Here is a 144,179-nt window from a genome sequence, read left to right as displayed (position 1 = left end):
CAGGAAGTATCGGCCGCCATTTTCTGTCTCTCGCACTGAAAAACAAAGGTTGATAACAGGAAAAGGGGGCAACGAAGAGAGTTGCAGACCCCCTAGCGTTCGTCAGGGGGTTCACGAAGGACCAAAAAGTATGAAAAATAAATTTAATAATTTAAAAAAAAAATCGCGGAGTGCGCGTACGGTAAGCTTATCGTACGCGTACGGTAAAAAAAAAGTAAAAAAAAAAAAAGAATTAACAATCACATTTAATATATAAATCTAAGGAACTCCAAGGGAGAAAAAAACAATTGATATTTTGTAAAAAATGGCGAGGCGTGCACGGTAGGAAATGCGCAACGTGGGTGCGCGGTGCGCGAAGCGCACCGAGTGCCCACAGTGCACGCACGGTGCGCGAAGCGCACCGTGCGCGCAAAAATTAACAATAAATACATAACTTAGCATTTAAAAAACCGTACAAATTCACTGAAAAAACCATAGGTTTCACACACGTTATAGTTAGGAATTAGCATTTAAAAAACCTTGCAAATTCACTTAAAAAACCATAGGTTTCACACAAGTTATAGTTAGCTGTACATTTCACTCGTAAAAAAACCAATGAAATTCCACGTTATAGTTAGATCAGGTAACTATAACTTGCGCGAAGGCAATGCACAATGTGTCATTTCAGATGTCATCATTGATGTCATGAGTGATGTCACTGACTATGTCATAAGTGATGTAATATGTGACGTCATCAGCAGTGCATTGCGGGCGCGCGAGTTATAGTTACCTGATCTAACTATAACGTGGAATTTCATTGGTTTTTTACAAGTGAAATGTACAGCTAACCATAACTTGTGTGAAACCTATGGTTTTTTAAGTGAATTTGCAAGGTTTTTTAAATGCTAATTCCTAACTATAACGTGTGTGAAACCTATGGTTTTTTCAGTGAATATATATATATATATAGATTACCTACTGGCAGTCACCAGTGGGTACTTATAGTCAGGCCCATGTTTCCACAGGAGAAGCGTTCTTGTAGTGCCTATATCTTTGGTGCCTTTTGACGAATCTTCAAATTTTCCTAAAAAAGTGCCCCGGTGATTCTAGGCATGCAATGAAAGGTTTCGCAGTGATCCATCAAGCAGGAGCAGAGAAAAGGGGGGGGGCAAAATGTACGTTTCCCATGTTAATTCCCATAGGAAATTCAGAGACAACTACAACCTGTACTAGTGAATGGAAGTACACCAAACTTGGCCGAAACAAAGTGACCTTTCTGTAAATTGGTGTAAATTTGTTCAGTAGTTGTGAAGTTCCTAAAAGGAATTCTAATTTGTATATATAGGGACGAGGATCCTCCGAGAATCCGACAGTACCAATTTAAAATTTGTTTGGCTGCCAACACTTCACCCAGGAAGTGTTGGCAGCCATCTTGAGATACACAAAAAACATTTTTTAAAAAGAGAAGGGGCAGGCTAGGAATGCAAAACCTTATGCACAGCAAATAGACACCAATAGTGCAAACAGAACAGAGAAAATAAAATACAGTGTAAGCGAGTGCTTACCGGCCCGACAAGGCAACACTAGAAAAGACAAATACAAGGACATATGATATGAACTCAGCAGCGATGTTAGAAAAAGGCCATATTGGAAATGTGCTCCACCATTTCGGCAAGGACCAAACACATGATATCAATGTTAAGGTGAAAAAGAATTCAATTTACACATGAGAATTTGGACCAAAAAACAGGGTGTTGCCGACTGATAGAGATCAAAAGAATCAATAAATATTGATGACCCTAAACGCAACCAAAGAAATCTTAATGGAAAATTCTTTTGCCTCTAGCAGCTGGACTTTGGACGTTTAGTTTGGCACCTGCCCTTATAATGTAAAGGAAGCTTAGATCCTTTAAGAGCCAATCATATTGGGCACGGATGCAAAGATGGCGGCGGCGTAGAATACCTCAACAGAGCTCCTCTCCTAAGCCCCCGAGACATGCCTAGGCTACCGCAGCTATCTGTGCCAGGATCACGGCTCAAGGCTCACCTGTAGACCGCGGCCGGCGGTTTATGAGATCCCGATCAGGGATTGGGGATTGCTGATGCCCTGGTTGAGTTTGGTCAAGAAGTTTGTTCCTCCGACGCAGAAGGAAGCGTCGGACGGTTTCTCCGTGCTGTGGGGCTCGGGGGCTGTGTGAGGATCGGCTGGGACAGAGCGTAGGAGGGACGGCCTCAACCCGAATGACGTACTGGCAGGTATGGCACATTCACCACGCTCCACCCTGAGGCTCTGGGTAAGCGTTTCAGCGACTCTTGGACACAGACTGGCTCTGAGGGCACTGACAACAGCAACCAGCTCTAGCTTGGCAGCAGAAGGAATGCCCCCCAAAGAGATGAGGCAAATTAAGGAAGCGGCAGGATGAAACTCATCGTAAACATAAGGAACTAGATCGGAGTCTCCTCCAGTTTCCGGGGGTCTGGCAGGTAAGCCCATTGAGCCTCGCAAAGCGAAGAAGCAGGTGGACAGTGGAGGGGCCAGGAAACAGAGTAATTTGCCTAAGCGTGCATAAACTGTGGGGCGGAAAGCGATAAATTTGAAAACAGCGGAAGAAGGGGTTGTAGTCCCAGAGGGAGATAACCCAAATGCGTCTTTTGCACCACCCCAACCAGCTATTACTGATTTTTTTTTTTAAACTAGTGTTGGTTCTTTGGACCACGCTGGTGTCCCTGGGTAACTCTGGCCTGGAGATGGCTGACCAGAATGTAAGCGTACTTCTGGGGATGTCAGGGGGGAGACCCCTTGAGTACATATTGAAGTTCGAGAGGAGAAGAAGCTGAATAATAAAGATACCGATACCCAGATGGAAATGGAATTCGGTGTCAGTGGGAATGATATCAGAGATTTGCCTGACCCCCAATTCTGTGTGGTAACATCTTTATCAGAAGGCGCTGCTGGGGGGGTGGTTTGCACCACAGGCTTTGAAGAGCTATCATCAGCAGCTGGTGATATTATTTCTGAAGGCACAGACAAGTTCTTTTCACATACTGAGGAATCACTTTCAGGTGTATATTACTCAGATCACAGTGAAAATGATGATAGTATATCGTCGACAGGCTCCAGCACTCTTGAAGCACCCGAGACTGCTCTGAAGTGACTAAAACATCAGACAAAGTCTAAAGGGTCCAAAGGTCATATCGAGACACAGAAAACAGGGGAAGGCGCTCTGCTGGCCCTGGACTGAAGTGGGATTATTCACACACAAGGATAACAGGACCTGAGGAATTGGCGAGTGAGCAGCCGGAAAGCTCCCTGGGGGGAATTCAGGTTAAGGGAATAGCTAATATGAACTCAGCTCTGAGTATGATATTGGAATCTATAAAGAAACATCGCGCAGAGACTAGGGCAAGTGGAAAGAAGGCAAGACAGGCTTCAAAGAAACTGGAGGGTGCTGTGCGGAAAGTTTGCAAGGCCTGTGCAGAGATTGGTTGAATTTCTTGGAAGAGAGAACCACTGTTGTTGAAAAAGAGTTGTCTGATGTGAGAAATGAAACAAAGTCTCATGACGCTCAGCTCACTGACGCTATGTGGAAGCTTGAAGATATGGAAAATCGTCTGAGGAGGAATAACCTCCTCTTTCTTGGGAACAAGGAAGGCTTGGAAAGGGAAGACATTCGCTCTATTATTCTAGATCTTCTTAAGGAAGCCTTTCCTGAGCTTACGGGGTGGGACTGGGAACGGGAAATCCAGAGGATTCACTGGTTCCCTTTTACCCAGCACAAAATCTCTGGTAGAGATCTAAATCAACCGAGGACCATACTGTTTTTTTTTGGCAAATATATGCTTAGACAGGCTATATTTGAGAAAGCTCAGCCGGAGGCTAGAAGGCAGTATAAAGAATGTTCTTTTTTCGTGTGTCCTGATTTTTGCGACGTCACTGTGGAACACAGATGGCGACTACGACAATTAATTAAGCTTTTTCCTATGCGGGATTCGAGGCATTTTTGCTGGCCCTGGCTAGGCTGAAGACAGTTGTAAGAGGGTTTGTCAAATTTTTCACCTCGGGAATTCAAGCTAGAGAGTATCTTGATCAAGCCCGGTTGGATAAAAGAAACATATAAGACTTTAATGTATTTAAATGCTTAAATTAAATCAGCCCATGCTAATGAGCTAAAAGCCACACGAGCAGGGTGGTTCCCTGTTTTCTTTTGGCTTTCTGTCTCCTCATTCGTTATAATGGTTTGATAGGGTGCTAAAGGGGTCTGGTGGGGAGGGACTGAGGTGTTTCTTGTTATCACTATGACACAGACCAGGGATGGTGGGGTGGAGCAGGGGTGTTGGGAAGGGCTTGGGGAGGTGGGATAGAGGGGGCACACAGTGGAAAGTAGAAGTATAAATGGTAGCTTAAGTATTTCTTGTATGATGTCTGTGAGCTTTGCAATTTTTTGTTGGTATTAAAGGCTAGAGATCAGTCTGCAAGTAAGATTGGATTTGAATGTTTGGTGGGCCAGTATATTATTTGTATTAAGTACGATAAGGTATTACAGCTGGATAAAATGCTCTAGTGGAATAATGGCTAAAGTATCCATGGCTACTATTAATATTTGTGGGCTAAATTACAGTGTTAAAAGGAGGAGGATTCTAGAAGATTCTAAAGTATTAAGGGCAGATGTCTATTGTCTCCAGGAGCCCCATATTGTGCGGAATGACTGAAATTTACTTAAGTCCCTGGTGCTGAAGGTCGCAGCCTATACAACACAAGATGTGAAGACTAAGGGTTTTGCTGTCTTCATAGAAGGCTGCGCCATTAATCCAGGAAGGAAGGCTGTGGATAGGAATGGCAGATGGGTAATACTGGAGTGTTGACATAGAACTGACTCATTTACACTATGCTCAGTCTACGCTCCAGTGTTAGACGATCTGGACTTACTGCATTTTTTTATCTAATGAATTACCTTCCTGGCTCGCACCGTACGGTGTTGTGTGGGGATCTAAACCTCAATGGATCTAGAGGGGCCTCAGAGTCTCTCGGGATTTCTAGTAAGGGACATAAACCACATTCTATGAGGGCATTTAAAAACCTTGTAAGGGATATTGTCTTGGTTGCTTGGTCTAAATTAAGATCCCTGGAGCCTGGCTATACTTCTTGTTCGGCTCCACATGGCAAGTTTGCCAGGCTTGATTATTTTTTAATCTCACTATCCATACTTCAGGAGGCACGGATTGAGCTTTTTCCTAGAGTAATGTCAGATCACAACCCTGTTATCTTGGAATTTCCATATTCCGTAGCAAGAAGGGAGCATTCAAGATGGATGTTTGAGAGGGCCCTTCTATCAGATCGAGAATTTATCAATCATATGAAGGGTTGGATCACAGAGTTTTTTGATAATAATAGGGGTAGCGCCCCCCTCGGGAATGGTTTGGGATGCATTTAAAGCATCAGTGAGAGGGGAGACACTACAATATAGCCTAAGCAAACAAAAGAAAGAGGCAGAACAGATTAAACGGCTCTATCAAAAGCTTGCCCGATTGGAAACAGAATTAACTAGTACTGTGACTAACGGAGGTGATGTTTCTACAATCATGAATTCTATTAATATAACCAAAGCATGTATGATTGACTTTAACGCTGAGAGGATGGCTGGGAAGTATTTAGCTAAAAGACTGGGCTGCTATGAATACAGTGAGACTGTGGGCAGATTTCCAACAATTAGGGCCAGACAACAGGTGGCAGCTGGGCACATAAAGAAGGTTAGGAATATGCAGGGGAAAGTTGTCACTGATTCTGGGGAGATCAGGGAGGCTTTAGGGAGCTCTATGAAGATCTATATTCAGCTTCATCCTATGATGGTCATCCAACAAATGATGAATTGTTAGAATTTGACCCTATTGGAAGAGTCCCCCAGGAGGAGCGTTCCCAGCTAGGGTTGGAGATAACGCAGGAGGAGTTATATAGTGCTCTCCAGGCCCTGCCATCGTGCAAAGCAACGAGAACTGATTGTATCCTCATAGAATTTTATAAAGTCTTTTTTAGGGAGACACTTCAGGCCATGCTTGGTTTATTTAAGGAAATAAGGGAAGGGGCTGCACCACCTGGCTCTTGGGGCATCGCTAATATTATTATTTTGTTTTAAAAAGGGTAAAGATCCTATTAATTTGGGCTCATATAGACCTATTACATTATTAAATAGTGACACCAAATTATACTCTAAGATCTTTGCCTCGCGCCTGAACTCTGTGATGCATCACCTTGTCTCAGTTTGGCAGCATGGCTTTATACAAGGGAGGGGAACTGTAGAACATGTCAGGAGGGTAATTTCACTTTTTGACGCTACCGAGGTGTTCTCCTCGATTTTCCCGGCCTTCTTGTGAGGAAAAGATGATTAAATGTGACTTCAGTCTCTTACCATTCAAGTCTAAGGGTTAGAGTAGTGAATGGAGCCTATTTACTAGGCACTTCGACATGATTCTGTGCTCTTCCCCATAGATCAGGGCTCGCACACATAGCCTAGGGGATAGATTCGTTAGTATTAGGGATAACCTGTCCTGTAGTGAGGGTATTTCACGGAGCTGTGCTGAATTCAGGCCTGGTAGGCCTCAAACGGGAGAAACTCCATCTTTCTTTCTGCTCCGGCAGCTTGGGATGCTTCTAGGTCAAACGTAATGTTTTAGTTATGAGGTGTTATTCGCTTGGAGAGAACCGGTTCAGGCCGGCCCTTATCGAAGGATTGTATTTTTCTTCATGCCGAAGACACTACATCAGGCCGGCCGGCTGGGAACGTGTCCTTGGTACGGGGAGGTACAAGAATTTGGTGGGCGGCAGGTTACGGGCCGGACTTTTCCATGAGGAAACGCACCTCTATATTAGTGAAAGTCTGAGGCAGTTACATGTTCAGTCCGTAGGCGGCATCTAGCCGTTAGCAGTAAAGCTACTACTTATTCCAGGGAAGACAGACGCCATCTTGAAGGCGGAGAAGAACCGAGAGACAGATGCTTTCCTAGCAGAATAGCCAGAGAGGAGAGAGTAGCCGATAAGGAAGAGGTCCCAGTGACTCGGAGAAGGGTGATTCCAGGCGAGCCGAGGCACAGACGAGAAGGGAACCTAGATGACCACTGAGTGCAGGCTACATACTACTAAGGTGATGTCGACCCTTTCTTATTACAGTGTACAACTTAATCTTTCACTTTTCTTTGCAGGTTATGTGTTATATCGTAATGTTATGTGATTGTGTATGTAATGAGTAATAAAGTATCCAGTTTGTAGTGAACCAACATGTGCTGCGTGTTCTTGTATAAGAGGGTAGCCTATTCTTCTAGTCAGCTGCGGCTACATGAACAGATGTTAACCCTGATCAGGTAAGTGGTAACTGAATAAGGGAAAGAGGAGCCCCTCGAACCTGAGAACAGGCTATGCTCGAACTGGCAATCTTTGTGTGATCTGATGAATAGTGAGACTGATTCCCTTTTTGTATGTTATGGTGATCATAGGATGAACTGTCGTATGAGACTGCCGTCTAGGTAGAGAGGTCTGGATTCGTAGGGGATCGCGAGGCCGCCACTTGTGATACTGTCGTATGGGCAGAGAGGTCTGGGTTCGTATGGGAGCGCGAGGCCGCCACTTGTGATACTGTCGTATGGGCAGAGAGGTCTGGATTCGTAGGGGATCGCGAGGCCGCCGATTGTGCTGAGACTGCCGTCTGGGTAGAGAGGTCTGGGTTCGTATGGGACCGCGAGGCCGCCACTTGTGATACTGTCGTATGGGCAGAGAGGTCTGGGTTCGTATGGGACCGCGAGGCCGCCACTTGTGATACTGTCGTATGGGCAGAGAGGTCTGGATCCGTATGGGATCGCGAGGCCGCCGATTGTGCTGAGACTGCCGTCTGGGTAGAGAGGTCTGGGTTCGTATGGGACCGCGAGGCCGCCACTTGTGATACTGTCGTATGGGCAGAGAGGTCTGGATCCGTATGGGATCGCGAGGCCGCCGATTGTAAGATAAGAGGTCTTGGTATGTATAGTAGGAATTCCCTGTCCTTAGGTGATAGATATATGTGGTTGCAGGATTGTAAATAGGTTCTAGGGAGGGGGTAACGTTCTGGCTGGGTTAGTGAGGCTCTGATGAGCGGGTTCTATCTGATCCGAAAACCCAAGCAGAACACGAGGTCTTTACAAAACCTAAGGGAGTAGCCTTCTTGGATGCCGAGAAGGCTTTTGATAGGGTGTCATGGAGCTATCTATGGAAGACCCTAGAGGCTAATGGCCTAGGGGACTCATTTGTGAAAGCAATACAGGTTTTGTATGTCAACTCTTTAGCACGATTATGAATAATGGGGGAAGAGACTGAGACATTTTCAATTGGCAGGGGCACAAGACAGGGATGTCCGGCCTCCCCCCTATATACAGATCCCTTCCTTAGTCTGCTGGAGGCCTCTTTAGATATAATTCCTGTTAGTTTTCAGGGCTGGGATACAACGTTACTGGCCAATGCCGATGATATGGCTATTATTACATCTGACCCTGATAGGGCAATGGGCTCGGTGAAAAGCATTGCGGAAAACTTTGGGTCCCAAACGGGATTTTTATTGAATATGTCCAAAACTCAGATTCTGATAAATAGATTTGCTACAGGCTCGGATAACAGGATTGTGGAAAAAGCTTTTTACTTAGGTATTAATATTACGGCGAAGGTGGAAGATATAGTGGACCTAAACATTACTCCTATAATGGGGAAAATCAAGAATGACCTCCAGCGATGGAATAACCTGAAGCTGTCAATATTGAAGAGGTGTAATCTCTTGGAGATGGAGGTAGCTAGATTTATTTGGTCCTATCGAAAGACTAGGAGAGCCAACTTATTTCTATTCTTACCTAGGGATAGAGGGGGATGGGGGCTGGTACAGCTTAAGCTACATTATCTAGAGGCTTCACTGCATTATTACTGGCCTCTCTTTGGTGTTAAAGAGAAGGATAGTGATGACCCCCACCGGTGTCCGTCAATATATGAGATATTGATTGGAGACCGGGCTAATGGCTGCCTTCTGAAATTTTATGAAGCAAGCTATTTAAAAAAAAACATGATTTAAGGTATTAATCACGACTTTTCGTAACTGGGCAGGCGTAAAGAAGAAACTTGGGGTTGGGAGGTTTAGCAGGTACTCTCCTATGATAGGGATTGATCAGCTTCCAAAGGCACTACAAGATGCATGTCTGGTAAGGTGGGGAGGAGGTGGCTTTTACAGGATAGGGGACCTTCTGGTTGGGGACCACATTGCCTCTTTTGACGTAGTTAGGGAAAGATTTGGTATTGGCCACCGGGATTTTTCTAAATTTCTGCAGATGAGAGATTTTCTACTTTAAAAAGCTGGTGGATATCAGGTATATAGATGCCTGATGGAAGGAGAGCCTGATGATTTAGACAAGCATAGGTAAAGATGGCAGGATAAGTTAGGGTTTTCGGAATCCTGTTTTCTGAGATCACTAGAATTAGGGGACACCATACTGTGCTCTGCCAATTTGCGTTCCCAACATTTTAAGACTTTATTTGATCTTTTAATAATGCCTGCTAAAATTTCTAGATGAGGAAGAATGGAGGGAACTCACTCTTTTAGTTGTAAGACATACGGTGTGGATATAGTACACATTTTTTCCACTTGTCCTCGCATAGAACCTAGAGGTCTTGAAATATCAGGTTTTTTACAGCATGTGTTAAATGAGGATGTCCCTCTGACACCTCAGCTGATGTTATTAGGTGTGAATTATACTGAGTGGAACAACGGAGTAGAACTAACTTTTATAGCGATTGCAGGCTCGATCCGCAACCTCCAACCTTTCAGCAGTGAAAGGGATGTTTTTGCTTATGTATAATTTGGAAAAAGCACTCTATGAAAGACGAGGCAGAAAGGGCAGGATTAAAGGGTACAGGATTTGGGACCCTTTTACTGCCTGGGATACAACATTTACTCAATTGGAATAACCCCTAAGGCTATTGGTAAAATTTGATGTAGTGTATAAACAGATCTAATTTATTTAAAAAAAAATGTTTGGGTTACTCTTTACTGTTAGCCTTTAGTTTATTTCACTCTCTAGCCTATGACATACTGCTTTATATGATCAATGTATTATTTGGCTGATTCTTACTTCAAATGTAATTGTGTTTTGTTGGATGTATTGTATTAAGATTTTTATTATCTGCTGCATTTGCACTGCTTTATCGGGAAATAAAAAAAAAAAAATGAGCCAATCATTTTTTTAGGCAGGTGCAAAACTATACGTCCAAAAAATCCAGCTGCTAGAAGCAAAATAATTTTCCATTAAGATTTCTTTGGCTGATTTTAGGGTCATCAATATCTATTGATTCATTTGATCTCTGTCAATCGACAACACCCTGTTTTTTTCTCCAAACTTTTCATGTGTAGATTGAATGCTTTTCACTTTTATATAGATAACATGTGTTTGGTCCTTGTAGACATGGTGCAGTACATTTCCAATATGTCCTTTATCTAACATCGCTGCTGAGCTAATATCATATGTCCTTGTATTTGTCTTTTCTTTTTGCCTGGTCAGAGCTGTTAGCACTCTCTTACACTGTGGGATATTCTCAAGGACTTATCGCCGGGTTAGCGGCACTTTATCACAGCCAAAGTGGCGATAAAATTATCGGCCTATTCACAAGCTGGTGCTAACAGCCGATATCACCAGTTTTCCTGCGATAGCAGCCGCAAAAAACATTGCCACAGATGACACTGGCAACTAACGCTAATGATATGCAGAGTAGGCGTTCCCGTGTAAAAAGCCGCTTTGCAACATTCCCAACGACCAGCCAGATCAGCGATAAGATCCCAAAACATGCCATAAGGCGCGTTAGCAGCAGGGATTTAACACCTGCTCTTACCTGGTGTTAAGTCGGACGACAACCTGCACCATAAAAGGGAGCCCAACCCAGAGCCACACCTGAAGAACAACAGATGCCATGGAGCCACTGATCATGCAGCTCGGAGCCCCAAGAGGGCCACAACACCCACCGCCACCACACCCAGGACCCCCCCCCCCGGCCCTACCCCGGGTATCCCCCCCAGACAAATGTATTTAAATCAACTTTACGAAATCATGACAAAACAATTCGCCTGACGTCACACAATTACAACAATTAACATTCATGTGTGGTCAGAAAAAGGAGAATCATTCATTCATCTTTGAATTTCCAAACAAAATATTTTATTCAAATTTAACTCAAAACAACTATTTGGAAGAGTCATGGTGGGTTTTCTCTGGACAATCTGTAAGTCACAGCCTGCAAGACAAAATTCAAGATAAGAAGGTGTGTCATGCGCTCATCGAAGGACAGAGAGAGAGAGAAAGAGAGAGCAAGAAAGGGAGAGAGAGAGAGAGAGAGAGAGAGTGAAAGGAAGAGAGGGAGAGAGAGAAAGAGAAAGAAAGAGAGGGAGCAAGAAAGGGAGATAGAGAGAGTGAATGGAAGAGAGGGAGAGAGAGAAAGAGAGAGAGCAAGAAATTGACAGAGAGAGAGAGTCAAAGGAAGAGAGGGAGAGAGAGAGAAAGAGAGAGAGAGAAAGTGAAAGGGGGAGAGGGAGAGAGAGTGCCGACACTGCGGACCCAGGCCTCACTGCTCACCTGCTTCCACCGGTGTGTCTCCAACCACATGCCGGTATACACTGCAGTCCACCAGGTCCCTTTGCTGAAACAGAGTCCAGATTTATGAATGGCAGAGTTTGTATCATTGCACACGCCACATCGCTTGTCTGCCTCTGAGCACACAGGCTGCTGCCCCCCAGCCCTTCCCGCCGCCCAGCGGTGATTGTCCAACCCTGCGCACCCAGGCGTCACTGCTCACCTTCCACCACCGGTGTGTCTCTAAGAGGGCCCACCACGTGCCGGTGCAAGCTCCAAGCCCGGGGCCCGTGATCTTGGCAGCCTCCACATCATGCAGCTCCGCACCGCGGGAAACAAGGTCACACACGTGATTCTGGGTCTTGATTTTGCAATGGCAGAGATCATATCAGTGCGCACTGCATCATTGCAGGCTGCACACCCGCCCAGCTCTTTAGGTGCCACTAGCTCTGTGAACCGCGAGGCAACGCTGGCTCAGGTTCACACAAATCCTTACCACTCCGGACCGCCAGGATGGTGCATCATCACAGGCTGCACACTCGCTCAGCACTTAAGGTGCCCCTACCTCAGCGCACCAAAAGTCACCGTCCCATGGCGGTAGGCCCGTGCCGGCCGCAATGTATCCGGTGCCACCAAGTCTGTGCAACGCAAGTCATGGACCCTTTATGATTGAGTCTAGTGATGTGCCAGGTGGATGCATCCATGTCACCTCCGGCAGTGGTGAAGAACTGGGACACGTACCGACGTTGTGCCCCCTTTATAAGCAAGCCGAGTGGGCTGGGTCGGCGTTCGCCAGGCCAGCGTAGGGGTGCGAATAATTATCCCTGGGTGCTGGGAGTGGTTCATTTCTGGGCTGGACAGGAAACCAACTGATGCGTGTGTCTCTGTCGAAGTGTCGGCGCCACACAGCCCGCTATCAACAATGTTGCAATGTTGCATGCACCCAGAGGGCGGCCGCGCACGATGGGAATGTACAAGGAGTGCAGGACCGCTTGGGCTCTTGGCTCATACATGCCAACTGTTGTGTGTGTATCGCTATTGGTGCACCATAAGCCAAAGGCCTAGCCTCATTTGCAGCACGAAAGCCACATCACATTTCCAGATTGCAAGCAGTAGTCAGACTAACATTAGGGATGAAAGCACCTTTGTCTCAATACATGAGGCGGAAGGACATCTGCACCTCCGACCTTGGTCTTGCATGCGTCAGGCACCCCCTGAGAGAGATACCATAGCACATGATGACGACTCCCCCACTACGCACAGCACTAATGAAAGAGCAACATATCCACACCCCACACACAGAAGTCCTTGCTCGAGATACTCTTGCATGGAATACCCTTGACACTTATGTAAACAACAACCCATACGTCCAAACATTGCACACACATACGACTCACTGCTCCGAGCTGTGGCATATCATCCACATAACTGCTAACTGCTGCAGGTCAGAAAAGTGCCGGTTCTACAAGAGCCACCAACGCAATGGCAGAACATCCCGGGCACATGCACAACACCTGTCACGTGGAACTGTACCATGACCAAATTCTGCCTGTTAGTGTCTGATGCATTGGTCTGAATGTTGTGGCCTTTGTGTTGCCCGTACTGACACGCACATGCTAATTAAGTCTACGCAACTTCACTAGTGTTCAACTGGGATGAGTGTTGATTAGAATGACAAATCGTGTGCCTCAATGAGCATTGTCCATACACAGTGAGGGACTGACTGACGCATTTCACTTAGGGATGAGTCCCTATTGCCAGCTCCACCTCTGTGAGCCAGACATTGTGGTTGGGATAGTTGCTGATAGACATGTGCTCCAATGTGTCTTCAGCAATGTGAGTATGATGTCCAACCTCTTGCCATGTGGATCAATGTGATCCATCACTAGAAGCTGTGTCCACCCAGTTGAGCATGAGTAGGTATGCGAAGAGATGTTCTGTTGTCAAATGTGATGGGGGACACTACTTTAGGCCTGCCAACGACTTTGACATTTCATACACAGCCCTATTTCTAACATTGTGTTGGGCAAAGTTGTGAAATTGCGTTTTTCAGAGCAATGAGGCCACAGCTAGTGCACATATTCCCAGTAATCTCACTGCCTATGTGTGTCACGGTCACACATGCGCATTGCTTTCATTTTCCAGGGTGTACCTTTTTGTGCAATCTATGTCCTTACATTCATCCATACTTTCATACTTGATAGATCATGGACATGACACATCTGTGTGAATTTTAATGATTTATTCACATTCGGGGGAGTGTCGGAGCTGGAGCAGTACATGGCCATGCAAACCCCACATTACATTGTAGCCCAGTGGAGGGCCAGCCAGAGTAATTTAGGGATTGACAAGTACATCGGAAGAGGAACAGTACAGTCCGCAGTGTGATTGCTGTGTCATTGTTAAGCAAAAAGAATATGGCAATCCATGTCGAGGTCCAAGGTGAGCGTCACAGAGTGTTTCAGGGGACAGTGGGAGGGGTTGCTACAGGGCATGATGCAGGGGGCAGAACCAAGCTGAAACAGGGCATATGGCAGAGAAGTGTGCTACTGGCTCCTTCTTAATACACAGGTGGAATCACCTGCATCTTCGTTCCCTATGTAATCTGTCTGACATGTGGGTGCTGATGTTTGGTGTGCAGCACTGTGTGCCACTGACACATCAGGGGCCGGAGATGTGTGTGTGGAAGTACCAGCAGCATTCATCAGCGACTGCCTTAGTGGCAGCAATGTGATGATGAGGATCTGCAGGGCATGGAAGATACCAACAACTTTTCGCTGGTGTGCATCCATGGCAGCCATTCTTTACGCATGCATCCGCTCCCTGTTCTCCATTATCCTCAGCATCTGTGCCAACTCTCGGCTGACATCGCTGAGACCACTCTGACTAGACAGTTGTTCACCTCTCAGAGGCATGACTCCAGCGGTGTCGGGCATGGATTGTTGGACATCATGGAGCGAACTGTGGGTGTCCGTTAGGGAGTGTAAGTGGTCCCTGATGTGAATTAGACACCCACGTATGTCATCTAGTTTGGCAGCCATGTGGTCGAACCCCGCCTGCACCTGTTCAGCCACCTCCTTCTGGCAGTCTAACACCTGGCCTTGGAATGTGATGTGTTCTTCGGTGAGGTGCTGGGAGCCAGCCATGGTGGTGGGTGCTTCCTGCTGTGTGGTCTGTACAGGGGGTGGGGTCTCCTCGATGCAGCTGGTCTGCCCTGCTTTACCGTAGCTGTCTATGAGCTGTTGTCGGGGGGTGGTGTTGAAGGTGTGGAAGTCCTCTTCATCATCACTGATGAGTTGTCTGGTCTGCTCTGCAGGAGGTGTTGATTGTTCCTCTGCAATTTGAACAGGAGGTGCATTGTAACATTGTGTTTACATGTATGTTGACGCATTGTTCAAGTTTACATACAGACTGCATAAAAATGTACATAGTGACTGTTTGGGCGAGCTGACTATTTGATGCGGGACAGTGGACATTTGAACTACATCACGGATGTGAGTTTGTACACGTACAGTCTCATCTCACAGTTTCCTGCTATGCCAGATGTGATTGGCCAGTTTCTATGCACAGGCACAACCAGTTTTGTCCTCTGTTCTGTAGCGAAAGTGTTGCACTTTGTACCACATTGTTGTCAATGTTGATGTGCTGTTGTTGCTATGTGTGTGTGCTGCATTGTGGGTGAGTCGCCCCTGAAACTGTGATTTTGCTGCCCCTTATCATTTTGAGGCGGTGTGCCTTTGACTTCTGTGCTTCTACAGTGCTGAGATTTTGCAGACTTGCCTACTTTTGGCTCTTGGTGAGAGTTGGGACTCTTAGGCATGGTTTATCCGCAGATGTGTTGTTGCCGTCAGGGTTGTATGTGCACGTGGATGTGTCAGAGTGTGACCTGCTCCTTTTTTCGGATGTGTTCCACACTCAGCCACCTCAGTGTCGTGGCGTGCACCATGTCATGCTAATTGGACTGCAGCCATGCTATTCTTCATGCAGTCACTTGCATTGTCAATGTGGCTCACAGACACGCAGCTTTGCTGGTTTTAACACGTGTGCAAGGGTTGGCTGTGAGATTGGTGCTGTGTGGGAAGGGACCCCTTTGTGCGCATAGTGGATGGGGGCCCACTTGGTGTTTGTATGTGTGCTGCAGTGTGCCAAGGGGATTAGGGACATAATCTAGAGTCATTGTGGGTGTGCAGTGTGCTCTACTTAATTGTGCATGTGTGCCATTGTGCCCATCTCCCCCGTCCCCCCAGTCCCTGTTCGGTACTCACCCTGGTGCTGTTGTGTCAGGTCATGTTGAGCAGTGTCTGGACCCCCAACTCCTGCCACGTCTCCCCACTGATGACTGTGGACACCATTACCTCCATCCTATCAAGGTCCTGGTGTTCTGCTGGACTGCCACCTCCAGTCTGCATTGCTGCCTGATGGTTGTCTGCGAGTTTTTTCTTGGTTTTGCGCTTCGCATAATTCCAGCACCTCTTGACGTCTCCAATTGTCCTCCTCCTCACTTCGACTGCATTCACCTTGTCCGGGATGGCCTGCCATATTGCATTTTTATTTGCCAATGACACGTTGGAGGTGACGAACAGTTGTTGGTGGTGTTCTATCATCTCCGTGATGATGATCCTGTGTTCCTGCGGACTGAACCTCCTCTTATTTGTCTTCTTCTCCTTGCCCTTCCGTGAGCCCGAGGTCCCAGGCTGTTCCTCCGGGGGGCTTGTGGGGTTCTGGTCATCCTCTGTACTTGCTCTGGCTTCCTCCATGGTGCTACGCAGTTTGAATTATTTTGTTTGTGTTTTTCGGTGCTTTTATAGTGCATTTTCCCACATGACGTGTGGGAATCGCAGGCCTGTTGCTGGTTATCGCTTATTTTTCTATCACAATTGGCCACATCGCAACATTTTTCGTGTTAGTGTTTTGCGTTTCTTTGCCGTCACAGTAATTTTATTGCGGTCATTTGACGCGTTAGCGTGAGACTATCGCATGGTACCGCCGTGGAGAGAATACGACGTTAACAGCACGTTATTTTCCCGCAATGGACTGCGATGTGCAAGGTTGAGTAATGCTAATTTTGCGATAATTATCACACATTCTTGAGAATATCCTCCATTGTTATTTATTTTCTTATTGCTGTTTGCACTTTTGGCATATATTTGAGAATTAGATTGTTCATTGCTAATAGGAGGGAAGGCAGTGCCTTATGTGTAGCCATGTGAAATATATATTGTGGCTGCTTGTGTTCCCTTGTTTTGGTATGTGAGCTGTGCCAGTTTGCTTGCTGCTAATCTGTCTTTTTCTTGTATTTTTAACACATGTTGATCAAAGTGAGTCTTGCATTGAAAAAGTTATGCCTCTTTATGAACTTGTTTGTTAATTTCTGAAACCTAGGGTTGGGTAACAAAACTTGATTTTATCAGTGTCATGACATGTCCTATGTGATAAATACCACAGAATGCTTGATCAAAAAAAACATTACCACTGCATCACTAAAGCAGTTATATTTTGGTGAATTACTTGTGGCAAGAATGTTGGTGCATGTTTAAGCATATAGACTGCTGTTGAGGTACAACAGCAAAACAACACATTGCAATATCACAACACTAGACAAATTCAAACAGCAATATCACAAAACTAAACTACAATAATATCACAGCATAATAGTAAACAGCAAAAAAGGGCAGAAGAGCTATACCTCAAGCAAAACACAAAAAAAACAATAACAAGAGCACTCCAATGCCACAGCAGACCTGGACACTACAAAGGCATACAAGCACATCACAGCAGCAGGCCAACACAACAGCACAACAGTACACCACACACAGTAAGATAAAATACAGCAACCATAGCACAACAATGTAACTGTATATATTTTTTAGCTAATTTTCTTCTAGGGTACCATATGTTTTTGACTTGTGTTGCTACTTTGTGGAGTAAGTATTGAGTTGTGGCTGTGCTCCAGTTGTTTTTGAATTTGTGTGGTGTGTTGTTGTTATGGTGTGCTATTGCATTCATTATAGTGTGCTTCTTATTGTCACTTTGCTGTAATGTTTTGATATAGTTGTTATGTTTTGTTCCATTGTCGTTGTTTGGCTAGGTTATATTCTATTGTGTTCAATTGTGTTAAAGTGTGATGCCGTTGTATTGTTTTGTATTCTGTGTGGTGATGTAGTGTTATTGTGTTGTGGGTTGGTGACATTGTGTTGTATCATGTTTTTGCTCTGTTTTTATGTTTTCGTACTGTGTTTTTTAGCTTTTTTCGCGTGATGGTTTGAGTTGTTTCTGTATTTTACTGTGGCTGTATTATTATGTTGTTGCTATGTTATGTTATTTTGTGGAGGTTTTGTTTTGTTATGTTCTGTTTTGTGGTATTGATTTTGCAGTATTTTTCTTTTTGTATGTAGCTGTGCAACAATAATAATAATGATAATAATAATAATCCATACTTGTAAAGCGCAAACTTATCACCCCTTAGGGTTTTGAGGCACTGGGCTGTCAGAGAGATTAAATGAGCTATTGCCCGGAGTCACATGATGCTTAGAACTGAGCTGCCACCAGCCTCTGGGATCAAACAATGAATTCCGTGCTCTAGAGTCAGACCCTCTGGCCGCTGCTCCACTCCCCTCTCTTCTACTGAGTTTTTATTGTAATTTGTTGAGTTTTGTAGTTCCTTCACAGATTACAACTGATGCTGAAATGATTCCATTAATATTCCACTAAAGCTCCAATGAAAAATACCCATTTTCAAAGCACACCATCTCTCTAACTCTTCAATCTTTCAAAATACCCATCAGCTTAAAATCATGGCACAATGCTTTAAATGAGCACTTTTCACACTCATTTAAAAGCAATTCAACTCCTGCTTGGCGGTGCTTAATACCCACCATTTATAAATGTTTTTGTGCATTTTTTATGCTTATTTCTTTGTGGGAACTGGTTTGGAGTTTTTTTCTCTTTCTTTGCGTGATAGCGTTTCTTTTTTTGAAGTGTTTTTAAGGGATGTTTGCATATACATTTCTCTCTGAAAATTCAATTGTATAATTTTCTTTCATTCAGTGTTCTTAAAACATAATGGATTACTAGTGATACGTATAATTCTAAGCACCAAAATCATAAAAAACACTACTGAACATAACAGGTACTGATCAAGTTAAGGCAAGGCAACTTACTCTCTCATTATTTTTTGTAATTGATATCTCTTAGTGCTTAATTTCTGAATTTGTCGTCGGTCAGGCAGGGGAAATGCAATACTTTTCCACATCTAATACAATTCAACACCAAGGACTTCCGAAATTGTAGTTTGGAGGAATATTAATTATTGCTACTTTTGCCTAGAAAATTGGGAATAACATGTAGATTTTGGTGGTTACGGTAACAACATCTGCATGTTCCAGTAATTACCGAATCTTTCTATCCAGTTAAATGCTGCCGTGTTTTAGCTGACGAAATTTAACACGCGCTCTGAACTTTATCGTATCCAGTAATTATCGGGTGTGATAATGTCTGCACGGATGATAAATCCAACCTTTGAGTACACAGGAGTTTACGCGGGGGTCAGAATTCTCCTGCCCACTTGAAAGAAGGTCCATATTGTCTTCTGAATCCATTATATTTCATGATCAAAAGAGATCTAGATCTTAACCATAGTTTACTTAAGAGGGCTGGTCGCAGGACACATCCTCGATTGTCGAGTCTGTTTAAGCAAAAGAAAAATCAAGTATCCCAAAACTATCAAATTGAATGCAAAACTATGGCTTTCCTGCTCATATGACCGATAATTTCCTTTGTTAAACCTAATGAGGAAACAAACATTGACAGAGTTACTGAGTCTATTTTCAATCTGTTGGGGGCATATCATCAACAACTGGAGATAATTATCACTAAGGGCACTTAGCGCTAGGATAATTATCGCCGCTATCGCTTGTTTTTATTGCGGAGATAGCGCGCTATCAGCGACGCTTATCTCCAGAGCGATAAAGATAACCGAGTTAACTGCCAAATGTGCAATTATCGCTGGGATTCCAGCGATAATTGCACAACGTTTGGCGCTACATTGTTGATAGGGCAGGGCAGACTTAACCATGATATCCACCTTCCATTGAATCTCGTGGCTAAGTCAAACCAAAAGCAGGTGTAAGGAAAGTAGCGATAACAACAGTTACCGCTACTTTTCTTATCGCTATGCTTGTTAGCGTGCCCATTGATAATTGGAGAAATGTCGGTAAGCAACATTTCTCCAGTTATTTTGGGAAGGAACGCCCACTTTGCATCTCATTAGAGATGCAAAGGGAGGCATAGGGAAAAAGGGTGCGAGCATGCGATTATGCATGTTAGCACCCTCTTGTTAATAGGGCGAAAACTTTATCTCCGCTTTTCTGGCTTTTAAAGCCAAAAAAGCGGAGATAAGGCCCTTGGTGATATGCCCCTTGGTTCGTTTATTGGTGGAAAAGTTTCTGTGCACTTTTATGGGGGAAGGCGATAGATGTCAACGAAGGAGTTTAAGGATGGGAGAATGAATGGGGAATATGAGCATGGGAGGATGGAAACATGGATGATTGGATACATTAATGAGAGATATTGTGGGTCTGTTTTAATGAATAAAAGTGTGAGAAAAACCTAAATAGTCTGGATAGATAAATGCATGTAAGAGTGAGTATGTGAAGAGCAATGTATGAATAGATGAAACGGTGAGAATGTGGTTATATCCAAAAATGAGAGTCTCAAAATGGATGGATCAAAGTGTAAGGAAGTATGACTGAAAAAACCATAGGTTTCACACACGTTATAGTTAGGAATTAGCATTTAAAAAACCTTGCAAATTCACTTGAAAAACCATAGGTTTCACACATGTTATAGTTAGGTGGATATTTCACTCTTAAAAAAACAATGAAATTCCCCCGTTATAGTTAGTTCAGATAACTATAACTCACGCGACCGCCACTCTATCACAAGGATGATGTCATCAGTGATGTCATGAGTGATGCCACTGACCATGTCATGAGTGATGTAATATGTGACGTCATGAGCAGTGGATTGCAGTCGCGTGAGTTATAGTTATCGTTGCTGGTTGGAGAATAAATTCCACTTTACTCCTGAGGGCCTCATGACTAAAGTGGACTTCTTCCTCCAAACCAATAGTGCGCCAGGAGGTGCATTTGCAGAGTGGTGGAGAAAAGAGGTGTGGCCTCTGATGACCTCTCAGCAATTCAGCTGTGTTGGTTTTACTGGATGTAACAGGAGGGCTAGTTGGCCCCCAAGGATCCTTAACACCCAAGGGGACATCATCCCCTAACTAGTAGTGCACCAGGATTCGTGTTTGCAGAGTGGCGGAGAAAGGAGGCGTGGCCACTGAAAACCTCTCAGCAAACCCACTGTTTGGGACTTACTGGAGGTAACAGAAGAGGTGGTTGAATCCCTAGGACCCTCAATAGACAAGGAGAGTTCATCCCTCCACTAGTAGTGCGCTAGGAGGGGTGCTTGCAGAGTGGTGCAGAAAGGGGGCATGAGCTTTGACAACCTCTCAGCAATCCTGCTTTGTGAAACTTACTGGTGGTAACAGGAGGGGTAGTTGGCCCTCAAGAATGTCCTCGAGGGCCAACAACCCCTCCTGGTACCTCCAGTAAATTCCACCCAGCAGGATTGCTAAGAATTCTTCGGAGTACACACCCCCTTTCTCTACAATTCTGCAAACATGCCTCATGACGCACTACTAGTTGGGAGATGCAGTCCACTTTACTCCTGAAGGAACTTGGAGGCCAAGATGTCCTCCTGGTAACTCCTGTAAGCCCTACACAGTGGGATTCCTGATAGTTGGTCAGGGGCCCAGCCCTCTTTCTACACCACCTATTTATTTTATTTTATTTATTTATTTTAAAAGTTTTATATAGTGCGAACATGACCACATGGGGTATCAGAGCGCTTTACAGATTGGCAGATATGAAGGTACAGCCAGTGTTAACAATAGACCAACCATCAATAAGAAACAATCATAACAGTTCAATAAAGAAAATTATAAACAAGTGAGCCCAAGGGTGCCTGGGTGCTGGGGATCTAGCCCAGAAATTTCTTCAGCAATATCGGTTAACGTCCCTTGTGAAGGAAGCTGTGGAATTATTCAGTCTTATTTCAGGTGGCAGAGCATTCCAAATTCTTGGTACAAAACCTGAGAATACTTGATTGTAGGTATTATTTTTATGGAATTTCTCTGGATTGAGCAGTAAAGTGCAGGGGCCCCTAGAGGATCCAGAACCCCCAGAGAGCTCAAATATTTGTGTCAAGTATATTGGGGTGTTGAAATGTAAAGCTTTGTGGGTCATACATGCAATTTTTGGATGTATCCTTGCTTCATACGGGAACCAATTTAGTGACTTCAACTCAGGCGTGATGTGATGATTACATTTTGAGCTTTAATGAGCCTTGCAGCAGAGTAGAGAGAGGCCCTAAGTGGTGCCATCATCGATCTGGGAAGGAAAAAGAAGGTTGCGCATCCATAGTCCAGTTTAGAGATCACTAGGGTGTTCACCGTAGTCTTGAAGTCATTGTGGGGTAGGAACGGTTTTACTTTCTTTAAGATGCTCAATTAGAAGTTCGCTCCTTTGGTGAGAGCACTAATGTGCTTCTGCACGTTCAGACGCTTATCTAGCATTATTTCCAGAGTGCTTGTGGAATCAATGATGTTTGGAGTACAGTTGAGAGCTGTTAGTTGATGCATCCATTCTTCGATATCTTGAGACTGTTTGGCTGGGACGATAAGGAGGAATTCTGTTTTGAGAGCGTTTAATTTCAGGTGATTTTTCATTTTATGAAGTGCCGTGTTGAGGGACCTGATGTCCTCTGGGGAGGAGACTTTCAGGTACAGTTGATCGGCATACATGTAATAGTGTATGTTGAACAATTTCAAAATTTCTGTTAGAAGCTCCATGAATAGGTTGAAGAGAGTGGGTGACAGCATGGACACCTGTGGCATCCCCATAGTGAGCAGTGAGGGGTTAGACAGAGACTGATTCACCTTGAGTCTTTGGGTTCTGTTGTGTAGGAATGAGGAGAACCAGTTTAGCACAGTCCCTGGTTACCCCATTCCATGTTCCAGTAGATCAATAAGGGTGTCATGTTTGACCATATCAAAAGCTGACGATAGGTTGAGGAGGATCAATAGGCACGATTCATTCTGGTCCAGCATTCATAGCTCAACATCAGCAATATGAGTGAAAGCGGATTCCATGCTATAACCCTGACGGAAGCGGAGGTTAAATTCTCCAAGGAAGATCTGGGTGCCGTGACACTCAGCGTTCATTGAGATGATTTCCATGTTTTGTTCTATGAAAGGGAGATTTTCTTGTGGAGGGTGGTAGAGCACGTGGAATTTACATGCTCACCTGCTGTTACATGACACCTTGATGCACAGATATTCGCATGATGACAAGGAATTTGGTTGTAGTTGTCTAACTGATAGATTATTATGATAAATACATGCGATGCCTCCACCTTGTCCACCAGATCTATCTAGAATAATGCTGTTATAACTAGGGGGCACTAATATGTCAATAATTGGTGCAGATTAATCATTAAGCCAGGTTTCCTTCAGCACTAAGATATCAGAATCATGAAGAAGGATGAGGGCAGCAATGTCTGCAGTGTGTCCTACTGCTGACCTACAGTTGGTCTGGGATCATCTGAGGAAGGCATAGTGGTGGGGACTCGAGTGAGGTTGTTCTTATTTAAGAATCTGGATTTTACCCTTGGTTCTCTGACCAAGTCAGAGTGGATTGTTTCAAATTGGCACAAATTATCTGTGTTAACAGCATATGATGGGTCATAAGAGAGTAAAGGGGATATAATATCCTTGTCTTGGAGTGGGTCCTTTACTCTAAATAGCCGAGAGGGGTCATTAGGGAGAGGTGAGGTTTTTCAATTTTGGTGTGTTGAGGCCACTAGTGGTGAGGTCCCAATGGGTGTGGGACATAGAGAAGGCCTGGAGCAGGATTTGGAGGGATGTGTGTGGTTGAGGCAGTTAGACCAACATAACCTCTAATTCTCAGATAACTCGGAGGTGAGGTTTATTAGGCTTTGGACATCAGCCTTGAAGTGTTATTGTTATTGTAATTGAAATTTGTAGAGCGCGACTGTTACCTGGCGCTATTATAGGATATCCATCGTTGGACCGAGCTGGGTGGGTATAAAGGTCTTTAGAGCGTGAATAACCATGTTTTTAGGGCCTTCCTAAAGTTCATGTGATTAGTGGTATCTCTAAGGTGTCGTTGGAGAGTATTCCATGCCTTGGCTGCTCCCACTAAAAAGCTTCGTCCACCCCAATTAGCTTTTTTGCCATAGGGACTGAAACTAATTTTGCCTCTGAAGACCGCAACATTCTTCTGGGTGTATACCATCGAATGTGCCTTATCAAATGGGTGGGTCCACTTCCATGAAGGGACCTGTGCATAACACACATGGCCTTAAACAGAATTCGTTTTTTTACTGGAAGCCAATGAAGCCTTTTGATCTCAGCCGAGATTGCAGCCTATTTTGGAATCCCAGAGATCAATCTAGCAGCTGCGTTTTGCAATAGTTGGAGTTTTTTTTAATGGCCCCTCCTGGATATTTAGGTAAAGGCTATTACAATAGTACAGTCTCGATAAGGCCAGGGCTGAGACAACTATTCTTTGACTCTCTTTGGGTAGTAGAGGCAGGATCTTTTCACATGACCTCAGTGTATAAGAAGTAGCAGAGACTACAGCGTTAACTTGATCTTTAAAGGGCAGCTTATTATCAATAATGACTCGTAAGTTTTTTACTTTTCTACTAAGAGTTGTGAGGAGTCCCAGTGAGTCTGGCCACCATTCTGGGGTCCAGAAGTTTAAGACATTTCCAAAAAGAACCACCTCTGTTTTGTTGGAATTTAATTTGAGGCAGTTCTGAGCCATCCAGTTGCCAACCGCAGTCATACAATCCTTGAACCCGAATGCTGTACTCTGACGTTCCCTAGGGAGTAGAGAGACTACAATCTGGGTATCATCCGCATAGGAGGTGAGGTAGAACCCAAAGGATTCTACCAAAGGGGCCAGTTGTTTTACATGGATATTAAAACGTGTTGGGCTAATGGATGATCCCTGAGGGACACCGCAGGGAAGAGAGAAGGGTTTGGCAGAAAAAACTCCCAGAGTAACGGTTTGAACTCTATCAGCTAAGAAGGACTTAATAAGATTCCAATCTGTCCCTTTGACTCCAATCTCATGTAACCGGTCCATCAATAGCCCATAATGGACCGTATCAAAGGCCGCGGATAGATCTAACATGATCAATGCCGCTTTTCCTCCTTGGTCCAATATAGATCTAATTTCCTCAGTAGATTTGAGAAGCGCCGATTCGGTGCTATGTCCCCCACGGAAACCATATTGTGTGGGATCCAGCACATGACCTTCTTCCAAAAATCTACTAAGCTGAGTATTCATTATTTTTTCTGTGATTTTTGTAGGTAGCGGGAACCTAGATATGGGCCCAAAGTTATTAGGATCATTAGGATCCAAATGTGTTTTTTTTAGAAGCGGAAGAACCAATGCTGATTTCCATGCTTTAGACAAATAGCCTTTTCCAAACATGGAATTTATAATAGTTGTTAGAATTGCTGAGATTGGTTCCGGAGCTAGTTTCAATACTGATGTGGGACAGGGATCCAATGGTGAGCCTGATCTGGTTTTCTCCAAAAGTTTTCCAACCTCGGAGACTGCAATAGGTGTAAAATTAAGGAGCTGAGCCACTATGCTATTTGAACAATTTTGATCTGTCAACCTAGATAAAGGTGTCAACTTTGGGGAATGTGAAAAAGTGGAGAAGATAGCTTCAACCTTATCAAAAAGGGGTTTAGCTATCTTGTCACAAAGTTCTTGACTTGTTTTTATAGGAGGGGGAACTGGGTGAGCCAGGACTGTAACTGTTTTAAACAGTTCTTTGGTGGAATTTTTTGCGTCATTAATTTTAAAAGCAAAATACTCTTGTTTTGTTTTAAAAAGCAATTGCTTATATTGCTTCATACTGTCTTTATGTAATTTTTTATCATTTTCATCATACTTCCTTCACCAGATTATTTCAAGATGTTTACAAAGGAGTTTCTTTTCTCTAAGTTCTTGAGAGTACCAAGGAGAGGTCGGTCGATCTCTAATATTGCGGAGGATTTTTTTAGGAGCCAATTTATTGCTTGCTGCTTCTAGCCAATTGGAATAATTCAGAGAGGCTTCATCTAGATCAGAAGGAAGAGTAGGGAAGGTGTCAACTAACAGGTTATTTAAGTCGTCGGCCCTCACCTTTTTCCAAGATCGGCTAGCCTTATATTTAATCATGCCTTTTTTAATACCCTGCGAAGGAGATGTTACCGTAAATTTCACTGCCTTATGATCCGACCAGATCACAGGGAGGGTGTCAGTAAAAGTGACCTGTGCGTTATTTGAAAATATTCCATCTAGGGTATGGCCTGCATTGTGTGTGGCACCAAGGACCAGTTGCTTTAGGTCAATCGTGTTCATAAGATCTACTAGCTTCCTGGTATCAGGATCGCCTTCAGCTTCTAGGTGGAAGTTGAAATCCCCTAATATCGTGTAGGAACTTGCACCTAATTCATTTTTCACCCAGCTGCTGGCTTGAGTTATAAACCGGGATTTCGGACCAGGAGGCCGATACACCAGAGTGCCTTTAAACGTATATTGGTGCGAGAGATAGACACAGAAATCTAGTGCTTCGCACTCCGAGTTAGATGAACTATTAAAGGTGACGTTTAGGGAATCATGATAGATTATTGCTAATCCACCTCCTTTCTTATTTTGTCTGTTTAACGTGTGGCAGATAAAACCCGGGGGTGTGGCTTTTACCATATCTGGGCCAGAGGCCTCATCTGTCCATGTCTCCGTAATAAAAGCGATCTTAATCGCTTCATTCTCCATTAGATAAGCGCATTGAACATTATGTTTGACTAGTGACCTTGCATTCAATAAAAGGCATTTAAAAAGATCCTTTTCTCTAACCCCTCTCTTTTCTTTAGACAGAGTCTATGTAGTTTTAGTCGGCTGTGGGAAGTGCAACGGTATTATTGTTCTGCTGTTGGGACAGATCGTCATGCCATTAATAGGGGTGGGCGGAATTTGCGAAATCCACTTTCGCAAATTATCGCAAAAATGTAAAAAATTATCGCAAACACGCGGAAATATCGCGAAGATGCGGAAGTTTTTTTCCCGCATGTTCGCGAGATTTTCTGCATGGTTGCGGCTCGCCAACTTACCCATGTGGTTGCTCGCGGGCGCGGCCATCTTGTTTTCAGTTGTCTCGCAGTGCATGATCGCGAGAAGAAAGACGTGATCATGTGACGCATGACGTCACTGCGGGCGCGAACTGTCGCGAGACAGCGCAAATGGCTAAAAACAATACAACATCTCATGGAGAATGCGACGGATCAAGAAAACTTGTCGGCGAACGCAGGGATTCAGGTAAGGCGATCGCGCGCGCGCGCGAGAATGTATTATTTTACAGCGCGAGCAAGAAACAAATTATCGCCAAGCTGCGGAATGCGGAAATTTTGACATTTTCGCGCTTTCCGCGGAACGCAAAAATGTCAAATTATCGCAATTTCTGCGAACGGAACAACATTTTAGCCCAGGCCTAGTCCTTAACAGGCTTTGTATCCGGAAAAATACATATACATCGTTAATTAGGCACCTTAGTATTTAAGTTGGACAGCATAGTGTTGGAGTATGTCCGGCGTCTGTTTTCTCTTGCAGTTAAACGGGCAAGGGGGCTGGCGCTGTGCGTGGGCCGTGCGCGGACGGGCGCAGACGGGCTTGCCTTAGGCGCGCCTTCCGCATGCCAGCGGCGCACCTGCTGCGCGCTCGCGCTGGCATTCCGTTTAAGTAGGCCGGAGGTACAGCGACTAGAGCACCAGCCTGCCTTCCTCTCAAGATGGCGGTCGCGACAAATATTGAGAGGACCCCAGAGGAAACTAAAGTGAGTATGTGCAAATCAAAGCAGCGATTCAAGTTAAAAAGATGTTAGCACAGCGTTGCTATTAAAAAATTAGTAAAAGAAACTTAAAATACCCCAAAATGAAGCTCCTTGACAGTCCACCCAGCTCAAGCCTCAGGGGACAACCTTGCGCGCTCGCGCTGGCTTCCGGTTTAAGTAGGCCGGAGGTACAGCGACTAGAGCGTCAACCTGCCTTCCTCTCAAGATGGCAGTCGCGTCAAATATCGAGAGGACCCCAGAGGAAACTAAAGTGAGTATGTGCAAATCAAAGCGGCAATTCAAGTTAAAAAAGATGTCAGCACATATATAAACTGTGCCACCTGGCACTAGGTATTACTTTACAAGGGGTTATATACATGACAGGGCCAATAGGGCCACTGTCAGAACCCTTAGAACACACAAGTAGGGACAATAAAAACAACCAGTACCGACTGGTAAAGGTGCTCTTAGCACCACACATTGGGCATCAATCTCATTAGGCATAAACCACATTATGCATAATTCACACTAGGCATAAGCCACATTATGCACATTGCATGATCAGCAGTGTACCTTAGTATCCCCCTAATAGTGAGCATATATGAGTAATCCTGCATCACCAAAACAACATTGTGCACAAGGAGCAGTTCCTGACGGTGACACTCATTAGCCTGATCAGTATAAGGCCTCAGAATCACCAGATGCTTGGGAGCATGTCACCATCATAAAGTTGCAGTGCTTCTGCATGTCCCATAAAGGCTGCATGATAATTGCAGGAACGGGACCTCTGTCGAGAGTCGCCAACCCGTCCTGCTCTCTGATCCCTGATTGGCCCCCAAGGTATGTATGCAGGAAGAAGAGAAGGTGCTTCACACACTGCCCTGCTATTAAGGATAGTCCCTTAATTCCAGCCACCCGCGAGTGCGGTGCAGCCCCAAGACAGAGAATGAGACTGCTCAATCCAGCCCGTGTCTTGCAACGTCCGGACTCTGGTGGAGATTGAGGCTGCCGTCTCTTCACTGAAGCCGCGCATCCGACTCCGCCTCTCCCTCAGCTCAGAGCCAACCTGCGGGGCCCAATACACCCACCAGTGAGAGGCCCGCAACCACTACTGCGGCCCTCAGAACAGCGCAGGTCCCATGGATACCAGGGGACAGCACTGGGCCCAGGCCTGCAAACCCAGAACTCCATAGGTGGCGGGCAGTCCTCACAACACTGTGGAATGCCCATAATCCTCACATGGCAATGCAACCCTCCCCTGCAGTCGCAGCCTGCTCACGGATCAGGTTGCTACGGCAACGCGGGAGTAGCTCCGTGGAGGGATTCATTTCAGCTCCTTCTGGTGGTTGCTTAGCAACCTGGACTCTGGACGGCGGCGTTCTCTCATGCTGGAAGGCCTCGCCCACAGCCAGGCAACTTTCCCTGTCTTCCTGTTTTGCAGGTGGCTTTCAGGACTCCAGCACAGCCGCTCTCGATCCAAAAGTATGGAGCGAAGTCTCCGCAATTGGCCCAGGTAGTGCAACCTGGCACGTGCTGCATAGCCACATGCTGCTCCAGCCCAGGTAGTGCAGCCTGACACATGCTGCACAGCCACATGCTGCCCTTCGGCCCAATACCAGCTAAAGCACTCCACGTGCTGCTCCGGGCATTTCAGTAGGCCTGGGCAAAAATTTCGTTCCGTTCGCGGAAATTGCGATAATTTGACATTTTTGCGTTCCGCGGAGAGCGCGAAAATGTCAAAAATTCCGGTTTCCGCAGCTTGGCGATAATTTGTTTCTTGCTCGCGCTGTAAAATGATACATTCTCGCGCGCGCGCGATCGCCTTACCTGAATCCCTGCGTTCGCCGACAAGTTTTCTTGATCCGGTCGCGTTCTCCATGAGATGTTGTATTGTTTTTAGCCATTTGCGCTGTCTCGCGACAGTTCGCGCCCGCAGTGACGTCATGCGTCGCGCGATCACGTCTTTCTTCTCGCGATCATGCACCGCGAGAACAACTCAAAACAAGATGGCCGCGCCCGCAAGCAGCCACATGGGTAAGTTGGCGACCCGCAACCATGCAGAAAATCGCGCGAACATGCCGGAAAAAAACTTCCGCATCTTCGCGATATTTCTGCTTGTTTGCGATAATTTTAAACATTCTCGCGATAATTTGCGAAGGTTAATTCCGCAAATTCCGCCCACCCCTACATTTCAGGGCACCAGAAGAATCTTAAGTGCTCAGCCTGTCTCCCAGGGGATCCCTGGGGGCTAGTTGGCCCCCAGGGACCCTCAGGAGGCAAGGGGACTTCATCCCTCTACCAAGAGCAAGCCAGGAGGTGCATTTGCAGAGAGGTGGACAAAGGGGGCGTGGCCTGTGTCTACCTTTCTGCAATCCCACTATCTGGGGCATACTGGAGGTATCAGGTAGGCTAGTTGGCCCCTAAGGACCCCCAGCAGCGAAGTGGACTTTAATCCCCATCCAAGAGGACCTCATTGCCCCGCTGGGGAGCGTGTTTGCAGATTGGTGGGGAAAGGGGGCATGGCCTGCTATGAGAACTTAGCAATGCTGCTGTGTGGGACTGTTATCTCCACTAAGTCCCACACAGTGGGATTGCTAAGAGGTCTTCGGAGGTCACCCCTCCCTTTCTCCACCACCCTGCAAACGCACCTCCTGGAACAGTACTGGTTGGGGGATGAAGTCCACTTTACTCCTGAGGGACTTTGGGGGCCAAGAAGCCCTTCTGGTACCTCCTGTAAGTCCTACACATCGGAATTCCTGATCGCTGGTTGGAGGCTTAGTCCCTTTCTCCATGAGTCTGCAAACATGACTACCGGTTAAAGAAGCAGTTGTAATTTAATAGGTCTCGCATTTGCAAGAGTTAGAGCTATTGGCGTTGTAAATGTAAACATTTTTACTAATGTTATTTGGAGTAGAGTGGATGTGTGTTGTGTGTAGTGGAATTATGTGGTATGTTGTGCTGTGAAATTATGTGGATACAAAGTATGTGGTATTTAGTGTATAGGAATTACGTAGAGTGGGATTATGTGTTATGAAGAGTAACTTTGTGGTATGGTAGTCTGTGTTGTGGAATGGTAACCTCAGGTTTAGTCTTCCTCATGTCCATAGGAGCAAAACTATTAACTCAATGAGACAAAAAAAAATGGAATCACTGAGGAGCTCTTCTGGACCTAGTCAGAGGTATGAGCAGGGCCACTGGAATTATGAAACTGTTTGGCTGCACCAACTTTCGCACAATCATACATTTTCTGCATTAGCCACATAATCCATCATCTGCTGCCTAATCTGCAGATTTGAACAAAAAAAGCCTTGTTTCTAGCTCAAACGTTACCAAAAATACAGCGACAATTGTTACAGCATAGTGGAAGGTCCTTTGGAAACCTAGAATGGTCACCTGTTACTTATTGCTAAATGGGGGTGTTAAATTGGTACTAATGGTGTGCAAGCCACTCTTGCTTCTTTCTGCGCCCCTCTTTCCTCTTTCTGCATTTCTGTTGCTTCTTTCTGTACCTTTCTTTCTTTTCTGCACTTATCTTGCTTCTTTCTGTACATCTCTTCTTCTTTCTGCACCTCATTTGCCTCTTATTGCACCTCTGCTGCCTTTTTCTGCACCTCACTTGCTTTTTTGTGCACCCCTCTTGCCTCTTTATGCACCTCTTTTGCCTCTTTCTGGACACATCATCCCTCCTTCGTCACCCCTCCTGCCTCTTTCTGCACCTCTGTTTCTTCTTGCGTTACTTATTTTGTTTCTTTCTGCACCTCTCTTGCTTCTTTCTGCACCTCTCTTGCCTCTTTCTCCACCCCTCTTCCCTCTTTCTGCATCTCTGTTGCTTCTTTCTCCACTTATCTTGCGTCTTTCTGTACCTCTCTTGCTTCTTTCTGGACCCCTTGTACCTCTTTCTGCACCCCTCTTCTCTTTCTGCACTCCTCTTGCCTCTTTCTCTACCTCTGCTCCTTCTTTCTGCACTTCTTTTGCTACTTTCTGCACCACGCTTTCTTATTTCTGAACCCCTCTTGCCTCTTTCTCATCCATCTTCCCTCTTTCTGCACCTATGTTGCATCTTTCTGCACCTCTCTTGCTTCTTTCTGCACCCCTCGTGCCTCTTTCTACACCCCTCTTCCCTCTTTTTGCACCCCTCTTGCCTCTTTCTGCACCTCTGTAGCATCTTTCTGCACTACTATTGCTTCTTTCTGCACCTTGCCTGCTTCTTTCTGCACCACTTGTGCTTCTTTCTGCACCCCTCTTCCCTCTTTCTGCACTCCTCTTGCCTCTTTCTGCACCCCTGTTCCTTTTTTCTGCTCTTCGTTTGCGTCTTTCTACACCCCTCTTCCCTCTTGTTGCACCCCTCTTGCCTATTTCTGCACCTCTGTAGCATCTTTCTGCACTGCTCTTGCTTCTTTCTGCACCTTTCTTGCTTCTTTCTGCACCACTTGTTCTTCTTTCTGCACCCCCCTTCTCTCTTTCTCCATCCCTCTTGCTTCTTTCTGCACCCCTTGTGCCTCTTTCTGCCCCCCTCTTGCTTCTTTCTGCACCTCTGTTCCTTCTTTCTGCACTTCTTTTGTTTCTTTGTACACTTCTCTTGCTTCTTTCTGCACCTTTCTTGCTTCTTTCTGAACCCCTCGTGCCTCTTTCTGCACCCGTCTTCCCTCTTTCTGAACACTTCTTGCCTCTTTCTTCACCTCTGTTGCTTCTTTCTGCACTACTCATCCCTCTTTCTGCACCCCTCTTGCCTCTTTCTGTACCTCTGTTGCTTCTTTCTGCACTTCTATTTCTTCTTTCTGCACTTCTGTTGCCTCTTTCTGCACTCCTCTTGCCTCTTTCTGTACCCTTCTTCCTTCTTTCTGCAACTCTTGTGCCTCTTTCTGTAGTGCTCTTCCCTGCTTCTGCCCCTCTGTTGCTTCTCTCTGCACTTCTCGTCCCTCTTTCTGCACCCCTTACTTCATTCTGCACTTTCTATGCTTCTTTCTGCACCTGTCTTGCTTCTTTCTGCATCCCTGTTGTCTTTTTCTGCACTGGTCTTCCCTCTTTCTGCACCTCTCTTGCCTCCTTCTGCATCTCACTTGCCTATTTCTGCACTTTTCTTGCTTCTTTCTACACATCTGTTGCTTCTTTCAGCAATTCTCCTGCCTCTTTCTGTACTTCTCTTGCCTGTTTCTGTACCTCTCTTGCCTCTTTCTGAACCCCTCTTGCCTCTTTCTGCACCCCTCTTCCCTCTTTGTGCAACTTCCTTGCCTCTTTTTACATCTCTCTTCCCTCTCTCTGCACCACTCTTGCCTCTTTATGTATCTCTGTTGCTTCTTTCTGTACTTGTCTTGCCTCTTTATGCACCCTTCGTGCCTCTTTCAGCACCTCTGTTGCTTATTTCTGCATGTCTCTTCCTTCTTTCAGCACCCCTCTTGCCTTTTTCTGCACACTCCTGCCATTTTCCTGCACTTCTCTTGGTTCTATCAGCAATGCTCTTGCCACTTATGAACCCCTCTTGCCTCTTTCTGAACCTCTTTTGCTTCTTTCTGCACTTCTCTTGCCTCTTTCTGCACCCCTCGTGCCTCTTTCTGCACCTCTGTTGGTTCTTTCTGCACTGCTATGCCTTCATTCTGCACCTCTGTCATTTATTTCTGTACTTTTCTTGCTTCTTTCTATACCTTGCTTCTATGCTTCTTTCTGCAGTTCTCTTGAAATTTTTTGCACCCCTCTTGCCTCTTTTAGCACCCCTTTTCCCTCTTTCGGCACCCCTGTTCCCTATTTCTGCACCTCTTCTGCCTATTTCTGCACCTCTGCTGACTCTTTCTGAACTTATCTTGCCTCTTTCTGCACCTCTCTAGCCTCTTTTTGCACACACAGGGCTACTTTTAAACTGACCTCTGGCTCAGCAGTGCACACAGGCAAGCGCACAAAAGGGCCGCTGGCCTCTAAACTACCATGCCCTAATATATATATACTAGGGACTTAGAGGTAGTTTTAATCCCCCTGCCCTATTATGTACTAGGGCCTTACAGGGGAGTTCATGTCAATCACAGGGGCACCCCAACCCATAGTGTACCCTAGTATATGTAGGTGTTTTTACTGTACTCTAAGTGTCTTTCAGCATAGCACTGGCTCTGGACCTGGTTAGACAGAGCCCAGGGCCAGTCAGAGTCAGTTACCACCAGTACCAGTCAGCAAAAAGTTGGGGTTGCCCAGGGCACAGGATGACTTTGCAACAAGGCCTCTTTCTGCACCTCTGTTGGTTCTATCTGCATATATCTTGCTTTTTCTGCACCTTTCTTCCTCTTTCTGGACTTCTGTTGCCTCTTTCTGTATTTCTCTTGCTTCTTTCTGCGCCGTTCTTCCTCTTCCTGCACATGTCCCACCTCTGTAGGCATAATTGGAAATTGGCATTTAAAAAAACTTAGAAATTCACTGAAAAAAACTTAGGTTTCAGGGACGTTATAGTTAGAAATTAGCATTTAAAATACCCTTGTGATTCACTGAAAAAAACACAAGTTTCAGGGAGTTTATAGTGAGAAATTTTCATTTAAAAACCTTTGAAATTCACTAAAAAAAGATAGGTTTCGGGGATGTTATAGTTAAAAATTAGCATTTAAAAAACCTTTGAAATTCACTGAATAAAACATTGGTTTCAGGGATGTTATAGTTAAAAATTAGCATTTAAAAACCTTAGAAATTCACTGAAAAAAACACAGGTTTCAGGGACATTATAGTTAGTTGGACATTTCACTCGTACAAAACCAGAGAAATTTGGCCATTATTGTTAGTTGAGCTAACTATAACTCACGCCCCTGCAATGCACTGCTGATGACGTCACATATTACATCATTCATGACATTGTCAGTAGCATCACTGATGACATCACTGATGACATCTCAAGTGACATCACTGATGAAATCACTGATGACATCATCCACGTGATAATCTGAAGTACCTCCTCACACCCTAATAAAAACTTTGACACACCCACTCTAAAATACAGACTATCATTTTCAAAACCATAGAAACACCAATACCAGTTACTACATACCCACTCACTGATTCCTAGGTCTACACACACATCCACTCTTTCATCCATACAGTCACTCATACATGCAGTTACTCATCATTACAGCACTATCATAGAACTCATACACCTATACCGATACTCACACACCACCACTCATCCATAGAGTTACTCACACACCTAGTGAGTCAAGTGAAGAATCAATCAAACTCACCTATACAGTTATACACACACCACCTCACTTATTCATACAGATACTAACACATACTTAGGGGGATATTGTCAAGAACATGTGATAACTACCATAAAAGTAGCTTAACGCAACTCTTCACATCGCAGTCTATCATGGGAAATAACACCATGGTAACGTGGTATTCCCAAGCCGGTGGTACCATGCGATAGGCCCATGATAACGCATCAAATGTCCGCGATAAAGTCAACACGACGCCGCAAAACTGCGAAACACGAACGCCCAAAAAGTTGCGACGAGGCCAATCGCGATACAAAAACCAGCGAAAACCAGCCACAGGCCTACAAATCCCACGTGTCTTGCGGGAAAATGCACTATAAAAGCAATGGGAAAAAAGGGAGAAAACAAAAAACTGCGTAGCACCATGGATCTACCCTGACCAAGTGCAGAGGCCAAAGCAAACCCCACAAGCCCCACAGACCACCAGCAAGGAACAACGGGGCCGGGGAAGGCCAAGGAGAAGAGTGAGAGGAAGTCAAGTTGCAGTCCGCAGGAAAACCAGATCAGCGTCACGGAGGTGACAGAAGACTACCATCAACTGACACACAATTTGACCAATGTGAATGCAGTCGGAGTGTTGAGGAGGGCAATGGAGGAGGCCACGTGGCACTGGCATGATGTGAAAAGCCAAACCAAGCACAAACCCGCTGCCAACATGAAGGCAGCAACGGCGACAGGAGGTGGGAGTCCTGCGCCACAGGAGGAGCAGGAGGAAACGAGAGCCACAGTCATCAGTGTGGAGATGCTGCAAGGAGGTGGGAGTCAGGACACAGCTCGAGAGCACCTGACACAACAGCAACAGGGTGAGTAATGTCCAGGGACTTGGGGAGACAGGGGGAGATGGGCACAATGGCACACATGCACAACAATGTGTAGCACACTGCACACCCACAATGATCCTGGATAATGTCCCTGATCCCTGTAGTACACTGCAGCACACACACATAGCAATCACAGCACATCCACATTGACGACAATGTGGTACAATGTGCAGACCCGACACCACAGAACAGAGGACACAACTGACTGCGCTCATGCGCTGTAACAGGCCAACCACATCTAACAGAGCAGGAAACTGTGAGAAGGAAATGTACATGTACAACCTCACATCTGTCATGTAAGTCAAATGTCCACTGTCCCGCATCAAAATCCAGCCCCTCCCAAACAGCCACAATGTACATAGCCATACAGTCTGCATGTAAACAAGGACAATACGCAAACATACATGTCAACACAATGTCAACATGCATCTCCCCTTCACATTGCAGAGGGACAAATAACACCTCCAGCAGAACAGACCAGACTACTCATCAGCAATGCTGGAGAGGATGCCCACACCACCGACGGCCCACAACAGCTCATGCACTTCCCAGGCAAACCACCACCAGGACCAGGGCAGTCAAGCTACATAGAGGAGAACCCAGCCCATACACAGACCACACAGCAGGAAGCACCCACCAGCACGGCTGGCTCCAAACACCTCACTGAGCCACACATGGCACTCCAATGCCAGGTGTCAGGATGCCAAACGGAGGTGGACGAACAAGTGCGGGTGGGGTCCAAACCCATGGATAACAAACATGTTCACATGCGTGGGTCTCTAATTCCCCTCAAGGACCACCTACACCACACAAAGAGATCCACACTGCGACCGAGACACATGCATTTGCACATTTCCAGTACTGAACCACACCCAGAGGCACGCAATTATCATTCATAAACTCACTCTGGACCTGTGTACAATGGCCCAGTCCTCTCCTCTTACGTATTAAGTGGGTGACGATAAAGCTACATGTACAAGGTTTAACATGCTGCCTGAAGTGACATTTTGGCGTCTACTGTACACAACACAATGTAATGTTGTCGGGCCCGGGGCCCTCATGCATACATTATGACCACACAGACACACTCAGATAGTTCGTGGAACTGGCCACAGGCATGTGCGCCCAGCCCCTTTATTGGCAGGGCCACATGTACACTGACGCCTGTGCTGGATGTATGTGGGGTGAGTGTGAGCCAGCTCCGACTGGGTGGTTGGTGCTGGCAACAACTTGAACAGTGAACACCATTAAAACGGAAACTGCAAAGACCGCATAATAGGGACAAATGCGGAGCATCATGGAGGTAGCCGGAGCAAGTACAGAGGTCACCCAATATGCAAACAGAAGTGTCCGTGAGTTGCAGTGTACCGATGTTGGGGCACCTGGAGTGCCGAGCAGGGTATCAGGCAGATGATGGAATCCACCACAGGTGTGAGCAAATCCGTTAGTCTGCCAGTACGACTGTTTTGACTCTTGCAGTTTGCGGTTGAAGGTGGCCCTGGCGGTGGTGGCATGTGCCTCCTGCAGTGATGCGTCATCCAGGCCGGTCAGTACTCGATTTGATGTGTGAGCCCTGGTGCAACGCAGTTGAGGTCAGAGGCAGCGGAAGGCACAGGGCCACATACACATGGCGTTGATGACCCCAAGGCCATAGTTTCAGAGGCCATTCAATATCTCACGATCCAGGGTCCCTGACTTGAGCTGCACAGAGTTAGTGGCCCCGGATGCACTGCGGCAGGCACAGGCACACCTCCATGTGTCGTTGTCTTGTGATGCTCAGAGTTAGTGACACCAGAGGCCTGGGTGCGCAGGGCCTGGCAGGACTGGTACGGGGACCTGCGGCCCAGGGTGCAGCAGGTGCACAGGATCGCAGGCAACACCGCTCATGGTGACGGTGTCGGCCTGATGGCAGGGTGAAGGGCGCAGCCCTGGCGGACACATTGGGCATTCCAGAAGAGAACCACACCCAGGGCTACGTGCTTTTTATTCACAGCCCTACACTGGCCTGGTGTACGCCGGGACAGCCCACTCCGCTCATGCTTACAGAGGGGGACCTAACAAGCTACATTTCCGGGATCTTCCCTACTGGCTGGGGTGATATGGTTGCATTCACTGTCCACTACACTCCAAACACCAGCGGTGTATGTTGACATGGATATGTGAGTGGTATGCATACTGAAGTCTAGCCATCGCATCCACGCCTTACTTGGCATTGTGTACATTCTCATTCATCGGTCACTTGCCTCCTTCGCACATGCCTGGTCCCCACCTCTTCCCACAATCTGCTATCATGTGGCTGAGGTGCCATGCCGTTGATGGCTTATGTGCATGGGTAGCCCAGGTTACCACAGTGAGTTGTGCTGTCGTGTCTAGTATGTGGGCAGGTTGTTTGGTATCTTGTATGTGAGTTTGTGACGTGTGCGTTCCCAATGTTGTGAGTTGCATGATTGTGGAGTTGAGGTGTGTGGTGTGTTAATTTGGTACTTTCATAAACAACGAAAGAGTGACAACGTATAATAACAACAGCGTGGGCAAAAAACCAAAAGGATTTTTTAAAAGAACCCTCACTCACCAACCTAGTTCCATGCTCGCACACTCCCGCAGTCAACCTGTCTCAGTCCTGCTCGGCCCGAAAGGCAGGACTGAGACAGGTTGACTGCGGGAGTGTGCGAGCATGGAAATACTATAGCTCACTACCCCCCCCTCGGACCCATGATGTACGTTGTACATCGTATACGAAAATTATTAGCCCTGGAAGAACAAGGAGGCTTTTCGGTAGAACCGTGAGTTTTACCGTTCTCATTCCACAGGTTAGGGTGCGCCTTAGTGTGCACATACCACCGTGGAATGTCACCTGGTCCTGAAGAATGCTTAGCTTAAATTGGCATTGAAAGCAGAAACATGTCGACCACCCCCTTTTCACTAATTTAAACCGGATGTTCTTTGTTTATCTTAACCTACCAGTTCTAGTCCGTCTCACTTGATTTTAACGGTCCTTGGTTTACCTTGATTAAAAATTATTTTGGTTAAAACCATTTACCTTTTAAATTCACATCCACTTACCCCTCAAGAACCAGCTCCGCTGTAACTCAGGCGTCGCAGCACACCAGGGAGGCACTCGGCCTTCTTGGTGGGAACCCGATGATGAAGCAGGTCACCAACTAGGTTGGTGAGTGAGGGTTCTTTTAAAAAATCCTTTTGGTTTTTGCCCACGCTGTTGTTATTATACGTTGTCACTCTTTCGTTGTTTATGAAAGTTTACCAGGGGGTACAAGAGTGATACTCTCCCTCTCCCTCTCTTTGTTGTTGTGTTAATTTGGTACTTGCCAACAAGCAGTGCATTTCCGTAGGTGCCAGCCTGGAAGTGGTGGTTGATGATGGACTGTCGAAAGATGTAGGACTCATGCAGTCTGCCTGGGTGGTTGGCGTAGATGTTGGTGTAGATTCCCCAGTGGTCCACTATTGCCTGCACAGTGATGGAATATGTGTGCTTTCGGTAGTGGATATTGTGTGTAGTATTGCCAGGGGGCACAAGTAGGACATATGTGAAGTCAATTACCCCTTGACACGTGCGGGAATCCAGCTATGGCATAGATGCCTTGCTTGGTCTCCAGCTACTCCTGCACAGTGTGGGGGAAGGATAGGTAGTATGGTACCAAGCTGATGATGGCATTCAAGACTGTTGTGGGGAACTTGGATTGTGCTGGCTGTGAGACTCCTCCGACTCTGGCAGTTGTTGTTTGGAAGGTACCAGAGGCAAACAGATGCATCTGTTGCTCTTCAGGTGTGGCTGTGGTCTGGGCTCCCTTATCTGTTGCCTGTTGTAGTCCGACTTTGCACCAGGTCAGAGCAGGTGTTAATTTCCTGCTGCTAACGTGCCTTATCACCTGTTTTGTGATCTTATCGCAGATCGGGCTGGTCGTTGAGAATGTTGAGGTGTGATGTTGTCGCGGATTTTTGCTCCAACCAGGAGGTGATCTCTTGTAATCGAAGATACTTTTCGTGGGGGTCCACAACAAACTGAGTGCTCTAGATGTACCTCTTCTCTATTGCTTAAAATTTAATAAAGGTTAGACAGGGGTAAGGGTAAAAGAAAGATTGAATGCTTGTAATGGATGTGTAATGTATCCATTGCATCCTATAGTGAGGTCTAAGTCTACATGTTTCAGCTTCTCTGCTCCCATGGAGGGTCGTCGGCTTTCATCAGGGCAGTTCAATTTTTTTTTTCGGAGGATCCCTTAATGTTAATTAGGTAAGGTGGATCATTGTCCCCTTAGTGGTTAAGAATCGGTGGAGTATTGTCCCCTAAGTTCTATTGCGATATGGTACGGCTATTTGCATCCTGTATGGAGAGAGCAATATTTCCATCTTCATTATTTTCTATTCGGGCCCCATAGGAACAGGAGAAAGACGTGGCTACTGCCCTCATTTTGTGCAGTACCTTCGTGTCATAATTGTACCTCCTGTCCTGGACTTTATCAAATGACATCACTGATGGTTTTTTAATTCTGTTTCCTAAATGTAGCGTCCCTGTATCCATTGTTTTTTTCAGTGAATTTCAAAGGTTTCTCAAGTTCTATTTTCAAAGTTCTATGTAATGTTAGTTTTTTGGTGTTAATTTCTAGGATTTATTTTTAGTACTAAGCATACTACAACTTCTTTTTGCTTTTTAATTTTGTAATATTTCTTTTAAGCTGTAGATTTTATTTAAATGAATATACTTTACGTTTAAAAGGAAAAAATCAGATATGTAGTTAATGTAAAATATATAATGTTATTGTAAAAGTAATTGAACAAGTTGTATATCTTTTAAATTGTTTTTTGGTACCTCAGTACCTCCACGGGTCTGAAATCATAAATGTGACTACAAATGCTCTATGGTTATCAATTCCAATCATCTGATCGCAATGAATCCGTGAATTACGATTTGCGGATTAGCCAACATTTTTTAAATTATTTTAAATATGTACATCCCTCTACTTTCATGAATAACATCAGTTCAGACATATTTATAAGTATATATGGCACCCTATATCTGTTTTTCAAGAAAGTTACTTGCTTTACAAGTTTCGTGACTTTGCAAGTCACTCACTGACACACCTAACCCTTGTCTATTGATTGGGAACATTACGACCCCACCCATGTACATGCAAAAATACACAGAAAAACAGTTATTTCTCCAGTAAACTCTGTAGAAAGAGAATTCAGATGTCGTGGTGCTTTGTTTTTTGTTCACCTTCTTGAAAAATTTGATAGAATGGCTGAAGCTTCATGTTCTGTCCACGATGAACGTCCAGAACCTGTTGAAGATGAAGAGCAAGATACACCACCTCCAAAGTGATGTCTGGAACCATTTTACAATACCTTCAGGGAAAAAGAAGATTAATGCTAAATATGGACAATGCAGTATTTGCAGTAAGCAGTTATCTGGGACACTGCAAAGAAGTATTCACATGGGACGAGTTCCATGTGGAAGCACTTAAAAACAATTAATGAAAGGATGATGTGGTAGAAAGCAGGTGCAGCAGGACACTACACCTCTACAACACCCTTGGGAGAAGCATCATCAGCTGCAGTCATTACTATGCCACCTGCCTGTGAAGAATTAAGTGAGAAAATTACTCACTGTGTTAAATGCCACTTGCTTGTCACTGCAAAAATTTCCTCTGTGTGTGCTTTCTTGAAAACAGTGAAGAAGCATCGCTGTTAGTTTTTTTTTTGCTTCTAGTTGCCACTTAATTTTTTTTTTAATACTGAACACATTTACTTATTTACATTTTCCTTATCTTACCCTTTTATTACCCTGTTTACTTTTTGTTGAAAAAAACAAGTAAAAAAAATAAAAAACCCTTCAACAAAAAAATGGTTCTTGTTAGAACCACCACCTGGTCAAACAAAGAGCTAACTCTCTGTTTTTAATGTGTCAGTGAATGTATAGGTCTGAGACTTGGTGTGTCAATGGCTTCATCAGTGCGTGCCTGTGTGTGTCAGTGGTTGTATCGGTATGTGCATGAATGTATCAGTCTCTGTATTGGAGTGTGGCTGGGTATGTCAGTAGCTCTATCAGTATGTGCCTGGGTGTGTAATTGTCCCTACACTCCAATCTACCCCAATTCAATTTATTGTACCCCATTCCAATTTACCCCATTCCACTCCAAACTTAATTGTAATCTATCTAACTCCTCTCTACTCTAATATGCCCTGCTCCACTCTAATCTACCCCACTCCAGTCTACCACAGTCTACCCCATGCCACTCAATCTACCACACTCCAATCCACCAAATCTACCCAACTCCACTATAATCTACCCCACTCCACTCTACCACACTCTGCATCACCCAAATCTACCACACTCCACTTTATCCAATCTACCCCACTCCAATCTACAAACTCCACTCAAATATACCCCACTCCACTTCAATGTAACCCACTCCACCCCAATCACCCTACTCCTGTCTACCAACCACACTATAATCTATCCTACTCCACTCTACCCCTCCCCAGTCAACCCAACCACAATCTACCCCACTCTAATCCACCCAATCTACGCCACTCCACTCCACCCTTATCTACCCCACTTTACTACAATCTACACCACTTCACTCCACTCTTCCCAATGTATCTCATTCCATTCTGATCTCAACTACACTCCAATTTATCCAACTTCACTCTACCCACTCCACTCACATCTATCCAACTACACTCTACCCCAATCTACCACACTCCATTCCACTCTACCCAATATACCCCAGTCCAATAAACTCCAATCTACCACATGACACCCAAATCTACCCGTGTAATAATCTGGGTACTAAGGGTGAGTGGTAATGTGTTCCATAATTTACAGGCGAGGTAGAAGAAGCTTCTACCTCCCCATTTTACAGTCTGTACCCTGAGGATTTCAGCACAAGGAGGCCGATAGTGATCTAAGATTACGTCATGGGGTTTTCCGTCTGATGTGTTCATTGAAATTAGCAGGACCAACGCCATAAAATGTCTTGTGAACAATGCACAATGATTTTAATTGAATCCTCTCCATAACAGGCAGCCAGTGCAGATCATTAATAGCTTTTGAAACAGGACTAAACTTTGGGATTTTAAGTAGTAGACGTACTGCTGCATTTTGAAGTGACTGAAACTTCCGTACAATCTGTTTTTTTGCTCCCAGGTAGAGAGCGTTACAGTAGTTTATCCTTGATAATATCAAGGCTACGATCACTGTTTTCTGTAGATCTATGGGGATAAACAGGCGGACTTTTGTTCTAATTTTCAGAGTAAGAAAACAAGATGATGAGGTAAGCTTGACCTGGTCCGAGAAAGTTAATTGATCATCTAACATAACTCCTAGGTTTTGTGCCTTTCTCACAGGAGATGGACATTGATCCGCCACTGCTGGCCACCAAGAGACATTCCAAAATATGGTATTTTTACCAAATTGTAGTACCTCAGTTTTGTCTGTATTCAATTTTAAACAGTTATTGTGTATCCATCTAATGATAAAGGCCATGCAGACATTGAACTTCTTCGCTCCTTTATCTGGCTCTGATGTCAATGACACCATAAGTTGTGTATCATCTATGTAACAAAACATGGTGTACCCGTAGGAATGGATACGTTTATGGGGCAACATAAATGTTGAATAAAGTTGGGGATAATGAGGGGCCTGGGGGACCCCACAAGGCAAGCAAAGGGGTGTGATTTATGTCCTCCCATTAGGGTTTGCCCTCTATTCGCTAAAACACAAATCCACCCCTCATCACTCTATCCTACTCCACTCCAATCTCCCTCACTCCATTCCAATCCACCCCAACCTACACCATTTCAAACAACCTAACTCCAATCATATCTCACTCCAATCTACCCCACTCCACTCCCCTCCAATCTACCCTTCTTCATTCTAATCTACCCTACCATAATCCACTCAATCCACCCCATGCCAATCTCTCCCACTACCTTCCCCACTCCTCCCTAATCTACTCCACTCTACTCCAAACTACTTCTATCCATTCCTATCTATCCCACTCTACTCGAATCTAACCCTTTCTAATCTACCCCACTCCACTCCAATCTACCCAAATCCACTGCACTGGAGTATTCCCTGATCTACCCCACTCCATTCCAATATACTCCAAAGTATCCCATGCCACTCTATCATACTCCAATTTACCCCACTCCAATCTACCCCACTCCACTCCAATGTACCCCAAGTCAATCTACCCCACTCCCTCACTCCAATCTACCATACTCCAAACTACCCCAATCCACTTCAATTCAATCTGCTCAACTCCACTCCACTCCAATCTACCCCACTTCACCCCAATCCACCCCACTCCACCCCATTTTACCCCACTCCAATTTACCCATCCCAATCTACTGCACACCACTCCAAACTAACCCACTCCAAACTATATCCTTCCAATCTACCCCACTTCTCTCCAATCTACTCTGCTACACTCCAATCTACCCTACCATAATCCGCTCAATCCACCCCGCCAATCTACCAGACTACACTCTTGCCCTCTCCTCCCTAATCTACCCCACCCTCCTCTAATCTAATCCTATCCACTCATATCTATCATACTCCACTACAATCTACCTCTCTCTAATTTACACCACTCCACTCCAGTCTACCCAAATCCACTGCACTGGACACCTCCCCAATCTACCCCACTCCACTTCAATCTACTTCAATGTATCCCATCCCACTCCAATTTACCCCACTCCAATCTAACCCACTCCACTCCAATCTACCGAAATTAAAACTACCCCAAACCCCACTCCAATCTACCCCACACCAAACTACCCCAATCTAATTCACTCCAATCTGCTCAATTCCACCCAATTTACCCCACTCCACCCCATTTTACCCCACTCCAATTTTCCCCACCCCATTCTAATCTACTGCACACCACTCCAACCTGTCCCAAACACTCCAATCTGCCCCTCTTCGCCCATCTACCCCAATCTACCCCTCTCTGTTAAATTCTACCCTACTATAATTCACCCAATCTACCCCACTCCAATATAGCCCACTCCACTCCAATCTACCAGGCCCCACTCCAGTCTACCCCACTACACTTCAATTTACCCCAATCCACACCACTCCACTCTTTCCCAATCTACTCCACTCCAGACTGCTCCAATATATCCCACTCCACTCTACCCCACTCAACCCCAATCTACACCATTCCACAGTGGCGGCTCCCCCATTGGGGAGTGGGGGCATCGCCTCACTGCTTTCTCGCAGTGCGAGAAGGCAGAAACATAAATGGTAATAACTACCATTTTATGTTTCTGCCTTCTCGCATGGCAAGAAATCAGAAGTGCCTGGTTGGGGGTGGTCGGTCCTGCTCCAGGGCAAGGGGGGAGTGGTTAGCCCACTGTTGTGCATACTGTTTGGTCGGCCCCAGGCAGTATGCACAACAGTGGGAAAGCCACTCCCCCCTGCCCTGGAGCAGGACCGCCCACTCTCCCTTTATCTCTATGTAGGCTGCTGTGCAGCAGCCTACATAGAGAAAATGGCCCGGGTGGGGCGCGCTCCAATGCGCCTCGCCACTTGTGATTGGTGGAGCCTGGAAGGGAGGGAGGCTGCCTTTGCTGATGACGAGAGCTGCAGACAGTGAAAACGCAGGACGGCGGGAGCCGGGAACCATCCAGAAGCGGGACGGTAGGTTTTATGTAATCATTTTTATAAATAAACGAACCCCTCCCGCCCCCATCCCCCCGCGATGACCCCATTTCCACCCCCCCCACCCGCCTGTCATGTCGGCTGCGACTGATCGTCACACTTGTTCTAACTGTTGTGTTTTTTTGATGGGGTTAACTTTTGCAACCAATACCAGGCGAGAAAATGAAAAGGTGTCTTAAAAATTAAAATATGCCTATTTCTTTTACACATTGTGGCTTACGCTCGCAACCATTCTCTGGACCCTCCGGGCCAACCTCGTAATACTCGAGGCAGACCCATTTTATTCTGCTGCATTTCCACCCATCTTGTCCTGGGAAGGTGGCACTGTAATGTGTGCTCCTCTGCATACTAAGCCCCTTGACAGCACATATCTGCCAGTGCCGGCAGAACCCGGGTGTATGCTCTGCTTGGAAGTGTTTTCACCTCAATGGAGGCACTGAGAACCAGTGCTGTTTCCAACGCAGCAGGTCCGTAATATTATAAATAGTCTAACTTAATGATATAGTCTTGGCCGACCTCTGAAGCATGAAGGGCTGAACTGGCCAGGCCTGGATCTCATTTATGAATTTTGCAGCAAATGTTTAACTCCCAGAGTCACAGGCATGGTTACTCAGTCGGCTGATACCGTCACGACTACGGTGCTCAAGTACAATGCTCCAGTTCCTTCATGTCATGCTCGCGCTATATAAATCTGCAAAAAATAAAGTAGATCGTCATAAAAATTGGGGAAATCCTAATTCAGATATTACAAAAGCTTTAGGTTTCTATGACAGCTGACCTCAAAGGCATGTAGCTGCAAATAAGTTCATTCACTCTGCGCATGTTGCAGAGCAAGAGGTGGTAGAAAGCCCATACTGGCTGCTTGCATTCCTGACCGCTCAAACCCGTGGCTCCTGGTATTCTGAGATTTACATGAACCCTGGGCTCTGACTATTGAGATAACCTGTGGGCTGCCAAGGCTTTGGGTATTGATACCACTGCAACCCAACCCCTTCCATTAAATGGATCGGCAATGAAAGGCTCCAGCAACAAAGAAAGGTCGGCAAGTGACTGTGTCGAGCAACTGGAGGAAATGTGCTTGTGGGCCCCATGTAAAGAATCCGTTTATAGTAGAGCTTGATAAAAGGGGCAAACGTCTGATCCAGTCATTAAGAGCACGCACGAATTAAAGAAATACAATGAATCACAGTATCTGATTTGTTGTTACAGGAAAGAAATAACAGGATTGCAAAGAGCATCACTAATTTACAAAAACATAATTCCTTCCAGTTTGTGAATCTTGTTTCTAGAGATGACACAAATAGTTAAACATTTCTTTTCCAGCTCTCTGCACTAAAATTTGAGTTGGGTGTCTGCCTGTGGGCGTTTTCATTGCAATCATCCTGTGGTAACTCGGCTTTGCTTCCTGTTCTCTCATAGCTCCATATGAGACATGCAGTGCAGGCACTTCACCAGCTACGCTTCACTTCACACATAGTACATGCATATCACCTGTTCAAAGTACCCACATTACTCGGGGTGCATGCACATCCTTCACAGCACACACACAGCACTACCCACCTGTGAAATAATACCACCACATCATAAAAGCCCCATTTTCTGCTCATTACAACTGTCTGCGCTTTGTTATTTTGGCACTTTTCTTAGTTTTTTATAAGGTTATTTCGAAATAAAGGCTATCCACTTTTTATTCGGGTCTGATGGCTTCCTGCATTTGCAGCGTTCTTCCCAGAGGATGAGCCTATATGTCATCAATACCAACACCAACCCCGGGCCTGAGGATGATGTTTGAAAGTGGAACACTTACTATCTGCATCCTTAGGCTCACAATGGAAGTGCATTGGGTCAAGGTGTATGGATCTAGTGTGCCATAATTAAACACTGCAGTGGTGTTGGAACAATTGTCATAGTGGCGGTGATGCCATCAATGTTGCATAACTGAAATCATAGGGATTGTGATAAATCCAAATGTAGCACAAGCGTCACAAATGAGCTACATTTGTTCATCAGGAACGTGTAAGGCTGTGGTATGTAACAGGTGGCCGTGCTCTTTGGGGCACACTGTTGCAAATATATCACTAAAGGATGGTGCAGTAGTGATCTCTCATTTTCAGGTAGCACATTTCCACTAAAATGGGCATTACATTTTCACAATCATGCAGTTCTACGCATAATATTATAAAGCAATGATTTGCCCACTCCATTTAAAAAAGGAAAAAACCCCGAACCTCCCTTATGATAGTCATGACGTAACATTCATCCACGCCTTTTACTCCCTACCACTTTCAAATGTCACCAGCCGCCGCTGCCATTCCACCGTAATCTACCCCTGTTCAATCTACCCCACTCCAGTCTACCACGCTGACCTACCGAACTCCTTCACTCCAATCTACCCCACTCCAATCTACCACACTTTACCCACACTACGCCAACCTACCCCAGTCCACTCACCCCTAATCTACCCCATTTCAGTCTTCCCCACGCCAATCCACCCCACCCCACACTACTACATTTTAGCTATGCTGAACAGCAGCCACACTAGTGTACATATTGGCTAAAAGACATCGCAATAGCTCCAGCATAGGCGAGACCTATTGGCGTTGTCAATGCTTATTCATTCCCCTACTGCAAACACCATCTTCCCACTCTGTTCCCTTGTTGCACGCAGCCAAATTGAAGTCAAATTCATGCCCTAAGTATAGTTTCAGCCTGTTTGCAGCCTAGGCTGTAGAAGGCGATGGAGGTGGGTGGTGGCTTCTGAAGCCCATTTAGCCCAGTCGTCGTTGCGCGCCTGCATACAGTAAATTCGAATGTACATGAGTATGTTCGGCTGCTGAAAATGTGTCTCTGTGCACACAAGGTATCTTTTGGGGCTTAGTGACCGTGACCTCTCAGTTCACGTGTATTCGCATTGGCCATCTTGGCGCTGGTCTATCTCGGTTGCTCAGTGGCTCCCGCTTTATCATTCAGAGAATAATGAAAAATAAGTAATGTTCAGTTCTGTTAAAGAGCATATCTTACCAGCAGGTCTCAACAAGTTAAACGCGTGTACTTGAAAGTGTCATATAATATAAAAGCTCTTATTATCATGATTCAAGCATATTTCCTTTCCATTGCTTTTAACAAGTGTTTTCAGTTTCTAGTGTTTCGCCTGCATGCTAACGTTTTGTTGTGATTTCGTTTATCTAAAGTGTGCCAGTAGAAATACAACGTTTGGGGCGCACACCTGTTTAATACATTAAATAGTTCTTAAATATGCACCTTCCCAATCCATACATATGTGATATATTTTGTCGTCTTTAAGAAGAAACCTGTGAGGTCTTACTCAGACTATTTGTGAACCGTGTACTCGGGCTAGTCAAAAGGTGTCCCGGAAGCCCTGCCTGGACTTGCTTCGTGTGCTGTGCAGCCTGATTCGGCTGTTCGTCCGTAGCAGCCAGCTTTGCGCTGAATGCTGTGAATGCCTTTAATTACAAGCTGACACGTGTATCTGGAGAAACAAAACGCTCTGAGCTGAGGCCGGTGATTAACTGTTCCACAGATAATTGCTAAAACCACTACTTATGGTATGCTGTATTGTCTCTTTTGAACAAAAGCGATTATTGGTCCTTTGTGTAGCTATTATACAATGTAGCTGCAATTTCGGTGTTGTAACTGTGGGCAGAGTTTATGTTTAACGTGGCCGAGCTGTAATGAGGTGCATGTCTTTAGGGGTTTGTTTGACGGGTTTGTCTTAAACGGATGAGATGCGATTAGAACTCTTTTCAGCGCTATGTGTGCAGAAAGGGCTTATGCATGTCTCTTAGCATCGGGGAGAGCAGATGGTGATACATATTTGGATTTTTATCATTGCATCAATCTGGGAGTGAAAAGGGAGTGTTTTTTAAACTATCTTCCTCCACCCCAATTCCCACAAGATATAAGATTGGGATGGGAAGAGGGTTCTATTCTGGTGCATTCGGCCAGTACTGTGGATGACGAGGGTGGCCGTCAGGCATGTGCAGGTGGGATTGGTCGCAAGGCCTGCACCCAACCCCCGCGGGCAGCCAATGACGCTTCACTGCTAGTGCCCTCAGAAATGACATGGCTAAGGACGTTCAGTGACTGTATTCATAGCATCCTTAATCACATCTGAAATTACATCATTGATAACAACACTGAGCACAGCGGGGGTGCAAGTTATAGTTACTTTACGGCACGATTTACCGTTTCTTTTTTTAAATTAGTTTCTTTTTGCATTTTCAGTTACATAGCAGCACAACAAACATTGACATCAATATCGACATATCATCACTTTTACATGAAATACATCACGCCACATTGAGTGATTAATTAGTACAATGCCTAATTTCTGTCCAGGTGTCAGTTAGAGACACAGCATGCTTGACATCTCGCTCTGCATTGTTAGCAAGTATGTGGTGAAGGGACTCCTTATATCCTTTGGCCAAGATGCCCGAGGTAGTTCTATAGCATACCATTCAAGTTGATCATGGCAATATGCCATGTCTTTTAGTCAATGTTGGTGTTTAGGAGACAATTTTTTCCTCAGTGCATTAAAACCCTCTGTTTTGCAAGCAATAGCGCTATTGCCGTCTATTTGCGATTAGTAGGTTGCAGAGTTCTAACAAGACTTAATAAGCATATCTGAGGAGTGCAGTCTATTTTCTCCATCACTATGCATTACTTATTCCCAGCATTGGTTGACTTGGGGGCAGCCCCATGCTAGGTGCCGGAAATCAGTGGGCGGCGACCCACAGCGAACACAATTTGCCGTCTCTGGGAGACAAAAATTACATAGTTGAACTGGTTGTATATTTGCTGTAGATATTTAAAATGGATAATTCTGAGGTTGCAGTTTGATGTTAATTTGGCTGTCAATATATAACAGGAGTCCCAGTTCTCTACATTGAGCAAAGCAGTAAGTGTGGTGCTCCACCTGTCAAGTGGTCCTGTTAGGATCAGTCGACTATCCATTTGGGATGCATTGTACAATTGTGTGATTAAATGTCTACGTATATCGCTCAAGAACAATGGCTGAAGTGCCCCTAAAGCTTGTAGTTCTGTGGGAAACTGTGGGTATAAACTTCGGAGAGCTGCCGGAAGTCTACTGTAAGTAAAAATTAGCATTGGGGAGGCACTACTTTTGCGGTGTATGTCAGCCAGGGTTATTAAGGTTCCTCTCGGGTATGCATCGCCTAGTGTTCTCGGTCCCGCTGACCACAGAACAGTTAAAGATCCAGGCTCTTTCATCACCGAATCCCCAGATGGTGCTCAAGTGGTAGGGCCGGTGCGTAAAGTGACTCCGCCCATGCCGTCTGCTCCAGTATCCTCCACGCTTGCGTGGCACGGTGTATTGTAATACGTTCATTTTGTGGGACATCAGTGCATGCGTCTGATATCATAGCTTTGAGCAGAACGGAATAGGCATTGTTGCTTTCTACCACATACGGGGTGTATTTTGGCAGAGAGAGCCAGTAATGGGCAAAGTGTGCCTGTACACTTAGATAATATAATTGCAGGTCCGGTGCTCCAAAGCCTCTCTGACTATATAGCTTTGGCAGTGTATCCCAGCCTATCCTGGGTTGCTTACCAGCCCATGCCAACTTAATTAACAGTGAGTATAACGTTCAAAAGAACATCTGCATCAAGAGTATAGGGATATTCATAAGAAGAACAGACATTTTGGCAACACTGTCATTTTCATAAGTGCTATTCTTTCTGCGAGAGACAACAGTGGTCTGGACCACCATGCTACCTGATCCTTAAGATTTGAGATAGCCTTTCCATAATTATAACTTACATCCAAGTTTGGGTCCCTATACACCCATATCCCTAGATACTTGACAGGGTCATCACACCATTCGAGTGGGTATTCCAACTCAGGTGGCACAATGACCTGCGATAAGATTAATATTGATGACTTCGACTGATTGATACCCAGTCCTGAGTGCCATTCATATCTGAAAGATAGCAGCAGCAGTAGCAGCAGTCACACGTCTTGGCGTTCTCAGCTGCTGGACACTTCTGCAACCCCTGACTGTGGATTTCAATGGCTGCACTCCATTCTACAACAGACTTCCTTTGTTGTGGGATAGAAACGCCATGGGCCGTCCTCACATTGGCTTCTGGGCCTAGCGGTCACGGACAGCCTACCCCCAGGAGAGGGGCTATCAAGGGGAGAGAGAAGGTGAGGAAGGAGGCGAGGGGGTGAAATACAGGACCAGAGAAAACTCTGGGAGGACAGTGATGCTAGAGCCTCTGTACTAGGTACTCGCCCTCTGGCTGAGAAGGCGTCCCACCTAGGCATGGGTGCAGCTTGTGGTCAAGGTGTGCACCCTCCCCCACTGTTTTCTCTGGAGTTTTCTTTGGCCTGGAGCCCTCACAATTTTGCAGCGGCCAGACAAAAATCTCTGCAAGGGCTGCCTGAGTCATGCTAGCACAAGAGCCACAAGAGGCACAGGAAATCTAGCAACTCAGCCTGAGCCCAATAAATTACTCTGACTGCCTAATTGAAAACACCCACAAGAGAGCATTTGGGGCAGCAAGAAGGGCCAGGGGGGTGATTGTCAGCAAGCCAGGGCCATGTGCTTTGCAGCAGGCTGGAAAATCGCTCACAGAGTCTTCTTGCAGAGAAGAGCAGCGAGCATGGCAAAAGGAGGAAACAGAAAGCAACAGAGAGAGAGTGCCCAAAGGAGTACACAGAAGGCGGCAAGGGGTCCAAAGACCCTGGACAATTACTAGTCTACAGGAGAATGGGTTCAACATCTGACACTAGCTCTGCCATTCTTTTGGATAAGGATAATGATAATGATAACAACAATGCACCAACATCAGGTAGCTGCCGAGAGATGCCTCAGACAAATAGGGGGCCAACTGCCAATACTGAAAGGGTTCCAGAGGCATGTAAGGGCAAATGTGAAGTTGAAGTTCCAACACATGATACACTCACCATGGATAATGTTAATACGGGTGATACTTTTGCCATTTTCATACAGGCAAGTGGGGATGTTAACAGTGTGATCGAACTTTCTTTAGGCTCACTAGTAATGCCTTGCCTGGAGCGTGATCTATCCAGCGATCCGCTTTCAAGGAAGTCATTACAACAGAGAGGGGATGGGGAAACCACAGCAGAAATACATACCAAAGTGGCAGATGTGGCAAGCGATACAATTGAACCTATTGAAGTCAGCCAAACCAGACCACTGTCCTCAAGAAGGTGGGATGACCTGATCAGAAATAGACCCACTGCATGGTTGGATGAGGAGGAGTGACAGCAAGGAGCAAGGCTGACTACTAGGATGGATTCAACTGATACACCATCCGCAATCCCCAGGAGGTGGGCAAAGAGACAAGCTGTGACTTGTTTACAAATCAAGACAACCTGCTGTCTTCGATCGCCACACTTGTGGCAGGTACTAATGCTCTCAATTGGCAGTCACACAAACTGGAGGTCCAAATGGACACCATGCAAACCTTAGCATTGTCCATTGCAAACATAGTCGCCAAGCTAGAACATTTTGAAAAAGATTCATTGTAAAGGACTGCCACTGCAGAGCCATTGTGGAGAAGCTTTCAACACTGCTCGAAGTTCTTCAAACAATGATTATAGACCTGAAAAATCTTAATTTAAACAACTAAGCTAAAACAAACCTTGAAATAAACTCCGAAACAGAGACAATGATTGTAAAAAACAAGGTTCCTGAAGTTCAAATAAGATCACAGAGCCCTAGAAAAGATAGACGCTCAGCTGAGGCCCAAACAACAGTTCTCCCCCCACATAGTGCCTGTAAGAGACATATATCCGTGGCAAATAGAACCAGTAGTACCAACAATAATAACAGCAATAACTCCTGAGCTGATGGGTACGACCTAAGATGGTAACAAGACTAGAGGTACAAACATCAGAAGCCCCACAAGCAAGGACAATAAACCTTTGACAAGATGTGAGTAAAAAAGGTTAAAGAAAAGGCAAAAAATGCTGAAGCAAACCCTTGCACAAATAAGCTGGGAGCAGCGCCACATTACCGAAGAAAAAACAGTAAAGAAAGAAGATTCCCTCAGCACAAAACTCTTATAGATTTTTGTAAAACATAAGAGGGGTCCCACGAGGGCTGCAGGAGACCTCGAATTAATGGCCATCGATGTAGAGAGAGAAAGTGTGGACCAAGCTTCAGGCCAAATGCTAGAACAAAAAGTTCTTAGGCCAGCCCAAGTGGTGGATGGAGGGGGCCTGGAACAAGATCTCAGGCCAGCTAAAGTGGCTCCGGGAGGGGGCCCAGGACACATAAAAGCATTAGGCACAGATGCAGCCTGTCAGATTATGCAGGAATATCTAAATGAATCAAAAAGAATGATTACTGGGCCAGTATTGATAAACCGCGATCGACCACATAACGGACTGCAAAGTGTCAGATCGAATAACATCCAGACGGGAAAGTATGGCCAAAGAATTTTCTGCAAACAAAGAGGTTGATCCCCGGGCTTAGGCATTGCCCCAGTTCACATCACGGCACTCTTAATAGAGGAAATATCTTGAAACTGTTTCAACACATCCCCTCGTTGGCACAAATAACAAGCAAAGACCTCCTCAGCATCCACTTTTAGGAGGGCAAGCAGTGGAACACCTTGGAAAATATGATAACAACCGCCCTTGCTCACATGGTCTTACGGGAAAAGAATAGTTTTGAGAAATGAGGCATACTGGTTCAGGAACTGGATGGCTAAACAAATCCACAGGTGCACGACATCCCAAGGGGTGGTCGTCCTAGATATCAAAGAAATGGCAGAATGACACAAATCTTGCTACTGGAGAACCCCCACTTAGAAATTACTCCCAGTTTTCACAATTTAATCATTGAATATAATGAAAAATAGGGCCGAAGTGAGAGAGAAAAACTAAAGGTAATTCAGTAGACGAAGGCTGGAATGTGATCCAGACTCGCAAGGCATCTACAACGTAGGGCAGACATAATAATTACTCTTAGCCCACAGACACCAAAAAGGTGAGACCACACAAAGAAACACAGGTGAAGGCTCTCCAAATAGAGCAAACAATCCCATACTCAAGTTGATATCATGGAATATAGCTGGCATTGCCAGTGTACTAAACAGTGAATCTGCAATGAAAAAGATGCAGGAGGGTGACATTCTCTGAATACAGGAAACATGGACAACCACGTAAATACATTTACAAGGCTTTACCAGCCTATATATACCAGCTAGCAAAATACACTATCATGGCAGGCCCTCGGGCGGCCTCACAATATATGTAAAACATGCAATAGAAGTTTCCATCAAAGAGGTCATGAAACCACTGGATATGCTACAGGGCATTGTAGTAGAAGGGCTATTTGAAGGCAAAAGTAGAAATTAAGTTTTTATCATCAAAGTATATCTCAACAGTAATGGTATCTCGAAGCTGGAGACAATGAAACCGATCATCACCGCTCTAGAGGAAGTGCTATGAGGACATGCAGCAATGGACACGATCATCACAAGGGATTTTAATCTTCATCACTTGAGACCTGAGGCAGCGAATAATGGGAATGGTACGCCTGCTGAAAGAGCATTCAACCGCTTCCTAAGCACATATAAATTCGTTTCAGCAGAGGCTTGGGCCAAGGAATCTTACTCAAAGAAATCTATGTTTCTCACCTGCAATAATCATACAATAGTTGACTACACCTTCAGAAGGAAAAACATGAGGATCTTAGGCTTCTAGATGTATCATCACGAAGCAAGTGATCATGCGATGCGCATAGTAGAATTCAACTTCCAAAATGAACAGAAGAATTGGAGGTCATAAGCTATAGAAGAGGAATGGAGGATTATAAATTACGAAGGAGGATCAAATGGAACCCAACAAATGAAGCAAAATGGGAGACTTGGAAGGTGGAACTAGGATGCATGGGAAGTAGTGTGCCACCCACTCCATCCATCCAGAACTGGGCCACCTGGATAGAAGAGTTACATGCGGTCCTGCTAAGTTGAGCCAGGAACGCAACACATAAGATGGTAGGGAACCTATAACAAAATTGGAAAAACAATAGAAGCCTGAGTGGTAGAACCCACACTCTCAGACATGTCAACAGGGTGTATGAAAGACCATGGAACAGAGAGCACTTAAAAACCAGCCAACCGGGAGCACAAACACCTCATATGGAAACAAAAACAAACAAAGATAGAGAAGGAATGGATTAGAGTATTTTATCTGTGTAAAAGCAACAAACAGAAGCGATTCTGGGAGTACATAGCTAAGATGGAGAACATAAAAACAGACAGGTGAAACTCGGTGACAGCGGAAGCCTGGTTAGCCCATACAATGGAAATATACATGACGAAACACGGGCTCCAAACTAGCGGTAGGATCCCATGGCCAGAAGGAGTGGCATTAGAGGAAGAGGTCCCAACAAATGAATGTGGTACAGCGCAGGAACCCAAAGAGGTCATAAAAGTAATGAAAAAGATAAGAAGGGATGGGGCCCTTGTTTGTCGAAACAGGATCCCAAAGCTTGGGTGGAGATTCTATCTACTCTGTATACCAAATGCAGAATTTCGGGGGACATACCAGACTCCTGGCAAGACTCCCTGTTGCAACCAATCTTTAAGAAGGGTTAAAAACAGATGCAAAAAACTATAGGTCCATTGCCTTGTTGGCTATTGAAGGCAAAACGTATGCCAGCACCTTGTTGCAGGAGCTAACAGATTGGATTGAGGACAATGGAAGTTTACCTTTATACCAGATTCCGAAAAAGGCTGCTCGACTATAGACAACATAGTGGCACTATGGTATCTAGCACAGCAGGCAAATTCCCAACACAACCTGCACGTGTTTGCATGTTTTGTTGACTACCCAGCAGCCTTAGATGGCGTGTCACGTAGTAAGCTTTGGAACAAACTGAAATGTGGAAGAGCCCAGATAACCTCTCTTCGTATAGCAACACCTGGATGAAAATCAAATTAGCAGGGGACACGGCCCCTCATAAGCTGCTCACTGACCTTGGCCTAAAACAGGCCTGCGTATTGGCCCCAATCAGTTTCTATTTGTATACGGCCGACGTAGGGAAAGCCCTACAAGGTGAAACCCTGCTCACTCCAAAAACTGGGCAGCAACGACTACATGTGCTCCAGTATGCTGACAATCTGGTGATCTTCGATCACATCAGAGTCGGACTGCAAAGAGAATTGGATGCCCTGAATGCCTATAATGAGGTGAACAAGCATGTAGCGAACCCTAGTAAAACCAAAGTTGTGGTCTTTAGACAGCACTTGAAGAAAGCTATCCCAGGGTAGAGGATGGGCAGCAAGACCATAGCTATAGAAAGATCATACAACTACCTGGGGGCATGGCTAAATGATACAGGAAAAGCAACCATGCACCAGTCAAAGACAAAGGCTAAAATACAAGCTACCATCTACGCAATGTGTAAACTACAGGCTAAACTACATAGCCCAACTACAGCACCGATAAGAAAAGCAACAAAATCCAAACTGCTTGCAGTAGCTGGGTATGCATCGCAAGCATTCCTAGGGAAGATGGATATCATAATGGAAAAAATACAGTGCCAGTGTTATAAAAGACTTTTTGGACTCCCTAAATTCACACATAATGGCCTGATTTGGCTTGAGTTTAGTCTAGTGCAACAAAAATACGAATGTAGGAGCACCCTGGTGAAATACTGGTGTAAGACATGGAAAGCCCAGAAAGGATCATTAAAGTAGGTACTGAAAACAAAATTTGAAGGGGCACCTAACCCATGAGAGGAAGTAAACTATGCAGCAATAAAGAAGGCCTTAACCTCTTCAATGCCCGTGACGAGCTGGTCTCGTCATGGGCCGCGGTCGCGCTGTGCCCATGACGAGACCAGCTCGTCATAAACCCCGCCCGCTAATACAACGGCCGGCACAGGGCGGGGAAAGGGGCGGGCACTGAAGGGGTTAAACAACCAAATTCTCCAGCTATCAAGAGATTAAGATATGGCCAGTTTCAAGGCCATTGGTGTGTTGTCAGGCCTAATGAAGTCACATGAGGCAAACAACATTCAGCCATATCTGAATAGTGGCTCAGGAAAGAAATGACTGAAATAGATCTAATGGGCTTGTATAGTGTTACTACCCATAAAGGAATGAAACCCTGGGTGGAAATCCTTGCTGAAGTGTTGAATGCAGGATGTTCAACTACTGAGCAGAGTCCATGGAACATCTTATATGCTGTTGTCCCGCTTTACTCCAACACCTCCAGAAGTTGCTAAAATCGATGTTCATTAGGTATTGTGTTAGAACATGTGCAGATAAAGTTTCTTTGCTCTTGTCTTGCACAGTACCCTCGGACCAGGCTAAATTTGGCAAATTCATGAGTGTCACTCAAAGGTATCTGAATGAAACCAAACTAGATGTAAACCACCTCATCAAAATTGATCAATCCAAGACCCTATCATGCGGGACTGAAGACAAAGATTGGAAAAGCCGGGGCAGTTGTTGGACTTCAAGCCGCAGGGCATACCTGGCAACAGTACACCCAAAAGCAACTCCATGGCGCATTACAATCAAATGGATGCATTGAGTAGTCGAAACTAGCATGCATGCACTTTGGAACAGTTTTATGTCCCGTAACACATCAGCTCCAGGGTAAATAGGCTCTGGGTCTACACCACGCAGGGTTCCTAGCAGAGCTGTTAGAGTGGCCTAAAACCAACTGGTAGCTGGATTAGAGGCAATTATCATGATGGATTTTACAAAGAGACATTACATATAACCAAGGGGATGACTTTTGTACTACTACTTTTTCATTCCAGGTTAACTTGCTGGGTTTATAATCTTGGGGATTAACCAATTAAAACTCTGGCGGAACATGTATTAGCGCCTTTTACGCCATGAGATAGAGACATTATTTATAAATGCAGTGATAAATTGTTTACAATCTTGCCAAATAACATTGCACTTGCACGTGTTACGCCAGGTTAACCCTTGAGGGGAAAGCGCGGTCTTTTACGACATCATCGGCCGATGTCGTATGGCATCCCTGAAATGGAGCAACTATAATGCTGCGCCGTCATATAGAGTTATTGTTTACTAAGATGGGGATTCACTGAATTAGCATCACTCAGGCCGAGACATAGAGCCCATATTAATAAATTGAGGACGAATAACTCATTCACAATTTTGCCGATTGACACTGCACAAGCATTGTCCAACAAATGTTAACTCGCAAGGGGAGAGCTTGGTTTTTAATGGTTTTACTTTTAATAATAGATTATATTTTAAGAACTTTTGACTTTTACAGGCCTGAAACGTCACTTGCATAAGCCTGGTCCTAATAGTAGAATTTTCCATCACAACTTTGCCGGAATAGGGGCAACCAGGATAGTACTATGGTATATTTTTGGAACACTCAGCCATACTTCATTGTTCGGGCTGGACTGTTCCCATGAGGCACAGGGTCAAGACTGATTTGCATATAGCTGGGTCTGAACTGAGGTGGCGAAGTGAGCTAAAGAATGATGATGGATTCAACCCAGATCTGTGACTGGGGGTGAGTGTCTGAAAAGATTCAGTGCTCTGTCCATCATTTCCTTGTGTTTGCATACTTCATTGTGAGGCAGCATTATAGGAACTAAACTTAATTTTTGTCAGGGTTGGCAAGTTAAAATATTTGTGGTTAATTCACAGTCACAAGATTAAAAGCAAAAAGTGGGGTTAGACACATTGAAACATTTTCAACCTAACAAATTAGGGCCTGATTACGATATTGGTGGATGGGATACTCCGTCACAAGCATGATGGATATCCCATCTGCCGCATTACAAGTTCCATAGCATATAATGGAATTGAAATTTTGGTGGACTGGATATCTGTCATGTTTGTGACGGAGTAACCCTGTCCGCCAAGATTGTAATCAGGTCATTAGCCTAAAAGGGTCAGAAGCAATCATCATTAACAATATCCTATTGGTCGTCTACTACTTCATACTAATGTCAGGGATGTAGTATAAAACATATGGGATTTAAAACACTCATGCCTAGCTTCAGGTTTTAACCACATCTGCTTTGCTTATTCTGCCTTCTGGTAATTTGGACTGACCTAATGCTAAAGTTTTGTAAGAACCTGCTGTCTAGAAATCCTTTGTAAATGATGCACTCTCACAATACTGAGATGCAATTTCAAAGGCAAATATCCCATGGCGACACTGGGGTCTGACTCACAGAAAAAAACTTTAAATTCACGAATGGTAAGCTTCTGCCTACAGTTTTCAAAAATTGGCAATTTTCTATAGGCGTTCACTAAATCCTGAATGCTAAATACCCAACTTAGACAAAGATATAAATATGCACATCTTGCAGATAACTAGTATTTTTCACTGGCAGAAAATACTGCTTATTATAGTTAGGATTCAGTTGAAAATTATCTTTATCTTTTTCTTCTTTTTTTATCTGGGGTGGGGGATCTCTTCTTCGAAACTTACATTGCTGTGACTCGGTTCTTTCTTACATCCAATTTGAAAACTTGTGTCAATTGTTTGGGCAGGAGAAGCAAGGAGCAGCAAGTGTGAAAATGGAAACCAAATGTGTTTGGCCAGGCGGTGACTGCCAGTGAAACTAGCACTTACTGGGTGATCAGTACTTTCCAATAGCCACCCTCCTCCCTTTCTTGGAAATACCCATGCTCCCATACCTTCCATAGACCTTTGCCATACACAATCTGCACTACTTGAAGATTCTCCCCAGTTGTAAATCCAGCCTGTTGCTCTACATTTTCAGAGATCCTGCTTAAGTGATTCAGAATGTGAATTTTACGCTCACTGGTGGCATTTTGCGTGCACCTTAGTTGAACTCATGTATGGAGGGCAATTTATGACTCAGGCCTTTGATGTCTAAATGAAGTGTGAAAGGTTTTGGGAATTGTTCAAGATCGTGGTCACTGATAAAAGGTTGAACGAGTAGTAGCTAAATTGCTCTTATATGTAAGGATCATCGGTGTCCTTGGTTTCACGTTTCAGCTTCTATGAAACTATTGGGCTAAGAAGGTCACATATTGCAGGTCACGTATATATTTCATAGAGAAATAGTGTAGTGTAGGATTGAGTTTTATCTTTCTTCACAAACAAATCTGCATTTCAGAAGCTTTCTGCTTTCCACAAAATGCTTTTTTGTGCTTTGTATCTCTGAAGGGCCAACGTCAACTTTACCCACCTGTGAATCCCAGAGGATTGCCCTGCCAGTCTAACTCTATGATGCAAATTGGAGTGAAAGGCTCTTAGCCTACTGACAAAAATATTTGAAGATCACACGTACATTTAGGAACTCAATATCACATCTGCATCCCTTCTGCAAAATATTTTGTTCAAATGTAGAAAATGTTTCCTCTGAATAGCAATAATTTTCCATGAGACATATGAAAAGTAAATTTTTCTTGTAAACGTGATGTTCTCAACATGTTTAAAATACGTTTTCCCAATGATTGGATGCAAAATGTTATTTTACTTTGAAAACTTATTTTTGTTCTGGCGTAATATTCTCAAAATATTCTTATGAGTTTAGTGAAGAGCAAGGTTCTTTCTCTTGTAACAAATTCAAGTCAAATCAAATGTTGATTGTTCCAGTGGCGGAGGCAGGTTTTAAAGCTAAGAGGAGGAGAAGGGTTCCTGAGGGGGCTCGATCCAGACCATTTTTCAGCTTTGGGAAATCATGTAATATCATCAAGCACAACATTGAAACGCCCCACGATAAGCCACACCACAGACCTGCACACTGCCACTAAAGACAAACAATGGAGTAGAGTTCCACAAAGTGTTTTGCTGCAGGAAAAGATCTATCTATCTATCTATCTATCTATCTATCTATCTATCTATCTATCTATCTATCTATCTATCTATCTATCTATCTATCTATCTATCTATCTATCTATCTATCTATCTATCTATCTATCTATCTATTTATTTATTTATAGCTAGATATAGATATATGTCACAAAGTTAATTTCTCCTGTTCCGGAGCCCCCGACCCTTCAGGGCAGCCTCAATGACAGCGGGCACGGAGCAGCCCGTCCTTTAACACCAAAACACAACTTAAGGCTCATTGCTGGAAATGACGATTTATTCAGCATCCAGGCAAACACAGCATGCTTCCCTTTCTAACGTTTCGGCACACACGTGACTGCATGTTGAAAAATACAAGTCCCACAGTTAACCCTGGGCGTAGGACTACGCTACGCTTGGGTAGTTTGCGCAACTACGCGCTATGCGAATTGCATGTAGCACAGTGCAAAAATACGTAGCGTAGCGGGCATTTTTTGCTTGTTCGTGGCCCTCAACGTCAAGTTGGTGACCGTGAGCGAGCAAAATAACATCCTGGCAAGACTTTGTCCTCGTTCCCGATCAGCAACATCAAGTTACCGATCGCAAGCGTGGAAAACAAACCTCCCGGCAAGATTCTCAGCGCGTGGAGGTCAGGTTTATCATTGTGAGTGGTCACGTATGCTCGCGACTGCTCGCAATGAGAAACTACCTGTCTGCGTTGAGAAAGCTGCCGCTCGAGTACAAATCTACTCGAGCGGCAGAAAACGACCTTGCACTGTGCAAGATGCCGTTTGCAATGATTGCACAGTGCAGAGAAGCATCCGGCACTGTGCAATCAGTGCGATCAGCATTTTGCACAGTGCACTACGCAGTTCACGTAGCTACACGTATCTTGCGTAGTGCGAAGTGCACTTCACATGGCTACACGTAGCGCTACTACGCGAACTACACCCAGGGTTACCCATAGTGCTTTCAGATCCTCACAATAATATCTGGCAGTCCTCATATAACATCACCATAGTGGAACTTTTTTTCTGGCACAAGCACTAATGTTCTAACGGAATCTTGAAAGCAGTCAGGTGAGTTTAAATGTGTAATGCAGTTATTTCTACTTGTCTGAAAAACTCTGCATACCAGTACGATCTAAATGGGATGTTTTCCCTCTCGAATCCCTTCCACACGCACCTATTTTCACTTGTTGCAATGGAGTGATAACATTAAATCTGTGAATCCAGCAAAAGTCGTTGGTGTCGGTGTCCTTTCTTTTGTGGAAGATTGGAGTTGGTGGTTGATTTGGAGCTGCTTGTGACTGGAAAGCGGCAACGCCGACACACCCTCGATCGGGTGCTTCCGTGGAGTTCCCAGTCTTGTTTGGATATATATATATATATATATATATATATTCACTGAAAAAACCATAGGTTTCACACATGTTATAGTTAGCGGAAATTTTACTGATAAAAAACCAGTGAAATTGCCCCGTTATAGTTAGTGCTGGCAACTATAACTCACGCGACCGCAATCCTCTGCTGATGCTAATACTGTATTTAGACACTTATTTGCCCATGTCTTCTTCCATTAAATTTTAGCTATACATATTTTACAAATTTTTTTTTTTCATAAAGACACATATGTCATCAGCAGAGGATTACGGTCGCGTGAGTTATAGTTGCCTACAGTAACTATAACGGGGGAATTTCATTGGTTTTTTATCAGTAAAATTTCCAGCTAACTATAACATGTGTGAAACCTATGGTTTTTTCATTGAATTAGCAAGGTTTTTTAAATGCTAATTCCTAACTATAACGTGTGTGAAACCTATGGTTTTTTCAGTGAATTTGTACGGTTTTTTAAATGCTAAGTTACTTTACGCCATTCGTGGCGTGCACGCCCACTTAACGCAGTTCGTTCCGTGCGCGCACGGTGCGCTTCGCGCACCGTGCGCGCACAGTGAGCACGCGGTGCGCTTCGCGCACCGCGCGCCCACTTTACGCAGTTAGTGCCATACACGCAAGGTGGGCACGCACAGTGCGCACATGGAGGACATATTATGCGCTTCCTTGTGATAGGTAATCTGTTAAATTTAATTTGTAAGTGATGACAATAATATGCCATGCACAGTGTTTTTTTTTTTTTTTTTAAATTTTTTGCGTAAGCGCACCGTACGCGTACGGTAAGCGTAATCGGCGAAATTTTCCAAAAATAAAAATTTACCGTTTTTGGCCTTGGGGGATCTTTGAGGACTCAACTAACATGGCTATGTGCATGGGCGCTGTCTAAACAGCCCCTTTATATGTTTTTTGCCTTTGTTTACAGCCCCCCCCTCAGAGTGCGAGAGAGAAAATGGCGGCCGCCGCTTCCTGGTTTCGACCGATTCGAATGTTTACTTAGATGTAACAGCCTATCAGAATCGCGCTCGCGCACGCCACCATACGCGTACGGTAAGCGTACCGTAAGCGCACCGTAAGCTGGCTCAGATATATATATTGATTTAAAGGCTATTTTCTCAGAATCTACTGAACAGATTTACACCAAACCTACAAAAGGCACTTCCTTGACCTGAGGACTACCTCTCTGCCAAATTTCTAGTAATTCTGTTCAGCCGTTCGGGCTGTAGCCCTGTCTAAAGGTCCTATGGAAAAATGCATGGGAAAAACGCGTTTTGGGACCCCCCTTTTATCTCAGCCCCCGCTTGACGAATCACCCCGAGACTTTCAGGGTAAGAGCGGAGCGTAGCGCCCCACCTATTTTGAAAAATTCGCGAGGATTCGTCGACCGGCGCCAAAGTTATTCAAAATAGAATGTTGCGGATTTCCTATGGAAACGTGGTCCTAACTATAACTACCTACTGGCAACCGCCAGTAGGTAATATATATATATATATATATATATATAGCCTTCCGTAGCTTGGTAAATCTCCTCTAGGTTTTGCACCACCCTTGTGTTACCTTGAATAGCAGAAGGGCAACGCAAAGGTTTGACAAATATGGCCCTATGTTTGCACACCAAACATCTTAATTCAACCAACAGGACAATCGAGGCGCAAGGATTGACAGATGCTTCAGAAGTTCTGATGCATCTGTTGATGCTAAAGTCACGCATTGTTGGAGTCATGTCGCAAGCACGATGAAATGCAGGGGGATACCTATCCTCGTTGTGCTACATCACTCCTTACGCCTGTTTCAAGCAGGCGTAAGAATTTGACACAGTGGCGTCCTAGAAGTGACGCAGTGAAATCTTGTAGATTTCACTGCGTTACTTCTACGAGGCTTTTTTGCGTTGGAAGGCCCACCCTGCATACATTATACCTGACACAGGTATAATGTGACGCAGAGCTTTACAACGTGATGCATCTCCCTAGATGCGTCACATTGTAAATGGGCCGCATTTTTACACTGCCTCTGTGTCACAAAAAGTGACACAACAGCAGGGCAAAAATGACGCAAGGGGCTTGTAAATCTGCCACTGAAACCTTTGTGTTGCATTTCTGCCATGCAAGGTAACACAGGGGTGGTGCAAAACCTACAGGAGATTTACCAAGCTACGCAAGGCCACTTTGCGTAGCCCTGTGTTTCCTTTTTTTTTTTTTGTCCTCATACATACGGCAGATAATGATTGCTCTAGATGGGAACTATCCAAGCCCTCCACACAGGCCATCTCGTTTCCTGCCCTCGGGGCCTACGTGCAGCCACTGGATTGGATTCCCCCAGACGAGGGCTGTCTCCTTACCCATTTCCGTTTACCACTGGGAATCCCGTGGGTGCTAGGAAAGGATGGACCACAAACCCCTGGCTTAATCATTGGACCCATCAATCTTTCTTTAACCAAGCCAAAAGTGGAGACCAAATCGTCTCCATACTCCTTTGATCACGCGCAATATCTGACTGGCTAATCCACATAATATTTCTCAAACAATCGGCAAATTTCTCTCCTGGCAATGACAATCACATAAAACACAAGTTGTGCAGCAATATTCGTATTATATCCTGGTAAAATACCCCAAAAAATCAATCTGGGACAACAGACAATTGGTACACATAAGAGCTCTTCAAGAAAACAGCAAACGGACCCCCAATAACTGGAGATCTTAGGACAATCCAAAAACATATGGGTATCATCTGCTGCCGGAAATTTACATCTTGGACAAAAAAAACTGTCTGATGATACCCTAGACAGTTTAGCCGGAGTCCAATAAACCCTATAAGCTGTAAACAAATGGTTCCTCCTCAAATTAGCGGGTTTAATGATTCTCTGAGACATAGAAAACGAGTCTCTCCAAATTTTTTGTATCTCCTCCGTATTCCCTATTAAGCCATTGCCCCAAAGTTTCACTACCTCTGAAGTTAAACTGTACCCAAAACCAACCAGTGTTTGATACCAAAAAGAGACTTCCCGTTTCCAGCCTCCCACCCTACAAATCGAATCCATGATTGGGAAATCCTCTGTCGATCCCCAAGATTGTCTAACCCACTACGCAGACAGTTGGTAGAACTTAAACCTAGTTAGGGATCCATTTGTTAGATTTGCTAGAGACTCCCAATCCATAAGCCTGGACTCACAACACAAGTCTCCCCATATTTTGACCCCCGCTAATTTAAGAGGCTGAGATAATTGATCTAGGAGGCATTCAGGAGTGCCTGGGGAATCCCAGATTGGGGCATGTAGATTAAAATAAGGAATCCCGAGGGTTTTCCCGATAAATCCCCAGTTCTTAAGTGCTGCTTGTAAAATCTTAAGGCGGACCTTTTTAAAGAATTTTTGGTCTCCGAATTTAAGAAGGAAACACTCGAGACCCTGTGGTTGATCATGTAATAGAGCCTGAAAAAGGCACCCTTGTGAGGAAGAGTCCAATTTGTTAACTAAAATTCTAAAATTCTTAAAGTGAAAGGCATGGCAGTATATTAGCAAGTCAGGTAGAGCTAGTCCCCCTACATTCAAACCCCTCCTCAATTTCTTCCACGCTATCCTGGACGATTTAGTGGCCCATATAAACGAACCTATCTTTCCTTGAAGAGAGGCGATATCCTTATAGTTAAATAATAATGGGATAGAATTAAAAAGAAACGTGATTTTTGGTAGGATAATCATTTTAACAAGATTTACTCTCCCGTAGATATTAAGCGGGATGCTTCCCCATCTCGACATTAGCTTACAAGCTTCCTTGACAACCTGCAACCAACTAGTTTTAGAAATATCAGCTAATTTCTGAGTTAATAATATTCCTAAGTATCTGATTTTTTGTTTGGCCCCTTCTATCGGGATTAAATTGTTCCAACCCATTATATCCGTTTTTTCCTTATTAATTTTATATCCCGAGACTCTTCCAAATTCCTCCGCTAATTCAAAAAGCCGCGGAATTGCCTCGACATGATTAGAAGTATACAATAAAAGATCATCAGCATACAATGCGGTTTTCAACTCCAGTTCGCCGATTTTAAAAGGAATGATTGTATTATCTCTTCTAAGTGTACAAACGAAAGGCTCTATATAAACATTAAACAATAATGGGGATAAGGGGCAACCCTGCCTTGTACCTCTTGTGATATTAAACCAGTCTGATAGCCCCCCATTCACTAAAACTTTTGCACGAGGTCCAGAGTATAAGGATTTAACCGCCGCTATAAACAATGGAGGGAAGCCAAACTTCCTCATAGAGGCCCAAAGGTACCCCCAATTAACCCGATCGAAGGCCTTGGCTGCATCTATTGCTATAATGGCCAGCGGCAGCCCTTTCACTTCAGCATAATCTATTGCTCCTAAAGCCTGAAACGTGAGTTCGTTGAGCTGCCTCCCTGGTCAGGGTGTACAATTGTTTTGATGGATCTCGCCAATCTAGTAGCCAGTATTCCAGAGAAAATTTTTGGATCCGAATTTAACAACGAAATTGGTCTGTACGACTCCATTTTTTGTGGGTCTTTGTTTGGTTTAACTAGCAGGGTTATAGTAGCCTCTGACCAAGATTGGGGGATAGGCCCTCCTTGTATAAGAATACTATTAAAAAGTGTCTTAAAGACGGGGACAACCGATTCAGGATTATCGGAATAGATTTCTATTGGTAGCCCATCTGGGCCAGCGGCTTTCCCTCTGCTCATTTTCTTTAATTGTTCCTGTATTTCCCCCTCTTTAATTTCGCTGGCTAAATAGGTTTTCTCTGTCTCTGTCAGTTGGGGTAAATTGCCCGAATTGAGCCACTCATCTACCTCGCCCAATCCAACTCTAGTATCCTCTTGATATAAAGTAGACATAAACCCCATGGCCTCATCTCTAATCAATTCATCCTCCGAAGTTAATAGGCCAGATTCCCTTTATACTACAGCCTTTATATTATTCCTAACCCTATCCACCCTTGATTTCCAGGCTAAGAGAACTCCACACTTTTCTCCATACTCAAAATTTTTCAGCCTGATGGCCTCCCACTTTTCTTTATTAATCTTATCGCACCTCGCGCTAAATGCTGCTTGTAATTCCAGCAGTTCTCTCTCAAGTTTGGGAATCTTCTCCCTATCTACCAAAGCAGCCCTTTGTAAATCTAGTTCTTTATCTTTTATAACTTTAATATCATCTAATTCTTCTCTCTTATGAGTTTTCCTCCTGTATGACATTTGCGAGCCTAACAGGCCTCTTAAATAAGCTTTGAAGGACTCCCAAACCATTTGTACTGTGGCGGAACCAAGATTAAAATGAAAAAAATCAGTTATTCCCGCACTTACTAGGATCTTCACTTTGTAATCCGTAAGGAGTGATCTATCGAGTGTCCATCTAGTTACTGTGCTCGTAAGTCTTAAACTAAGAACGAGTTCGACCACTGAATGGTCGGAAAGGCCCACCGAGGTATAAGCGGCCGAGACAGTATTGGAAAGCAAAGATTTATCCGCCCAAAAAAAATCTATTCTTGAAAATTGCTTATATTTCTTACTGTAGAAGGAATACTCTCTTTGAACTAGATTTTTCACTCTCCAAATATACAATAAATTATAATCCTTCATAATATTCTTCAATGATATTAAAGTTTTAGTTGGAACACAATATTTAGCCCTCGAGGTCCGATCTACCTGCCCATTGAAAACCAAATTAAAATCTCCCCCTAAGATAACCGGGGCAGGGTACTGTAAGAGGCATGCATGAAATTTTAGAATGGGACCTGGATCATCCTCATTCGGGCCGTAATATACTGCACACGTAAAGGCCAAACCAGCTATAGAGAGAGCCGCCACTAGCCATCTACCTGAATTGTCTGTTTCCCATTTCTGGACCTTAATCCCTCTGTTCGATCTAATGATTATGGCGACACCTCTGGTGCAACCTGTCTGATGTGAACATAATACATCCTGAACCCACCCCAATGTACGAAAAACTTGTTCACATCATTTTGCCTCTAAATGTGTTTCCTGTACCAAAATGAGGTGGGCTTCCGTACTCCTTAAATACTCGCAGACCCTCCATTGTTTCCTGCTGCATCCTAAACCATTAACGTTCCAGGAGAGAAATTTTATGCTAACTGATCCACTCATACAATACTGATCTTACCAAACATCTAGAGCAATTAACGCGAAAAAGCAGTCTTGCACAATACAAGGACAATTTTACAAATTTCCTAACCCCCCTATGACCCTTCCCACACCCTCCCGTGAGGAACCCACCCTTCATACCTGGCGTTGAAATCGCCTATTCAGGAGCCCAGACCCCAGTGGCAGCGGCATGCAAATATCACGCCAAAAAAAAAAAAAATAGGAGTTACCATCCACAAAACATATTTCATCATATACCATTTGTGCTCACAACAAAAACATTTATTTATATACACCTGTCTCCTACCCCTACTTTCCATATTATTTTATTTTATTTTATTCTATATGTATATATATATATATATTTTTCCTCCTCCCCTTCTCCTTCTCTCCTCTATCTTTTCTCCTTACCCTTTCCTTTCCCTTTCCTCCTTAAAGAGAGAAAAGAAAAGAAAATTAATTCCCCCGCTCACTCACCTTCCTCCACATTCCCGTCTCCTTCAAAAACTTTTTCCTCCCTACTCTCTCATTTCATATTCACCTTCAATTCCCCTTAACCCCTTCCTCTTTTATCTGGGATAAGAAAAAGTCGACATCTTCTGGCTGGCTAAAGTTATGCATTTTATTCCTCCACATCACTTTCAAAAGGGCAGGAAATTTCATCTGAACTTGTACACCTAAAGATCTTAATTCTGGCATTCTAGAACCCAACTCCCACTGTCTCGCCGGAGTAATGCAAGACTGCGCAAGCCCCTGACTTGCGTTGCTCAGCCCCAAGGAGACATTTTATGGGTGGAGCATGGATATTCCCACGCATTCACCCATGTATTTTAGCGCATTCACAGATTTAATATGGAGTGGTAGATCTTGGGAATCCGTCAAAATGCTATGCCTCCCAGAGGAGGCGTAACATGGAGAAATATCTGTTTCTCCTCGTTTCTTCCTCTTTCTACTTTTGCTGCATTCTGCAGTACAAGGGGAAAGGGGAAAAGCCTCAAAGGACTGTTTTTGTGGAGGAATGTACCCCTTTCTGCACAAAATCAATCCTTCTTGCAATGGAGGCACCGTTGCACCATGTTGCAATGGCACCTAAGTTGGTTCTTGGCAGTCAAAAGTGGGCCAACCTAGGAAGAGAGCAGGAAAATGTATTTTCTAGATAGATATGGTGCATACCTGCATACCTGCCCACTCCCTTTCACACAGCATAGCACAGCAAGGTGCCTTGTTGCATTGCGTTGCGTGAAAAAATGATAATTGTGGCCCAGAGTGTTGGAGAGTAAGGTCAAGGGGAAAATGAAATGTGGGTGCGAAGTCTCTCATAGGACTTGCAAAGTCGGACCTTTTGCCGCAAAAGTGGCTTTGACTGCAAGTTTATTACGCACTAAAATAGTCGAATGTAGTTTCAGAAACTGAGCTGCTGACCTTGCATTTGCTATCAAATTTTTTTTTTTCTATAACCAATTTTATTGATTTTGATGAAAGGGGAGCATAAAGAAAACAAGAAGAAAAACATAAGCATGAGACCAGCAGCAAAAAGGGGCTACATTGCACATCAAGGACATGACGACAGTAGGACAAGGGTACATCTTGAATGTTCACACGAGTATGGGGGAACAGGAAACAGGGAACCTGCCACATCTCTGACCGCCCCGGGGAATTTCAGTCGTCTATCGCTCCAGTTGTTGTTTAAGTAGAGTAATTTTACAATTTCCACCTTTTTTGCAATTTCTGCTAAGATTAGATGGGGAGAAAACCATAAGTGGCAGAATACGTATCCCCATTACCTTCCCAAAAAGAACATAGGCAGCTTGGTGAGAATAGGGTTTCAACCTTTCACAGAAAAAAATAGCAGCCATTTGTTAATGTTTTTCGATTCTCGAAATGACAGGAGCTGGTACTTTGAAAATATTTTATGTGAAATTATCTTTATTCCTTTTAATATAAATATTCTGCCTTTATTTGTTTTAAATAATCATTGAAGACTAGCCTTAAAATACTTTTGAAGATATTTCTTCTTGTATTGGCAGTTTTTCCTTTTCTCGTTTAAAAGGGGGAAACTGCCAGATTCTGACACCTTTTTTGGGGGCATATTAACAAGGCGGCAATATGAAATTATCGCCGCTTTTGCATCCGTAAAGCGACGATAATTTAATTGCCTTATCAGCAAAGACATGCTATCGCGTGTCTTGCTGACTTAGCGCCCGTTTGAAGCTCGCCTCCGATCGCATCGCTAATGAGATGCAAAGGAGGCGTGCCTGACAAGACTCCCTTGGGAAAATATCACGAAGGCAGCTTCGCGATATTAACAAGGGAGGGTAGCGATTTTTAAAATCACGTTAAGTATGCCTTAACGCAGGAATTTAACGTCTGTTAAATTCCTGACTAAGGCATACCTAACATGGGGGGTGGATTTTGTGGCTAAGACCACAGGCCCTATCATCTAGGATATCACCGTTTTCCACCATGGAAAACGGCGATATCCCAACTATCTCTGGAATTTTTATCGCGCAAACCGGGCGATAAATTCCAGAGATAGCCGGCGATAAATATGCAAGCGCTAAGCGCACTTTGCGATATTTATCGCCGGCCCTTGTTAATATGCCCCCTAGTGTTTTATTGGCTTTGACATGCCGGTAATTAACTGGTCAGTTGGCAACCCTATATTCAATGAAAGTGTATTTTCATCATGTGTTGCTGAGCCTAAGGTGGCACTAGAGTGTGCCTGGCTCTTTCCAAGTGACCAGGTGCCCCAGCTCCTCAAGCCAAGAGACTTTTCCTGGAAGCATGATCGTTTAAATTTCAGCAGCAGGCCTTGCTTCTACATCAAAGGCAGAGAGATGGGTGCCCCAGTTAGGCAGTTCCTTATGCCTGCCAATAACTTTCACAGCAAACCAAGAGCCTCTGCATGCAGTCAAGTGCAGGGCGTGCCTAGTGGCGGGGTTTGGGATAGCTTTAGTCTATACCTGCTCATGTACTGTGGGCCACATGTGGAGCGGTGGGCATCAAGGTGATGTGCTTTCACCTGTCACGACTGCATTATGAGAAGCGTACAGTAGGTATGATGATCTAGGTTACCTTCACTTTGTACCTAGCAGCAGTAGCCTGAGACCAGTTACCAGCAGACTTATATGCTTAGGGAATAGGTGCCGCCCGGTGCATTGACAAGCTGGAATAGGTCAGGAATGTCAGCTTTTCTGAGGAAAGATGGAGGGAATGGTGACATGAGTGAGTGCACAACATGGTTAGAGTAGTGTTGTTTGATTGATTATTTAGTAATGTGTTACAACGCACCCTTGCTGCCAAGTGATTACATGTCCTCTATGGCACATTCAGCCAGTCGCAGCTTTCTGCCCAACAGCACTAAACATGCTGGAAGCCAATACTTTTAATTGAAAAAGCAAAAATACAAGTCCAGGAATACAATTTGCAGCTTGCTTGAATGCAGGACTAGCTAAAGATGTCACACAGAATACAGAAGGCAGAATGTGTACCGGGACACCTTTCTTGACCTCTGCTGAAAACTGTGAGAAGATATGCTTACTTGTTACAAAAATCACAGTCTTGGGTGCCATATTGATGCGATGATGCATGATATATACAATCCAAACCAAAAGTGTCATTAGTTTATGGAACACTGTTTCTGAAGAAATACAGAGAGAAATCTATTTGTCATGCATATGTCCCTGAAACGTCTCTTTTCAATGGGCATCATAAACAAGTTGCTCTGTATGAACTGGTCTATCTCCACGGTTTGTGGCAGGCCCTATTTTACCATCTGTGCATTGAGATTTTGTTTAACTACACAAATTGTACGCTCTCTGCTCAGGTTTTTGTTCTCAATGAACATCCAACAGCATTGTTTTTGGGCTTTGTATTCCTCAGCTAACAAGAATACAGCTTATGTTGAGCGGGTGCGGGTTGGTTGTAGTCCTTTGTCAATGCTTGTCCTGGCATGGAGCTTAAGAAATCTGGCCACCCTATATCCTGCACTACCATCTCATGTGATGCATATAATATTAGTCTACATGCCCAAATCACATCCTCATTAACATGCTACTAGTTGCAAGACTACTATATACTTTTACCTGTGTCCTGCTGCCCCCTTTCTTGGGCTCTGGCTGCAGCACGTTAAAATGTTTTGCAGTCTCTTCCTTATTTTGCTATGCTGAGGGCTCAAATACCACAGTGTGCCACCCCTGACATGGTAACAATTATAGAACAAGACCACAGAGATACTCAGCATGGTTCGTATTGCACTGTTCTTGCATAGAACACCGCTTGCAGCATCTGGTGGCTGCTTCTGCTGTCTGCAAGTGATAACACAGTGAGCCTCGGCCAATACATGCCCAGTGCATTCAGGGGCATCTTCTAGGCTCAGAGGACCTCTTAAACCTGTCATTCTTAGGGTGGTCTTCCCCCAAATGCTTTGCCTGCTTACTTCCTCTTTTTGCTGTATCTTTTTGTTGGCCTTAGGACTCTGAGCACTTTACCACTGCTGTCCTGTGCTGAAGTGTATATACGTCTCCCCTAAACATAGTGACATTGGTGTATACATGATTGGCATATTTAGTTTACATGTAAGTCCCTTGTAAAGTGGTATACCATATAACCAGGGACTGTAAACTTAATGCTACTCTTGGACATGCAGCACTAATTGTGCCACCCAAACAAGTAGCCTTTCAAACTCATCCCAGGCCTGCCATTACAGGGCCTGTGTGTGCAGCTTACTGCCACTTTGACTTGGTGCTTAAAACCCCTTGCCAACCCTTAAACTCCCCTTTTATTAGAAATACGTCACCCCTAAGGCAGGTCCTAGGTAGCCCTAAGGGCAGGGTGATGTGTAGGTAAAAGGTAGGAGATGTACTATTAAGTTTTACATGTCCTGGTAGTGACAAACAGCTACATTTGTTTTTCACTACTGTGAGGCCTTCTCCTCTCATAGGCTAGCATTTGGAATTCCTTAATACACTTTTAGGCTGTAATTCCTGATTAGAAAGGAATAGCTGCATCATGTTTCATATCTCTGAAATGATAATGATAAATCCTCTTTACTGGTAAAGCTGAATTTAATATTACTATTTTAGAAATGCCACTTTTGGAAAGTGCAAAGCCGCAATAGTGCCAGTACTGACTGATTATTTATACATACTAAATTTTTTCCATGACCACTCTAATCAATAATAGTGATCAACATTTTTTCTTCTCATTATTCATATCACTTTGAAATTCATCATACACAGAAGCTTATTACAAACAAATTTGATAAACACTTGGAATCATGCAGCAAATTATCGTATGACAGGGAAACCGTCTTCACTTCTCTGATAGCTTTATATCAATCACAAGGAACCGATCCTCAAACCACCTCTTTCAAGTGCCTCTATAAAACAGTGACTGCAGATGAAAACCAATTAGTGGTACAAATGTCGACATCAGCGAAAATCAGACGTCACTCCTCCACACCCTAGTGCTTCTGTTAATTATCGGTAGCAACAAGCTTGGTAGTAAAAATAATTGGTTTTCCTCTGGTGTACGTAAATCAACATCACAGTGTGAAGCTTTGTGAAAAGTCATCCCGAAATTCTCTCAAGAAATATAATGGTCACCCTATTTTTGCCAGATTAAAAATATAACCTTGCATGTGAGCAATTATAGACCAAGCATTGGGATTGTCCAAAACAGATATTTTTAAAAACTCTTGCCACATCAATGCACAGTAACCTGATAACAGAAAATATAAACTGTACATACGGTCCTGTAGTGTTTTGGGGCAGCACCAGGAATAGGCGCAAGGTGGGGTGAGTCAACCACTACCCTGCGAGGAGCAGCATTTTGGTAGAGTTCCGCACGATGCCATAGAAGTATTAAAAGACACACCAGCCATGAAGTTGGGGTCACATATTAGCACAAACTGTTGGTGTGTCTTTCTCCATGCCAAGAATCTGAGCTATCTGTGGACAACAGCCTCACAAGGCTTGGGCGGTCCTGTCACAAACAACAGTGCTAAGAGTGGGCTCCTGTAGCTTATGCAGGCTGTGCTCTCATGCCCACAGAGTACATTGAGAAGGAAGTCATAAACCTCTGCTGGACCATTAGTTGAATCTAGTTGATGGTGATAAATAACATAAACTAATTTCTTTACTTTAAGTAACTCACCACAGACTCAAGAACTTTTAAATCGTTATCTAAAATTTTAGATGCATGTGAACAGTCTCAATACAGTGCAGTCACCATCATTCATAGGAGAGAAAATTAAATATATAAACACAACGCATTTATCTCTAACTCATACAATATTTGATTTCGGAAAGTGGGAGGACAGAGAGAAAAGATCAAGAACATAAGCAAATAACAGAAATTTATAATTACCAAGGATTGTGTGGAAGACCAACCCGCTGGCCAAAGGGCTGGTGGGGGTCCCCTGAGATAGATTCAGGAGACAAAGACTTCAGGACAGGAATCAGGACAGGATAGTTACCCTCTCTAAGATACCGACAGTTGCACCACACCCCTCTCTGACACTCTCTTCCTCCACGAGATTCTTCTGCAATCCTCAAATCTAACCCAAATTAATTTAAGATAGAAGGTTCTGCTTCAGGTTCTGCGATCGATTCTTCATCAGCATCTCTCAGCATCTCACAGCATCAGCTTCTCTCCCCAATCTGCAAGGCTTCATCACCCGCATTTACCAAGTCTCCATCTAGCTAACTAAGTAAAGCTATCTTATTTATAACTTTCGTTCTGCATGTTCCACCCATTAATGTTTCAAACAATATCGGAAAATACGAAATTTGATTGGTCCGGCAAAGGGGGGTCTTCATTACATCATGCTTATAGGTCAGAAGATCCAGTTAAACCATTGTCCATAAACCCAACCCCTTACTTTTTATTCATACATTTTATTCCCATATACTACTTGTATCAATATTGAAACATTTTAACATTATGATGAATAGAACTCTTCACAGTTGAAGTCTGCTCCATCCTGTTCCCATGTTGTAGCACTCTGCCTTGGCTTCCGTTCAACTGCTCTGTTATTGACCTTCATGGCTTCACTCAGTGGGCATGCGCAAACTTCACATCACTGAGCTCATTCAGTTATGTGAGAAAGGCCCAAATACACACTAATGACAAAAGTCAAAACACAAATGTTAATTTCTCAAATAAAGTGTTTGGTTAATTTCTCAAATAAAGTGTTTGCATTGTATACCACCCACCTCTACTCTATCCCATTTTATTTATTAAACTTATCCCTGCATTATCATTAGTAAAATAGCTTGCTTTAATTTCAAATAAGCAGGTGCCATGCATGCGAGTTTTCAAGACGCCATATTAATAGCTTATGCTCATGTGCCAAAATTTCCCTCCAAGCATTAACTCATCATCCTACGAAGATGTAGTTGACGCATGCACAAAACAGATTTCCCATTTAAAGCGGTATTAGTCCTTCTTCAATGTTATCTGTGTTATTACATCCATTCGCAAGCTTCACTAACCCAAAACTGTTTGTGTGATTGCATATAAGTTTCCACAAAACTTTATTAATAACTTGTTAGTGAGTTAAATTAGCGGATTGCTTCCGAGCAAGTCTCTTTCCTCCGAGATCTTGTTCCATCACCATCACCTCACCAAATGGATCCTAAAGTTTCAGGGATACCGATTGCAAGCAGAGTACAAGCCAGGAGGACAAAATCCTGCAAAACATCTCTCAAGGAATGCATGACCGGCCATGAAGGAAGCAGAGGCCATAACACAAAAGAGACTAAGGAGTGCATCTGACTAGTAGTAAAATGTTCCCGGATGCTCACTATCTCCCTGGCTGACATCAAATTAGCAACCAAGACCATTTACTACCATTCACTCGCCATAGCCGTTGTGCGTCTGAGGGACCCAGCTAATGCTGGTCCATTCTACAATGTGCGTAATGAACTGGCTTGTACTTCCAAAGGGTGGCAATTCCAAAGAGCCTTGCTCAGCAGGTAGTCGACCTGTCACAAGGGTCCCACGAAGGGATAGTAAAGACCAAAAGAAGGCTCCAGAGCAATGTATGCTTTCCTCAGCTTGAGGCTTTAGCTAAGCAAACGCTTCATCAGTGTGAGTTATGCCAAGTCACACAGAACCTTGAATCACCAGCACTGGTTAGCTCCAAGAGATACCCAATGCCCCATTGCACCAGTCTAGCACAAAATGTTGAAGCCTTCCCGACAGACGATATATGCTAGGCATCATTGATGACTACTCTAAGTATCCCAAAGTAGAGATTGTGCAACAGGGAAAGAGATACAAACTAAAGAAAAGCATAATGACTCATGGGTTCATTCATCAGCTGCAGACAGTGGCCATAGTTCAGACTCAATGCACTTGGTACCAAAAGATCATGCCCCGATGGCAGTAGGCCAAAATGGAAGCATAATGTTGCATGCACACCTTAGCCATGGTCAAATGCGTACCCCAAGCTCCACTGTGGAACATACCACCTTTATCTTCCTGAGATACTATCAACAAACGCCACACATGACGATGGAGGAGGAACCAAACATGCTATGTTTGGGGCACCTGATGACAGATATTATCCCTTACCACCCCAACTGGGCCCAAACCACTCAGTTGGGAAGAAAAGTATTTCAGCGAAGACAGAGCAAGAATGATTAGACCAGCCACCAATGACATAGCAGTAGATGGGTGATCCACGATGGAGGGAGAGTACTGGTGAGAGACAGACATTCAGAAAACAAATTATGACTTCCTTTTGAGATAGGAGCCTACACCATGACTCGATTGAATATCACAATGGTTTCAGCGGGACATGGGGTTAAGACGTTCATGCGTACTGTCTCTTTTTTCAAGAAGTACTGGTCCCTAGGAAGGTCAGGAAATGGATGGCTTAGTGGTAAAGTGAGAGGCTGACATCAGGAGCAGTGAAGGAGAGACTTTAAATGAAGGAGCTCACCAGCAGGAAGCAGAAGGGACAAGAGAACCACACTTGTGAGTGGAGGAGACGAGTCAGAGAGTGGCACTGTAAGTGAAAGCCCAATGACCAGGAGTTGGATTGAGGGGGCCACTCATGTCGAGCAAGTGTTGTGAATCTGAAGCGTGTGTGTAGGGTGTTTTGGGGGATTGTTATGCTTATCTGATTTAAATAGGCACTAATAAGTGGTGCAGGGCAGGTTGAGTCAACTGTGACCCTGGGAGGTGGTAGCGTTCCAGGTGACGCTATAAAAGTAATAAAAGACCCGCTCGCTGTGAAGGTGGGGGTCACTGTTTAGCATGAACTGTTGGTGTGTTTCTCTAATTGCGTACGTACCACCTTTGCTGAATCGGTCCACAGGGCCTGACACAACAGGGCCCAACTTAAGTTTTAAAAAAAAGCATTCATTGTAAAAAGTCTGACTAGACAGATTAGTTTTAGGCAACACCATAAGCCTCAATATTTCCAAGGGATTAAGTTCACTCATCTCAATTTCAGGTCCTGCAATCTTGAACCCTTCTGTTAGACTTGTCAGCCTTAGGGTGTTCTTCCTCAATATTTTGCCTCACTCCTCCATATTTGTCTGATCACGTTTTTGTTGGCCTTAGGACTCTGTGCACCTTACCACTGCCAACAAGTGCTAAAGTGTGTGTGTTCAATCCTTAAAACATGGAATCATTGGCTTGTCTTCAAATGACATAATTACTTTACTTATCAGTCCCTTGTAAAGTGGTACTACATATAACTAGGGCCTGTAAATTAAATGCTACAAGTGGGCCTGTAGCACTTGTTGTGAAGCTCATTTAATTAGCTTTGCAAACCTATCTCAGGCCTGCCAATGCAGCCTGTGTGCAGTTAAACTGCCATTATGACGTAGCCAAATACATTTTCTGCCAGGTTCAAACCTACCTTTCTAATACATATATGTCACATCTAGGGTAGGCCCTAAACAGTCCTGTGGGCAGGGTGCAATGCATTTAAAAAGTATGGCATGTAGTTTTAAGTTTTACATACCATGGAAGTCAAAAACTCTTAAATTCATTTTTTTCACTACTGCAATGCTTGCTTCTCTAATGGGATAACATTGAAGTCAATACACAAGAAAAAGTGAAGGGTCCTAGGGAAAGGTTTTAAAGACCTGCCAAGGTTTACATCCCCAATCTATCAATTAAATACAACAAAAGTCCTCGGGTCTAAGTTTCCTGAACAAAAACAGGACAGACATACACAAAGGCACCACCACAAACCTAACTGGGGGAAAGATCCCTTTAGGACGAAGTCCCTCACCCACCAATGGTGGCATGCTTCATTATTTGGGATTTTCCTCTGAGGGCTACAACCCCATCTCTAAGAGAGAGGAGCTCAGGGATGTTTTTCAACAACTCTAGCTGGATCTGCTAGACCCTCCAAATGTGACTACTAGTATAGGTGAGAACGCAGCACAAAAGAAGAAGGATTAAAGTGAGTGAAGTGATGATAAAACTGGCTAGAAAGAACCAAACATAGAGCTTTATTTGGGAGTTCTCGCTGTTAGGATTAAAAAACAGTGCACCTGCGGTATGGATTTAAACCGCACGTGTAGAGTGATAGATTACGGTCGACATGTTTCAGCCATATGGCCCTATATCGGACCAGGCTTTCTTCAGAATCTCTAAGATGCTGCTGCTAAGCAAACTAGGGCAAACTTTTTCTTATCAAGCACATCCTCAATTTTTACCTAACCAGCCTTTTTTAGGGTATGGCCGAGGAAGATCCAGAGGAAAACGGCGGAACCAACAGGCCCAAGTACATTGGGGCCCTCTGCCCCCAACAATGACAACTCAGAGCATGACGGAAGCTCAGGCGGGGACCAGCAACAAAACTCTATAGTCATGAATCTAAGTAGCCGGGTACTGAGAACGGACGAGCATACGTTGCAGAACAAAGGACTGGGTTTTGTACCCTCAAACAGAGGCGATACATTTTTGGTGAAGCAAGAATTGGCTTGATTCTTTCGCAAGATCCGTTTGAACTTCTTCTTTAGAGATTGAGTTCAGGATCCCATTGAAGGAACTGGTACGAACATGGGGTTGAAAAACAAATCTACCTTCAACCCTCCGACTCATCAGATACCTCCCCAGGTTTTGACTTTTGAGAAAGCAGTTATGACACAGGTTGACACCCGCTGCAGAGGCAATGAGAGACAATACCAGAATCTCACCCAACGAGAAAAATGTGCCATGAAGACACTGGCAAGTTTCACCACGATCACGATTAAACCGGCGGACAAGGGCGGAGCTATCTTTCTTTTGGACACTTTAACTTATCGCGCGGAATGTCTCAGACAGCTTAACAGCACCCGCTTTTACCAACTGTTGAAAACAGATCCCACCATGAGACTCAAAATTGAAATAAAGACTCTTTTTGATGAGGCGAGGCTGAAAAATTGGATCACTGTACAAGAAGCATCCTTCTTGATCAAGATCCATCCAGTGACTCCGTATTTTTACGTCCTGCCCAAAGCTCACAAGGAGCAGAGGCCACCACCTGGTCATTCCAGTGTCTCCGGGATAGGATCCCTGCTGGAACGTTTATCCACCTTTGTGGATCATTTCCTTTGGCCACTTGTGATGGAGATGCCCACTTACCTCAAGGATACAAAGGATATTCTCCGCCTGGTGGGAGATATACCCTTTGATGCTACTAAAGACTATTTGGTGTCCTTTGATGTGGAATCTTTGTATACCTTCATTCCCCATGCTGGTCTTGTACTGTTAATGATTCTCACTGTAAGCACGTTCATTTTCTGTCCAAATATTTTATAATTCTTTAAAGCAAGTTTGTTGCCAAATTAAAGGAGGATGCCTCACATCCCAGCACTCAATTTGCCCCAATGCATCGTGGTCGATGCAGTGCATGATAACACTTACTTAAGTAGTAGCCTTTAATGTTTCAGCCTTTTTGGTGCAGCTCATATTGGGAGTGCTGAAAATGCTGCATGAGATACACAGCACTGGCTGCACCAACAAGGGTGAAAAACTGAAGACTGTTACTGAAGTAAGCGTTATCATGCACTGCATTTACCATGATGTACTGGGGCAAACTGATTGCTGGGATGTGAATCAGTGTGCTCCCACCATCTTTTGTCTGAAACGGCTCCCTTGAGCTAATGTGCTGATGAGCTCTGGCTAATTCACCTGCACCCAGAGAGTAGTGCAGAGACCTGAGAAGCCTTTGGGCAGCAGTTCCTGCACCCCCAGAACAATTTGTTGCTCTCTACTGAAAAAGGACAACTATCCTGAAACATGTCTAGAGATACACTGCACTGGCTGCACCAACAAGGATGCAAAACTAAAGACTATTACTGAAGTCAGTGTTGTCATGCACTGCATTTACCATGATGCACTGGGGCGAACTGAGTGCTGGGATGTGAGGCAGTGTGCTCCCACTTTCTTTTTGTTTGAAAAGGTAACTTAAGCTAATGAGCTGATGAGCTCTGGCTGATGCACCTGCACACAGTGAGTGGTAGAGAGACCTGAGAAGACTTTGGGCAGCATTTCCAGCACCCCAAAAACAATGTATTGTTCTCTATTGAAGAAGGATAACTAGCCTGAAATGTGTCTAGAGATGCACTGCACTGGCTGCACCAACAAGGGTGCAAAACTAAAGGCTGTTCCCGAAGACAGTGTTTTTATGCACTGTATTTACCATGATGCACTGGGGCGAACTGAGTGCTGGGATGTGAGGCAGTGTGCTCCCACTTTCTTTTTGTTTGAAAAGGTAACTTAAGCTAATGAGCTGAAGAGCTCCGGCTGATTCAACCTGGGTGCAAAACTAAAGACTGTTACTGAAGTAAGTTTTATCATGCACCGCATTTGCTGTGATGCATTGGGGTGAACTGAGTGTTGGGATGTGAGGCAGTGTGCTCCCGCCCTCTTTTTATTTTGTGCCAAATTACTCACATTTCTCATGTCAATTTTCCATACAGTATTGTTCATGGATTTCTGGGAAGTCTGGCACTCTGCCTTTAATAGTAAGATAATTGACTTTCTCTTGGCAATTGCATTTCAAATCATAACTACCAATTAGAAGAATTCTCTCAATGTTTTTTTTAAAGCTTGGTGGTAGTTGGTATGTTATAATCATAGATTAGATACTGCGTATATGCTACCTGCCTCGCATAATTGTAAAAGGTTGCTTTGGTTACCTATTACAGATGTTTTCAACACTTCTACTATTTCTATAGTCAAATGGTTAAAACATTATTATGAACCTTCTTAATATTGTGCTCTGCTGTTTCATCTATTTCTGTATTTTCACTGCATTCTCCAATATTATTTTTATTACATACTACTTATTGATTCTCCTTCAATTTTTGCTTCTATCAGTTAATTAGATATTCTGCATCTCTTATGCCCGTTCCTTTTGTCTTTTTTCTTTTATTTTTTCTAGTTCCCTTCTCCCTTTACATGGTTACTCAGTTATGTGTTTCCATTACATTGACTTCTGTTCTCACCTTACTCTGATTGTTTTTACTTTCTTTTATTAGCTACCCTAAATACTGTTTATTATGACATGTTGTTCTCATAGTGCTGGATCAAATATTTTACTATCTTATTCTTAGAATTTTTAAATGTATTATGCATGCGGAATAAATCCTTTTCATCTTTAAAACCAAAAACGTAACCATTAAATTCAGGGTCTGGTGTGGTTTACAGGGTAGGTTGTGTTTAGAGGGCTAGGGATGGGCTAGTGGGTGTGCTAAACGTATTTATCTGTGTATGTTTTTGCTTATTTTTCCTTTATTTGTTTTTATTTCATATTTGATGCTTAATGCATAGTATCATTTCTGGGGTCCTCTTCTCTCATGTCATTTTGGTCTGTATCTGCATTCTATTTACAGGTAAGTTTTCCCATTTTTCATTTGTAGGTGGTTGTTTATTATATTTGATTAGTGTATATTTCAGCAAATTTGTATAGTCATTTGCCGCTTTTCCGTTTTCATGTCTTCCTGTCACGTGCCTATACTTTCCATGTATATTATCAGCCGTCTCTCTGCTGCAAAGGTAACTTGCCTAGCTTTGAAATTATTGTTTGTTTAATTCATGTGCTTATTGTTTTGTTTAAACCTTTTCAGTTGTTGTGATCAGTATTTAACCCACCCACACATCCTTTCGGCATGTTCGATTGCTAACTACAAAAGAGTACAAGGTAATACTTCCACCTCTATTTATGATAAGTAGAATGCTAAGGTTTTTGTAAACAGTTTCTCTCTCATGTGGAGAGTGTGAACTGTTTTTTCCTTGATATCTTGCACAATTGTGGGAGTTCTTTTTTCTTTGTTGCCTAAAGTGGTCCTAGAACTGGCGCAAGGTTACTGGTTCAAAGTAACTCAATTGGTATAAAGTCTTTACCCCACAGGACGTTATCAAAAAGATAGGTGCCACATAGGCTCAATTTTAATACTTTACCCCACGGTACTCTACCATTCAGGTAGATATATATATATTTTTTAATGACATAAACTTTATGTCATTTAAGAAAAAGGGGAATTTAAGGGTTAAGGGATGTGTAAAGGATAAGGATGGGTTAGGGTAATGGAGAGTAGATGTAAAGGATGGTAAGGCGTTTTTAGAATTGAAGGTTGCGTAGAGGTAAAGGGAGGTAGGGATGTTTAGGTTTATGAGAGAGTAGAGGTAAGCGGATGTAAGGTTTTTTTTAGGGTTCAGAGACAGGTAGAGGTAAAGGAATGCTAGGCTCTTTAAAAAGAATACACACACACATATATAAATATATATGTGTGTGTATATATATTATATTATATGTATATGCATTACTTTTTACCGTTCTTCTCTATTTCCCTTCTCCTGGGAAAAAATAGAGTCGAACCCAATTTCTGTGCTTCAATAGTTTATTGCTGCTTAATCATCACAACCGCCCTGATTCTTTTCGGCCTGGCTCGGCCTTGATCACATGACGTGCTCTCGGAGCCACATGACTGAATTTAAAGTGCAAGATGCTGTTAACGTAATACTTCCGGCATGGACTAGATGATATACATGTGTAACCACAATTTCTGTTACTCAGTATTTCTGTGCAAAACCAGCAAATAAATATTGGATTGGTTTTAAAATACCATATGTTGATGATACAATAAAAATATGTTAAAAACAAAATTCATGTTAAGTACATAAATATCTGTTCAAACAGTATTTAAAATCAATCATAAAAACATAATGCTCTTATTTCATGTATCCATATCACATCCTCCATTAAACAATAGCTGTAAAATACAATATCTGCTATGTGATGGTCCAACATTATCCAAAATCATTTAACTGGTTATGTTAAAACACGGATATAGAAATTGTAATATAGATGTAGAAACAGTTTGTATATAAGAAGTCTATAACGGTCTAAAGTGCTCAGTGAAGTATAAACAAACTAAGTGCTACCTCGGAACACCCCATGTTCCTTAAATTCAGACAACTACAAACTAACATATAATGTCAAAAGTAATTTTAAAAAATGATAAAGAAAAACTTCATACATTAATAGCTTAAATGCTATATAACAGCACGCTGAAGACGATAAGAAAACATCAGTATAAAAAATGGAGATTTAAAATATGTGCATGTAATTCAATATAATAATCTGATCTACGAGTTGTATTGCTCTATCGCACTGGTTCTTATAGCCATGTATAGAAATCTTCACTAGCATTATGGCCATTGGGGGTCTTGGTATCTAATTCGATAATATACTGTGTCTCGAGACGTCTTAATTTGGCCTCTCGATTGCCCCCTCTCCTAGATATGGGAATGGAATCAATCAAGAAGTAGGAAAAGTATTTCACATCAATGTTGTGTCTTTCTTTAAAGTGGCGTGCAATGGGCTATGTTGTGTCACAGTTGGTAATTGCCCTCATGTGTTGCAGTATACGTTTGTGGGCCTGTAACTTGGTACTGCCCACATACTGCAACACACAAAAGCAAACCAACACGTACACAACAAAATCAGTTTGACAGGTAAGAAATTTAGAGATCTTTACAGCATTGTCAGAAAAGGGAGTTGTATATGTTGTATATGTTGTTTTGTTTGTTCCATATTTACATACAGTTGTTACATTTGTCAAAACCCTTTCGGGCAGTAAGCCAATTGGATACTTTTGAGGCGTCTGGACTGCTACTCATCAATGTATCCCTCTTAGATCTGGATTTCCTAAATGAGATACTGGGATTTTTTGGTAGCAGTCCTCCAATGATCAGATCACTTTTAACCACCGGCCAATTCTCATTGATGATCTTTCTCAATGAATTGTGTTGTCTGCTGTACGTTAAAATAATTCTTGTTTGTATATCAGTAGGGTGTACAGTACTGAGGTGTTTTGAGGTTAATAATACCTTCCTTTCTAGTTTGTTTGCTTTTGCAATGGCTATCTCTAGTGTTTTTACATCATAACCTCGCTCTAGAAATCTCATTTTGCTAATTTGTTGGGCCTCAGTATAATCTACTTCCATACTACATGCACGACGTATCCTAAGCATCTCTCCAAATGGTATACTACGGATAAGATGTTGTGGGTGATGACTTATGGCATGTAGTATGCTGTTACCAGAAGTAGGTTTATGGTAAAGTTTTGTCTCAATTTTCTGATCTTTAATGTACACCTCCACATCTAAGAAACATACACTGGTGCTACCGATGGTGGCAACAAAATGAAGATTGACCTTATTCTGATTAATGCTGTTAACAAATTCATTAGCTGATTCTTCAGTGCCTGACCAAATTACAAACAGATTGTCGATCTTGCGCAACCATAATTATTATGATTGTCTATGCTTGTTTTATGCTCTCTATTCAAAATCATTTCCTCCCACCAGCCCATATGGAGGCAGGAGTCGCAAGGGGAAAAACATGCCACCATAGCTACCCCTCTTGTTTGTTGATATACTTGATCAGAGAACAAAAAATAGTTGTTATTTAAGCAATATAAAATCATAGAAATCAACATCTTGTTATGATGCACCAAATGTATTGGTCTGCGATTTAAATAATGTGCTATTGCTCGAATTCCATCATCATTATACAAGGATGTTACGTCGAGACACATCAGTACATATTTTGAATCCCATTGAAAAGTGTTTAGTAGTCTTAAAAAATCACTTGAGTCTTGTACAAAAGAAGGTAATTCTTTCACAAAATCTTGTAAAAAAAAAAGGTCGATATACTTAGACGTGTTCTCCAATAGTCCCCCTCTTACTGAAATAATTGGTCTTCCAGGCGGGGTTATCGTGTTCTTATGCAGTTTGGGAATCAGGTATAGTACGAGGAGGGGTAGGAAAAGCAGTCAAAGAGGCACCATCTCCCAGAGTCACCAGGAGCAGGGGCAAGCAAGGCAGATGGTAGCAACAAAAGCAGTTATTAACCTCTCAGACGGAGTACTCAGTGAAGCAGAAACACGAGTACTGCAATTGGGTTTGACTTTCTGCCCCACCGCCGATTTTGACTTTGTGGAAACTAGAGTGGACCTGTTTAAATATACGAGAAAACTAAAGCTACAAGAAATCCACTTGCTACATCCTCAAACAACCTTGAACCATGAGAGCATTCCAACCAATGACATGGATTTACTTATTGGCTATGATTTAGATACACATTTGACTTTGCAGTTATTAGAAACCTCCGAATCAGATACGGACACTTTTTCCCAGCCAGTGGATGATAATGCCTCACAGACAGCGGGGATCACACAGACTGGTGGAAGAAGTGGCTTAAAGAGAAAGTCAAGAAAAACACCGCAGACAATGTTTGATGCAATCTATGTCTTTAGTGACGCTGTTGTTACTGATCTCAAGAAATTGAGAAACGAAAAGTCACTCAAAAATAATCAAGATTATAACATTCCAATTGAACAATGGCAGGCTATTCAATCACTTAGGAATGATGATTCCACTGTAATAAAGCCCTCAGAAAAGGACGTTAACATTGTTGTTTTTTCCAAAGAGCATTATGTTACAGAAGCCTTAAGCCAGTTGCAAGACACAGATTGTTATCAACCAACCAACAGAATTGTCTATGCTAATTGTATAAAAACTTTCCACCAACTACTGATGACATGGAGAGGGGAGGGTTTGATCGACAGATGAATATGACTTCTTATTCTCTGAATATCCTGTAGTTCCTATGTTCTACCACCTCCCTAAAATTCATAAAAATGCCATTAGCCCACCAGGGTGTCCAATTGTTTCATCTATTGGCAGTCTATTGGAGAACTGCTCCACTTACATAGATTTCTTCTTGACGCCGTGGGTCAGAGATCTTAGTTCCTATATAAAAGATATTGGTGATTTTTTTAGAATGATTGAGGGTGTCATCTGGGAGGAGGACATGCTCCTCATTATACTAGACATCACCAGCCTCTACACATGTATCAAACATAAGGATGGTGTGGAGGCTGTTAAGTGGTTCCTTAATAAATTACCCCTCAAATACTTCAAACACAATGAGATGCTTTTGGCCATGCTTACAATTTGCCTGGAAAATAATATTTTCATCTTTTCAGGGCAATTATACAAACAACAACAGGGAATAGCGAGGGGCACGTGCTTCGCCCCCAGCTATGCGAATCTTTCGGTTGGCTGTTGGGAGAAGCACGTGGCCTGGCGGGACTCACCGGCACGTTGGGTGGACCACAGAGTATTATAGGCCCGCTACATTGATGATTTATTCATCGTGTGGAAGGGCACCAGTCAAGCTACAGAAGAATATATTGCCTCCCTGAATAATAATAACTTCAATCTGACATTTAGCTGCCAAATTTGTAACAACAGCGTCTGTTATCTTGATGTGGAAGTCTATATAGATAATACTAAGATTGCCACTCGCCTATATAGAAAACCTACAGCGGGAAATGCCTTGCTCCATGCCAACAGTGCTCACCCGTGGAGTATGATCAATAACATCCCCTATGGAGAACTCCTCCGTTTAAAGAGAAATTGCACGGCCACTGGAAAATATGAAAAGGCCAGAGATGAGGTACTTCAAAGATTTAGATATAGAGGCTACTCCCCAGGTATACTATATCAGGCATCCCAAAAAAACGAGAAAATAAACAGATTGCAATTACTGATACCCCAAACCAACAAATCTGTAAATACATCTATATCCACCCCTGTGAGAATGATCACACGCTATAATGGTAAAACTCCCAAGGTAATGCAAATTTTTAAAAGAAACTGGCATATTCTACGAACAGATCCAATCCTAAAAAAGGTAACTCCAGAATATCCGTTGATCACATACAGACATTGCAAATCAATAGGCGACCATTTAGCACACAGACACATCCAGCCATCAATACTACATACAAACATGGTGAAAGGGTTTTTTCCATGCCTTAATAAGGTTTGTAAACATAGCCACAAAGTATTGGAATATAAAACTCTGGAAAGTGGGGTATCTACTGGAAAAATCTGAAAGATAAATTGGCTGCTGAATTGAAACTCAGAATATACTGTACATGTATTGGAATGCCCCTGTTCCAAAAGATATGTGGGCAGTACCATCCATCCAGCAAAGAAACGGATTGTGGAGCATATGCGAGCCATCACCAAAAAAGATCAGACCTACTCGATGGCTCGCCATTTCGAATTAATGCACAAAAGTGATCCTAAACTGCTCAAATTCCTTTGTATTGATTGGGCAGTTAAGAGTGAAAGAGGAGGGGATAGAACAAGGGCATTGAGGGACTTAGAATCTAAACAGATAATAGATCTGCAAACAAGGGTTCCCCTAGGCCTCAATATTGATGAGGAGCTATGGTCTCACTTAGACTAATTGGAGATGTTATTATCTTTCCTGTATTCTCCTTCACTGTTTACCCCTTTCTTCTTTCTCCTCTTTTCTCTTTCCCCTGTGCCTTTGTGATGCATTGACTCTATAAAAACAAATGAAAAGATTAATTGTTAATTCCTATTCCCTGATATGTCTAAATGAATTGTTTTTAGGTTTTCTTCACGTTCATGGCTTTGTTTCAGTGGTTCGCCCATTCAGGGCGCAATTGTGTTTGCTTCATAGTACTTAAAGTGGTTTTGTCCATTCGGGACGTAATTGAGTCAGTATGCCATTATTTATTGTGGCTACTAAGCGGCAAGATGAATTGTCATTCTGGCCAGATAAAGGTATTCGACCTTGCCATAAGCCGCTATGTCTAATGTCGGACTTAGCTGATGGTAGGATCATGAAACATTAAGGAATTTTCCAATGAGACTGTAATTAATGATTATTCCGTCATGAAAAGTGATCATATAGATATGTATATATATTTTTCTTCTTTAATTGGTTGACCACTTGTATATAGTTGTATATGTTGATATATAACCTTGTGAGTACTGAGGATTTCATATGAATTTCCACCGACTCTGGAACAAGTTCTAAGATTGTCGCCATGTATTCTGTATATTGCAGTGACTTCATGAGGCCTTCTTTGATTTTTATGATTCCTTTTCATTTACGTAATCACATTGATTACTTTAAATATGTGTCAAACACTTGGGGCCACTGACATCGAGGAAGGCAGATTGCCAAAACACGTCTGTCAGTGTGGGGGGGTCTGTGCACCAATAAATAACTTCTAATAAGGACCTGCGAGTGCTCTCCTACTTGCGCGGCTAAAGTGGCTGTGCACGTGAAATTATAAAGATAGATAGATAGATAGATAGATAGATAGATAGATAGATAGATAGATAGATAGATAGATAGATAGATAGATAGATAGATAGATAGATAGATAGATAGATAGATATGCAAAAACCACGGCCACAGTTTCTCAACGCCCAAAATCAGTGCACACACATGAGAAGGATGTTTAAGCAAAATGCTTTATTGTGCAGACCCCCTGCACTGACAGACGCGTTTCGGCTTGCGCCTTCTTCTGTGCTTTTTCCTTGGACTGTGGGGAAGTTGCTGTGGAAATGTGCTCTGATATATATATATATATATATATATATATATATATATATATATATATATATATATATATATATATATATATATGTATATATATATATATATATATTTATTTATTACCTACTGGCGGTCGCCAATAGGTAGTTATAGTTAGGACCTAGTTTCCATAGGAAAAGCGTTTTTTGTTTTCCCAATAACTTTAGCGCCGGTTGACGAATCTCTGCGAAATTTTTAAAACTAGTGGCCCGCTACGGTCAGCTCCTGTCTTGAAAGTTTCGGGGTGATTTGTCAAGCGGGGGCCGAGAAAAAAGGGGGCTCCCAAAATATGTTTATTCACGCCGGCTCCGGGCGTGGAGGGTGCACCGTCCTCGAATTGCTGAGGGGCCACGGGCACATTAATGGAGTAGCGCCAGAAGTGGGGAGACTGATACCGTGGATTGTGGACACATGCGGCGCTTCACGGCCCATCCAGGGCCGAAGGACAGACACTTACCTGATCCCATTTGGGCAACGAGGCAGATTCTGTGGCACTACATTTCCCATCAGGCTTTGGGATTTTTCATCATGGAGCCCATTGGTGGGCAAACTTTTAAATAAAGTGTCAACATGAATGCAAGATATCGGAGTCTAGCCTATGATTAAGGTACAAACCGAAACGCGTCAGGCACGACTCATTGGGTTGGAGTGCTGCGTGCTGCCTGCTGGTGAATAATGGTCCTCCGAGTGCACCATCGTGTGCTGAGCGCTTGTTTTTGAAGATATTCACGCCGGCTCCGGGCGTGGAGGGTGCACCGTCCTCGAATTGCTGAGGGGCCACGGGCGCATTAATGGAGTAGCGCCAGAAGTGGGGAGACTGATACCGTGGATTGTGGACACATGCGGCGCTTCACGGCCCATCCAGGGCCGAAGGACAGACACTTACCTGATCCCATTTGGGCAACGAGGCAGATTCTGTGGCACTACATTTCCCATCAGGCTTTGGGATTTTTCATCATGGAGCCCATTGGTGGGCAAACTTTTAAATAAAGTGTCAACATGAATGCAAGATATCGGAGTCTAGCCTATGATTAAGGTACAAACCGAAACGCGTCAGGCACGACTCATTGGGTTGGAGTGCTGCGTGCTGCCTGCTGGTGAATAATGGTCCTCCGAGTGCACCATCGTGTGCTGAGCGCTTGTTTTTGAAGATATTCACGCCGGCTCCGGGCGTGGAGGGTGCACCGTCCTCGAATTGCTGAGGGGCCACGGGCGCATTAATGGAGTAGCGCCAGAAGTGGGGAGACTGATACCGTGGATTGTGGACACATGCGGCGCTTCACGGCCCATCCAGGGCCGAAGGACAGACACTTACCTGATCCCATTTGGGCAACGAGGCAGATTCTGTGGCACTACATTTCCCATCAGGCTTTGGGATTTTTCATCATGGAGCCCATTGGTGGGCAAACTTTTAAATAAAGTGTCAACATGAATCCAAGATATCGGAGTCTAGCCCATGATTAAGGTACAAACCGAAACGCGTCAGGCACGACTCATTGGGTTGGAGTGCTGCGTGCTGCCTGCTGGTGAATAATGGTCCTCCGAGTGCACCCTCGTGTGCTGAGCGCTTGTTTTTGAAGATATTCACGCCGGCTCCGGGCGTGGAGGGTGCACCGTCCTCGAATTGCTGAGGGGCCACGGGCGCATTAATGGAGTAGCGCCAGAAGTGGGGAGACTGATACCGTGGATTGTGGACACATGCGGCGCTTCACGGCCCATCCAGGGCCGAAGGACAGACACTTACCTAATCCCATTTGGGCAACGAGGCAGATTCTGTGGCACTACATTTCCCATCAGGCTTTGGGATTTTTCATCATGGAGCCCATTGGTGGGCAAACTTTTAAATAAAGTGTCAACATGAATGCAAGATATCGGAGTCTAGCCTATGATTAAGGTACAAACCGAAACGCGTCAGGCACGACTCATTGGGTTGGAGTGCTGCGTGCTGCCTGCTGGTGAATAATGGTCCTCCGAGTGCACCCTCGTGTGCTGAGCGCTTGTTTTTGAAGATATTCACGCCGGCTCCGGGCGTGGAGGGTGCACCGTCCTCGAATTGCTGAGGGGCAACGGGCGCATTAATGGAGTAGCGCCAGAAGTGGGGAGACTGATACCGTGGATTGTGGACACATGCGGCGCTTCACGGCCCATCCAGGGCCGAAGGACAGACACTTACCTGATCCCATTTGGGCAACGAGGCAGATTCTGTGGCACTACATTTCCCATCAGGCTTTGGGATTTTTCATCATGGAGCCCATTGGTGGGCAAACTTTTAAATAAAGTGTCAACATGAATGCAAGATATCGGAGTCTAGCCTATGATTAAGGTACAAACCGAAACGCGTCAGGCACGACTCATTGGGTTGGAGTGCTGCGTGCTGCCTGCTGGTGAATAATGGTCCTCCGAGTGCACCCTCGGGTGTTGAGCGCTTGTTTTTGAAGATATTCACGCCAGCTCCGGGCGTGGAGGGTGCACCGTCCTCAAATTGCTGAGGGGCCACGGGCGCATTAATGGAGTAGCGCCAGAAGTGGGGAGACTGATACCGTGGATTGTGGACACATGCGGCGCTTCACGGCCCATCCAGGGCCGAAGGACAGACACTTACCTGATCCCATTTGGGCAACGAGGCAGATTCTGTGGCACTACATTTCCCATCAGGCTTTGGGATTTTTCATCATGGAGCCCATTGGTGGGCAAACTTTTAAATAAAGTGTCAACATGAATGCAAGATATCGGAGTCTAGCCTATGATTAAGGTACAAACCGAAACGCGTCAGGCACGACTCATTGGGTTGGAGTGCTGCGTGCTGCCTGCTGGTGAATAATGGTCCTCCGAGTGCACCCTCGTGTGCTGAGCGCTTGTTTTTGAAGATATTCACGCCGGCTCCGGGCGTGGAGGGTGCACCGTCCTCGAATTGCTGAGGGGTCACGGGCGCATTAATGGAGTAGCACCAGAAGTGGGGAGACTGATACCATGGATTGTGGACACATGCGGCGCTTCATGGCCCATCCAGGGCCGAAGGACAGACACTTACCTGATCCCATTTGGGCAACGAGGCAGATTCTGTGGCACTACATTTCCCATCAGGCTTTGGGATTTTTCATCATGGAGCCCATTGGTGGGCAAACTTTTAAATAAAGTGTCAACATGAATGCAAGATATCGGAGTCTAGCCTATGATTAAGGTACAAACCGAAACGCGTCAGGCACGACTCATTGGGTTGGAGTGCTGCGTGCTGCCTCCTGGTGAATAATGGTCCTCCAAGTGCACCCTCGTGTGCTGAGCGCTTGTTTTTGAAGATATTCACGCCGGCTCCGGGCGTGGAGGGTGCACCGTCCTCGAATTGCTGACGGGCCACGGGCGCATTAATGGAGTAGCGCCAGAAGTGGGGAGACTGATACCGTGGATTGTGGACACATGCGGCGCTTCACGGCCCATCCAGGGCCGAAGGACAGACACTTACCTGATCCCATTTGGGCAACGAGGCAGATTCTGTGGCACTACATTTCCCATCAGGCTTTGGGATTTTTCATCATGGAGCCCATTGGTGGGCAAACTTTTAAATAAAGTGTCAACATGAATGCAAGATATCGGAGTCTAGCCTATGATTAAGGTACAAACCGAAACGCGTCAGGCACGACTCATTGGGTTGGAGTGCTGCGTGCTGCCTGCTGGTGAATAATGGTCCTCCGAGTGCACCCTCGTGTGCTGAGCGCTTGTTTTTGAATATATATATATATATAAATATATATATATATATATATATATATATATATATATATATATATATATATATATATATATTCTGTGAAGATGCACTCCTGTCGGAAAGCGTAGCCCTCCGAGGGGTGGCACAGCGCCGGTGGAGTAACCCGGTAATTTAAATCCTTGAAAAACGGAGTTCCAACTGTGCTCTCAGGTCAGGGAAAAAGACACCACACCATCCAAGTTGCTTCAAGGGGGTTTATTACTTCATAAACCCAACGTGACGCGTTTCACCCTCAACGGGCTTGCTCACACACCGTTATGCTACCGGACCATCGTATACATACGTAATTTGTATAGACATCGACATCGAAAGAGGACTTTTGCAAAGGTTTTTCAGCGCCATTTTGGAACAGTAAATATTTGCACAAATGACAGTACTTTGTAGGCGCCATTATACAACAGTAAAACAACTCGTATATTGTGTCCAAACATGTTTTTTACTCGTTTGCAAAAGGACACTCGTGGACTGTGTCAAGACATGCTATGAAATTTATACATAGACACACGTATACTGTAGAAAATTGACTCTTTTGTAGATGTAGAAGACTGTACCTCGCTCCTAGTGAGATAAGGTTTAGAACAGACGTCGTCCCCTACAATAATACAGTGCCGTGAGATGAGGCTGAATAATTGTGTGCTGGATTGCTCTGTGTGTATTAAGAGCCTTTCATATTACAATGTCGTAAATCGCTCCCAGTGAGCTTGGTTCTAGGGCATGGTTACACAATGTTAAATGAGCATTGAAAGAGCCTAAGGGGCACCTCAGGGACTAGATTTACGCAATATGGTAGATTTTATGGTAGATTTTCGCAATTGCTCACTGTGTTTACATCTAATCACGCATGATGGTGTCGTACGTTATATTGGGAGCGAGTATGTGTGTGACCGCTGTCTGTATTGCTCATTACTGGTGCACCCTATTCCCCAGTTTGCTTCCGAGAATGTTAGTGATGTACGCGTGGTCGAGACAAATGGCTATATTGATCTACAAACCACATGTATGTTAAGGTGTTGGCTTTGACCCTAGTGTCTAAGGTCTAACTGGTGTTAAATACAACAACCTGTCATGCCTGCCCTTTTGACTACCTTGCATGTCTGACTACCTAGCATTGTCTCTATAAAGTCCAGGAAAATAATGACATAAACATTCAATTGTTATATGACACGTTGGTCCATTGGTGCATCCTTAACCAAACTAACAATAAATTCAAAAGTGTCCCGATAATCAAATTTAAAATTTAAAAATAGAGTTGGTCTTATCTGTTCACTGGAGAGCAGCTTGGGAAGAGAAGGGTAGGGATCCTGTGTCGCGGGCCCGAGACATAGTCCCTTCCTTTCTTCCTGTAAAAGAGAAACACAGGGTCAGTTGTCACTAACTACAATAGACATTACAAAGACAGTTGCAATACATACTGCGTTCGTTAATTAACCCGTTAGTCATAATTGGGCCTCGATATACCCTCCCTCATGGGTCACCCTCCTAGAAGTGTTCATTCTGTTCTTAAATGAGATTAGTGTCCAAAAGATTACTCTCACATGTTAATCCCCATGCAGGTGTATTGCCATCTCCTCGTCCATGTTATGGCCATTCGGATATTTAGTCCCCATCCCAATTATGTGACGTGATTCACGTTGTCTTAGTTTTAGAGTACTGTTGCCTCCTCTCTTATTAGGTAGGATTCTTTCTATTGCATAGTATGACAGTTTGGTATAGTCTGAAAAATGTTTGGCCTCGAAATGTCGGGCAATGGGATACTGTTGGTCCTTATTCGTAATTGCCCTCATATGCTCGAGGACCCGTTTCTTAGCCATGTGTGTGGTGCTTCCTACGTAGCTAAGTTGGCAGGGGCATTCAAGCACATAGACCACGTTGGTGCTGCTGCAAGTGAGGAACTGTTTAATAGGAATCATGCTGTTTGTACTGCTGTTCCAGAACTCCTTGCGTAAGCGGCTATTGCCGCAAGCCTTGCAGTGTCCACAGGGGTAGAAGCCTTGTAGATCAATAGTATTGCTTCTTTCCATGCTAGGTAAGTCACTGTGTACAAGCATGTCTTTTAGGCTACGTCCTTTCCTGTAACTTATTGAGGGATGGGAAGGTATCATCTTGCCTATAACTGGATCTCCTTTGAGGAGCTTCCAGTTCTGGGAGATCATTTTTTTGATTTTATCTGAGTGACCGTTGTATGTGAGAATCAGTCTGGTTTCAATATTCTCATCATTTATGGGTGAATTGGACTCAGGGGAGGATTCAAGGATTGCACCTCTGTCAATCGTTTTGATCCTGTCCATCGCCTTTTTCAGAACCCACATGGGATATCCTCTTTCTCTAAATCTCTGTGTCATGGTTGTTTGTTCTTTTAGGAAACCCTCCTCTGTGCTACAATTTCTCTTTGCTCGGAGCAGTTCCCCATAGGGGATGCTCCATTTGAATATATATATATTTATTACCTACTGGCGGTCGCCAATAGGTAGTTATAGTTAGGACCTAGTTTCCATAGGAAAAGCGTTTTTTGTTTTCCCAATAACTTTAGCGCCGGTTGACGAATCTCTGCGAAATTTTTAAAACTAGTGGCCCGCTACGGTCAGCTCCTGTCTTGAAAGTTTCGGGGTGATTTGTCAAGCGGGGGCCGAGAAAAAAGGGGGCTCCCAAAATATGTTTTCCCCATGTAATTTCCATAGGAAACTTTAGACAAAGCCACAGCCCGAACTGCTGAATGTAATTACACCAAATTTTGCAAAAGGTAGCCCTTGGTTCAGAAAGATCCCTTTTTGTTAAATGGTGTAAATCCATTCAGTAGTTGCAGAGAAATTAGAAAAAGAAAAAGTTGTGATATCTAGGGTAGGGGTAGATTCGCGAACCCTCCCGACCACGAGCTTCACTGTGATTGGCTGCCAATACTCCAAACCAGGAAGGGTTGGCAGCCATCTTATGACTCGGTAGAATCGAGTCACAAGAAAACAATAGAAAAAGTGTTAAAAAACAAGAAAAGGGGGCAGGATAGAAACACCCTGACCCCCTAGGCCTGCTCAGGGGGTCCCACAAGAACCCCCAGGGCCCAGAAAAGCATTTTTCTTTCAAAATAAATCAGCGGAATTCGTGTTGGGGTCGTGAGTCCCGCCAAATTTGTTTTTAAAAATGAATACATCTTTAAACTTTATAGAAACACACATTCACTGCAAAATGTAATGAAGGATATGTCAATAATAATCAAACCTTATGATAAAGGTGGCAACGTAGTTCTTCAAACCAGGGAACGGTACTACAAAGAGGCCCTACGCCAACTTTCGGATGAAAAATATTATGAAAAAACAACCAGTGATGTTTATCAAAACAGCGTCAAATTGTATGATGAATTAATCCGCAAGTGGTATGACAAATCAATGTTGGGGACGGAAGAACACATGTTTCTTCGCAGTAACAATCCGGTGGTACCCACCTTTTATCACATATCACATCCCGAAACTGCACAAGGACAGTGTAGATCCCCCGGGCAGACCGATTTTTTCTTCCTTGAACAGTTTGACAGAGCATCTATCAATGTTTATTGATCATTTCTTATTTTATTTTGTGGTACAACTTCAATCTTATATCAAAGACACTAAGGATTCTTTGAACAAAATTACAAAGATAATATGGGAGCCTACTTATCTACTAATGGTACTGGATATCACAAGTTTATATACTTGTATAGAGCATAAGCATGGTATAAGGGCCGCACAGTTTTATCTGGAGAAACGTCAGTCACGTTATTCGGAACACAATCAAATGCTGATAGAGTTTTTGGAGTTTTGTCTCACGAATAACATCTTCTTGTTTGAGAATCAATATTTCAGACAAACATCTGGTTTGGCGATGGGCACCTGCTTCGCCTCCAGGTATGCAAACTTGTTCGTTTGCTGGTGGGAGGAGCGGGTGCCCAAAACCTATATAGGTCAGAGTAGTGGCAAAGTGGTGGAGTGGTATCGATATATCGATGACCGGTTCATTGTGTGGCAAGGGACAGTGGATTCGGCTCTTGGATATGTCGATGCCCTCAACAAAAATGATCTTAATCTACACTTCTCGGGAACAGTGAGTCCAGTGGCAGTGGACTACCTGGATCTGAGGGTGTCTGTAGAGGATGGGAATATACATACGGCATTATACCACAAATCTACAGCGGGTAATTCCACATTGTTTGCCACCAGTAATCATCCACCTAAACTCATCCAAAGCATTCCGTACGGCGAACTTCTCAGATTAAAGAGAAACAGCACTAGAGAGAAGGACTTTGAGGCGGCTGCCACAGAGTGTATTGCCAGATTTACTGTGAGCGGGTACGAACCGGTAGCCCTAAAAAAAAACTTTGCAGAAGGTGCGAGGGATCCCGAGAGATAGACTCTTGATGGATAAACAGAAACAGATTGAGAAGGATAATAAGGGGAAATTCCGGATGGTCACCCCTTATTCTTCAGAGGCTAACCATCTGAAACATATGCTTAACAAAAATTGGCATATTTTGAAAACAGATAGTGTTTTCTGTGATGATATTCCGGCCTATCCTTCAGTAACTTTCAAGAAAGCAAGGTCTCTACGGGATATGTTGGTAAGAAGCCATTTAGAGAAAGTACCAGAAAGAATGAATACTCTTAAAGAAATGAAGGGATTTTTTCCCTGTAGTAGATGTAAAGCTTGTTCTAACAGCAGAAGGGTTCTGTCATATAAGATACCAGAAACAGGGAAAACAAAAGAAATAACTAAGTTTTTAACCTGCAGTACACCGTATGCGATATACTGCTTGGTATGTTCATGCGGGCTACGCTATATAGGTAGCACTATACATCAATTGAAAATCAGAATATTGGAACATTTAAGAGCCCTAGATAAAGTGGATACTGCATATCCTGTGGCACGTCATTTTGCCGAGTATCATCAGAGTGATAGAAATCAATTACAGTATTTTGGCTTAGACTGGGTTCCAATAAATATCCGTGAGGGAAATAGACTACGTAAATTACGGAGACTAGAATCAAGATATATTATAGATTTGCTCACAAAATGTCCGAGAGGATTGAACAGTGGGGAATAATTAGCTCTTTCATATAGGCTCCTAGTTCATATTAGCTTCAGTGGATACATGAGTTTCTTGAGTTAATAAATATCAGAGTGTAGATTGTTTTCTGAACCTTTTGATGATAATATATGGGATTCAAAATGCATAGCGCGTAAACATGGAGTTTGATAGGAAGGGACTTATGCCGATCCACGGCTAGATCTAGTATGATGTTATGTGGTACAATACAGAATAGCCGATACACGGCTAAATTGGCGACAATCTGATTTACAAATATTAATTTGGATTATAATCATGTAAAAAAGGAAGGATATTGTCAATGAATTTCTATAAGAAATGTATATATGTATACACAACTTCAAAATGGCACTCACGTTAGTAAGAGAGTGCTTGTCCCTTCTTGATTTTAGTGCTCCATTAGAATGCCTTTTAAACATGCCTCCTTCGATGTGTCATGAACACCGAAGAAGGCTTTTCGCCGAAACGCGTTTGTTTGCTGTTGGTTGCTGAATAAAAAAAATTCAAGCGCCCCCCCGTGAGTGCGGTATTTCTTTACGACTGAGGAAATAGAGCAAAATAAGTAGCGGGGTCCACTACCGCAAACCTGCACCCGCCCTCGAGTGCTCCGTCTGAAGTGGAGAGCGAGCAAGGATATATATATAAATAAATATATATATATATATATATATATATATATATATATATATATATATATATATTACCTACTGGCGGTCGCCAGTAGGTAGTTATAGTTAGGACCGTGTTTCCATAGGAAATCTCAAAATTCTATTTTGAATAACTTTGGCGCCGGTTGACGAATCCTCGCGAAATTTTCAAAACTAATGGGGCGCTCCGCTCCGCTCCTACCCTGAAAGTTTTGGGGTGATTCGTCAAGCGGGGCCGAGAAAAAAGGGGGGTCCCATGCATTTTCCAATAGGACCTTTAGTCCGAGCTACAGCCCGAACAGCTGAACAGAATTACTTGTAATTTGGCAGAGAGGTAGTCCGTAGGTCAAGGATGTGCCTTTTGTAGGTCTGGTGTAAATCTGTTCAGTAGTTCCTGAGAAAATAGCATTTAAATCAATATATATATCTGTAAGCGCGCTCCGTGCGCTTACTGTAAGCTTACCGTATGCGTACGGTGCCGTGCGCGAGCTCAAATCTGATTGGTTGTCACATGACTGTAAACATTCGAATCGGACGAAATCAGGAAGTGTCGGCCGCCATTTCGTGTGTTTCACACAGAAAAGAAAAGGTGGATAACATGAAAAGGGGGCAAGGAAGAGAGTTACAGACCCCCTAACATTTGAAAGGGGGTCAAAGAAGGACACAAAAGTACGAAAAATACATTTATTAATTTAAAAAAAATTCGCGGAGTGCGCGTACGGTAAGCTTACCGTACGCGTACGGCAAAAAAAAAATTTAAAAAAAAATAAATTCAGATTTAAGTGTTTAGATATTAGGGGGCTCTAAAAAGAGCCGTTGTGTTTATGAAGTGATTTTTTAGTGGTACCTACAAGTAAGTACCGATGCAGAGTCTAAGGTTCAAGAGGAAGACTCTGTTCCCTTCATCAGTGAAGTGTACACCATCTCCTCTATAAATGTCTTGCATGTTGTAACGCAAGTTGTTGTGGTAAATGGAACCCATACCATAGTCTCGGAGGAAAGCAGAAACAGATTTGTTGACGTGCTTTCTTGCTTTGTCAATCTGTGGACAAAATTGTTTGGACCAGTTCCATTTTTGCCTTTGGCATATGTTAGAATACGCAAAGGCAGTTTTAGGGAAAAGTGAAAACAGTTGTGCAAAGGTCTCCTTCATAAGCATTTCCAGACCTACCCCAGTCAAAGTGCCTAGGTCATTGCCACCACAGTGCACTCTTATGAGGTCAGGGTGTTGGATTTGCATGAAGGATTTCACCAATGGCATCAATTGGTGCCACTTTAACCCTCTCTGACCAATCCATTTAATGTCTACATTTGGCAAAGCAAGGTCTCTCACCATACCTGTTTTCTCTGCATACTTTTCACTCCAGAAGACATAGCTGTGCCCTACAATCCACACTGTGAACATCTTCCAAGGAGATCTGGATGCACTCAGGAGGTGTATGTCAGTAGAATGGGAAAAAAAATGAAAGACAGTTTGGAAATGAAGGGATACATATTTTTTTAAAATAAAAAGAACTCATTGGCTGTTTCACACCATTCTACACTAAAAACTAGGCTGTATGTGTAAATTTATAGAAGCATGTTTTGTATTGGTACAGAAAAATGTGTTACCAAAGAACATTACTGTGGATTTGCTGTTAGGTTTGAAAAGTCAAGCACTCTTGCACTTTGAAAATGAAACATTGTGTGGTGAACTTCTGACCTGACTCCACACAGCAGTGTTCCATGAGCTGTTGCTATGGTAGCAGGCAGAAGTCAAGTTGGGGGAAGGGTACTTTTGGAAAAGGGTTGGTTTTCAACCAATAGAAATGTGTGATTTCATTTGAAAAAAAGGGGGAAGCAATGAGATTTGTAATTAACATGTATATGTGTGGAAAAAGAGAGGGAAACATTGCCATTATCTGGGTCTGGTGAGAGGAGAGAGGTGTACAGAACAGAGATCCTGGCTCTGATAATCTGCTGTTTGAGTGCCACATTTCTTTCACAACTAACTAATTTTAAAGGTGAGTTAAGAGTTTGAGAGGGGATGTATGTGGTAAATTTAGAAATGAATAATAGAATTGGAATTCCTTTTGTTGAAGTTGTGTTTTTCAATTTGTGTTTTGGGAGAAATTTAAATGTATGGAACATGTAAAATATTATGGACTATGTTTTCACCATGTGCAAAGAGGAATTGTTGAAAGAGATTTATAGCGTATTACTCTGGTAATTTTAGATTGGCATTAGTAGAAAAGGGGCAGCTATTTTTCTGCAGAAGCAGACTCTGAGCACACACCCAGCTGCTTATCCTGTAGAATCATGCATAGTATTCACAACCAAGTAGTGTTTGAGGTTGCAGTGAGTAATGCAAATACATTCAACAACACTAAGGCTGGTTGCCTTTGCTGGAGTGTAGTCATTCACCCAGGTTACACTTGTTCCTGGTCTCAAAAAGCTGTTTGGACATGTGCTGTTTTCAGATTCTGAAAAGTGGATTGAAAATGTGTCAGACTGTAAAAGTACTTATCACTTGCCAAAAAAAGAGTAGTAAGTGTGCTTTCAAAATGGCAAAAAAAAATTGTTTTCTGCCTGATATTAAACCATGACTCTGTGTGCAAAGAGGAATTGTTGACAGAGATTTATTGCGTATTACTCTGGTAATTTTAGATTGGCATTAGTAGGAAAGGGGCAGATATTTTTCGGCAGAAGCAGACTCTTAGCACACACCCAGCTGCTTATCCTGTAGAATCATGCATAGTATTCACAACCAAGTGGTGTTTGAGGTAGCAGTGAGTAATGCAAATACATTCAACAACACTAAGGCTGGTTGCCTTTGCTGGAGTGTAGTCATTCACCCAGGTTACACATGTTCCTGGTCTCAAAAAGCTGTTTGGACATGTGCTGTTTTCAGATTCTGAAAAGTGGATTGAAAATGTGTCAGACTGTAAAAGTACTTATCACTTGCCAAAAAAAGAGTAGTAAGTGTGCTTTCAAAATGGCAAAGAAATTTCGTTTTCTGCCTAATATCAAACCATGACTCTGTGTGCAAAGAGGAATTGTTGAGAGAGATTTATTGCGTATTACTCTGGTAATTTTAGATTGGCATTAGTAGGAAAGGGGCAGCTATTTTTCGGCAGAAGCAGACTCTTAGCACACACCCAGCTGCTTATCCTGTAGAATCATGCATAGTATTCACAACCAAGGGGTGTTTGAGGTTGCAGTGAGTAATGCAAATACATTCAACAACACTAAGGCTGGTTGCCTTTGCTGGAATGTAGTCATTCACCCAGGTTACACATGTTCCTGGTCTCAAAAAGCTGTTTGGACATGTGCTGTTTTCAGATTCTGAAAAGTGGATTGAAAATGTGTCAGACTGTAAAAGTACTTATCACTTGCCAAAAAAAGAGTAGTAAGTGTGCTTTCAAAATGGCAAAGAAATTTCGTTTTCTGCCTAATAACAAACCATGACTCTGTGTGCAAAGACGAATTGTTGACAGATTTATTGCGTATTACTCTGGTAATTTTAGATTGGCATTAGTAGGAAAGGGGCAGCTATTTTTCGGCAGAAGCAGACTCTTAGCACACACCCAGCTGCTTATCCTGTAGAATCATGCATAGTATTCACAACCGAGTGGTGTTTGAGGTTGCAGTGAGTAAGGCAAATACATTCAACAACACTAAGGCTGGTTGCCTTTGCTGGAGTGTAGTCATTCACCCAGGTTACACATGTTCCTGGTCTCAAAAAGCTGTTTGGACATGTGCTGTTTTCAGATTCTGAAAAGTGGATTGAAAATGTGTCAGACTGTAAAAGTACTTATCACTTGCCAAAAAAAGAGTAGTAAGTGTGCTTTCAAAATGGCAAAGAAATTTTGTTTTCTGCCTAATATCAAACCATGACTCTGTGTGCAAAGAGGAATTGTTGAGAGAGATTTATTGCGTATTACTCTGGTAATTTTAGATTGGCATTAGTAGGAAAGGGGCAGCTATTTTTCGGCAGAAGCAGACTCTTAGCACACACCCAGCTGCTTATCCTGTAGAATCATGCATAGTATTCACAACCAAGTGGTGTTTGAGGTTGCAGTGAGTAATGCAAATACATTCAACAACACTAAGGCTGGTTGCCTTTGCTGGAGTGTAGTCATTCACCCAGGTTACACATGTTCCTGGTCTCAAAAAGCTGTTTGGACATGTGCTGTTTTCAGATTCTGAAAAGTGGATTGAAAATGTGTCAGACTGTAAAAGTACTTATCACTTGCCAAAAAAAGAGTAGTAAGTGTGCTTTCAAAATGGCAAAGAAAGTTCGTTTTCTGCCTAATATCAAACCATGACTCTGTGTGCAAAGAGGAATTGTTGACAGAGATTTATTGCGTATTACTCTGGTAATTTTAGATTGGCATTAGTAGGAAAGGGGCAGCTATTTTTCGGCAGAAGCAGACTCTTAGCACACACCCAGCTGCTTATCCTGTAGAATCATGCATTATATTCACAACCAAGTGGTGTTTGAGGTTGCAGTGATTAATGCAAATACATTCAACAACACTAAGGCTGGTTGCCTTTGCTGGAGTGTAGTCATTCACCCAGGTTACACATGTTCCTGGTCTCAAAAAGCTGTTTGGACATGTGCTGTTTTCAGATTCTGAAAAGTGGATTGAAAATGTGTCAGACTGTAAAAGTACTTATCACTTGCCAAAAAAGAGTAGTAAGTGTGCTTTCAAAATGGCAAAGAAATTTCGTTTTCTGCCTAATATTAAACCATGACTCTGTGTGCAAAGAGGAATTGTTGAGAGAGATTTATTGCGTATTACTCTGGTAATTTTAGATTGGCATTAGTAGGAAAGGGGCAGCTATTTTTCGGCAGAAGAAGACTCTTAGCACACACCCAGCTGCTTATCCTGTAGAATCATGCATAGTATTCACAACCAAGTGGTGTTTGAGGTTGCAGTGAGTAATGCAAATACATTCAACAACACTAAGGCTGGTTGCCTTTGCTGGAGTGTGGTCATTCACCCAGGTTACACATGTTCTTGGTCTCAAAAAGCTGTTTGGACATGTGCTGTTTTCAGATTCTGAAAAGTGGATTGAAAATGTGTCAGACTGTAAAAGTACTTATCACTTGCCAAAAAAAGAGTAGTAAGTGTGCTTTCAAAATGGCAAAGAAATTTCGTTTTCTGCCTAATATTAAACCATGACTCTGTGTGCAAAGAGGAATTGTTGACAGAGATTTATTGCGTATTACTCTGGTAATTTTAGATTGGCATTAGTAGGAAAGGGGCAGCTATTTTTCGGCAGAAGCAGACTCTTAGCACACACCCAGCTGCTTATCCTGTAGAATCATGCATAGTATTCACAACCAAGTGGTGTTTGAGGTTGCAGTGAGTAATGCAAATACATTCAACAACACTAAGGCTGGTTGCCTTTGCTGGAGTGTAGTCATTCACCCAGGTTACACATGTTCCTGGTCTCAAAAAGCTGTTTGGACATGTGCTGTTTTCAGATTCTGAAAAGTGGATTGAAAATGTGTCAGACTGTAAAAGTACTTATCACTTGCCAAAAAAAAAATAGTAAGTGTGCTTTCAAAATGGCAAAGAAATTTCGTTTTCTGCCTAATATCAAACCATGAGTCTGTGTGCACACAGGAATTGTTTTTAGATATTTAATTTGTGATGGTTTTATTGTGATTTTCCCTTGTAGGAAAGGGGTACATAGTATTTTAAGATTTGAAAAGATCATAAAAAATATAGTAATATATTTAAATAAAATAAATGATTTTTTTTTTTAGTTTTTTTCAGGTATTGCTGAAGAGCAGTGAACAAAATTTAAGATGCCTACAAAATCCAGACTAAGGAAGAACCAGAAAAAAAATGTATATTTGAAGACAACTGGAGGAGCTAAGTTAGTTGGAGATGCACATGTTGGGAAAAAGAGAAAGTCTTCTGGTAAGCAGACAAAAGATTTTTTTAAAAATATCTTCAAAAAAAGGAAAAATGTACAAAATGTCTGTACTGGAAATAATGTTTTAAATAGAAAACAACAGGAGAAAATTGAGCATTTAGTTAATGCAAATATACCTTCAGAAACAATAAAGATTAACTTAAAAAGAAAAACAGCGTTTAAAGAGATTCGTAGAAAAATGTTTCAGAGAAGAGTTATGTCCAATTTGATAAAGGATGTGAAGAAATATAAGAAAAAAGCAAAATTTTATAAGAGAAAAAAAGAAATTGAAGCCATTGTAGCAAAGGCTTTAGAATTAAAAAGGAAACTATTCATTTTAATTTTGAACAGGATGCGTACATTAGATAAAATGGTCAATGTACTGAAATCACACAGCAAAAGGAAAAGACTAGTGAAAAGAACAAACTTTTGTAAAGTGTTTTTAGGAGAATGGATGCATAGTTCAAGTAGTGAACCTTTTTTTAATGAAGAGAGTTATCTTCAAAGTAATAGTTTGCTGCATGCAGTTGACACCAGAGGTCGTGCTTATGAAGTGAAAAATTGTTGTGTAATGGAGAAGGAGAAAATGGTTCCAAGAGATGAGGAACAAGTGATGGCGGATGAGGTTATGGGGAGACGTCCTAAAGCCCCAGTGTATACTTGGAATTGTAGTAGTATTTGCACTGTGCTTCAGGAATCTATTGATAAATTTCGTGAGTTTCTAAGAGAATATAGTAAAAAAAGTGTTAAACAGAAGATGAAGGTGCTTCAAAGTCTAAATCCATGCAGAGTGAGAGAGAATACTAGTTTGCAAGGACACTCTCTGGCTTGTCTATCTAGGAAAGTGTGTCAAAGTGTTTTTCACCATTTTAGGATGCTGGCAGTTCATCATACTGTAATGAGAAAGTTTATGAGACGATTGTATTTTGCTAAAAGTCCAGCAAGAAAGTTAGATGAATTGAATAGGGCTCTGTTCCGTGGATCGGTATCAGATGTAGAGAAGGTTACTGATGAAATTCAGTTTAGTTACTTTGGTCCAGAACAAGAGAGTGCAGGTAATGACACAGTTATCGAGGAAGATGTGGAAGAGAATGCAGAACCCTCTGTAAGTAAGAAATTTGATGATCAAATCACAAAATTTGCAATAATCTCTAATGAAAGACCAAATATTACTTGTATTTGTTGCCGCAGAACTCATTATAAAAATCAAACCAGGAATGTTGATCTGTATCAAAAAAGTGAAAATGAAGATAATTATAAGTGGAAGGATTTTGCAACATATATATTTCTGGAAAATTGTTTTGAATTGGGTGAAGATCAGCGTATTTGTAAATACTGTTATAACAAGTTAGAAGAAAATAGAATGCCGACCAGAGCTGTACACAATAATTTAGAATTGGATGCTATTCCTGCCGAACTTTCTGATTTAAATACATATGAGTCTATACTCATTCAATGTGTTCATCCGTTCCAGACCATAGTACGTATGGAGCCCAAAACTGGTAAATTACCTCCTTCTGATTTACTGAGAGGTTTAAAAGGAAGAGTGGTGTATTTGCCCTTGGATTTGAAAAAAAATATGGAAACTATTGATGCAGATACTTTGGAAACTGAACCATTAGTAATTCTGGTTAATGGTGTACCTACAAAGAATAAGAAGATTTGGCAAGAGCTGGTGGATGTACGAAAAGTACAAAGAGCAAATTTGTATTTGAAAAAAAATAATAAATGGTATGAATCAATTTATATAGAAGAAGAAGAAGAAGAAGATTTACAAGAAGACACAGAAACACCAACTGGTCAAATTGAAAAAGTGGACAAGTCAAAGGAAGAAGAAATTTATGAACATTTTAGCATACATCCTCTTCATTCAAAAGAAGTTATGGGAGACACTATTGATCTGTTTCAGATGAAGAAAGCAAAAGGAACTCCTGTGAGTGTATGGGAGGAGAGCTTGGAAGTTCGATGTTTTCCCCAGCTGTTTCCTACAGGAAAAGGAGGACGATACGATGAACGTCCAGAACAGATTCCAGCTTCTGAGTATCGGACTACAAGACTATATGCAGAAGATCCAAGATTTCGTCAAAGTATTCCTTATTTGTTCCATCTTTTATTTGAAAGCGACTTGTCTGCATTATCTTATGCAGTAAATCACATTTTAAAAACTGGAGTACATTTACAAAATGTGTCTGCTAAGGATTTTATGGAGAAAGTGCAGCACCGAGATGATCATTTGGAAACACAACTGATCAATCTGATGGCTTGTCAGCATGGGACAAATGAATATTGGTACCGACGCCATGGTGAATTAAAATGCATGTTACGGAATTTAGGAACTCCAACATGGTTCCTTACCCTAAGCTGTGCTGAGTACGCTTGGGATGATTTACTGGATTTTCTAAGAGAGGCAAATTCAAACATTAAAAACATTGAATACAAGACAGCTGGAGAACTGTGCTCATTGGATCCAGTTAATGTTTGCAGATATTTCAATCATAGATTTGAGGCTATGATGTGCTTCATCTGCAATAAAAAAAATCCACCTCTTGGAGAAGTTGTGGATTTTTTTGGGAGAAAAGAGTACCAAGCAAGAGGTGCTCCTCATATTCATATGCTGTTGTGGATCAAGGATGCCCCAAAATTTGGAACAGATGCTGATGAAGCAGTGTTATCTTTCATTGAAGAATATGCAACATGCGCTATACCAAAAAGCACAGAAGAGAAAAAGTTAAAGGAGCAAGTTTTACGTTTCCAAAGTCATCGGTGTGGAAAATACTGTCGACGGAAATACAAGAGCAAAGATAAATTCTACACTAAATGTCGATTTGGATGTCCTAAACCTGTTCTTTCAAAAGGAAGAGTAAACAGTTTTATGTCAGCTGTGAGACATACTATTACAAGAAAATCGCCTAAGAATACCTACAACCTAAGAAGAAAAGAAGAGTCAAAATATATAAATGACTACAACCCAGTCATTTTATCCATGTGGAATGCTAACATGGATATACAGTATGTAGCTGACAATTCCATTGCTGTTGCTCGATATGTAACGTCTTACATTACTAAATCAGAAAAGACTGAATTGAAAGAAATGTGGGAAGAGATTTCTCACGAGAAGACTGTCAGTAAGAAGCTATACAGTTTCAGTTTAAAGATGTTATCGCATCGAGAAATTGGATCCTACGAATGTTTAGATAGGTTATCTTCTGCAAGTCTCTACTCGAAATCAAGAAGAATAATTTGGACAAGTTTAGGCCTTGCAGCAATGAGAAATCGGGTACTGAAATCTGTTGGAGAAATTGAATATTTAGCACAGTTCGAACCTGAAAGTACAGACATTTTAAAAACAAACATGTTGGACACATATTACCCAAAAAGAAGTCATCACCTTGAGAACATGTGTCTCTATGAAGTGCTGCAGAACTTCATTTTTAAACGGAATGCCACAGAAGACATCAACAATGGAAAATATAAAGTCAGTGGTGAGGAAGGATGTTTGGTGAAGCAAACAAAAGGAAGTTTGATAAATCACCGGAAGCTGACTTGCGACACTACTGACAAAAAGGAATTTTACTACTTGGCACTTTTATAGCTGTTCAAACCATGGCGTTCAGAGGATGAACTACTTGGAGAATTCCAGAGCTATGAGGACTCATTTAATGCATGTAAAGATACGATTGAATGCAGTACTTTCACAAATTATGTCCAAATGTTAAATGAAGAAATTGAACAGGAAGCTACAATTGCAGCTGAAGTAGCTAGAGACAGTTCTCAAGACAGCCAAAGTTCAGGAACACTCAGTCAAGATCCACTTGGACAGCCAATCTTAGAAAATGAAGCTGCAATAGCCATGACTGAAGTGGAAACGGCTATGAATCAAGCTCAAGAAGAATTAATAGACTTACCAAATTTGGAAGAACAACTGAATGAAGAACAGCAACAAATTTATGAAGAGATCAGAAACAAAATTGATCACGGATTACTACATGAAAAAAAAGAGTGCTCATGCACATCATTTGAACCAATCAGGATGTATGTGAGCGGACAAGCTGGAACTGGAAAAAGTTTCTTAATAAAAGTCATCAGAAGCTACCTACAGCAAAAAACGGATTCAACTTTGTCTTGTGTGGTAACTGCTCCAACTGGGTTAGCAGCATATAACATAAAAGGAATTACCTTACATCGTTTGCTAATGTTACCAGTGGAGCATGAGAACAAAATAGAATACCACAAGCTAACAGGAGAAGCATGCTTTGAAGTGTCAAGAGTGTTGAAGAAGATGCAAGTTCTCATTATTGATGAGGTGAGCATGGTATCAAACTTAATGCTTGCCTTTGTGCATTTAAGAATGCAGCAAATTCTAAGGAGAGACTATGACGTGTTATTTGGTGGAAAACATGTCATAGTTTTTGGGGATCTTCTACAGCTTACTCCAGTTAAAGGACAACCAGTGTTTAATACCGTGACACATGAGGACACGAAGAAGTCATTGGGAAGCATTGGTAATGCAAATATTTGGTCCTTCTTTGAGTACAAGAAACTTACTACTAATATGAGGCAAGCAAACGATGAAGATTATGGAAGTATTCTGAAAGATATCAGAATTGGACTACTCACTGAAGTTGGCAGGAAAGCATTACAGAGTCGGTTGCTACATAATTTATTGCCAAGTGAAGAAATAGTTGCAGAGAAAATATACCAGAACATTGCAGAAAAAAATTCTGTAATCTGCTTAATGCAAACACTACGTGAGTGCTCAGTATTCAATGAGGAACTTTTGAAATTGGAAAAGGAAGAGATTAAGAAATTGGAAGCAGTGGACAAAATTCAGCATGAAAGAATTACAATTACATTAACAGGCGAACTGAGAAAAAAATTGGATTCTCTAGAGAAGAAAATTTCGAAAACAGCTGGATTAGAAAAAAATCTATATGTTTGCATGAACTGTAGAGTATTTTTAAGGAGAAATTTGGATGTTGTAAAAGGCTTAGTGAATGGAGCTATGGGTAAAGTTGTGGGTTTTGTGAACTACCAGAAAAAAGATGGGATTGAATTTTTAAAAATAAAGTTTGATCAGATTGAAGAGGTTAAACACATTTGTCGTTGTTCAGTCCGTTTTTTGCTTGTGAAAGACTTATATGTACGTAGGAAGCAGTTTCCGTTTTCTCTAGCATATGCTGTAACTATTCACAAGTCTCAAGGATTAACTGTAGATTGTGCTTTTGTGAACATTGGTTCAACTATGTTCAAAGAAGGTATGGCTTATGTTGCTTTGTCACGAGTGAAAACATTATCTGGTTTATTCATGATAGACTTTGATGACTCAAAAGTTAGTGCTGATGCAAATTGTGTAAAGGAGTATAATAGATTAAGAAGAACCTATGCTCCTCATTTAGGTCAGTATCCTGTGTTGGAAAAACGTGTTGTTTCTCGGAAAAGGAGAATTGAGAATGTCTGTAATGAGGATGTAGAGAAGAGAAAACAAAAGAAGAGTGATGTAATTGCAAGCAAAAAGAAAAAGGACAATGTTGAAGAGGTTGTTGGTTGTCATTTTGAAAATAGCTCTGGTGTCAACTGCTACGCTAATGTAGTGCTGAATGTTGTATTTTATCTTGAAAGTTTGCAAGAGCAGATAATAGTAAATCAGGGAAAAAGATTCTGTTCTGTGCTGAGTCTCCTTTTTGAAAAGCTGAGTATTGATAAAACTAAAATAGAAAGTGCTACTGAAATTAGAAAACTTTTAGATGTATGTTCAGGATGTACACAGTTTTCTCAAAATGTACAGCAAGATGCACAGGAATTCTTGATGTATTTTCTTCAGGTACTGGAAGAAGAAGGGGTACAAATACAAAATATGTTTGGTCTCTCTTATAAATGGGAACATAGTTGTGAAAACTGTTTCAATACATGTGGCTCCAATGTTGATTCTGAAAGGTTTATTTATTTAACATTGCCAGAGAGTAAATCAGTCACTTTTGCTAAATTAGTTAAAGATGCTAATCATAGCATGGAATGCGGTGAGTGTAAATCTGACATGTTTTCAACGTTAATTTTAAAGGAATATGGACAGTATGTAATTTTAATGATGCAACGATGTAGAGCTGATGGTTCAAAATTGGATACTTTAATAAAGAACTTTACAGGACAGCAATTATCAATTTCAGGAAAAACTTTTGTAACAGTTGCAATAATTTTCCATGATGGACCTACTGTAACTTCTGGTCATTACACAGTTTATCTAAATGTAAAAAAGGCTGGACAATGTGTAATGATTGTCAATTGGTTTTTAAGCAACGTTTGCCTTTTGATTTAGCAAATTCCTATCTAATCTTCCTGAAACCAAAATTTTAGAGAGAATTGGCAACATCTGTACAAATCAATTTTACCATTTTATTGGATTACCATTGGAATTTTCTAATGAAAAGATTTTTAAAATTACCATTTGGCCTAAAGGAAAGGTAACCAATTGTATTGTGGACTAATTTAAATCCTAATTAATCTTTCGGAAACCAAAATTTTAGAGAGAATTGGTAACATCTGTACAAATCAAATTTTGGAATTTTATTGGATTACCATTGGAAATTTAATCAAAAAAGAATGTAAAAATTACCATTTGGCCTAAAGGAAAGGTAACCAGATGTTTTGTGGAGTTATTTGAGATATATTATTTTTGTGATTATGCTTCTGTAACAAAATTGTCAGACGGTATTTTTTAGAAATAGTTATTGTTATTAGATGAAATTTTTTTTGAATATTTTGCATTTCTATAATGTTATGTTTAAGTGAGAAGAGATTCTGGGCTTTTTTAAAACAATCTTTGAGATTGTTATTTTTTTTTTGCCCGCTGTTAAGTGATGAATGCAATTGCTTTCACGATTAATAGTGAAATGCAATATATTCTGAAAACAGCAAAAAATGGCAAAAAATTGTTTTTTGAAAATATGTAAATACGTGTACTGTATTATAAAATGTTTTAATACTTTTTTCTTTTTTTTCAGATTGAGAAAGAAAATTTTCGAAAAATAAAACCATTTTTCTAGCAATTTAAATAAAATTTAAATTGATATTTAATTTTTTGGGTGGGTCAGGTAAGTCAGAAATTTTAAGGTCCTTTTTTTCCACTTCTCCTCAATCAGATTTTCACTTTTTCGTTATTAATCCCTCAAGGACCTTGTAATGTGGTAATTGGTTTTTAGTGTTTTAAAAAAAAAAAAAAAAAAAGAATACGCTTACCGTACGCGTACGGTAAAAAAAAAAAAAAAGTTTTTAAGAATTTTTTTTAAAAAAGTTGAAAGGTAAGGTTGGCTCTTAAAAGAGCCGTTGTGTTCATACAGGGACAGAGGAAAGAAAGAATGGGAATATTAGCTGGTAGGACAAATGTGCTGGTCTATTCTGTTGTTAATTAGGGGAACACTGGTCTCCCCACGAACAATTAGACCATGGCAATTTGAGCACCGCATTGTAACCCTCGCAAATCGATGGTTAGTTTCCAGAGGACCAGAAAAAGGTGATTCTCCCCCCACAGATGAAGGGCTCAGCTGAGCTGCCGAAGATGGACTCGGCTGAGCTGCTGTGGATGTGCTTGGTCGACTTACTGAAGGGTTTGCTCCAGTATGTCGAGCATTTGTCCTAGGGTGTACATCCTCAAGGTGTCTTAACATAGTGTGATTCCCGAAGGAATACTTCTTAGGATTACCTCTAGAAAGTACACGCTGGCAAAGCTTGCAAGTCACTAAAGCAGCATTTACTTTTTTCTGGCCCTCAGGAAACGTAAAATACTCCCATGTAAAAGAGCTCTTTTGTTTCCTCCTTCTCTGCCTGATGGTGGTGCTGCTAGCCTCACTCTCAGAAGAGGAGTGCTGGTCTGCCATCGTATCCCAAAGACAACTCAGCTCCTTCTCCTAAGGGATCACAAGCAGAAATGAGGGGAATGGGTGTGGTGTAGGAGAGTTCTAGAACTGAAAGTAGTTTAAACCAATCAAAAGTGTTGTTTCTTAATCACATGACCCACCGTGCACGTACGTTACGCTTACGGAGCGCTTACGGAACTCTTACGGTAAAAGTACGCATGCGCGTATAAAAGACACGCGCACGCGCGCATGCGCATAACAGGCACGCCCCAACACTTTCGCGTAACGTGCGCGTGTAACGTATGCGCTTACGCGCCGCGTACGCAGTACGCACGTCTACGTAAATTGCGTAACCATACGCAAAAAGCGTAGAAATATTACGTACATAAAGCAAAACGTGTGCTTACAGTAAGTTTACCGTACGCGCACGGGAAAAAATAAATAAATAAATAAATAAAAAGGAAAAAAAGAATCACTATGTTACACTAATAAATCTTACTTGTTTGGTTAAAAAAAAAAGGTGAAAAAAATATATATTGCAGAATTTTTTAAATTTTACCATAGTGTTTAAAGAGAATATAAAGTAAAAATAAAAAGATGTAAAAAACCTTGCAAAAAAAAAAACAAAACAAAAAAAAAACACGTTAAATATAAGAATTAGCATTTAAAAAACCATACAAATACACTGAAAAAACCATGGGTTTCACACACGTTATAGTTAGGAATTAGCATTTAAAAAACCATACAAATTCACTGAAAAAACCATGGGTTTCACACAGGTTATAGTTAGGAATTAGCATTTAAAAAACCTTGCAAATTCAGTGAAAAAACCATAGGTTTCACAGACGTTATAGTTAGGTGGACATTTCACTCGTAAAAAACCATTGAAATTCCCCCGTTATAGTTAGTTCAGCTAACTATAACTCGCGCGCCCGCAATCCACTGCTGATGACGTCACATATAACATCACTCATGACATGGTCACTGACATCACTCATGACATCACTGATGACATCTCAAAGTCTCTTTTCATTTTGGGCAAATTCAAAATCTTGCAATCTGTACTATGGGCACAGGCCTTGCAACGTTTGCATGTCACAAAACCTAAAGGGCATTTAAGATGATTAAAGTCTCTGGTGGTTATAGCATTTTTGCTTAAATCATCTTTCAAAGATCTGCTTCTTCGAAACGTGATCTGCGGATTTTCATTTAAATATCCACTAAGAACACGATCATTCTTAAGAATATGCCAGTTTTTTTCAAACAGTTTTCTTATTTTAAACGCACTTTTCGAAAAAGTTGTTATAAATATGACTGATTCTCCAGTTTCAGATGGTTTTGGTTTCTGGCATAGCAGATCTGATATTTTCAATGTATCTGCTTTTATCATGGCTTGTTTTATGATTTTTTTGACTATACCCCCGTTGTTTAAATCTGTCACACATGATTCTTTTTTCATTTTCATACTCTTCAGATGTACTACAATTCCGCTTAGCTCTGATCAATTCCCCATAGGGGATACTATGGATCAAGCTGGACGGGTGAGCACTGTGGGCATTTAAGAGACTATTGCCAGCGGTTTGTTTCCTATGCAATTTGGTAATTAACCTGTTGTTCAAAATTGAAATTTCCACATCCAAAAACACAATATTGTCAGGACTGATCTGGGAAGTAAACTGAAGATTTTTATCATTGTTATTAAGGAGATTAATGAATGATTTGACTGACTTTTCATCTCCTCTCCAGATTAGGAATATGTCATCTATAAACCTAGCCCAGGTGACAATGCTGTCACCATGGGCTTCCTGACAGTGGAACACCTGCTCCTCCCACCAGCCCATGTATAGATTCGCATAGCTGGGGGTGAAGCAGGTGCCCATCGCTGTCCCTTGTGTTTGTTTGTATATGTTTTGATTGAACAAAAAGTAGTTATTTGTCAGGCAATATTGGATCATCTGTAACAGCATTTCAGTATGTGCCAGTAATGAAATTGGTCTTGCTCTTAAAAAATGCCGTATGGCCTGGATCCCCAGGTCATGTGGTATACTGGTATAGAGGCTGGTTACATCCAATGTAACCAGCAAAAAATCATTCTCCCATGATACATCATCAATCAATGTTAAAAAATGGGTAGTATCTTTGAGATATGCAGGTAAAGCACTTACAAAAGGACGCAAATAATGATCAATAAATTTGGATGTTACCTCAAGTTGGGAACCCATAGACGACACAATGGGTCTACCGGGGGGCTTTTGGCTGTGTTTATGTAGTTTTGGGAGCAGATATAAGATTGGCAGTCTGGGGTGTTTACAGTAAAGGCTGTGAAACTCATCCCACTCTAATAGGCCTTGATCTTGCCATTTGACTGATAGTTTGTTGTATTGTGCGTATGAAGCTAGCACATCTGATTGATTACTGGGTATATAGCATGTCGTATCGCTGAGTTGTCTCATACCTTCTTTCAGATAGTCAGTTTTGCTCCATACCACCACATTGCCCCCCTTATCGGAACATCTGATTACAATAGAATAATCAGCACGTAAGCTTTCAATGGCTTTAAATTGATGCTGTTCTAGGTTGCATCTGGAATTACCATTAGACTTAAATCTCATTTTCCGAAGTGCTTTAGTAATGCTATTTTCAAACACTTCGATCGCTTCACAATGCACGTTTGGTATAAATGTTGATTTGGACTTAAAACCACTTGACTCACTTATATCAACTCTCAGGCCCCATTCATTCAAATCACTTATGGGATCTTCTTGGTGCATTGTGTTCTCATTAAGCTGTGCCATAGTGTGTAGAGTGTCAATATCAGAAATACATAAACGCTCAGGGCCCACAATGGAAGCATCTTTCTCTCTTTGTTTTAAGGCAGTCCGGGTATGAAACCATTTTTTTAGTTTAAGTTTCCTCAAGAAACAGAAAATGTCAATACGAGTCTGTACATAATCTAAGCGTCTAGTTGGACAAAACGACAATCCTAGAGAAAGTACATTATTTTCAGATGATGTTAACTTACGCTCTGACAGGTTAACCACGTTCATTTGGTTCCCCTCTTGGCACGTGTTGAAAATGCTACAGTTCTGGTTGGCTCACCTTTTTCTTCTTCTTGACCTGGCTTCCTGGTTCCTGCGGTTCCTCCGCGTCCTCTGCTCCTTCCTCGTGTACCGCGTCCTCGGCCACGACGAAAATCCTGGTCTTTTTGCATTGGATTCATTTTCGCTCTCGTCATCATTTGGAATTGTTTCAAAAAGTTGTTGTTCTTGCCCCCGTCTGTGTCAGGTAAATTCCGTGCTAGTGTTTCCACTGAAATCTCAGAGCCCGTACTGTCCGATATATCACTTTCTTCGGTTAGTTCTTCTCTTGTCGCTCTTGGAAAAATGGTCTCATACCCGGACTGCCTTAAAACAAAGAGAGAAAGATGCTTCCATTGTGGGCCCTGAGCGTTTATGTATTTCTGATATTGACACTCTACACACTATGGCACAGCTTAATGAGAACACAATGCACCAAGAAGATCCCATAAGTGATTTGAATGAATGGGGCCTGAGAGTTGATATAAGTGAGTCAAGTGGTTTTAAGTCCAAATCAACATTTATACCAAACGTGCATTGTGAAGCGATCGAAGTGTTTGAAAATAGCATTACTAAAGCACTTCGGAAAATGAGATTTAAGTCTAATGGTAATTCTAGATGCAACCTAGATCAGCATCAATTTAAAGCCATTGAAAGCTTACGTGATGATGATTCTATTGTAATCAGATGTTCCGATAAGGGGGGCAATGTGGTGGTATGGAGCAAAACTGACTATCTGAAAGAAGGTATGAGACAACTCAGCGATACGACATGCTATATACCCAGTAATCAATCAGATGTGCTAGCTTCATACGCACAATACAACGAACTATTAGTCAAATGGCAAGATCAAGGCCTATTAGAGTGGGATGAGTTTCGCAGCCTTTACTGTAAACACCCCAGACTGCCAATCTTATATCTGCTCCCAAAACTACATAAACACAGCCAAAAGCCCCCCGGTAGACCCATTGTGTCGTCTATGGGTTCCCAACTTGAGGTAACATCCAAATTTATTGATCATTATTTGCGTCCTTTTGTAAGTGCTTTACCTGCATATCTCAAAGATACTACCCATTTTTTAACATTGATTGATGATGTATCATGGGAGAATGATTTTTTGCTGGTTACATTGGATGTAACCAGCCTCTATACCAGTATACCACATGACCTGGGGATCCAGGCCATACGGCATTTTTTAAGAGCAAGACCAATTTCATTACTGGCACATACTGAAATGCTGTTACAGATGATCCAATATTGCCTGACAAATAACTACTTTTTGTTCAATCAAAACATATACAAACAAACACAAGGGACAGCGATGGGCACCTGCTTCACCCCCAGCTATGCAAATCTATACATGGGCTGGTGGGAGGAGCAGGTGTTCCACTGTCAGGAAGCCCATGGTGACAGCATTGTCACCTGGGCTAGGTTTATAGATGACATATTCCTAATCTGGAGAGGAGATGAAAAGTCAGTCAAAACATTCATTAATCTCCTTAATAACAATGATACAAATCTTCAGTTTACTTCCCAGATCAGTCCTGACAATATTGTGTTTTTGGATGTGGAAATTTCAATTTTGAACAACAGGTTAATTACCAAATTGCATAGGAAACAAACCGCTGGCAATAGTCTCTTAAATGCCCACAGTGCTCACCCGTCCAGCTTGATCCATAGTATCCCCTATGGGGAATTGATCAGAGCTAAGCGGAATTGTAGTACATCTGACGAGTATGAAAATGAAAAAAGAATCATGTGTGACAGATTTAAACAACGGGGGTATAGTCAAAAAATCATAAAACAAGCCATGATAAAAGCAGATACATTGAAAAGGTCAGATCTGCTATGCCAGAAACCAAAACCATCTGAAACTGGAGAATCAGTCAGATTTATAACGACTTTTTCGAAAAGTGTGTTTAAAATAAGAAAACTGTTTGAAAAAAACTGGCATATTCTTAAGAATGATCGTGTTCTTAGTGGATATTTAAATGAAAATCCGCAGATCACGTTTCGAAGAAGCAGATCTTTGAAAGATGATTTAAGCAAAAATGCTATAACCACCAGAGACTTTAATCATCTTAAATGCCCTTTAGGTTTTGTGACATGCAAACGTTGCAAGGCCTGTGCCCATAGTGCAGATTGCAAGATTTTGAATTTGCCCAAAATGAAAAGAGACTTTGTGATAAAAGGCAATTTTAACTGCAAAACAGATTATTGTGTCTATTGTTTAATTTGCCCGTGTGGTAAGTTTTATATAGGAAGCACAGTGCATCAAGCGAAGAAAAGAGTCCTGGAGCACCTACGTGCCATTAAAAAACACGATGTCCAATATCCTGTAGCTCGTCACTTTTTTAGTGCTGTACACAAACAAAATGAAAAATTGCTATCTTATGTTGTTCTAGATGCAATTAAACAACAAGAAAGAGGGGGTGACAGAGAGCGCCAACTCAGATGTTTGGAATCGAGGTACATTATTGATTTTGACACCGTGATGCCGGAAGGACTCAATTCTAGCGAAGAAATGGCTGTACATCTTGAAATTTAAATATTATGAGGTTTCTTCCAAAATGAATTTGATCTATTGTATGAATATAACATGAAGCATTCTATTGAGGTTAGAGCAAGTTGGTAAATAACAACACTGCAAGTCAAGATTATTTATAAACCAGAGTTTTTTTTCTTTTCTCTCCATTTCTTTTTTCTACATACAGTTCATTAATACTCACAGTATTAGCCCACTGGGGCGAGACTTTTGCAAGCATTTCGGTAATAAGCTTTAATTGTTGCTTTTTTAAACCGATTCAACCATGTAGAATACTGTTACAATGCTTTACAAGATGTGAGCCCACTGGGGCGTAATTGTTTTCTAAGTACTTTTCTAATGACTTGGATTCATAAGTTATTGGGTCTTTGTGGGTATTATTTTCAATCCATGAATCATCTATATGCGTGTATAATCATGTGTTAATAACGCAAGATGAATTTTGCGAATGTACTGTTATAATTAATATTTGCAATTATTATCACATGAAATGTTTGTCTATGCAGTCTGTAGTACTATACTATGGTAATGGTGCTAGACTCCTATTCAACATGCTAAAATGGCGCTGTTGTTTACACCTGACTATGATGGTTTATCATTGAAGTCCTATCTTCATGTTCATGAATTGTATAGTATTGAAATACAGGAAGTGAAACTCGGTGAACTACATCGTGATAAAGCTGTAAAGTCAAACGCGTTGATGTGGCGTGACCTTGCCCATTAAATCTTGCTGATTACACTCCTGCGTGTCCTGGTATTCTTTTGGATCAACAAAAGTTGGTAACGAATTTATTGGTTTACGGAGCCCATCCAGGACCGCCGCGTCAGAAGCACCGGACTTCCGTAACCTTTGGCTGTGGATATATATATAAATATAGATAAATATAGACATGATGCTGGACAAAGTGCGCTGGGTTTTGCTGCAGCTTCCTGAATAAAGTGGCTGAAAAAGGAACGTCGTGTGTGGCACTTCATGTTTTTGAGCAACTTCATATGGATGTGTAGTGGCCCGCTCTTGGCCACGAAGTTGCCCCACTACTGACTGAGTAGATCCGGTTGCTGTCAGTACAAAGCACCATAAGGAACGATGTCGCCAGTTCAGTGAAGCACGAGAAAAGTAGCAAGAACAGCGTTTCCAAGTGCAAAGCAACCCGAAGGTATTTTATTGAAGGAAATTTGGGGGACCTCGCTACTACTAAAGTTTTACTTACCTAAACTGCATGAACCAGAATGCAATGCGTGCACACGCCCCCAAGGGGCGGGACTATTCACTTAAGTGCTGACAAAAAATGAAACACAGCTGGTCCTTCTTCCACGAGCCCGCCAGTGACCAAGGGAGAATCACTCCAGAAACGCGTTTGGCAAACAGGCTTTAAAGACATGATGCTGGACAAAGTGCGCTGGGTTTTGCTGCAGCTTCCTGAATAAAGTGGCTGAAAAAGGAACGTCGTGTGTGGCACTTCATGTTTTTGAGCAACTTCATATGGATGTGTAGTGGCCCGCTCTTGGCCACGAAGTTGCCCCACTACTGACTGAGTAGATCCGGTTGCTGTCAGTACAAAGCACCATAAGGAACGATGTCGCCAGTTCAGTGAAGCACGAGAAAAGTAGCAAGAACAGCGTTTCCAAGTGCAAAGCAACCCGAAGGTATTTTATTGAAGGAAATTTGGGGGACCTCGCTACTACTAAAGTTTTACTTACCTAAACTGCATGAACCAGAATGCAATGCGTGCACACGCCCCCAAGGGGCGGGACTATTCACTTAAGTGCTGACAAAAAATGAAACACAGCTGGTCCTTCTTCCACGAGCCCGCCAGTGACCAAGGGAGAATCACTCCAGAAACGCGTTTGGCAAACAGGCTTTAAAGACATGATGCTGGACAAAGTGCGCTGGGTTTTGCTGCAGCTTCCTGAATAAAGTGGCTGAAAAAGGAACGTCGTGTGTGGCACTTCATGTTTTTGAGCAACTTCATATGGATGTGTAGTGGCCCGCTCTTGGCCACGAAGTTGCCCCACTACTGACTGAGTAGATCCGGTTGCTGTCAGTACAAAGCACCATAAGGAACGATGTCGCCAGTTCAGTGAAGCACGAGAAAAGTAGCAAGAACAGCGTTTCCAAGTGCAAAGCAACCCGAAGGTATTTTATTGAAGGAAATTTGGGGGACCTCGCTACTACTAAAGTTTTACTTACCTAAACTGCATGAACCAGAATGCAATGCGTGCACACGCCCCCAAGGGGCGGGACTATTCACTTAAGTGCTGACAAAAAATGAAACACAGCTGGTCCTTCTTCCACGAGCCCGCCAGTGACCAAGGGAGAATCACTCCAGAAACGCGTTTGGCAAACAGGCTTTAAAGACATGATGCTGGACAAAGTGCGCTGGGTTTTGCTGCAGCTTCCTGAATAAAGTGGCTGAAAAAGGAACGTCGTGTGTGGCACTTCATGTTTTTGAGCAACTTCATATGGATGTGTAGTGGCCCACTCTTGGCCACGAAGTTGCCCCACTACTGACTGAGTAGATCCGGTTGCTGTCAGTACAAAGCACCATAAGGAACGATGTCGCCAGTTCAGTGAAGCACGAGAAAAGTAGCAAGAACAGCGTTTCCAAGTGCAAAGCAACCCGAAGGTATTTTATTGAAGGAAATTTGGGGGACCTCGCTACTACTAAAGTTTTACTTACCTAAACTGCATGAACCAGAATGCAATGCGTGCACACGCCCCCAAGGGGCGGGACTATTCACTTAAGTGCTGACAAAAAATGAAACACAGCTGGTCCTTCTTCCACGAGCCCGCCAGTGACCAAGGGAGAATCACTCCAGAAACGCGTTTGGCAAACAGGCTTTAAAGACATGATGCTGGACAAAGTGCGCTGGGTTTTGCTGCAGCTTCCTGAATAAAGTGGCTGAAAAAGGAACGTCGTGTGTGGCACTTCATGTTTTTGAGCAACTTCATATGGATGTGTAGTGGCCCGCTCTTGGCCACGAAGTTGCCCCACTACTGACTGAGTAGATCCGGTTGCTGTCAGTACAAAGCACCATAAGGAACGATGTCGCCAGTTCAGTGAAGCACGAGAAAAGTAGCAAGAACAGCGTTTCCAAGTGCAAAGCAACCCGAAGGTATTTTATTGAAGGAAATTTGGGGGACCTCGCTACTACTAAAGTTTTACTTACCTAAACTGCATGAACCAGAATGCAATGCGTGCACACGCCCCCAAGGGGCGGGACTATTCACTTAAGTGCTGACAAAAAATGAAACACAGCTGGTCCTTCTTCCACGAGCCCGCCAGTGACCAAGGGAGAATCACTCCAGAAACACGTTTGGCAAACAGGCTTTAAAGACATGATGCTGGACAAAGTGCGCTGGGTTTTGCTGCAGCTTCCTGAATAAAGTGGCTGAAAAAGGAACGTCGTGTGTGGCACTTCATGTTTTTGAGCAACTTCATATGGATGTGTAGTGGCCCGCTCTTGGCCACGAAGTTGCCCCACTACTGACTGAGTAGATCCGGTTGCTGTCAGTACAAAGCACCATAAGGAACGATGTCGCCAGTTCAGTGAAGCACGAGAAAAGTAGCAAGAACAGCGTTTCCAAGTGCAAAGCAACCCGAAGGTATTTTATTGAAGGAAATTTGGGGGACCTCGCTACTACTAAAGTTTTACTTACCTAAACTGCATGAACCAGAATGCAATGCGTGCACACGCCCCCAAGGGGCGGGACTATTCACTTAAGTGCTGACAAAAAATGAAACACAGCTGGTCCTTCTTCCACGAGCCCGCCAGTGACCAAGGGAGAATCACTCCAGAAACGCGTTTGGCAAACAGGCTTTAAAGACATGATGCTGGACAAAGTGCGCTGGGTTTTGCTGCAGCTTCCTGAATAAAGTGGCTGAAAAAGGAACGTCGTGTGTGGCACTTCATGTTTTTGAGCAACTTCATATGGATGTGTAGTGGCCCGCTCTTGGCCACGAAGTTGCCCCACTACTGACTGAGTAGATCCGGTTGCTGTCAGTACAAAGCACCATAAGGAACGATGTCGCCAGTTCAGTGAAGCACGAGAAAAGTAGCAAGAACAGCGTTTCCAAGTGCAAAGCAACCCGAAGGTATTTTATTGAAGGAAATTTGGGGGACCTCGCTACTACTAAAGTTTTACTTACCTAAACTGCATGAACCAGAATGCAATGCGTGCACACGCCCCCAAGGGGCGGGACTATTCACTTAAGTGCTGACAAAAAATGAAACACAGCTGGTCCTTCTTCCACGAGCCCGCCAGTGACCAAGGGAGAATCACTCCAGAAACGCGTTTGGCAAACAGGCTTTAAAGACATGATGCTGGACAAAGTGCGCTGGGTTTTGCTGCAGCTTCCTGAATAAAGTGGCTGAAAAAGGAACGTCGTGTGTGGCACTTCATGTTTTTGAGCAACTTCATATGGATGTGTAGTGGCCCGCTCTTGGCCACGAAGTTGCCCCACTACTGACTGAGTAGATCCGGTTGCTGTCAGTACAAAGCACCATAAGGAACGATGTCGCCAGTTCAGTGAAGCACGAGAAAAGTAGCAAGAACAGCGTTTCCAAGTGCAAAGCAACCCGAAGGTATTTTATTGAAGGAAATTTGGGGGACCTCGCTACTACTAAAGTTTTACTTACCTAAACTGCATGAACCAGAATGCAATGCGTGCACACGCCCCCAAGGGGCGGGACTATTCACTTAAGTGCTGACAAAAAATGAAACACAGCTGGTCCTTCTTCCACAAGCCCGCCAGTGACCAAGGGAGAATCACTCCAGAAACGCGTTTGGCAAACAGGCTTTAAAGACATGATGCTGGACAAAGTGCGCTGGGTTTTGCTGCAGCTTCCTGAATAAAGTGGCTGAAAAAGGAACGTCGTGTGTGGCACTTCATGTTTTTGAGCAACTTCATATGGATGTGTAGTGGCCCACTCTTGGCCACGAAGTTGCCCCACTACTGACTGAGTAGATCCGGTTGCTGTCAGTACAAAGCACCATAAGGAACGATGTCGCCAGTTCAGTGAAGCACGAGAAAAGTAGCAAGAACAGCGTTTCCAAGTGCAAAGCAACCCGAAGGTATTTTATTGAAGGAAATTTGGGGGACCTCGCTACTACTAAAGTTTTACTTACCTAAACTGCATGAACCAGAATGCAATGCGTGCACACGCCCCCAAGGGGCGGGACTATTCACTTAAGTGCTGACAAAAAATGAAACACAGCTGGTCCTTCTTCCACGAGCCCGCCAGTGACCAAGGGAGAATCACTCCAGAAACGCGTTTGGCAAACAGGCTTTAAAGACATGATGCTGGACAAAGTGCGCTGGGTTTTGCTGCAGCTTCCTGAATAAAGTGGCTGAAAAAGGAACGTCGTGTGTGGCACTTCATGTTTTTGAGCAACTTCATATGGATGTGTAGTGGCCCGCTCTTGGCCACGAAGTTGCCCCACTACTGACTGAGTAGATCCGGTTGCTGTCAGTACAAAGCACCATAAGGAACGATGTCGCCAGTTCAGTGAAGCACGAGAAAAGTAGCAAGAACAGCGTTTCCAAGTGCAAAGCAACCCGAAGGTATTTTATTGAAGGAAATTTGGGGGACCTCGCTACTACTAAAGTTTTACTTACCTAAACTGCATGAACCAGAATGCAATGCGTGCACACGCCCCCAAGGGGCGGGACTATTCACTTAAGTGCTGACAAAAAATGAAACACAGCTGGTCCTTCTTCCACGAGCCCGCCAGTGACCAAGGGAGAATCACTCCAGAAACACGTTTGGCAAACAGGCTTTAAAGACATGATGCTGGACAAAGTGCGCTGGGTTTTGCTGCAGCTTCCTGAATAAAGTGGCTGAAAAAGGAACGTCGTGTGTGGCACTTCATGTTTTTGAGCAACTTCATATGGATGTGTAGTGGCCCGCTCTTGGCCACGAAGTTGCCCCACTACTGACTGAGTAGATCCGGTTGCTGTCAGTACAAAGCACCATAAGGAACGATGTCGCCAGTTCAGTGAAGCACGAGAAAAGTAGCAAGAACAGCGTTTCCAAGTGCAAAGCAACCCGAAGGTATTTTATTGAAGGAAATTTGGGGGACCTCGCTACTACTAAAGTTTTACTTACCTAAACTGCATGAACCAGAATGCAATGCGTGCACACGCCCCCAAGGGGCGGGACTATTCACTTAAGTGCTGACAAAAAATGAAACACAGCTGGTGCTTCTTCCACGAGCCCGCCAGTGACCAAGGGAGAATCACTCCAGAAACGCGTTTGGCAAACAGGCTTTAAAGACATGATGCTGGACAAAGTGCGCTGGGTTTTGCTGCAGCTTCCTGAATAAAGTGGCTGAAAAAGGAACGTCGTGTGTGGCACTTCATGTTTTTGAGCAACTTCATATGGATGTGTAGTGGCCCGCTCTTGGCCACGAAGTTGCCCCACTACTGACTGAGTAGATCCGGTTGCTGTCAGTACAAAGCACCATAAGGAACGATGTCGCCAGTTCAGTGAAGCACGAGAAAAGTAGCAAGAACAGCGTTTCCAAGTGCAAAGCAACCCGAAGGTATTTTATTGAAGGAAATTTGGGGGACCTCGCTACTACTAAAGTTTTACTTACCTAAACTGCATGAACCAGAATGCAATGCGTGCACACGCCCCCAAGGGGTGGGACTATTCACTTAAGTGCTGACAAAAAATGAAACACAGCTGGTCCTTCTTCCACGAGCCCGCCAGTGACCAAGGGAGAATCACTCCAGAAACGCGTTTGGCAAACAGGCTTTAAAGACATGATGCTGGACAAAGTGCGCTGGGTTTTGCTGCAGCTTCCTGAATAAAGTGGCTGAAAAAGGAACGTCGTGTGTGGCACTTCATGTTTTTGAGCAACTTCATATGGATGTGTAGTGGCCCGCTCTTGGCCACGAAGTTGCCCCACTACTGACTGAGTAGATCCGGTTGCTGTCAGTACAAAGCACCATAAGGAACGATGTCGCCAGTTCAGTGAAGCACGAGAAAAGTAGCAAGAACAGCGTTTCCAAGTGCAAAGCAACCCGAAGGTATTTTATTGAAGGAAATTTGGGGGACCTCGCTACTACTAAAGTTTTACTTACCTAAACTGCATGAACCAGAATGCAATGCGTGCACACGCCCCCAAGGGGCGGGACTATTCACTTAAGTGCTGACAAAAAATGAAACACAGCTGGTCCTTCTTCCACGAGCCCGCCAGTGACCAAGGGAGAATCACTCCAGAAACGCGTTTGGCAAACAGGCTTTAAAGACATGATGCTGGACAAAGTGCGCTGGGTTTTGCTGCAGCTTCCTGAATAAAGTGGCTGAAAAAGGAACGTCGTGTGTGGCACTTCATGTTTTTGAGCAACTTCATATGGATGTGTAGTGGCCCGCTCTTGGCCACGAAGTTGCCCCACTACTGACTGAGTAGATCCGGTTGCTGTCAGTACAAAGCACCATAAGGAACGATGTCGCCAGTTCAGTGAAGCACGAGAAAAGTAGCAAGAACAGCGTTTCCAAGTGCAAAGCAACCCGAAGGTATTTTATTGAAGGAAATTTGGGGGACTTCGCTACTACTAAAGTTTTACTTACCTAAACTGCATGAACCAGAATGCAATGCGTGCACACGCCCCCAAGGGGCGGGACTATTCACTTAAGTGCTGACAAAAAATGAAACACAGCTGGTCCTTCTTCCACGAGCCCGCCAGTGACCAAGGGAGAATCACTCCAGAAACGCGTTTGGCAAACATGCTTTAAAGACATGATGCTGGACAAAGTGCGCTGGGTTTTGCTGCAGCTTCCTGAATAAAGTGGCTGAAAAAGGAACGTCGTGTGTGGCACTTCATGTTTTTGAGCAACTTCATATGGATATATATATACATATATATATATATATATGTATATATATATATATATATATATATATATAGATTATCCACTGGGGTCGCCAGTAGATAGTTATAGTTAGGACCGAGTTCCCATAGCAAATCTGAAAATTCTATTTTGAATAACTTTGGCGCCGGTTGACTTATCTTCGTGAAATTTTCAAAACTAATGGGGCGCTCCGCTCAGCTCCTACCCTGAAAGTATCGGGGTGATTTGTCAAGCGGGGGCTGAGAAAAAAGGGGGGTCCCAAAACGTGTTTTCCCCATGCATTTTCCCATAGGATCTTTAGTCAAAGGTACAGCCCGAACGGCTGAACAGAATTACTTGAAATTTGGCAAAGAGGTAGTCCTCAAGTCAGGCATGTGCCTTTTGCATATATGATGTAAATCCGTTCAGTAGTTCCTGAGAAAATCAAAAGTAAAATCACATATATATCTGGGCGGAGCCTAACCACACATCTCATTGTGAGATCTGATTGGCTGTCAGCACTTCATCCAAGAAGTGTTGGCAGCCATCCTGGGACCAATATACATGATAGCACCTCATTAAAAAGCATTGCAGTTAATAGAAGATTTTAAGACTTTAGTTACATTATAAATCATTTGTTGATGGTACCATACTAATTTTAGGAATTGTGGTATGTTCTAAGGTGATTTTACCATGTGAAAAAGCCTTCTGCTGGGATATCATGAATCATGTTTGAGAGAAAACTATTTTCACATGCTTTTCCCACAGAGGTTTGGAAGGTGATCTATAAGCTAAACTGAGAGCATATTTTCTGTAAATTCACATTATCTTTCTCAGTCATGTGAGAATGAAGTCTAACATTCTCAGTAAAACATGTACATCCAACAAGGGCAGAGACTGTCAGTTGATTCCTTTGTGTTCTACTGCAGCTTCCCAGAGTGTTCCAAAGAACAACTAGAGCGCTACCACTCCTACTTATGATTAGGCCTGGGCGAAAATTTCGTTCCGTTCGTGGAAATTGCGATAATTTGACATTTTCGCGTTCCGCGGAGAGCGCGAAAATGTAAAAAATTCCGGTTTCCGCAGCTTGGCGATAATTTGTTTCTTGCTCGCGCTGTAAAATAATGCATTCTCGCGCGCGCGCGATCGCCTTACCTGAATCCCTGCGTTCTCCGACAACTTTTCTTGATCCGGTCGCGTTCTCCATGAGATGTTGTATTGTTTTTAGCCATTTGCGCTGTCTCGCGACAGTTCGCGCCCGCAGTGACGTCATGCGTCGCGCGATCTCGTCTTTCTTCTCGCGATCATGCACCGCGAGACAACTCAAAACAAGATGGCCGCGCCCGCAAGCAACCACATGGGTAAGTTGGCGACCCGCAACCATGCAGAAAATCTCGCGAACATGCCGGAAAAAAACTTCCGCATCTTCGCGATATTTCCGCTTGTTTGCGAGAATTTTAAACATTTTCGCGATAATTTGCGAAAGTTAATTACGCAAATTCCGCCCACCCCTACTTATGATAAACGTATGGCACACCTGAAGCCATCTTGATTGGAATAAAGTGGTAACTCTTAAAACATTTAATTTAAAAAGGAACAAAATTAGAGGGTTCATTTTGCCATAGAATGTATGATTAGTGCTGCAGAAAGAAAACTTAGGGCACATTTTGAGTGAATTCTCAAATCCTTTTCTATTTCATTAAAGAATTCTGACATGCAGACTGAAACATGCACTTTCAATACCAGCAGCAGACTTCCCTGGTGAGCAGTAGCTTTACTACAGTGATCTAATGAGCAACTAGAGTGCTAACATTCTGAATTTATGGCAAATGTGTGACACATCTGAATGCCTTCTTGATTGAATCAAAGTAAAAAACTGACAGTATGCCTACTGAGGAGACTGTAGTAAATGAGGAAATTAGGAAACTTCATAACAAGTCTCCCAAGATGGCCACCTGAGACAAAAGAGCCCAAATGTAGCACAAATATCACCGAGATGTAGCCCAAGAATAGCCCAATGACAGAAATCCCAGAGTGTTTTAAAGAACAACTAGAGCGCTAACAGTCTTACTTATGACAAAAGTATGGCACACCTGAAGCCATCTTGATTGGAATAAAGTGGTAACACTTAAAACATTTAATTTGCAAAGGAACAAAATGAGGGGGTTCATTTTGCCATAGAAATTATGATTAGTGCTGCAGAAAGAAAAATTAGGGCACATTTTGACTTCTCAAATCCTCTTCTATTTCATTAAAAAGTTCTGACATGCAGACTGAAACATGCACTTTGAATACCAGCAGCAGACTTCCCTGGTGAGCAGTAGCTTTACTACAGTGATCTAATGAGGAACTAGAGTACTACCATTCACAATTTATGGCAAATGTGTCACATCTGAATGCCTTCTTGATGGAACCAAAGTAAACAAGCATTGAAAATGCAATAGGTCTCGCCCTCGTTTAAGTTAAAGCAATTCTATTTGTAATTAGGTGGCTTTTTAGCTTTGCTTTTATTAGTGTTTTTCAAAATTTCATGTACATAACATGCATATATGTATATGTATGCATGCATTTATATTTGTATTTATATAGATATGCAGATTATATATATGTTTATATATGTATGTATATATATATATACACACATACATATATATAAATGCATATGCATATATGTGCATATGTGTGCGTGTAGAGAGAGGTCGAGAGAGGTAGAGAGGTAGCGGTGTAGAGGTGGAGACGTAGAGGTAGAGAGGTAGAGGTAGAGAGGTAGAGTGAGTAGTAGGGAGTAGTAGAGAGTGAGTGGTAGAGTGAGTAGTAGAGAGCAAGTAGTAGAGAGTGTGTAGTAGAGAGTGAGTAGTAGAGAGTGAGTAGTAGAGAGAGTAGTAGAGAGTAGTAGAGTAGTAGAGAGTGAGTAGTAGAGAGTGAGTAGTAGAGAGTAGTAGAGAGTGAGTAGCAGAGAGAGTAGTAGAGAGTAGTAGAGTGAGTAGTAGAGAGTAGTAGAGTGAGTAGTAGAGAGGGAGTCATAGAGAGAGAGTAGTAGAGAGAGTAGTAGAGAGTAGTAGAGAGTGAGTAGTAGAGTAGTAGAGAGTGAGTGGTAGAGAGTAGTAGAGAGTAATAGAGAGTGAGTAGTAGAGACTGAGTAGTAGAGAGTAGTAGTAGAGAGTAGTAGAGTAGTAGAGAGTAGTAGAAAGTGAGTAGTAGAGAGTGAGTAGTAGAAAGTAGTAGCGAGTGAGTAGTAGAGAGTGAGTAGTTTAATTTAAAAGGAACACAATGAGGAGGTTCATTTTGCCATAGAAATTATGATTAGTGAGGAAAAAAGAAAAATTAGGGCACATTTTGAGTGACTTCTCAAATCCTCTTCTATTTCATTAAAAAATTCTGACATGCAGACTGAAACATGCACTTTCAATACCAGCAGCAAACTTCCCTGGTGAGCAGTAGCTTTACTACAGTGATCTAATGAGCAACTAGAGTGCTACCATTCAGAATTTATGGAAAATGTGTGACACATCTGAATGCCTTCTTGATGGAATCAAAGTAAACAAGCATTGAAAATGCAATAGGTCTCACCCTCGTTTAAGTTAAAGCAATTCTGTTTGTAATTAGGTGGCTTTTTAGCTTTGCTTATATTAGAGTTTTTCAAACTTTCATGTACATACCATGCATATGTATGCATATTATCTACTGGCCAGTAGATAGTTATAGTTAGGACCGAGTTTCCATAGGAAATCTCAAAATTCTATTTTGAATAACTTTGGCACCGGTTGATGAATCCTCGAGAAATTTTCAAAACTAATGGGGCGCTCCGCTCAGCTCCTACCCTGAAAGTCTCAGGGTGATTCGTCAAGCGGGGGCCGAGAAAGAAGGGGGGTCCCAAAACACGTTTTCTCCATGCATTTTCCCATAGGACCTTTAGTCGAAGGTACAGCCCGAACAGAATCACTTGAAATTTGGCAGAGAGGTAGTCCTCAGGTCAGGCATGTGCCTTTTGCATATATGGAGTGAATCTGTGCAGTAGTTCCTGAGAAAATTGCAGTTAAAAGTACATAAATATCTATAGCCGCGCACCGTTCGCACCGTGCGCGCACCCTTACGTGCGCGAGCGTAATTTTGATTGGTGGTTACATGTCAGTCAACGTTCAAATCGGTCAAAAGTGTCGGCCACCATTTTGTTTGTTTTGGGTGCGACACTGAAAAAGAGAGGTGGCGAACGTGAAAAGGGAGCAGGGTAGAGAGTTCCTGACCCCCTAGCCTTTGTCAGGGGGTCCCTAAAGGACCCCGAAGGGTGACATTTTTTTAAAAAAAATTTAAAAAAATCGCGGGGTGTGCGCACGGTGTGCGCACGGTGAAAAACCCTAAAAAAAAATATAGAATAATACATACATAACTTAGCATTTAAAAAAACGTACAAATTCACTTAAAAAACCATAGGTTTCACACATGTTATAGTTAGGAATTACATTTAAAAAACCTTGCAAATTCACTTAAAAAACCATAGGTTTCACACATGTTATAGTTAGGTGGACATTTCACTCGTAAAAAACCAATGAAATTCCCCCGTTATAGTTAGTTCAGATAACTATAACTCGCGCGCCCGCAATCCACTGCTCATGACGTTACATCACTCATGACATGGTCAGTGGCATCACTCATGACATCAGTGATGACATCATCCTTGTGATAGAGTGGCGGTCGCGCGAGTTATAGTTATCTGAACTAATGTGTAGAAGTGAAGTTGCTGACTTAAAATTCTATGTCAGATGAGATATTTAACAGACACATCTCAATAAGGTAAATAATAACCGAACTCTGTTTTTGAGAAGTGTCTAAGGATTAATATGTTGCTGATGTCATTAATAGCCACATGATTATATCAACATATTGATGAATGAAATGCTTGATTTAATGTCAGCTACTCGGTTACATCCTAGTGTAACATTATTTTGTGTTCCATTTCAGAGAGTACCTGGCCTTGCAGTTTGGGTTGGACTGTTCCTATTGCAGCAGGGTCAAGACTGATTTGCATCTGACTGGGTCCAAACTGAGGTGGCACACGAGTCAAAATAATGGTGGATTGGAATGCTACCCATAGTGATTGCTAGTATGTTATGTTATGTTATCATCATCTTTTGTGGGTTTGATGTTACGTGGCAACAGGATGCTCAGACCTGTGTCTAGTGCTCACTGTGCCACTGGAACCATGCTATACCCAAGTGATGAGCCCAAATTAGGGCAAAAACGGTCTTGGGTTGCTTTTGTTCTGCTTCATGGAGGACCGAGCCTGGCAATTCGGACCGGACTGTTCCTATTCGAGCAAGGTCAAGACCCATTTGCATATTACTGGGTCCAAACTGAGGTAGCATGTAGGACAAAAGAATGATGGGTTGGAATGCTACGTCAAGTGATTGCCAGACATATTGCAAGCCTTCTTCCAATTCTCCTTTGTGTGATTAATATCTACATAGCCACTACATTTCTTATACACCACCATACCAGTGAAAAAGAGCATAATATCTACTTAATGTAGGTGATTTTCACAGATTTGCTTCATGGTCTGCTTTTTCTGCTTGTTGTGAAAGTATACATCACTAAGTGCTGCAGAGGATTTGTCTAGACTTCTATGTGTGCCTTGCTGGATACCTTCAGTATGGAAAGCTTAAAGCAAACTGTCACAAACATTGGTTGATGTAATTAGAGTTGTGATCAGTGATGTCATTAACTATGCCATTTGAAATGTCATGAGTGATGTCATTTAACATGTCATGAGTGATGTGATATGTGAGATCATAAGCAGTGCATGGCTTGGGTGCATATTATAGCTAGCTTAGTAAACAATAACTGATGAATTTGAGTGTTTTTTTGTTTTTTTAAACATTAGTGTTTATATTGTTACAAAACCTAAATGTAACATCTCTTTTAATTGTGTTTTCTTTTGGAGAATTTCTAAGGTTTGTTTTTTAAAATGAAGAAAGGTCTTATTACAATATCTAACAAAAAGTTCACTTTGACCATTGTTTTTTATCCATTGAATTTCAGTAGTTTTTTAAAATCATATTCATTCAACTCTCTTAACCCCTTTGCTGCGGCGCGAATTCCGCCGCAGCGCTGGGGGGGTGAGGGGTGAGCGTGGCGCCGCCATGCTCATGACGGAACCACGCCGTCATGAGTCACGGGCGAGCTGTGCTCATGACGGCGTGGTTCCATCACGACTCCGCCCACTCTCTAATTTGCCCGCACAGGCGGGGAATTAGAGCCGCGTGGGAGGAGCAGCCGCCAACGGCCACAGCATGACGGAACCACGCCGTCATGAGCACACGCCGCCCGTGGCTCATGACGGCGTGGTTCCGTCATGAACGCACAAGGGGTTAAAGAGCACAGCTTTAGGACAAACATGGCAAGGAGTTGTTTTTTTCCATTGAATTTCAGTCGTTTTTTAAAATCATATTCATTCAACTCTATTAAAGAGCACAGCTTTTGGACATACATGGCAAGGAGTTGGTCACAGGACCTGGCCTGCGGCCAGGCCCTGCACCATATCCACCACAGATGTGCAACCTCCTCCTCCCATGGCCTTCGGCCCTGTGCCAAATGCCCCGCAACTAGCAAACCCTCTGCCACACACAGCCTTCAGCCATGCACAGCAGGGGGTTGAGCTCAACAGCCTGGCTCTGTGCCAAACACTCTGCAAGCTCACAACTTCATCTGTGGAACACAGTGGACAATTTTATGTGTATTTTCATTAATTTTATTTTTCAAATTGTTTTGCAGTTTTCAACTATTGCTTTTGTTTTTATATATCATCTACTTTTTAGTTTTTTGTTTCATTTTACAATTTTTAACTATGGTTTATGAAAATGTTTTTTTATCCTTTTTAACTTTTATTTTTGCACACGTCTTTGTGCTCTCTTTATAGGTGCTATTCCAAGGCCCTTGAATATATTCTTCTGTTTACTTCACCACTGTCTCCCATTACATCCTGATAAACAGACTTCACCACATTGGGATCCAGGGAGACACCCTCAAATTGATCACCTCATACCTCACCTGTAGAATCTAAATGATCCATCTCCCACCGTTCACTTTGCAGCTCAAGAAGATCATTTGCGCAGTCTCCCAAGGATCATCCCCCCTCTTCAAAACCTACATGACCCCCCCTGATTGATGCCGTCAGATTGCACGGACTAGATCTCCTACACCTACAACACCTAACTCATCCTCTCACTGCCCAAAGACCCCTCCACCACCAAAGGCAAATTTCACAGATGCATGAGGAACATTACAGACTGGATAAAGTACAACTGTCTCAAACTCAACATTGACAAGAGAGAAGTCCTCATCTTTGAGCATCACACCTCACCTCATACCTCACCTGTAGAATTCAAATGATCCATCTCCCACCGTTAATGTTTCAGCCCAAGAAGATCATTTGCGCAGTCTCCCAAGGATCATCCCTCAGCCCAACCCTCTTCAAAACCTACATGACCCCCCTGACTGACGCTGTCAGATTGCAAGGACTAGATCTAATACACCTACAACACCCAGCTCATCCTCTCACTGTCCAAAGACCCCTCCACCACCAAAAGCAAATTTCACAGATGCATGAGGAACATTACTGACTGGATAAAGGACAACTGTCTCAAACTCAACATGGACAAGAAAGAAGTCCTCATCTTTGAGAATCACACCTCACCATGGAAAGATGCATGGTGTCCTGTTGAACTCGGCACACCCCCAACCCCAACAGACGATGCCCGCAACCTCAGCATCATCCTGTATTGCAAACTATCCATGAAGAAACATGTCAATGCAGTCCCATTGGCCAGCTTCCACACTCTCCACTAGCTACAGAAGATCTTCAGGTGGCTCCCCCTCAATGCCAGGAAGACCTTCACGCTGGCCCTCATCACCCGCAGACTGGACTACAGAAATACACTCTATGTAGGGATAACTACATGCCTCCTGAAGAGACTCCAGACAATAAAAAACACAGCTGCAAGACTTATCCTTGACCACTCTAGAAGGACCCACATCACACCCCATATCAAGAAGCTACACTGGCTCCTGATTCAGAATAGAGACCAGTTCAAGATGCTGAACCATGCAATGAAGGCCTTGCAAAATGAAAGACCAACTTGTAACAACAAACGCCTGACCTTCCACAAGCCAACCAGACACCTTCAATATGCTTCACTCTCTCTCGTAGACACCTCACAGATCTTCCGAACCAACTGTGGAGGGCGCTCCTTCTCGCACTGGGCAGCCAAGACATGGAACAACCTCCACCTGCACCTCCAGACTGCCCCCTCTCTCCAACAATTCAGGAAAGATTCAAGACCTGGTTGTTTGAATGATCAAACCACCACTCAGCAGCGAGCATCTCCAGCACCTCTAGACCATCACAGGTGATTTGTTGCTCTCTATATGTGTTGATTGATTGACCTGCCACAACTTTACGACAGCATCTGCAGCGTATCCCAAAAATGTACATGTAGACATCATTTCCTCTTTTTGTTGGTAACCTTCCTCTGGAGCAATTGGTTGCTCATTTCTTTTGTGTCGCTTCCCTGCTATACCGTTTAAGGGTAAGCCCTCAATTGCTTCCGCATTCCAGTGGCTCCCATCGAATACTGCCCAGTCTTCTATCTGTGGAGAATATTCTGGCACAAAGTGCACATCACATTTAATGCATTAATTTCTATTTGCTGTCTTGAAGGTCCAAATATTGCCACATTAGTGATTATTTCACTGATCATACTTTTAGTGGTGCTGCAGAAGTGCTTGGGAGCACAATGATATCAGCATCTTTAGATGGTGAACCTTGCAAAGGCTTTTTGGATATTGCACTTGATGTTTGCTGGACTCCAGTTCTGCCTGGGTCATGATAACTTTGGATAGTATGTACTGAAAAGTGATACTGTTAAACACCAGTCCAGTCTGGTTATCAGAATCATTTGAGGTTTTTCTGAAGGGTGTGGGTTTTATTACCTCCCATGAGTACCGTGGTGCTCCTGCAGGACCTATAAACAAACGCAGTGTCCTGGAGGATTGCCAGGTGGGTTTACTCGCAGCTGGAGTACCGTGATACCCAGAACTTCTAAAAAAAAAGTTCTGTTCACTCTAAAGACATAGATTTATTTAAACTGGTGAGCCTAGAGGCTTCCTCACAGGCCCAAAGAAGAAATGTGTCTTCAAGATTTTAGTGAAATTTCTGCGTTGTTAAATGTCACTGTACCGCAGTACCTGAAAATGGTACCGCGGTACCAATGACAGACTGAGAAATACCAGCTCATTGGCTACTGTCACTAGTTTGACGTTTAGACAGGAAGTTCCTACCATCTTAATCATATAGGCGAGTAGCACTGGGCAAGAGTCCCACCCTCCCCTGTGTCCCCTGGCTTTTTTTTACTTTGTTTTTCCATTACTTTTTAATTGAAGAGCAGGAGAATGAGCCACATGCTACTCACAGGCCCTCTTGTATGGGATTTTTTACTGTTCTGATAAGGGAAAAGAGAGTCTCTGCGCCGATCATGACGTGAAATCTCTGCTGACTCGATTTCACCAGAGGTGCTTCAAAGAAGTACTCTTTTAGCATGTGGAAACACATGCTGTCTTGCCACAGCAGGCAGCAAATCACTGCAAAGCAAAAGTGGGATAAAGAAGATGGAGTTTCGACATCCACAGCTCCACTCCCCACAGTTTAAGCTGGGGATAGTGCTGCCATCTTGAGTCATGACCACAACCCCTTGTACCAGCACATTGCCATATATTGTGTTCACTGTGGAAAATGTGTGTCTGAAGGAGAGTAGAGTACAGAAGGCAAGGACAGGTTGTTAACTTACCATGAAAACATTTCCAAGGAATAGTTTTCTAGATTTTTTTTTAATTCATGTTTTGATGCCCCATTATCTCACTTTTTAGTTCATTCTCAAAAAAATTAGAGAAACAAAAACAGTGTAAAATTGTTTTAAAAAAACAAATAAAGGTTCCTATTGAAACTACCATTTTTGGTCTCAAAACTGAAAACACAAATATGCTGTTTGCCATGTCTGACTATTAATGTTAGTATATCCTTTTATTCTGCCATTGCAGCCTATAGATAACAATAAATGGCCAGTCTATTGTTAGATTTATAACCTAAAGGCGAACCCCTACAAAAACAGACTAGTCTACTACAGCACACTATGAGTCCCAGATTTAAAAGGAAGTCACAAAATACAGGGGAGCAAGTAAAGTATTGTGCTGCATTGTGGAGAGAGCAAAACAGTGTCAGAACAACAAAGATCTGGAACTGTTCGGCTCTCTACTTGCATTGTCACACTTTAGGCAGTCATGCACCAACGCAGACACCCTTGTGTTATATGTGGGCCAGGTTATTTCATGCTACCTCAACATGATGATTTTCCACCACCCTGTAACTTTTCTGTTTGTTTTTTAGGGTATTTTAGAGGAGAATATTGCCCACAAATTTGGAGGGACAAGATTACAAACACTGCATATAAAATCCAGAATGAGTCTGTAGAAACATTGATGTGAGTTTCAAGCTGGCTGGAAGGTTAGGTCAGCCTGAGAGCAGTTTGGCTCTTTAGCGTTGCTTGCATCTGAAGTATTACTTTAGCAGGAGAGGGTGGGGTCGCACTTGACCACAGGATATAGCCCTTGTGTGCCTAGGCATTCATTCACAGTAAATATTGATTCTACCTGTGTGAGAACTTGCACTGAAAGATGTGTACTATTCCCACTTGCATAAAATTGTTTGTCATTCTTAAACTGTGCCGAAATAGGCACGAAAAGTTATTTGTGCACATGCCTTATGTTACTGACAATGTATGTTGCATCACACATTTTTCTTCTAATGTACAAGGTTAGACTGTGACAACTCCCTTGTCTTTACGCGAAAAGTCTTAAAATGAAATAATATGCTTTTGCCTCTTGAAAAAAATTGTGTCAGTCATTTGTTGTACATCTGTTGCTGGTGATAATATGCACACGTGTGCTCTCAAATGAATGCTGCCATGATTTGTGTTATGCACTGTGAGTTTCTGAGCACTCATCTTAAACTGTTCAACTGTTTTAGGTGTCTTTTACATACTAGCAAGATCTATAGTCAGAGATAAATAAAAATATGGTTGTATCCCCCACTAAACACTTTGACATAGATATACTAACACTCTGTACCAGGTTTCCATCACAAAATCCCTGTCTACTAACACTAGTAGACAGCGATTTGAGTAACAAAAAATGACACCTCCTCAAAGCAGGCTTAAAATTGAAGAAATGTTATCTTTTTTTCCAAACGTACAGCACACCTGCAAACGTAAAACATATTTACCTACATATAAGCATAGTATTTTACACTGCAAGGGTACTAATCCAGTATAAAACCTAGGCTGGATATCACACAGACTCAGTGTCATTACTAGAAAGCAATTATAGACACCACAGGACTTGCAATGAGGAAAAAGATTTCCTGGCCTGATTATTTACTGATGGATTTTTCCTTGATTGGGCTTTACCCAAGTCTAATCGGTGTTGAGCCAGACTAGAGTGACAATTTAAAGCTGGCGATTCCCTTGCGGCTGCTATTATCTTTGGGGATGCTTTCCCAATATCTACCCTGCTGCTGTTTGTACGATATGTTGTTTATATGCCTGCTACCTGCTTTTATCCTGTTTTCTAAGTCACATTTGTATTATTGTAAAGCGCTCTGCTATCCGCAAGGATCTTGTTTGCGCTCTATAAAACTCTCAAAATAAAATAAATAAATAAATTTAAAACAATAATAATAAATTGTCTACGATGGCTTCAGTCCTTGGTCCTCCAGCTCTGTAGAGGCTTCCATGTTGATATTTCATACCATCTTTCTATCTTCTCTCTCCCGCCCCTTAAGGAGGCAAATTCTTCCAATTTCAGATCCCTCAAGTCCTATGCATGCAGTGAAAATATTGAATTGAACACTGACAAAAGACTGGGTTGGTCATTTAGAGTTTGGTGAAGCATAAGCTCCTCAGTATTCAGTGCAGATCCTGCAGTTTGTCGCCCTCAATTACAGGCGGGAATAGTGCAGGGTTTCCAATGATGGAGCTTCAGCTGTTGATCGATTAAATAATTTAGGTGTAGCAGAGAGCACAGTGCATTTATTATTCATATCACTCTGCTACCCATCTTGTTTTGTCTGAGAGTGATTATAATAAATTATATAAAATTGGAATTAAGATGCGTGCCCTCATCTTTTAACTGCTTAATGGAGACCATAGTCATTTTCGAGTCCTTGAAGCCTTTATTTACATCATCTCTGAAAGAACTTGTAAAAAGTGAAGGCCTGATGGCTTGAGAAGATATACAGTGGTCAAGACTGCCACTGTGTTGCCACTTTTCAGCCTTTTGCATCTTGACCTGCTACAACCCAACTCCAGCAAAAGAGAGATAAAGAAGGTGATACATGGAGAAAATAACATTCATGAATCACTGTTGCACACACCCCACAGTAAAAATGAGCACCATCTCGGGAGCCTGGCTTCTGAATGTTGACTCACAGGTAACACATTCTGCAGGCTCCATGTACTGATATTCTGCATCACCATGCACACGTTGCATTGTGCAGCCACCAATGAGAATAGAGGGCTGGGTTTAGTGGACCAATTAAGCAGCAAATTGTGGGGAAGGACAGCATAACCCCTCTGAGACTAGAATCCGCAAAATGTTCTTCAACCTCACAGTACTCCTTGGATTTTAAGTCTTAGCAGTGGCAGAAAGACATAGTACACAATTTAGAGTTTGGCGACAGAACTGAAGGTCCACCCACCTGATTTTCATAAGAGTGGACCTTCAGTATGTAGACGGCAGAGACTACTCTGTCTCCGCCACCTACATAGTCCACCTACGGCTTGACTGAGTAAGGGCCATCGGCAGTATGACCACATGTCTGCCTGCCCAATTTAGAGTGGGTGGACATATGGCCAGTTTTTTCTTTTACACACTGCCATGCAAAACGTGGAGGTATGTAAAACTAAAAACTTTTTAATGAGCCCCACTCCCTGGGAGAAAACTGCCATGGTGAGTGGGTCATTCCTTTTTTTATTTTCAAAACACAAAACACTTTAGGAACGGAGCCACACAACACACTTTCAATGCATTTACAGGAACCGCTGTGACGGCCAAGCATTTTTTTAATATTGTGGGAGGCAGCAAGGAGGGCATCAGGCCCCTAAGCAACATTAAAAAAAGCAAAGTAAGTTTTGTCTGTCATTGAATCCATGACCCCAGGGGAGCTTACCAAATGCTTTTTAGAGTACTCTGAGCTGGAGCTGTATACTCTTCAGCTGAAGGGGAGGGACCCCTTTTGATGGGCTCCCGGGTTGCAGTTTGTGGCCTGAATTTTTTTAAAGAAAAGACTGAAAGTGATGTTTTTTAGTAAGGCTTCCTTAAAAAAATACGACAAACATGTTTATTAAATATTATAATGTGTGAATATATAAAATACACATTTGATTATAATTATTGGTGACCATTTGACAAATATGATAGGTCTTCTATATATATGCTGATGAAGCTAAAAGGCCCGCTTTTTATGTTTTGGGGCACCGTTCCTTAGACAAAGTCAGTAGGACTGCCTTACTGAAAATTACATCCTTTTTATTGTTACATCACATAGTCAGTTGTGCACACCTGTGGTGGGTATGGCGAGGGTGGAGTGCAGACTCTGGGTCCAACCCCACACCACGTATGTTCGAAGTCTATGCGCAGAAGGGGGTGAGGCGCAAATGGGGGCATTGTCAAGTGTGTGGGCAGGATCTGGCACAAACATTCAGCATATGAAGGAGAAACAATATTTCCAGAGCACTCTATGTAACACGTTAAGCACAAAGGAATAAAGCAATAGTCATAGGTCAGAACAATTACACCTTAGAGGTCAGTCTCAATCTGGATAATTTCAAACATGACATGGCTGTGGATATACTGTAAACACTGCTATGCATTTAAAAATTCTGGGGTTATATTATCAAGCACGGCGTTAAAATGATCGCCTCTTTAGCGGCGATAATGGGCTTGATAATATGCCGCAGAGAATTCCAATAGAAGCCCATGTTGAGTGAGTCATCCAACCAATAGGAAGTATCCAAACTAGGACATGGTCTCTGGCTGGCAAAGATACAGCGGATTGCAGAAAAAGACATTTTTCTGATCACATCATCAGGGTTTGTACAAGACTTGATGCTTTTAAGCTATCGTAGCTAACAAAATAGGTGAAATCACTACGGGTGTAACACCGTGAATAAGTTGGCACATCACACAAATTACTTCCTTTTCTTCTTATCACTGCTTTCGGGTTTGGTGGTGGCTGTCTATCCTTAACATTTAAAAAAACTAAGTATAGAGCACACAATAAAAATCTCTCTTCTCTTTCTTCTAAGAGTACTAACTCTTATAATTCCCGATCGCTCTAGATTCTACATGACTATTACAGCAAGTATAGGCATAGTAATTATATACGAGACTATTGTCCGTGCTGTATTAAAATAAACGTAGTCTTACAAATAAGAATCTTTTAGTCTTGGGCTTTCCTAAATAGTTTTTTCAATACACCCTTCAATTGCAGATTTTTTCATCGCACCTCCACTATTGAGAGTAAGAATAGAAAGTGGATGGCCCTGAGGAAGGTGGACATTAATTAATTGAATCCACCGAAACGTACATTGGCTCTAGATTTCCCCGGCTTTCGGCCACACCATGGATGGATGAACAGGACCTTCCCCATGCAGTGTTGCAGCACGTCTTTCTAAGCCTGGGGGCTAGTAGATAGATTGAATGAGTGTATGAATGTTCAGTATGAATGATGGCAGAATGGAGTGAGAGGTGCGGTATGATTTGTTTTCTTTTCGCAAATGTTTGTTTCTCTTTTGAGGGGGGCAGGACAGAATTAATGCAGCAGTAAAACTTTATCCATGTATATTGTTATCTGAACTGGGAAATGTGTTGTTCACATATTTGCCAGGTTTTAATTGTATATATGCAATAATTTTGTTTTTTCACTTCATTTACAAAAATGATGTTTTCTTATGTGTCACATTCATTATAAAAAATAGTGCACTACAAAGTAAACAATATCTATTTGAATAAAAAAGAAAAATATGACTTGAACAAAATACTTCAATGAAAAAAATATGTTGTGAATAAAATGTTCAAATGTAGATCTTGATTTATACAGTATAGGGAGCCCTTTAGAGCTTGAGATAGCCGCAATTAAACCACTATAGGTCATGTGGGAGTATTTTGTTATATTTATCTTGGTTTTCCCCTTCTCCCAGACCTAGAACTACATATAGGGGGCACCTCATTACAGATAGACACCAGAACATGGGCTTCTATGGAAATTCACGAGGGCATATTTTCAAGCCCATTATCGCCTCTTTAGCGGCAGTTTTCTGTCGCTAAAGCGGCGATAATTTTAACGCCGTTTTTTGATAATATGCCCCTATATACTTTTGTTCAGACAACAATAAAATTAAGTTATACGTAATTACATAGGCCTTGATATTTAAAGCATATTTGAACTCACACAACCTGTCTTGTGCCAAAAAGCAGGCTTTGTGAGTGCAAAGAATGCATTATCAAAGTACTAAGAGAAAATTCATGGTCATAAAGAGGTTTGTGAAGCACAATTTCTTCATTATGACTCATTCCAAATTGGTAGGATACAGTGCTTAATGTGAGCCTGTGGTTTCCGGTGCTCCGCACTGGAACTTAATTGGTTTCTGGTGCTCACACCGGCACTTAATTGTCAACACTGCACTTAGGATAGTCTGCCACATGGAGGCACTGCTCTTCTAATTTAGAAATGAGCAGAATAAAGGTTTGGTCATGAATAAAATATACATAAAAAATTAATAATACCTGCCTTCCCAGTCACTCCTTCAGCTTGCAAGTGAGAGAGATGGTTAGTAGTTGTTTTTGTACCATCGTTGGCATTGATGAAAGGGGCAATGCGTAGTGCAACCTGCAGTGGCCTCCTGGTCAGGGTCCTGGCACTTATTATTTTACAAATTAAGCACTGGTAGGCTAAGGGAGAAAAGTAGCTCACCTTAGAAAATTACTGAAATAGTTCACTTTTATTAAATTGATATCTCCAAGTACAGAAAGTATTTCTCTAAAGTTCCCACTGTGTATTGCACATTGTTTGTATCCATTTTTTAAAACCCAAAGGAGTTGAGGTAAAAAGACAGGCTTCAGTTTATACTGGAGGTAAACACTATGAGCAGATAATTTCAGGGGATGATGCTGTGGGCCACATCAGGGCATATGTAATATTTACCATCATTCATCTTCTGCAGTTCATGTTTAGTCGTAGCTAGAATGTGCTCTGTATGAAGAGACCTGGTGCATCAAATGATCAAGCAGCATCTTAGCAAGGAAATGGCTTCAATATAATATTAGAGCTGTTCAATGTCCACTCCAGGGCTGGGTCTCATTAGGTGTCATTTAGTTCCAGGCACAGCACATCTTCCTGGACACAGTCTAAAAAACAAATATTTCCATGTCAGCAAAATGAATATGGCATATGCAATGACCAAGTGATGGGATCAGATCTTCAATCTCGCTGGCTAGTTATTGTAGAGAATTACTGAAGACAATATTAGCCATAGTATGGTGTTGCTGATATAACATCCCTTCAAAGTAAGAGGCAAAGAATGAAAGAGATAGTTCCTCAAATAGTTAAGATTCAGAATACACCCAATCACACTATTCTCAGCTCATTACAATAATGATAGCATAATATAAAATCCAAGCTATTGTGATGTGCCACTCAGTGATTATGTCTTCTTACAAATGATTGCATAAAGGCATTTTGATGTAAATTCATTTCATGTTACTGAAGTATAAAAATGATTTCTCTATAAAATACACATCTCCCTCACACTCTGGCTGTAAGTCATGAGAGCTCATCCGCCTCCAGACTGGAGGGATATATTGCACAAGAGACTCCAATTCAGCACTTCAGAGAATAAATGGATCTTTTGGAAGAAATCAACTTCATTCAGTCAGAATATATTGGAACTTGCTCTCGGCTTTTTGTATAGTATGCAATTGATTTGTAACCGATGCATGAGAGCTTAACAATATTCGTGAAAGTTGTTTGTCTGTGCTGAGGCACAGACTGAATAAGTTTTGGACTTCCTATGTAACCCTTGAAGTATAAAACAAGGCACGTTGTGAAGTGCATTGTTATCCCCCATTCCAAGCTCACTTTGCCCATTATTAGTGCAGTGAAAATGTGCAAATGTAAATGTCAACAATGAGGTGCTCTCATGTTTAGCGTGTGTTCAATCAAAACTCATCCTTCTATTTTCTAAAGTCACCCTTCTCCATTGGGTAATGTCACAGTAACTACGCGTCAGGCTTTACCAAACATTTTAATTAGTGCTTTTTAAATCAAAGTGCTATGCATGTGATTCCTGACCTACTTATCTAGGAAGGACAACTTTCACATTTAGAGCTCAGGAGATTTTAGTGGTTATTGTGACCGGAATTAGGAAGTCTGTCTGTTATACGTCCAAGATCTCAGTCAGTGTCCAAGGATAGTGTCATACTGTCGTTGGTACTTGCATCATTTGGGGATGTTCTGCAATCTAGAACTTGTAGTGTGCATGAATAATGTGCCGAGAAGTTTCAGTGTGCTTCCACCAGGGAGAAACTGTCCATATTATTTGAGGTGTTGATTGTTTCAAGATTTTGGATTTGAGCGTGCCCCCATTTAACTTGGCCTCTTGATTTTTAGTAACTTTTTTGGTTCATGACTGGCATAGGCGTCAGACAGTAAAAGAGCAGTGGAGCGGCATGAGGAAACAGCAAGTCTATTTTCCTCAAACACCCCTTTCGTCTCTGCCTTCCCTTCAATA

This window comes from Triturus cristatus, chromosome 5_1, assembly GCF_964204655.1.
Source record: "Triturus cristatus chromosome 5_1, aTriCri1.1, whole genome shotgun sequence".
NCBI lineage: Eukaryota > Metazoa > Chordata > Amphibia > Caudata > Salamandridae > Triturus > Triturus cristatus.
This window is presented reverse-complemented; position numbering follows the sequence as displayed.